The sequence below is a fragment of the Lemur catta genome, chromosome 10, assembly GCF_020740605.2.
Source record: "Lemur catta isolate mLemCat1 chromosome 10, mLemCat1.pri, whole genome shotgun sequence".
Lineage (NCBI taxonomy): Eukaryota > Metazoa > Chordata > Mammalia > Primates > Lemuridae > Lemur > Lemur catta.
This window is the reverse complement of record NC_059137.1, coordinates 1152739-1274634: the sequence shown is the minus strand read 5'-3', so window position 1 is coordinate 1274634 and position 121896 is coordinate 1152739. Positions and strand designations below refer to the sequence as shown.

General features: G+C 60.2%; 12 protein-coding genes and 1 non-coding gene across 31 annotated transcripts; 9 read left to right on the top strand and 4 right to left on the bottom strand.

The window, feature by feature from the left end:
- Positions 1-315: 315 nt before the first annotated feature.
- On the top strand, positions 316-4816 carry AJM1 (apical junction component 1 homolog). Of its 2 annotated transcripts, none has more exons than XM_045562032.1 (2): positions 316-4325; positions 4621-4816. In XM_045562032.1, the coding sequence occupies exon 1, from the start codon at positions 316-318 to the stop codon at positions 3259-3261; it is 2946 nt and encodes a 981-aa protein (XP_045417988.1). In that variant the 3' UTR covers positions 3262-4325; positions 4621-4816. The 2 variants fall into 2 exon arrangements, with proteins under 2 accessions (XP_045417988.1, XP_045417987.1); XM_045562031.1 differs by having other exon boundaries at positions 316-4454.
- A 340-nt stretch (positions 4817-5156) lies between these two features.
- Positions 5157-6988, top strand: PHPT1 (phosphohistidine phosphatase 1). 2 transcript variants are annotated; one of them, XM_045562035.1, is made up of 3 exons: positions 5419-5662; positions 6113-6237; positions 6710-6988. In XM_045562035.1, exons 1-3 carry the CDS (start codon positions 5503-5505, stop codon positions 6800-6802), a joined length of 378 nt encoding a protein of 125 aa, XP_045417991.1. In that variant the 5' UTR covers positions 5419-5502; the 3' UTR covers positions 6803-6988. The 2 variants fall into 2 exon arrangements, with proteins under 2 accessions (XP_045417992.1, XP_045417991.1); XM_045562036.1 differs by lacking the exon at positions 6710-6988 and having other exon boundaries at positions 5157-5639; positions 6113-6201.
- A 1979-nt stretch (positions 6989-8967) lies between these two features.
- Positions 8968-15905, top strand: MAMDC4 (MAM domain containing 4). Its single transcript, XM_045563166.1, has 26 exons — positions 8968-9124; positions 9197-9370; positions 9456-9581; positions 9689-9819; positions 9899-9983; positions 10129-10254; positions 10411-10548; positions 10630-10718; positions 10800-10973; positions 11129-11213; positions 11293-11481; positions 11562-11657; positions 11777-11908; positions 12445-12561; positions 12653-12787; positions 12885-13021; positions 13093-13312; positions 13385-13522; positions 13681-13799; positions 13889-13979; positions 14093-14239; positions 14410-14544; positions 14690-14817; positions 14896-15004; positions 15469-15641; positions 15755-15905. The coding sequence occupies exons 1-26, from the start codon at positions 8968-8970 to the stop codon at positions 15806-15808; spliced, it is 3405 nt and encodes a 1134-aa protein (XP_045419122.1). The 3' UTR covers positions 15809-15905.
- Positions 15906-17155: 1250 nt separating this feature from the next.
- On the bottom strand, positions 17156-21591 carry EDF1 (endothelial differentiation related factor 1). Its single transcript, XM_045562030.1, has 5 exons — positions 21418-21591; positions 19021-19072; positions 18513-18673; positions 18057-18150; positions 17156-17386 (listed from the first exon to the last, which is right to left on the bottom strand). Exons 1-5 carry the CDS (start codon positions 21493-21495, stop codon positions 17325-17327), a joined length of 447 nt encoding a protein of 148 aa, XP_045417986.1. The 5' UTR covers positions 21496-21591; the 3' UTR covers positions 17156-17324.
- A 4574-nt stretch (positions 21592-26165) lies between these two features.
- Positions 26166-26272, bottom strand: LOC123646720. The gene has a single exon (XR_006737982.1). It is a non-coding gene; the product is annotated as a U6 spliceosomal RNA (small nuclear RNA).
- A 6178-nt stretch (positions 26273-32450) lies between these two features.
- Positions 32451-59234, top strand: TRAF2 (TNF receptor associated factor 2). 9 transcript variants are annotated; one of them, XM_045562025.1, is made up of 13 exons: positions 32459-32523; positions 36536-36764; positions 37466-37546; positions 38543-38761; positions 39498-39576; positions 39870-39968; positions 46179-46340; positions 47410-47484; positions 52381-52455; positions 54643-54924; positions 55401-55578; positions 57384-57532; positions 58370-59234. In XM_045562025.1, exons 4-13 carry the CDS (start codon positions 38574-38576, stop codon positions 58586-58588), a joined length of 1506 nt encoding a protein of 501 aa, XP_045417981.1. In that variant the 5' UTR covers positions 32459-32523; positions 36536-36764; positions 37466-37546; positions 38543-38573; the 3' UTR covers positions 58589-59234. The 9 variants fall into 9 exon arrangements, with proteins under 9 accessions (XP_045417977.1, XP_045417981.1, XP_045417980.1 ...); XM_045562024.1 differs by having other exon boundaries at positions 32472-32523; positions 34935-36764; XM_045562022.1 differs by lacking the exon at positions 32459-32523 and having other exon boundaries at positions 33064-36764.
- Positions 59235-71728: 12494 nt separating this feature from the next.
- FBXW5 (F-box and WD repeat domain containing 5) lies at positions 71729-76120 on the bottom strand. 4 transcript variants are annotated; one of them, XM_045562009.1, is made up of 9 exons: positions 76067-76120; positions 75306-75521; positions 74729-74886; positions 74204-74378; positions 73982-74130; positions 73450-73873; positions 72855-73002; positions 72569-72781; positions 71729-72486 (listed from the first exon to the last, which is right to left on the bottom strand). In XM_045562009.1, exons 2-9 carry the CDS (start codon positions 75496-75498, stop codon positions 72243-72245), a joined length of 1704 nt encoding a protein of 567 aa, XP_045417965.1. In that variant the 5' UTR covers positions 75499-75521; positions 76067-76120; the 3' UTR covers positions 71729-72242. The 4 variants fall into 4 exon arrangements, with proteins under 4 accessions (XP_045417965.1, XP_045417966.1, XP_045417964.1 ...); XM_045562010.1 differs by lacking the exon at positions 76067-76120 and adding an exon at positions 75630-76033; XM_045562008.1 differs by lacking the exon at positions 76067-76120 and having other exon boundaries at positions 75306-76033.
- On the top strand, positions 75635-78286 carry C8G (complement C8 gamma chain). Of its 4 annotated transcripts, none has more exons than XM_045562015.1 (7): positions 75635-76850; positions 76936-77072; positions 77205-77275; positions 77358-77465; positions 77746-77847; positions 77942-77980; positions 78053-78286. In XM_045562015.1, the coding sequence occupies exons 1-7, from the start codon at positions 76170-76172 to the stop codon at positions 78064-78066; spliced, it is 1152 nt and encodes a 383-aa protein (XP_045417971.1). In that variant the 5' UTR covers positions 75635-76169; the 3' UTR covers positions 78067-78286. The 4 variants fall into 4 exon arrangements, with proteins under 4 accessions (XP_045417971.1, XP_045417970.1, XP_045417969.1 ...); XM_045562014.1 differs by having other exon boundaries at positions 77918-77980; XM_045562013.1 differs by having other exon boundaries at positions 77942-78286.
- Positions 78287-81372: 3086 nt separating this feature from the next.
- Positions 81373-85371, top strand: LCN12 (lipocalin 12). The gene is made up of 7 exons (XM_045562017.1): positions 81373-81453; positions 81667-81797; positions 82159-82295; positions 83872-83951; positions 84020-84136; positions 84303-84404; positions 85259-85371. Exons 2-7 carry the CDS (start codon positions 81684-81686, stop codon positions 85285-85287), a joined length of 579 nt encoding a protein of 192 aa, XP_045417973.1. The 5' UTR covers positions 81373-81453; positions 81667-81683; the 3' UTR covers positions 85288-85371.
- Positions 85372-101021: 15650 nt separating this feature from the next.
- Positions 101022-104473, top strand: PTGDS (prostaglandin D2 synthase). Its single transcript, XM_045562018.1, has 7 exons — positions 101022-101235; positions 102001-102140; positions 102252-102328; positions 102985-103101; positions 103194-103295; positions 103759-103784; positions 104356-104473. Exons 1-6 carry the CDS (start codon positions 101122-101124, stop codon positions 103782-103784), a joined length of 576 nt encoding a protein of 191 aa, XP_045417974.1. The 5' UTR covers positions 101022-101121; the 3' UTR covers positions 104356-104473.
- Positions 104474-104562: 89 nt separating this feature from the next.
- LCNL1 (lipocalin like 1) lies at positions 104563-107827 on the top strand. The gene is made up of 7 exons (XM_045562016.1): positions 104563-105565; positions 105915-106054; positions 106608-106681; positions 106825-106935; positions 107142-107243; positions 107460-107485; positions 107698-107827. Exons 1-7 carry the CDS (start codon positions 105149-105151, stop codon positions 107698-107700), a joined length of 873 nt encoding a protein of 290 aa, XP_045417972.1. The 5' UTR covers positions 104563-105148; the 3' UTR covers positions 107701-107827.
- Positions 107828-113918: 6091 nt separating this feature from the next.
- Positions 113919-115521, top strand: PAXX (PAXX non-homologous end joining factor). Its single transcript, XM_045562007.1, has 7 exons — positions 113919-114093; positions 114174-114234; positions 114471-114520; positions 114600-114790; positions 114877-114945; positions 115119-115203; positions 115290-115521. The coding sequence occupies exons 1-7, from the start codon at positions 113966-113968 to the stop codon at positions 115327-115329; spliced, it is 624 nt and encodes a 207-aa protein (XP_045417963.1). The 5' UTR covers positions 113919-113965; the 3' UTR covers positions 115330-115521.
- A 743-nt stretch (positions 115522-116264) lies between these two features.
- Positions 116265-118242, bottom strand: CLIC3 (chloride intracellular channel 3). 3 transcript variants are annotated; one of them, XM_045562006.1, is made up of 6 exons: positions 118080-118123; positions 117257-117366; positions 117051-117176; positions 116788-116894; positions 116540-116715; positions 116265-116464 (listed from the first exon to the last, which is right to left on the bottom strand). In XM_045562006.1, the coding sequence occupies exons 1-6, from the start codon at positions 118113-118115 to the stop codon at positions 116282-116284; spliced, it is 738 nt and encodes a 245-aa protein (XP_045417962.1). In that variant the 5' UTR covers positions 118116-118123; the 3' UTR covers positions 116265-116281. The 3 variants fall into 3 exon arrangements, with proteins under 3 accessions (XP_045417962.1, XP_045417960.1, XP_045417961.1); XM_045562004.1 differs by having other exon boundaries at positions 116265-116715; positions 118080-118242; XM_045562005.1 differs by having other exon boundaries at positions 116540-116894.
- Positions 118243-121896: the final 3654 nt, after the last annotated feature.

Sequence of the window (121896 nt, the reverse complement as noted above, 5' to 3'; positions counted from 1 at the left end):
GGGACAGGAACGCGGGAACCCCCGCTGCCGCCGCCACCCGGGAGAGGCTGGGGGAGGGGAAGGCCCGGCGGCTGCACAGCTGGGTTCCTCCCGCAGGTGCTCCCGACGCCGGCATGGAGCGAGCGCCCGAGGCCGTGGCCAAGGCTGGCAGCAGGGGCTGCTCCGCCCGCTGCGCCCCAGGTAAGCCGGGCCAGCGCGCGGGAGTAGCGGGGCCTGGGCTGCGGAGGGGGCCGCCCTGACCCACGTCTCCCTCCAGGGCAAAAGCCCCGCAAGGCCGAGTGAGCTGGAGCCGCCAGCCTGAGGACCTCTTTTAAGATGACCCGCACGGACCCGCCGGACCTGCTGGTGTCGACCGTGTACCAGGACATCAAGGTGGCGGCCCCGGGGCCCGCGTCCAGGCGCCCGCCATGTGAGCGGCCCGCGGTGGCCCGGCCCGCCGCGCCCGCGCCTTTCAACAAGCGCCACTGCCGAAGCTTCGACTTCCTGGAGGCGCTGGACGGGCCGGCCATGGAGGCGCGCTCGGAGCCGCCGCCTGCGGAGCCCGCCGCGCCGCGTGCCCGGCCCCGCGACGGCGAGCCCCGGCGCCGCGCCCGCTCCAAGAGCGCGCCCCGCGCGCCCCCGTGCCTGGCGCCCGCGCCCGCCTCGCCGCCGGTGCTGCCGCGCCGAGGCCGAGAGGCGCAGCGCGAGAAGCGGGCCGAGGCATCGCCGCGCCGGGAGCCCGCGTACCCCGCGCTGCGCGCGCTCGCCAACGAGCTGCACCCCATCAAGCTGCAGCCGCAGCGGGGCGGCACCGGCCGCATCGCGCCCCTGTGCGCCGCCACCGGCCGCTGCGCGCCGCCTGAACCAGCACCCCCTGGGCCCGCCCCCCACGTCCGCTGCCGCCTGGACATCAAGCCGGACGACGCGGTGCTGCAGCACGCCGCTCGGGGCTCGCGGCCCTGCGGGCCCACCGAGGCGGTGCCCTGGGCCCGCGCTGCCCCGCAGCTCCACGGCCTCACGGTGCCCGGGCCCCGCCACGTGGCGCTGTCCCGCACCCCCACCCCTAGCGACTCGTACTGTGTGGACCCCCGAGCGCTGTACTGCGACGGGCCTCTGCCAGGGCCCCGGGACTACGCGGAGCGCCGCCCTCTGCACTTCACCGCCCCTCCGGGCCCCACCCAATTCTTCTACACCGAGGATGCTGACGGCTACTCAGGCGGCTTTACAGCCAGTCCCGGCCCTCCCTTCGACGCCTACTGTCCCAGGCCCTACCGGCCCGAGGAGCCCCTGGGGCCCAGCCCAAGACGTGGGGGCGGCTATTATGCAGAAGAAGTTCGCACCTTCCCGATCCAGGAACCGCCCTCCCGCTCCTACTACGGGGAGGCACCTCGAGCCTATGGCCTGCCTTGCGGGCCCCGCTTTGCCCCATTTGCCCACGAGAAGCCGCGGGCTCACCCCACCAACCGTCCCTTTTATACCGAGGACTTCGGGCGGTACCACGAGCGCGACGCCCTGGCTCGGACTTACCCGTACCCGCGCAGCAGCCAGTCCTGGGCTGACTGGGGCCCGCGGCCTTACCGCACCCTGCAGTTGGCTCCTCCCCACGACCCTGGCCCATTGCTCTCCTCATGGCACGGCGGGACCGGTACCAGCCCTCCCCGACTGGCCAGCGACAGCCGCCACTACTCGCGCTCTTGGGACAACATTCTGGCCCCCGGGCCGCGCCGGGAAGACCCCCTGGGCCGCGGCCGCAGCTACGAGAACCTGCTGGGGCGCGAGGTGCGGGAGCCGAGGGGCGCGTCCCCAGAAGGCCGGCGCCCGCCGGTCATCGTGAACCTGTCCACCTCGCCCAGACGCTACGCCGCGCTGTCCCTGTCCGAGACGTCGCTGTCAGAAAAAGGCCGCGGAGGCGAGGGCCTGAGCCGCAACTGGTACGTCACGCCCGAAATCACCATCACCGACAACGACCTGCGCGCCGCTGAGCGACCCACCGCCAGGGGCTGGGAGCTGCCGGGGGGCCGCCCGCGGCCACATCCCCCGGCGGCCCCCGCCGGCCCCACCTCTGGCCGCCAGCGTAGCCTGGAGCAGCTGGACGAACTCATCACAGACCTGGTCATCGACTCTCGGCCCCCGGCCGGCCAGGCCCCGGAGCCCGTGACCGACGGCCTGGGCCACCAGCTTCGCCGCCTGCTGGACTCGCGGCCCGCGGGGCCCGGGGCCCCCTCGCTGGCACCGCCGCGCTCGCCCCCCGCCTCGGCTGGCAGCGCCGAGGAGCCTGCGGGCGCGGGGGAGACGGCCGACGCTTCTCCGGAGCCCAGCGCGGACGAGGACGACCTGATGACGTGCTCCAACGCGCGCTGCCGGCGCACCGAGACCATGTTCAACGCCTGCCTCTACTTCAAGTCGTGCCACAGCTGCTACACCTACTACTGCTCGCGCCTGTGCCGCCGCGAGGACTGGGACGCGCACAAGGCGCGCTGCGTGTACGGCCGCGTGGGCAGCGTGTGCCGCCACGTGCTGCAGTTCTGCCGCGACAGCGGCCCGGTGCACCGCGCCTTCTCGCGCATCGCGCGCGTCGGCTTCCTGTCGCGTGGCCGCGGGGTGCTCTTCCTGGGCTTCCCGAGCCCGGGCTCAGCCGACAACTTCCTGCGCTTTGGCCTCGAAGGGCTGCTGCTGTCGCCCACCTACCTGTCACTGCGTGAGCTGGCCACACACGCCGCGCCCCTGGGCAGCTACGCGCGCGAGCTGGCGGCCGCTGGGCGCCTCTATGAGCCGGCCGAGTGCTTCCTGCTCAGCGTGTCGGTGGCCGTGGGTCCCGGCGCCGCGCCCCCAGGGGCCCCTGCCCGGCCTGCGCCCGCGCCGCGCAGCCCCGGGCCCACGGTGCGCAAGTTCGCCAAGGTGGCACTGGCGGCCGGCAGCCCGGCGCATCCGCCCCCGGCGCGGGGCCGTGAGCCAGACATGGAGACGCTGATCCTGACGCCGCCGCCGGGCACGGCCGGCCTGGACCAGGAAGGCGAGGCGGGCCGGCGCGCTCGCGAGGTGGCTTTCATCCACATCCAGCGCGAGCTGCGGCTGCGCGGCGTCTTCCTGCGCCACGAGTTCCCGCGCGTCTACGAGCAGCTCTGCGAGTTCGTCGAGGCCAACCGGCGCTTCACGCCCACCACCATCTACCCCACGGACCGGCGCACCGGCCGCCCCTTCATGTGCATGATCATGGCTGCCTCCGAGCCGCGCGCGCTCGACTGGGTGGCCAGCGCCAACCTGCTGGACGACATCATGTGAGCCGCGGGTCGGACCAGGCTCAACCCGGGCCCCGCCCAGCCTGCTCAGGGCCCCGCCCCCGTTCCTCCTAAGCCCCGCCTCAAATTCCTCCAGCCGCCCCCTCAAGCTCCGTCCAGGTCCCCTCCAGGCACTCGGTCCCTCTCCCGCACCCCAGGGGGTTCCCTAAAGGCTCCTCCTCTGCCTTCCCCACCCCCAACAGCGCCTCTGCCCTCGGACCCCTCCCTCCTCCAGCTCCCCCTCGAGGACCCCCAGGCCGGTCCTTGCCCTCGGTGCTCCCCGCTGGGAGGCGGGGTGGGCCTGAGGACCGCCCAGCTCTGCCTTCGCGCGGAGGGGTCGCTACTGCACAGACCCCACCCGCACAGATCGGGTCCCGCGAAGCTCGCGCTTGAGCCTCCTCAACCCGGTTCCGCTGCGTCCAGGAGCCGGTGTTAACCAAAGCCTAGTCTCGTCACTTTAAACACGCCCGACCCCGCCTCCTGTGGTCTGGGGTGCCAGCTGCTCAGAGGCCTGTCCTCTCTGAGGGGCACCCTGGTCGGCCTCCGTGCGTGTGTCCTGAGCCAGAAAGCCGCGGTGCGTCCCAGAGAGGCGGTGGGCAGGGCGGGCGGTGCGCGGTCCAGTCCGCACACTGTCAGTACCGCCCTGCCGTCCCCTCCTCCAGCCTCCCTGGTTTGGGCCCTGCAGGGACAGTTGGGGAAAGCAGCCAGAGGATAATCGGAGGTCTTCAGGCCAAGGTGCAAGCCACCGAGCCAGAAGGGCGGGAGACCTGGGCAGACGAAGCAGAGCATATGATGAGTGGGGGTGCTGGCTAGGCCAGGCTACGCGACAAGTGGGGTGCCCGCCCACGCCCCACAGGATGGCCGTAGGCAGCTGCCAGGGCGGAGAGAGGATGCAAACAGCCCCGCAGGCTCTAACGTCACAGGGAGGCGGGAAACCCGTGCAGAGGGCGGGCCAGCTGGGAGGGGACCGCGGAGACCTTAGCGGAAGGGGCTCCTACCCGCTGGAGCAGGAAGGGCCACGGGACAGCCCCCAGCTGGGAGCCGGCGGGGAAAGCGTGCTGACAGCAGGTGCGGGGCGAGCTAGTGCGTCAGCGCGAAAGCCCACCCGAGGGGGTCGGGATCTGTCCCGAGACTCAGATTCTTTAACTGCACCGAAGTTCCCGCACGCCGGCTCTGGCCGCGCCCTGCGGCCTGCAGGTGCGCCCTGGTCCACGCCCGGGGCTCCCTGGAGGGGCGAGTGACGGGGGGGACGCCAGGCGCTGCGAAAGGCCCTCCCCGGGTCCCCAGCCCTCCTCCAGAGCTGAGACGGGGCGCCAAGTCAGAGAAATTGTGAACCCCGCCTCCCCCCCTGCTCTCGCCCCAGACACGCCTGCGCACCGGCCCAGTATCCCGCTTGTCCCACCCGCCTTCGCGGCCCCCGGAGTCTGGCCGCCGCGCTCCCCCGCCCCGGGGCCTCCGCATTCGGTCCCACGCCTAAAGGCCGGCCTGGAAAGCCCCTGGACAGGAATATTTCCAGTGGGCGAGCGCTTCCGAACCAAGTAAAATAGAACTTGAATGTAGCTGCTGCCTTCTTGTGTTGGGGGAGCGGGGTGGGAAGGAGGATTTCGGATTGCGGAGAGGGGGACCTCCGAGCGGGGAGGGGAGGGGTCTTCGGACGGCGGGGGCCTGGGGGCAGGGGGCATTCGGACGGCGGGGACAGGGGAGGGGTGGGGTGGGCCTTCGGACGGCGGGGGGCCGAGGGGAGGAGGACTTCGGACGGCAGGGATAGGGGAGGGGTGGGGGGACCTTCGGACGGCGGGGACAGGGGAGGGGTGGGAGGGGCCTTCGGACGGCAGCGGGGCCGAGAGGAGGGGACCTTCGGACTGAGCGTACGGGAGGAGGTCGGGGCCCGCGCGCATCAATGGGCTTCGCGGGCCACCTAACTGCCCTGCTCCCAAGATGCCTGCCACCCGGCCCCACTGGAGAGGAACTTTTCCGTCGGCTGGATTTAATCATCGCCCATTCCCGGGTCCACCTTCCCTTTAAGCGAGGCCGGTGTGTCCAAGGCTGCAAGGAACCGGGTTGCGATTGGCCAATCCGTGCCCCGGGCGGCGGCACGATTGGCTGGAGCTCCGGGCCTCGGGCAGCATGCCCCCGCGGGATTGGCCGCGGCTCTCCCGAGCCGCCTTTCGCACTGTCCCAGCAGCCCCGGTCGGGCGAGGGAAGGGGCCGCCGGGACCGCGGGGCCTGGCGCGCTCCAAGGAACATGGCGGCGGCGAGCCTCGCCCAGATTCCTGATGTAGACATCGACTCCGATGGTGTCTTCAAGTACGTGCTGATTCGGGTCCAGTCGGCGCCGCCCTCCGGCACCCCGGCTGCGGAAAGCAAGGAGATCGTGCGCGGGTACAAGTGGGCCGAGTACCACGGTGAGGGCGGGGCCTGCCGACTAGGGGGCGGGGCTGCCGACCAGGGGGCGGGCCTGCCTGCCTGGGACGCGTGGGGACACGGCCTGCCTGCCAGGGGGCGGGATGTGCCTGCCAGGGGCCGGGGCGCGGCGGGAAGCCTGCCTGCCAGGGGCGGGGCCACGAGCCCAACGGCCGTGTCCTGCGCCCGAGCCCGAGCGCGCCCAGTGGTCAGTCTGGCTCGCCCAGAGAACTCGAGGTCCTGGTGGGAGGGTCGTGCCCCTGCCCGACTGCTCTCTCCCAGTCCCTGCGCCGGCACAGCGTGTCCTTCTCTCCTTTATCCCTGCCCCAGCCTGGGGGCTTCGTCTCCACTGGGGAAGGGGCTGCCCAGAGCTGGGCTGGCAGACGGATGGGAGTCCCTGGGCCTCCTAGGGGCGGCCGGGGCACGTTCTGAGGCCGTCCTCCCCACTCCAGCGGACATCTACGACAAAGTGTCGGGCGAGATGCAGAAGCAGGGCTATGACTGTGAGTGCCTGGGCGGCGGGCGCATCTCCCACCAGAGCCAGGACAAGAAGATCCACGTGTACGGATACTCCATGGTGAGCCTGCAGCCCCTGCCAGGCCTTGCCGAGGCGCCAGTCCAGAGTCTGGGCAGCCGAACCTTCCCTCAAGGGCCTGATGGTATCACACATACCACATGCCACCAGGGGTCAGGGGGAGGCCCCCAGACACTGCAGCCAAGTCCTCTGCCCACCCCAGAGACCTGGCCAGGCTCTCCTGTCCTCAGGGGGGTTCAGAGTCCCTGCTCTATCTTCACAGAAGCCACTAGCAGATACACGCTGGCCCTCACACAGCCCCCACCTTTGGTCTGCTCACCTGTACGGGCCACCTCTCCCCAGGAGAGCTCCCCGAGGGTAGTCGAGGCAGTGGGTTTGGCTCTGCCCTGGGGCACCCAGGCTCTGCCTGTCCCCTCCCACACCTGCTCCTGGTGTCACTGCTGACCATTCATGCCCAGTGCCAGGGCAGAGGTGGAAGGGCCAGGCGATGCTAGAGACCATCTTCTCTCTCCAGGGCTACGGCCGTGCCCAGCACTCTGTCTCGACTGAGAAGATCAAAGCCAAGTACCCTGACTATGAGGTCACCTGGGCCGATGATGGCTACTGAGGTCCCCCAGCCCAAGGCCTGCCACCTCCAGCAGCAAAGTCGGAACTCTGGCCTTGCCAGATCCTTCCTGAGGGGCTGGCCTTGCCCTTTCCTTCTTCACCCCCTGGTGATGTGCCATCCTGCCAGGCCTCTGAGACAGACCAGCCTGGCCCATGGGAATTAAAAGCATTGCTGTGGTTGCCAGTCTTCAGACTCTGTGTCTTGGTGTCCCTGCCCCAGGTCCCCAGCTGGGCAGGGCTGTCCTGTACCCTGACTAAAGCAGGGGGGTGGGAGAGCACGGGAGCAGCAGCGCCCCCCCAGCTCCACCCCGGAGGCCCTCAGGAATGGCAGTGCACACTCAGCCCTTTGGGGTCTGATAAAGGGGTCACTGCCCCATTTATGGCCTGATGGCCCCTGACCTGAGCTCGGCTGCTGTTCCCAGGGACATCTGGGTGGAGGCCCAACAAGCCCTTGCGCAAGGAGTCAGTGCCTGGTCCCTTGGGCTGCCAAGGCCTGGGGTGCCCACCAGTGCCCCCTTCCTTGAGCCCATCCCAGGGTTCTCTGCAGAGTAGGGCGCCAGTGACCTGTCCAGGCTGGGCTGTGGGTAGGGTGTGGGCTTGGCCCCTGCCCTGGGGAGCTCTCCACACAGTGCCACTTGGACGGTGATGGCGGGGGTGGGGCACATTTGTCCCCATGGGTGCCCGTCACCGGCAGTTGTGCAGGACTTTTTTAGCCCGCTGGGTCCTCCAGTTGGCCACTCCTGGCAGGTGCTGTTGTGACCATGTCTACAGACCAGGAAACTAGGGCTCAGGTGAGACAAGCTCCTCAGGGCAAGGGGCAAGTCACAAGCAGAGCCTGGTTCCAAATGCCACACTCTTTGCACCTTTGAAGTGCCCAGCCCCAACTCTACGTTGGTTCCGTGATGACTGGAAGTTTCTAGGTTCACAGGGGCCCTGTGCCTGGCACCACTCAGCACCTGGCTGCTCAGGACAGGTGTGGGAGGGGATGATGTCCCCAGACTGTGTGACCAGCAGGGCAGGCTCGCGGCCCCCACTGGACGGCCGCTTGCTGCTGCTGGGATGCGTTGAGTCTCTGCCTCCTTGGCCAGCACTGGGGTGGGGCCAGCGGCACAGTGAGAGAGGCCCTGGCGGCCCCTGCCACCCCTACGCCACCGCAGAGTCCTCTTAGGGTGCCTGGGCCCCTCCCTGTTCCAGTGGGAGCCTCCACCGGGCAGGGCATGGCAGGTGGGTGTGACGGCTGGGGTCTGGCCTTCGGTCTGCAGGAGCCGGGCAGGAGGGAGCTGAGCCAGGGCCAGGGGCCCCCTCCTGGGGCGCGTTTACGGCCAGACTTGCAGCACCGTCAGCACTGGGTGGGGCTGGCCGAGGGGCCGCAGGTTCAGAAGGGACTGAAACCCTCCAGTTAAAGCAGAGTCGGCTTGTGGGGCCCCCGTAGGCTGATAACTGGACAAAGTCCCCACCAGGCTGCCCAGCCTGGCAACCCCTGGCCTCGCTCCATCAGGCCTGACCATGAGTCTGCCCAGCCACCTCCTGCCCAGCCTGGTCCTGCTTGTGGGTGAGTTGTCTGGTCCCGCTGCTGTGGCAGGATGGGGGCCCTGGGTTCTGAGCCTGCTGTCTGGGTGGTGGTGACGGACACTGGGGTGATGCCTGAGCCCCCCAGGGAAGGAGGGGTGCAAGGTACTGCCCTGAGGGGCCTGTAACAGGGGCATGGGGGGACCCGGGACAAGCCATGTGGTCCTGGGGATGGCCTAGCTAGGGAGGGGCCAGAATTCTCTCCCTGGCCCGAGACGAGGGGGCCAGCTCCCTGGGGCCTGTCTGCCACCCTTGGACTGGGTGGAGTGGCAGAGGCCTGGGCCCCCTTTCGATGCATCCCTCTGGGGGCACTGTCCTCACAGCCCCTCCGGCTCCTTGCTGGCACTGTGGGCTCCTGTTCCCTTCCCCGGTGTGCCCACACCCTTCCCCCCATCCTGACTCGCAGCCTCTATGGGGTGGAGACCTGGGGATGCACCTGCCCTGTCCTGACGCGGAGCCTGGATGGCGGCTCTCTGTGGGTCCCCAGGCCCTCCCTGTCCCACCTCCTGAGCCTGAGTCCCAAAGTACGGTGCCAAGTGTCCTGGATTGGACATGGAACTTCCAGGGCTAAAACTGGACAGTTCTGGGCCAAGGGGGATGGCTGGTCACCTGCCTCCAGGCCACCTGGCTGTCGCTCTGCCAGCAGCAGGGTTCCCGGGCTGGGCCTGGGTCCCCAACCACTGCAGGAGCCCCAGCGAGGCTGTGTGCAACTTCGTGTGTGACTGCGGAGACTGCTCAGACGAGACCCAGTGCGGTGAGCTGGGGCCAGACAGGGGTGGGCAGGGCCAGCGCTCAGGACAGCACCCCTGACCACCCACTCTCCCAGGTCACCATGGGGCCTTGCCCACCCTAGGCACACCCTTCACCTGCGACTTTGAGCACGACCCCTGCGGCTGGCTGGACATCAGCACCTCAGGCTACCGCTGGCTCCGAGACCGGGCAGGGGCTGCCTTGGAAGGTCCTGGGCCTCGCTCAGACCACACGCTGGGCACCGACCTGGGTGAGGCTGGGGCAAGTCTGCACGCGCACCACTTCCTGCCACCCCCGCTTCCTGCCCCACTGCCTGACCTCTCACCCCGGGCCAGGCTGGTATCTGGCTGTCGGGACACACCAAGGGAAGGAGGCGTCCACCGCGGTCCTGCGCTCGCCCGTCCTGCGCGAGGCGGCCCCCACCTGTGAGCTGCGGCTCTGGTACCACTTGGCCTCTGGAGGTGCGGCCGGGCCCCCAGGACCCGCGGGTGGGGTGCCCGGGGGGAGGGAGTGGGCGGGCATGGCAGGGAGGGGCGGGGCTGCAGCTGCCCAGGGCCCCCCATGACAGATGTGGCTGAGCTGCGGCTGCAGCTGACTCACGGCGTAGAGACGCTGACCCTGTGGCGCAGCTCAGGGCCCTGGGGCCCCGGCTGGCAGGAGCTGGCAGTGGCCACCGGCCGCATCCGAGGCGACTTCCGAGTGAGTCGGGGGTCTGGGTGGGGAGCGGAGTGGGGGGCTGGGCCCTGACACAGGTCCTAAGGACCCCTGCTCTCTTCAGGTGACCTTCTCTGCCACCCGGAATGCCACCCACAGGGGTGCTGTGGGCTTGGACGACCTGGAGTTCTGGGGCTGTGGGCTGCCCAGTAAGGCCCCGGGCCACTCACCCACCCAGGAGGGCCACGGGCTCACGGGACCCCCCTGCCCACCCTCGCCCAGACGCGCTTAGGCCTCACCCCCAATGCCAGGGGTCTTGGTCCAGGCTGAAAGGCTAACCCTCCCGCACCCTAGCCCCCCAAGCCAGCTGCCCCCCGGGGTACCACCACTGCCAGAATAAGGCCTGCATAGAGCCCCACCAGCTGTGCGACGGAGAAGACAACTGCGGGGACCTGTCTGACGAGGACCCACTCACCTGCGGTGAGACGGGGAGACCTGGCCTCTGGGCAAGGGCTCGTCCCATAGGGTGTACCGTACGTGGTCCTTCTGGGGTGTGGCAACCAGTGTCCCCCTCGCTGGGCCATCAGCTGCGGAGGCCCTGCTGGGTGGCCTGAACAGCCTCGCCTCCCACCCTAGGCCACCACACGGCCACTGACTTTGAGACAGGCCTGGGCCCGTGGCACCACTCGGAGGGCTGGGCCAGGAACCGCAGCGCCGGCAGTCCCGAGCACCCTGCCTGGCCGCGACGAGACCACAGCCGCAACAGCGCAAAGGGTGAGGCCAGGGAGGACCCGGCCCCGCCCATCCATCTGGCCACCGCCCGGCGGCCCTGGCCCACACCTGCCCTCTCCCCAGGCTCCTTTCTGGTCTCCTTGGCTGAGCCCGGCACCCCCGCTGTCCTCTCCAGCCCCAAGTTCCAGGCCTCCAGCCCCCACAACTGCTCGGTGAGACAGGCGGGGCACACCGGCTCTCCCATCCTGGCTGCCTGGTGCGTGGCCCCCTGACCAGCAACTGTCCCTCCCCAGCTGATCTTCTACCGTTACCTGCACGGGTCTGAGGCCAGCTGCCTCCAGCTGTTCCTGCAGACGCTCCAGCCCAGCGCCCCGCCGGCCCCTATCCTGCTGCGGAGACACTGTGGGGACCTGGGGGCTGCCTGGGTCCGAGACCGGGTTGACATCCAGAGCGCCCACCCTTTCCAGGTGAGGCTGACCGGACACACTGGGGACAGGAGGACAGTGGGGTCCAGGGAGCCCACAAAACACCAGCTGTGTGTGGATGGAAGAGGCTTTGGGGCAGAGGCCCCAGGGGGGACAGAGAGGTGCTGGGGTACCCCCTGAACCTCCTGTGCCCTCAGATCCTCCTGGCTGGGCAGACAGGCCCAGGAGGCGTCGTGGCCCTGGACGACCTCATCCTGTCTGACCGCTGTAACCCCGTCCCGGGTGAGCCTGCCTGAGCCCCTGGCCCATTCTGCCCGGGAAGCTCAGTCGCCACGCTAGCTGACCTGGTTCTGGCCTGCAGAGCCAGCCGTCCTGCAGATGCTGCCTCCTGCACCCTGGGCCCCAGCCCCTGAGACCCCGCCATCCAGCCTGTGGCCCCAGAGTTTCTGCAGTCCGGGGCATCTCTCCTGTGGAGACCTGTGTGTGCCCCCAGAGCAGCTGTGTGACTTCCAGCAGCAATGTGCGGGCGCCGAGGACGAGCAGGACTGTGGTAAGGGCCATTGCGGGCCGGGAGGGCTTGTGCTGGGGCAGGCTGGGGTCCTGGCCGTTGAGCACCAGATGCCGTTCCAGGAACCACAGACTTCGAGTCCCCCACGGCTGGGGGCTGGGAGGATGCCAGCGTGGGGCGGCTGCAGTGGCAGCTCTCTGCCCCGGAGGCTGCTGTAGGTGAGGCCTAAGCCCCGGCCAGGGCCGCCGGGGCCCACCTGCCCGGGCACACCTGGAGGGAGGGATCCGGGCTCTGCTGCTTTGGAATCGGGGCTCTGAGTGGCCTGCGCTACCCCTAGGGCGCTTCCTGTCTCTGCAGAGGGCCTGGGGGCAGCTGAGGCCTGAGGCTCGGGTCCTCAGTCCCGCCCTGGGCCCTTCTGGTCCCGGCTGTGAACTCCACCTGGCTTACTACTTGCAGAGCCAGCCCCGAGGTACAGTAGCCCCATTCCCCACCCAGCCACCTGGGGCTCCCTGTTGCGGGAGGGGCCAAGGTTGGCTGACCCACGGTGACACCCTCGGCCAGGCTTCCTAGTGCTGGTCGTGGTGGATGGCAGCTCCCGGGAGCTGGTGTGGCAGGCCCCAGGCAGCAGCGCCGGGGGCTGGAAGATGGACAAGACCCTTCTGGGGGCACGCCACCGGCCTTTCCGGGTAAGGAGGGCAGCCGGATGGGGGTCTGCCGGAGCTAGCCCTGACTTAACAGTCCTGTCCCTCATCCCCCCGCACAGCTGGAGTTGGTGGGTCTGGTGGACTTGGATGGCCCTGGTCAGCAGGGGGCTGGGGTGGACAACGTGACCTTGAGGAACTGCAGCCCCACGGCCACCACCGAGAGAGACAGAGGTCCCTCCTGCCCCACTAGGGGGGCTCCTGGACCACCTCGAGGGACCCCTTGAGCCTGCACCTTCTCAGGGCTCAGGGGGGTGGGGGGCGGGCAGCGGGGCTGGGCTTGCTGACACCCCTGCCCCCCCAGAGGTCTCCTGCAACTTTGAGCGGGACATGTGCAGCTGGTACACAGGCCACCTCACGGACGTGCACTGGCACCGGGTCCAGAGCCATGGCCCTGGGTACGACCACACCACTGGCCAAGGTAGGGTGGGGGCCCCAGGCCAAGGGCCACTCAGACCCAGGAGTGCTCTTGGACCTGGGGCATCTCTGCAGTCACCGTATGTCCCCTACAGGCCACTTCATGCTCCTGGACCCCACAGACCCCCCAGCTCGGGGCCGTGGCGCCCACCTGCTCTCCAGGCCCCAGGTGCCAGCAGCCCCTGTGGAATGCCTCAGCTTCTGGTACCAACTCCACGGGCCCCAGATTGGTGAGTGGGGGGGCTGGGGCCCCCTGCCTGGTGCCCATTGAGGCCTGGGGAGGGTCAGGAGTTCGCGCTGGTCCCCTCAAACCCTGCCTCCCTTTAGGGACGCTGCGTCTGGCCGTGAGACGGGAAGGGGAGGAGGACACGGCCCTGTGGTCGCGGTCAGGCACCCACGGCAACCGCTGGCAGGAGGCCTGGGCCACCCTCTACCACCAGCCTAGCTCCCGCACCCACTACCAAGTGAGGCCTGGAGCCCCGGGGCGGGGGCCGGGGGGCAGGGCCCCTTGCTAACAGACACCTTCTGCCCCCAGCTGCTGTTCGAGGGCCTCCGGGATGGATACCGCGGTTCCATGGGCCTGGACGACGTGGCCGTGCGGCCTGGCCCCTGCTGGGCCCCCAAGCGTTGCTCCTTCGAGGACTCGGCCTGTGGCTTCTCCGCCGGAGGCCCGGGTCTGTGGAAGCGCCAGACCAATGCCTCGGGCCAGGCCGCCTGCGGCCCCCGGACAGACCACACCACGGAAACGGCCCGAGGTACTGGGGCCCAGCAGGGACAGGGGGCCGGGGGCCAGCCAGGGGCTGGCAGGCTGACACTGGCGCCCCCAGGACATTACATGGTGGTGGACTTGAGCCCGAACGCGCTGCCCCAGGGCCATGTGGCCTCGCTGACCTCAGAGGAGTACAGGCCCCTGGCCCAGCCCGCCTGCCTGACCTTCTGGTACCACCTGAGCCTGCGCAGCCCCGGTGAGGTTGTCCACAGTCCCGGGCTCAGGGAGGTTCGGCCTGGTGTCCCCACAGGCCTCGTGCCCGGTGTCAGGGTGGGTAGCCATGGGGTCCGGGCTGAGGCTGTGTGGGCATTGCTGCCCCACTGCTGCTGACCTGGGCTGGCCCCGGCACGGCAGGCACCCTGCGGGTCCACGTGGAGGAGGGCGGGAGGCACCCAGTGCTCAGCATCAGTGCCCACGGAGGGGCCGCCTGGCGCCTGGGCAGCGTGGATGTGCAGGCCAGGCGGGCCTGGAGGGTGAGTGCCTGGGCCCTGGGCAGCCCCTCCTCCTCAGCCCTGGAAGGCTGCCCAGCCCAGGCCGAGAATGCCCTGTCTTGCCCCACCAGGTGGTGTTTGAGGCTGTGGCCGCAGGTGTGGAGGCCTCTTACGTGGCCCTGGATGACCTGTTCCTCCAGGACGGGCCCTGCCCCCAGCCAGGTGGGAGCCCTGCCGTGGCCTCTGGGCTCAGCAGATCTCGCCTTGGCCTGGCTCCTCCCTGGCAGGGGGGCCCAGGGCTTGGGCAGCGCCAGTCACCGGCTGGTTCCTTGCAGGTTCCTGTGACTTTGAGTCTGGCCTGTGTGGCTGGAGCCACCTGGCCTGGCCCGGCCTAGGGGGGTACAGCTGGGACTGGAGCAGCGGTGCCACACCTTCCCCCTACCCCCACCCCGCCGTGGACCACACCCTGGGCACGGAGGCAGGTATGCACCTGCTGGATCCGGGGGCTGAGCTGGGGAAGGTGGGCCCCGAGGCCATGCACAGCCACTCTGCTTCCCACTGCCCACCCTGGGGCACCCCAACCTGGTTGGGCCCCCTCGGGGCAACTGGCCTCACCCTGCCCACTGGGCACCTCACTGTCCCCCGTTCCCAGGCCACTTTGCCTTCTTCGAGACCGGTGTGCTGGGCCCGGGCGGCCAGGCAGCCTGGCTGCGCAGTGAGCCTCTGCCAGCCACCCGGGCTTCCTGCCTCCGCTTCTGGTACCACATGGGCTTCCCCGAGCGCTTCTGTGAGTCCGGCTGGCCAGTGGGCACCTGGGCATTGGGCAGAGCCGGGGTCTGGGGCAGTGGTCGGGGGTAGCCCCCTCGTACCTGGTCAGGCATGCAGGTGCCTCCCAGGCACCTGAGGCCTGACCCGTCTGGTCCTGCTCTCAGACAAGGGGGAGCTGAGGGTGCTGCTGGCCGGCACACAGGGCCAGCTGGCCGTGTGGCGCCAGGGCGGGCACCGGCGGCACCAGTGGCTGGAGGCCCAGGTCGAGGTGGCCAGTGCAGAGGAGTTCCAGGTGAGGCTGGTGGCCCTGCGGGCCGGCAGGCGGGGCCTCCATCTCCCCTGGGCCCTCACGGCCATTCCTTCCCTGCAGATTGTGTTTGAGGCCACTCTGAGTGGCCAGCCTGCCCTGGGGCCCATCGCCCTGGACGACATCGAGTACTGGGCTGGGCGCCGTTGCCAGCAGCCTGCGCCCGGCCAGGGTGAGCACAGGGCTGCCACTGGGCTGCTCGGGAGGGCCCAGGCCGGACAGCCTGTGCTGGGTCTGCCGGGCTCATGGCCCTGGCAGCTGCCCAGGAAGCCAGGGGAGCCACCAAGACCAGGGACCTGGGCCTCCCCACCCTGCTCCTCTGCCCCTGGGGCACCCCCTTCGGGCCTACCGTGCCTGGCTGCAGCCGGGGCTCTCCCTGTGCCCACACCCAGTACAGTCGGTGGCTGCTGTCACTTTGTGAGGAAAGGGGTGTCTTGTCTTGCCTGGGGCTGGGACCCCAGTCTGCAGACAGCTTCATCCTGCAGCCTGGTGTGGGCACAGCCCACACGCCCTCTTTTAAAGGGCTGAACCCTGGGAACCAGCAGGTGCCAAGAGGACCAGGCAGCCCCAGCCCAGGATGTGGGGGCGACTGTGGAGGGCTCCAGTCCCAGGGTTCATGTGTCCCACCACCCACAGGGCACATGGCCACGCCCGTGCCAGCCGCGGTTGGCGGCGCCCTCCTTCTCCTCATGCTCCTGGTGCTGCTGGGACTCGGGGGCCAGCGCTGGCTCCGGAAGAGGGGAGGCTGCCCCTTCTGGAGAGACAGGGAGGCCGCGACACCCAGCTTTGACAACGTCCTCTTCAATGCAGTAGGAGCCCCTTGGGTGGGGACAGGTGGCAGGAGCCCATGGGGAGGAACCCGGCACTGCTGCAGCCCAGCCCCCACCTCCCACAGCGTCACAGCAAGAGTCCTCTCTCCTAGGATTGTGTCACCCTCCCGGAGTCTGTCACCAGTGACCCACAGACCACCAGATGAGGCCCTGGCAGACCCCCTGCTGGCCAGGCTCCGGGTCTCAGGACACGCTGAGCTTCTGCAGCCCTGCCCTGTCCCTTGACCCTGCTGCCCCTGAATAAACTCTGGCCCGAGAGGGCAGCCTGAGCGTTCAGGACGAGGTCAGTGCACCTACCCGTCGCCAGCCAGCGGACGGTGGGCCGCCAAGGACGCCCCGACCTGACACAGGCCCAGGAGAACTTGTGTGGGCACCTCCTTGCTTGAGGCAGGTGAGGAGCAGACGAGGGACACTCTCCCACAGGACAAGGCAAAGGCTGGACAGGCCCCACCCTACTGGGGCCTGCACTGAGGATGGGAACAAAACCAACCACGGTGCAGGGACACGTGGGAGGCAAAACCTGAGTGTGGCAACACGGAGCCAGCCTGGCAGGAGGAGGAATGTCCCGCTGTGTCCCCAGTAAAGGCCCCCGTGTCCACCATCCCCCATCCCTGGTAAGGGACCCCATGTCCATTGTCTACCCTCGTGGCACTGCCCCCACTGCCTGCCATCCACGTGAAGGTCTTATCAATCCTGGCTGCAGATCACTGTGCTGAGGTTCCTTTGTGCCCAGGAATCCTGAGGGAGTCACAGCCATGCAGGCTGAGCCCTGGCCTTGCTTGGCCTCCAGACCGGAGAGAGAAGGTGACTCTCTGGGGCCCTGATGGAGGACACAGTGGGCCGGTATCTCCGGCCCCAGGGCTAGTGCCTGAAGGTCCACCTGAGAGGCCTTGCTGTGGGTGGCTGTCCTCAGGGAAGGTGGTGACACATCTGCATAGCCAGGTGCTCCCTTCCTGCCCACAGGAAGGCTCTGCCCAGCCTCATAGACACCCATCTGTCCCAAGGAGCCATTGCTGTCCTGGTGGGCACAGCACCCTCACCAGCTGCTGGGCTCCTGCCTGTCCTGGGGACCCAGCCTCAGGGGAGGGCGGCAGTTGGTGCAGCTGGACAATGTCCTGCATGTTTGGAAACATGAGGCTGACTGATGTCCTGGCAGATGGATGCAGAGGTGACCACCCTGCAGAGAAAGAACGACCCGCAGAGCCCCCAGGGGACCCTACAGAGCCCGTCATGAGACGCCCCCCCCTTTTCCCACAAGGGGGCCAGCGTGCCAGGCATAAACCAGGCAGGGCACAAACTTTACCAGCTTCTCTTTAAAAGCCAGATTAGAGAAGCAGCTTCTGGTGACATCCTCAGTCCCATCCTGCGTGTAAGGTGGTCCCCAGGCTTATGACAATGGCTCCCAGGCAGACGCCCTGGGAGAGCAAGGCCATGCTCTGCGCCTCCATCGGAGGGACGGGAAGCAAGGAGGAAAAAAAGCCAGGAAAAGCAGGCACTTTGCAAGGTTTTCTTAGTTTGACAGCAGGTGTAGGTTGGGGAGGGGCCGCAAGCCTGACCCCGCGTTCCGCTCAGCCACGTGAGGAGGCGTACGTCGGTGCTGCTGGTCGGGAGGAACCAGCCAGACGAGATCAGCCGGAACACGCTGATTTCGAGGCTTTGTGCTCACTTCGCCCGGGGCCCCTTCTCGATGGGCTTTCCAATGTCCTTCCCCCGGAGCTTGAGGCCTGAAACGAGCCGTCCCGTCGGCCCCCTGACCACCGCTGCTCCCTGCTGCAGGGTCGAGGGACAGGGCAGCGCCAGGCTATCCCCGCCCAGCTGCTGTGAGAGGCGGAGGGGGCCCATCTCCCCTGAGCGCCAGCTCCCTCCGGTGTCGAGCTGGGAGGGAGTCGGGGAGAGGGTACCACTGTCACCCCCCACCCCGGACTTTCAACACCCAACACGCCCAGTTTCACATCTAATTCTGGAAAGAGGGTGAGTCTGACAATCTCAGGTGGTAGGGAGCGAACGCCTCTTCCCAGGGGGACGAGGGCAGCAGTCCCCTGTGGGCACCGCCTTCTGCCCACGCTGACACCAAGGGCCCTGAGAGAGCAGGATGTGGCATGTGGGCAGAGCAGTGGGGGGTGACGGGGGCACTGACTTGCTCTGTTCCCAGGCTAGGCTGACCAGCAGCAGGGGGCGGAGGGAATCTGCACCCAGGAGGGACCGAGACACCACTCCGGAGTCCCCGCCATCGTCCCAACAGCCCGCGCTGCCTGGGGCAGCTCAGCTCTCGGGCAAAGTCCCAGCAGCTTCGGAGAACAGGGCGCCCCAGGGGCCATGTCAGGCCTCCTGAGCCCTGTTCTCACCGGCCCCACCCGGGAGAGGGATGGCCACCCTGCCAAGACAGACACTCACCGATGGCTCTCTCGATTTTGCCCAGAACCTGGTTATTAGGAATAGCCCGTCCACTCTCATAGTCTGCGATCACTTGTGGCTTTTCGTTGATTTTCTAAAGAGAAGATGTGCTTTATACACATCAGTTCAGTAAGGACATGGTGGAAAACTGAAGTGAGACACACACAGGGCAGCCACCTTCCAGGAGAGCAGGTCTCGGCCACTGTCCCCCCAGCCCGGACAGACAGCAGCGCTCAGAGGCTGTGGGGCCTGCACCCGCGTGTGGCCGTGTCTCAGGTGAGGACGGTGCAGCTGGTCTGACCTGGCTGCCCCAGGCCTTGGGGCCCCTGGGGGCAAGTGCAAACTGAAGCCCCCAAAGTCACAGGTGGTGGAGCCCACCCTCCAGGTGCTGGCTGCACGCCAGCCACCGCCTGCCTGCACCACAGTCCCGGGGGAAGGAGAGCTGTCGCGCCTCACCGTGGCCAGGTCCTTCTGTGTGAGCCCCTTGCTCTGCCGACCCTGTTGGATGACTTTGCCCACTTCGAGAGTCACCCTGTCATGGTGTAGCTCCTCTGTCTCCCGGTCCAGCTTGGCTGTGTTCTTGGTGATCGAGTGCTGTTTGTTCTGGCCGGCAGCCCCTGGAGTGAGGCGAGAGCAGAAGAGGGGGTCTAGAATTAACCCAAGGCAGAACGATTTCACAATGGAAACCAGACCCAGAGGGTGGGCTCCACCACCTGGCAACTTTGAGGTCTTCGGTTTGCCCTTGCCCCCAGGGACCCCAATTCTGCCCCAAATTCAGCCCCACAAACCTGGAATTCCAGAGTTTTCTCTCAGTTATGGGAAGTGGGCAGAAGGCAACAGTCCCTGCTGCCCTCACACCAACCAGAGCTGCTCTGAGAAAACCCCAGACACTTCCTAGCTGGCGTCAGCGGTACACAGTCCCTGAGTCCTGACACATGTCCCCGGTGGAAACGTGGGTACCTACATTTCTTGGAAGTCTCCACATCTTCTCCTCGTCTCTGGGCCGCTAAGATGGCCTAGAAAATTGGAAAATGTTTTTTTTGATCAAAAGTAGCTTTGCCAGTGTCTAGCACACACAAATTTAGGCTGCTGTTAGCCAATTAGCATGTTGCTAATGACCAGTGGTTTTTTTTTTTGTTTTTTTTTTGAGACAGAGTCTCACTTTGTTGCCCGGGCTAGAGTGAGTGCCGTGGTGTCAGCCTAGCTCACAGCAACCTCAAACTCCTGGGCTTAAGCGATCCTACTGCCTCAGCCTCCCGAGTAGCTGGGACTACAGGCATGTGCCACCATGCCCGGCTAATTTTTTCTATATATATTTTTTTAGTTGTCCAGATAATTTTTATTTCTATTTTTAGTAGAGACGGGGTCTCACTCAGGCTGGTCTCGAACTCCTGACCTCGAGCGATCCACCCGCCTCAGCCTCCCAGAGGGCTAGGATTACAGGCATGAGCCACCGCGCCCAGCCTGACCAGTGGTTTTGAAGGACTGACATACAATGCTGAGTTTAATAATCCAAGCTCATTATACAAAACCCTCTAAATCGAATATCCTGGAAACTCACAATAAACTGCTGCTAAAAAAAGAAAAACAGATCACTTCGTTTGCTGTTGAGAAAAACAATCTACTGGATTGTTCTTTTTTTTTTTTTTTTTTTAAGAGACAGGACCTCACTATGTTGCCCTGGCTGGTCTTTAACTCCTGGCCTCAAGCTATCTTCCCAGGTAACCCAGATTACTGGCAAGTACTAACGGATTCTTTCTAGAAATCATATTTGAAACACATTGACTTCTTTGCTAGACTCTCCTGCAGAAGCAGGAAGGAACACCAAGTGTTGGCCTAGTGTGGCCTTCCTCCCTGAATCTGGCTCCTAATAAAACAGAGATGACACATCTCATGGAAACCTGCATTCCCCCTGGAAACATTGCCAATAACAATGATGCTGTTTGATCTATAGTCACTGATTATTAATCTAATGTATTTGTTGAGGCTTCTAAGAGTCCACAGGAGCAACTTGCAGGACATTCTAAGTGTGATATGTTCCAAGATGCTTTCTACAAAATTGTTCACGACTGCTAACTTGTGGCTACTAAGTTTCCTTTAAAAGAAAAGGGCAGGCCGGGTGCGGCGGCTCACGCCTGTAATCCTAGCACTCTGGGAGGCCGAGGCTGGTGGATCGCTCGAGGTCAGGAGTTCGAGACCAGCCTGAGCAAGAGCAAGACCCCGTCTCTACTAAAAAAAATAGAAAGAAATTCTCTGGCCAACTAAAATATACATATAGAAAAAATTAACCGGGCATGGTGGCGCATGCCTGTAGTACCAGCCTCTCGGGAGGCTGAGGCAGTAGGATCGCTTAAGCCCAGGAGTTTGAGGTTGCTGTGAGCTAGGCTGACGCCACGGCACTCACTCTAGCCCGGGCAACACAGCAAGACTCTGTCTCAAAAAAAAAAAAAAAAGGGCAACTGGATTTGGTTTTAACCATGCCACTGGTAAGCCCAGAGGAGATCAGTACATGTCCGACACCAGGACTCCCAGGACCCCAGCTTGTCCTGGCCTGACTGGCACTCGGTGCCATCCTGAGGGTACAAACCAAGCAGGGGCAGTGACTGAACAGCACTCCCCACATTACATTTGAGGCACAGCTGCCCTGAGGGTGGGTCAGCCACACTAGCAACTCCTTCCACCCGAACAGTGTTCAGAGCATGCCCTTCTACCCTTGCAACTGGAGGGAGCAGGATCCATCCGCACGGAGTCTCTAGGCCACCTCAGACCAGGGACAGGCACTCCCCGTCCCCAACCCCCCTCTGGTCACCCAGCTCTGTGCCCTCCTCGTCTCCCACCCTGCCTCTTAACTGCTGTCCACCCACTGGTCCCTCCAGCCCAGTCCCGCCCCATCCCTGTCCCCGCCTCTGGGTCCCACCTTCTGCCCCATCCTAGCACCTGACTCCACCAACAGTCCCCGCCCCGTCCCAGTCCCTTCCCTGACCCCGTCCTCCCTGGTCCCAGCCCAGTCCCAGGTCCAGGCTCGCCCTGTCCCCTGCCCCATCACCCCTCCCGTCCACTGGCCCTCGCCCTCACACTGGTCCCCAACCCTAAGCCCGCCCCAGTCTCCTGACCCTTGTCGCTGTCCGTCACCCCGTCCGCCGACCCCGCCCGTTCCCTGCTCCCTCTTCTTCCTGAACTCCTGCCCCCAGCCCACTTCGGTGCCCCGCACCCTAACCCCAGTCCCCGGCCCAGTCTCCGTCCCCTGACGGGCCTCCACCCCCTGCCCCGCCCCAGCCCTCGACCACCGTCCTCCCGCCAGCCCCCAGCCTTGCCCTGGCCCCGGCCCAGCGACTAGCCCGGCCGCCCCGCGGCGAGGCACCTGCTTGGATTTGGCCTGGGCAGCTGTGGGGCCCTTCTTGCGCAGCACCGTCACGGTGTCCCAGTCGCTCTCGGCCATGGCGCGGAGGGCGGGGGCGGCGGTCCGTCCGGCGGCTCCGCAGCAGCTGCTCGAGACCCGGCGCAGTGACGCGACGTCCCCTCGTCGCCTCCCCGCTTCCGGCGCCTGCGCCGCGGCCCCGCCTCCGGCTCCCATTGGCCAGCGACTCGGGGGGCGGGCACTTCCCGCAGCCCGGGACCAATCCGTGCCCGGCTCGTCTGAGGGAACGCCAGGGTCGCGCGCGGGCGTCGTGCGGCGGGCGACGTCGGGGCCCGGGCCTCCGGGAGAGTCACCGCCGCTGGGGGGCGCAGGGCGGGGGCCAAGCTGGCGGGGAGGGCGGGCTGGGGCCGCGGGGAAGGCGGGGTGCGGGGGAAGGGAGCCCGGGCAGCGGGCCGCACTGGGCCCGCGGGAGGAAAGTGGGCACGGGGAGCCTGGGCCCGGCGTCCCGGCCCCGCGGGCCCTGTGGCCTCTGGGCGAGCCGAGGCGGCCGCAGCCGCACCTGACTCGCGGCTGGCCCAGGCCTGCCTTTCCCGGGTGGCGGCCCGGCCACGTGGGCGAAGCGGTCCGGAGCGGCAGCTGGAGGCCGCCCGTCGGTTTCCCTGCGCTTCCACTTTGGTTCTGTTTCCTGCCCTTTTGCCGCCCTGCGCACAATTTGAAGTTCTGTCTCTCGGGAGCTGCGCTCATATAATGCAAGAATGTTGGGGACAGAGGCAAGGGCAGGTTTTGTGGGGCCTGAAACATAGACAACTCGGAGGGGGGCTCTCTTTAAGAAAAATACTGCAAAATTATGAAAACAAAATTAGTTACAAAAATGAATGTTTTTGCATAATATATTTTGTATAATGTATAAGACATATATATTTTTTTACAATAACCCTGTAATGTAGTTTACAGGTATTTTACAATAATTTTTATAAAGAGAAAAGTAATCAGTAAGTTATAATTTTTTATTTAAAAATTTTTTTTAGTTTTTTTCTCTTTAGAGACAGGGTCTCACTATGTTACTCAGGCTGGACTCCTTCCTGGGCTCAAGGGAGCCTCCCGCCTCAGCCCCCAAGTAGCTGTGACTACAGGCGTGCGTCTGGCTTAGTTACAAGTTTTTAAAAAACATAGTCTCTGGCAGACTTAGCATGAAACATAAACTAAAAAGAGAAAAAAAAATTAAACATCAATTTCACAAGCATCACAATATTCAGAAAAACAACAATTATATGAATTAACTGATGCAGCTCGTTAATGTTTTTGCTTACCATTTCTGCCTGCATTCTCTTTGATCGTCTCATCACAATTTTGCAGAATTGTTTTATAGAAAAAAGAGAAAGATGATTCAGACATTTCTCTGGTGTGCTTGATCAAATCTGTATCTAATGGTATTGACATTGGTTTGGGGAAAACAAGGTTTCCGGGCTTCAAATGGATGAGCTCGCTACAGCACTGCTGCAAGTCTGTGCACTGTGTAGGTAAGTACTCGCAGCCTTGGAAGATGTTCCTGTTCCTGGACAGCCGGCAGGCACGTGACTGGAGTGCCTGAAGGTATCCCATGAACCCTGACTAAGTGCACCTCAACTTAAGTTCCCCTTAGTCACGTGCCAAAAATGCCTGCAGCCACTCCAGTGGCACTGGACCCCAGGGAGAGTGTGAGGAAGGTGGATCTGCCTGGAAAGAGGCAGCGGTCGTAGCAGATTGCAGGTGAAGTGTCCTACTTGGCCAGTAACAGCACCGACCTCGGGAACCCATAGGGAGGCCCCTCCTAGAGCTGTGGCGGGAACAACCTGCACATGAAGCTGAGCCAGCTTCGTAGTGTAACTGCTCTAGTTGGCATCCGCTGGGAGAAGGGACATCTAGACCTAACTGTCCTCTGTAGGTGTCCACCAGGAGTTTGAGGTTGCTGTGAGCTAGGCTGATGCCATGGCACTCTAGCCTGGGCAACAGAGTGAGACTCTGTCTCAAAAAAAAAAAGAAAGAAAAAAAAAAAAAGAAAATTCCAAAGCTTTCTGGAAAACAACAACAAAAAAAATGTCTATTCGCTTCCATGTGTAAATCTGAGTTTCTCTGGTGTCATTTCCTTTCAGCCTTAACTAACAATTTTCCTTAGTGTTTTGTAGTACTGTCTGCTGTAAATAAATGGTTTCATCTTTCATTTAACTGCAAGTGTCTCTATTTTACCCTGCTCTTGAAGGATATAGTATTTATACATGTTGTCCAGTTGCCTTCTGACTTCCATCGGTCCCAGTGAGAAGTCAGCGAGTATCTCCCTGGTCCCCTGCAGGTGGTGTGACATGTCCCCTGGCTACTTCAAGATTTCCCCATGATCTTCAGTGTTCCTGTTGTGTGCCCAAGTAAGTGTACTTTCCTCTGTGTCTATCCTGCTTGGGTTCACTGATCTTAGATCTTGTACATCGGTAAAGTTTCACTAGTATTCAAATACTTTTATTTTTCTGTCCCACTCTTTTTTTCCTTCTGGGACTCCAATTTAATGTACGTAATTCCACTTGGTATGTCCTGTAGTTCTTTTTCTCAATCTTTATTTTCTTCATCCTTCAGACTGTATACTTTCTGTGGTTCTTTCTTCAGGATTACTGATCTTTTTATCCACCATCTCCAATATATTAAGCCCAAACAAAGAAATTTTCATTTCAGATATTGTACTTTTTATACTTCTCAGTAGTATGATTTCCATTTGATTCTTTTCAGTGGTTTCCACTTCTCTGTTGAGATTCCCCATTTGTTTGTAAGTTAAGCTATGTTTCAAGTCTTTGAACATATTTATAACCAGTGCATCAAAGTCTTCATCTTCTAAATCCAACATCTGGGTTAGTGCAGGGTCTTTTCTATTGATTGCTGTGCTCCCTGGTTACAGGACGTTTTCCTGCTTCTCTGGATGTCCAGTAAATTTGTGCTGGACACCATGGAAGTCACGTTGTATGGAGTCTGGATTACAGTGTCTGTCTTTGTGGAGTTTTGCGTTTATTCTGGCAGGCAGTGCGTACGCTGATGGCTCTCCTTGATCCTGCCGAGACTTGGTCTAAGCTCCAGAGTAGGTCTTAATCTAGGTCTTGACCCTTGTTCTCAATTTTTCTGGAGACTCAGCTGAATACCTGGGTGTTAACGAGGACTCTGATATGGGTAAGGAAGACTTCCAGTGTCTCAGTGCTGTCAGCCTCTGGTGTCTTCAGCCCCTCAGTTCTGCAGCAGCTGCTCTACGCCAGACTGCTTGGGGTCTTGCCCTCTTCTGCACAGTCACTCACTCGGCTGAGGACCCGTAAGAGATTTCTGGACCCTGCTGTGCAGCCCCCTCCTCTCTGCTGTTCCATTCTGCCAATTCCAGCTACTCATGCTGCCTGGAACTCTGACTTCCATCTCCTCACTCTAGCAGGACTGCCACATTTGCCTGGTGTCCACCTCTCTGTGACGAGGTTAAGAAATTGTTCCCAAGCAGAAAGCCAGAGAGAATGTGGGTCAACCTCATGTGTTTCCCTTCTCTTGGATTCTCAGTCTTACACTGCCTGTTTCCCACTGGCTGAAAACAGTCACTTCCTGTATTTTGTCCAATTTTATAGTTGTTTATGGTGAGTGGTAACACCAGTGCTAGTTACTTTGTCATGAGTAAAAGTGGATTTTCCAGAATTTCATCTTCTCAAATGTTTCTTGGTCTGCAACTTCATCTAAAATGCTTCTTACAGAGGACTTATTATTTAGAATTCTTTTCTTTTTTTTCTTTTTTTTTGAGACAGAGTCTCGCTCTGTTGCCCTGGTTAGAGTGTTGTGGTGTCAGCCTAGCTCACAGCAACCTCACACTCCCGGGCTCAAGCGATCCTCCTGCCTCAGCCTCCTGAGTAGCTGGGACTACAGGCATGCGCCACCATGCCCGCCTAATTTTTTCTATATATATTTTTAGTTGTCCAGCTAATTTCTGTTTTTAGTAGAGATGGGGTTTCGCTCTTGCTCAGGCTGGTCTCGAACTCCAGAGCTCAAACGATCCTCCCGCCTCAGCCTCCCAGAGTGCTAGGATTACAGGCATGAACCACCGTGCCCGGCCCCACTAATTTTTTAATTTCTTACAGAGATGGGGTTTTGCTATTGCTCAGGCTGGTCTCGTGGTTCAAGGGATCCTCCCACTTTGCTAAGATTACAGGTGTGAGCCACCACACCCAGCCTGTTTAGATTAAAATTTTAGTGAACACTCTTATCCTGGTCTCTTTTGATTTGGTTTAACTCTGATCTCTTGCTTTTTTTCTGAACATTTTCCAAGAGCAAAAATGAACATTCTAAATGGTGGGTACAGGATGGCCAATTAAAAGCCACTAGGGTAGGTTGGTCACCACCATCTTAAACACTGGTTTAAACTGACATTCCCTGACAGGATTTATAGGATTTTCTTTGCTCTTAGAAGATCAATAAGGAACAGAATGGAATTCTCAAACGTTAAGGCATGCCAGGTTTTCTGGGATTCCAGCTGGCTAACGTGGCCCATTCTTATGTACATTTTTAAACTGATGAGCAAAATTATATCAAGGAAAATTGACACTCCCAATGAGCTCAAGTGGTCATTATTTGAGAAAGCTGCAGCTACAGAGTTAAGATGTAGAATCTTCTAAGTTCTCTGTTCATGTTTTTTCCTGCCTACTTTGTTTTTAAATTTTTTCAAATTTCAGCATATTACGGGGGTACAGATGTTTAGGTTATGTATATAACATATGGAACGCTTCATGAATTTGCATGTCATCCTTGCACAGGGGCCATGCTAATCTTCTTTGTATCATTCCAGTTTTAGTATATGTGCTGCCGAAGCGAGCACCCTGCCTACTTTGAATCTTCTGACTTTTCTACTAGTGTTGAGACAGACCTCACTGCTTATAGCATTCCATCCAAGACTTTAAAAACAGAAGTCTTAGTCCATCGTGGTGGCTCATGTCTGTAATCCCAGCACTTTGGGAGGCCAAGACGGGAGGGTCACTTGAGGCCAGGAGTTAGAGACCAGCCTGGGCAATGCATAAAAACCCTGTCTCTACAAAAGATAAAAATTAGCCTGGCATGGTAGTGACAACTGTAGTCCAGCTACTTGGGCGACTGAAGCAGGAGGATTGTTTGAGCCCAGGAGTGTGAGGCTGCAGTGGGCTATGATGACACCACTGCACTTTACCTCCTGGGGTGACAGAGTGAGACTCTGTCTCCAAAAAAAAAAAAAACAAAGAACAACAAAAAAAAAAACAGCGGTGGTCTAGCACCTCTTGTATTATCCCGGATAGAGCTGGAGCCCATTCTGCTAAGTGAAGTGTCACAAGAATGGAGAAACAAGCACCACATGTACTCACCATCAAATTGGTTTGACTGACTTAAGTGACCGACACTTAAGTGCACATGTAGTAGTGACGTTCATCGAGTGTGGGGCAGGTGGGAGAGGTAGGAGAAGGGTATATTCACACCTAATGGGTGTGGTGTGCACTGTCTAGGGTATGGACATGCTTGAAGCTCTGACTTGGGTGGGGCAAAGGCAATATATGCAACCTAAACATTTGTACCCCCATAATGTGCTAAAATAAAATTTAAAAAGTATAAGCAAATGAAAAAATAATACAAATAAAAAATGTATTTACTAATAAAAAAAGTTTAACCCTAAACTCATTTGAGACCAAAAAAAGTGGGGTAGGGGAGACTTTTAATCAAAAAAAAAAAAAAAAAAAAACACAAGGCCTGGGTGTGGTAGTTCACACCTGAAGTCTCAGCACTTTGGGAGGCTGAGGCAGGAGGATCACTTGAGGCCAGGAGTTTGAGCTGACCGTGAGCTGTGTCACTGCACAGCAGCCTGGGCAACAGAGTGAGACCCTCTCTCTGGAAAAAAAAAATAAGAATACTCATAAGTCGTTTCTGATTCTGGAGGAATCAGGAAGGGAATAAAAGCAAATGCTTCCATCTCCGTTCACAAAGTATACTTTATCAAATTGTTGAAACTATAGATAGCTTATGAGAGAAATTTTTCTTAAATCTAGAAGACAAAGCATTTAAGGGCTAATGTTTTAAATAAAAGTCATAAAACATTATCTTCATCATCAATTACTTAATTTCATGTAATCAGTTTTGTCTTGATCTTGATTAGCAATTTCATGAACCCATCAGTTTATTAGATTTCTGGAAATTTTTTAGTCCATTGATCTTAAAGTTATCAGGACTCTGTGCTCAAGAGTACATGTAGGTTGGAAATGGTTTTCTCTTATAATTTCAAGGGCACATGCCATTGTGTTCTGGTTGCTATTATCACTGTGGAATGTCTCATGTCTTTGTGGTCGTCCATCCTTCATATGTGACCTTTGTGGGATCTTGTCGCCACCCCATCTGGACAGCTTCAGGACCTTTTATTTATGGTCATCGTTCTTTAATTTCATGGCGAGAGACTGGTGTGGCTTAGTCCATCCACTGCTTAGCATTCTCAGCCCTCTAAATTTGGAAAATAATGCCATTTAGGGGATATTTCCTTGTGCTAGTTACTTCTTTCCCCTTTGCTATGGTTGGAAGGTGTCCTCCCAAAATCGTGTGTGGGAAACTTAATCCCCAAAGCAGCAGTGCTGAGGTGGTGCCCAATGAGAAGCAGTCAGGTCGTGAGGACAGAATGGATGGATGCCATTATCTCAGGAGTGGGCTGGTTGTAAGAGAGGGAGTTCGGCCTCATTTCTCTCCCTCCCGTCCCACCCTGCCCCGTCTTGGCTCTCACGCCCTTCTCCCCGTGTGAGAATGACGCTCCTTCTCCAGGGGATGCTACATCTAAGGCGCCATGTCAGAAACAAAGATCAGGCCCTCATCAGACTCCAAACCTGCTGGCACCTAATTGTTGAACATCTCAGCCTACAGAACTGTAAGAAATAGACCTCTGCTCTTTATTAATTACCCAGTCTCAGGTATTCTGTGGTAGCAGCACGAAACAAAGACACCCATTACCATTTATTCCCACTTTCTGGAATTCCTCTTACTAAGATTTTAGGATTCCTGGATGAAACTCTAATGTTTTCTTTTCTTTTCTTCTTGTTCTTCTTCTTTTTTTTTTTTTTTTTTTTTTGAGGCAGGGTCTTGCTTTGTTGCCCGGGCACCATCATGGCTCACAGCAACCTCAAACTCCTGGGCTCAAGCGATCCTCCCGCCTCAGCCTCCCATTGTGCTGGTACTACAGGTGTGAGTCACCACACCCGGCCTCTTTTCTATTTTTAAACTCCTTTTCTTTCTGTTCTAATTTTGGGAGATTTCCTCAATGTATAACCCTTTTATCTACATTTTAATATCACATTTTTAATTTCTAAGCGCTCCTTCTTAGTTTACGTATTCCTTTTATAGTACTGAATTTTACAGCATTCTGTCTCACGAGTGCTTTTTCCTCTGAGATGACTAATTTAGTTCTTTTCACATGTTCTTCTGGTCCCTGTACCCGCCCTCCTCCCTCAGTATGGCGCTCTGTCTTTTCTTCAAGTGTCTGCGGGTCCTTGGCTGTCTGTCCTCTTGCAGCTGGCAGCCTTCTGTGCCTGGCAGGATTTTCCAGTGTTAGTTCCACAGCGGGGCGATTGCGTAGGACAGGGCTACTTCTTCTGGTGTCCCAAAGAGCAACATGCGGCCTCCTCACCGTGTCCTGCTTAGCCTGGCTGCTGGCCTCATGGGAGCCACCGGGGAAGGACTAAGCCTGGTGTCCCTTAGGCCAGAGAGCCCCAAGGTCTGTCACCTCCAGCCAGCTGTAGGAGAATGGGAAAGTCACATTGCTATGCTAGCTGGCGAGGGGCTCTGGGGGCCCAGCTGCTCCTCACACAGAGTCCTGGCCAGTCCTGGAGTGTTCAGCCCCTCTGGGCAGCCCAGCCGGCACAGGTGCCCAGGCCTCTCCACGTGCACAGCGCCAATGCAGCGCATCTCTCTCCGACCTCACCTCCTCCCGCAAATTGGAGGGAAAACCCAAAGAGCAGATGTTAAGTAACAAAATGTTTTCTAACATTATTCCTGTGTGCCAGGAATCTTACATAATTTTGTTGGATTAAGTGCTAAACAATTGCTGCAGTGACTGCTGAGTTTTGGTGGAGAGCTAAGCTCTGCATGACACAACTTCACATTCTACATGGAAACCAGCTGCATGCTGTGCTTCTAGAGGAAGTCCCTGGAATTCGGGTGCAGTGTGTACTTCCAACCCTGGGGGCACTTTGTGCTCCTCCATTTCAACACCAAAGTGCGACGTTAGCCATAGCTGAGTGATTTCCATCATCAGTCCACATGGCCACATGGAGTTTTCATTTGAATTTACAATTTTTTCGACTGCATAGACCTCTGAAGGCCAGTAGAATCAGCTTCAAAGAAACAAAGACAGAATCAGTTACTGGAATGTACCATGAAACAGGTTATAAGTCTCTGATGTTGCATCTTCTGTTGAAGGTTCTTCATAACTGTGTGTCTGTGGTTTTAAGTGAAAGAAAATTTTCAAAATTCAGGTTAATAAAAAGTGCTCTTTGATCAACAATGAACAAAAATAGATGAGCAAACATGGCCAGAGTGTCTATTAAAACAGTACAAGAGGCCGGGCGGGGTGGCTCACGCCTGTAATCCTAGCACTCTGGGAGGCCAAGGTGGGTGGATCGCTCGAGGTCAGGAGTTCGAGACCAGCCTGAGCAAGAGCAAGACCCCGTCTCTACTAAAAATAGAAAGAAATTATCTGGCCAACTAAGATATATATAGAAAAAATTAGCCGGGCATGGTGGCGCATGCCTGTAGTCCCAGCTACTCGGGAGGCTGAGGCAGTAGGATTGCTTAAGCTCAGGAGTTTGAGGTTGCTGTGAGCTGGGCTGACGCCACGGCACTCACTCTAGCCAGGGCAACAAAGTGACACTCGGTCTCAAAACAAACAAACAAAAAAAACAGTACAAGAAAAAGACCAACTTGACAAAGTTGTCAAATTGCAGACATTAAAACTCAAAACCAGAAACTGGACTATGATATTGTTATTCATTAATGTCAAAATCTGATATAGTGCTGTAAGTACCCCTCCCGTCTTGTTTTTGGAAAAGCACATTAATGTAATGGCAGTTTTAGTTAAATCTTTTTTTTCAGATCTCTGTCACCGAGGCTGGAGTGCAGTGGCGTCATTATAGCTCACTGCAGCCTCCAACTCCTGCGCTCAGGCAATCCTCTTGCCTCAGCCTCCCAGCCCCCAGTATCTAGGATTACAGGCACATACCACCATGCCTGACTAGCTTTTCCTTATTTTTTTGTAGAGATGGAGTCTTGCTATGTTGCCCAGGCTGGTCTCAAACTCCTGGCCTTGAAGGATCCTTCTGCCTCAGCCTCCCAATGTGCTGAGAATATAAGTGTAAGCCCCTGCACCCATCCTAATGTAATGTAATTTTAATCCATGAGTATTTCCCCTTTTTTGTAAAGTTTATTCAGTGTACTTGCCTCCCTGCCCTGGCCAAGTGGGTGAGCCGCTGCTGCCCACAGCAGCACCTACTCTGATCCGGGCTCAGGCTGTACTGTCCCCCAGGGGCACCCACTCCCTCAGTTCAGGGCACCAAGGCTGCCTCTGTCCCCATCCCCAGGCTTGAATCATGGTGCTCTTTGCTGTTCCTGAGACCCCAGCCCCCAGGGAGTGGGAAGATGCTGCAGCCCTTGCTGACTCTGCCCAGGGACATCTCCCCACCCACCCTTGCCCTTGGTGGGGTGACTTTTGCTTTCTTTTTGGCAGGAAGAAACTCCTGTGGGAATCCCCTGAGCAATCCAACGACCAGAGTGAGTCACCCCTTTCTGAGCCAGCAAGAGGCAAGTTCTCAGGACATTAATGTCACCCGCTTCCAAGCTGGTGGGTGGGGTGGGCTGGCCACTTCCCCATCAGGGCATGCCTCTGAGCCCCTTTGCCCCAAGGCTTGTCATCCGAACCTTTGTTTTAAAGTGTGTGTGTTTGTGTGTGTGTGAGAGAGAGAGAGAGAAAATATTTTGAAAACAGTAAAGTGTAAATAAACAAAGGCATTTTCGTGGTAGAATCACTGAGGCAAGTATTGAGATTGACCCGCCACGGTGCTGTCCATCCCCGGCCGTCCCTGCCATCAAAGGCGGCAGGTGTCCGATGCGCTCGGGAAATCCCGTGTGGACGGAGGGCGGGCTGCGGTGGGGCCGAGGCCGGTGGAGCGAGGGCTCCTTCCCCCGAAGGAGGCAGGGCGCTCATTGCAGCCGGAGCCCCTCGCCACGCCGCGCGGCCTCCGCGGTGCAGCCGGGAGGGGCCGCTCCCTACACCCGGCGCTCGGTCAGCGCCTGGGCCTGCGTGACACGCCCTCGACGCTGCCAGGCTCGCGGCGACTCAGTCTCAAGGAAGGCCACGGAGCCCGGCGCCTCCGAGCTCCACCGGCCCGAGCTGCCCCGGCACGCGGGCCCAGGCAGGGCGCTCCGACCCCAAGCTGAGTGTGACGCGAGCGGCGAGACGCCCGCGCTTCTGGGGACAGCGCGCCCCCGCCCGCCCCGCCACCGCCCCGGGGCCGCGGCTGCGCCCGGCAGCGACGCCCCCATGACACGAACTCACCGCGCCGCCGTCGGAAGCGCGCAACGCCGACGCACTTAGCCTACGCCCAGGGCATCCCACCGCCCGGGAAATGCGCTCCCCTTGGCCCCTACGGTGTGGGCCCCCGCACGGAGGCCCTGCTCTGCACGGCTCGGGAGGCGTCCGAGGGACCCTGTCCCGGGCAGGGCTCCGCCGGGGATGGCGCAGGCAGCCCCAGCCGTCGCGCGGAACCCTCAGGGCACGCTCTGCTCGCGAGAGGCGGGAGGGCATTTTAGGCACACCCGCCGCGGAAGCGCCGACCAATCGGCGCCCGCTGCGGCTCTTTGCGCGCTCCTGGTAGGCTTTCGCGTCAGGCCGTCAGGGGGGCGGGCCAGCAACGAGGCGGACCTGGCCAATCGACGCCCGCTGAGGTCCCCTGTGGGCTCGCCGGTAGGCTCCCGTGTCCGTCTATCAGGCGGGGTCGGAGCGGGCTGGCGGCGGGCCGGCGGCTGCGGCTGTGGCGGCGGGGTGGGCACTCGGTTCCTGGCGTGCGCGACCGTTGGGTGAGGCAGGCGCGGGCTGTGCCCCGGGCTGGGGGCGGATTGCGGCGTCGGTGCCGGGCTCCGGCGGGGTCGGGGCCGGGGCCGGGGAGGGGTTTGGCCGGGGGCGGGGCCGGGCCGCGGCCAGCCTGAGGGGATTTCTCGGAGCGGCCTGGCCGGAAACGAAGTCGGAGCGCGGCCGGCGCCGGAAAGTTCGTGAACGCGGGCGGCCTTCCACGGGGCGGCTCGCGCCTGGGCTGTCGCCCGGGGGTCTCGCCGTGGACCCCGCTCCCAGCACCCGCTCGGCCCGGGCGGCCTTTCTGATCGCTCTCCGCCTCTCGGGGGATCGCTGTCCCCACGCAGCGCTTCCGGTCCAGGGGTCAGGGTCGGGGGGCGCCGCCGACCCCAGGGGCCGCGGCTCCAGGACCCCTTTGGCACCTGGAAGCCCGCTCGGGGGGCTGGGGCGTCCCGTGCGTGCGTGTGTCTGAGCCCGGTTCTCAGCCGTAGGTAGGTGGTGAGGACTGGAAGTGGGCCGAAACCCACGGCGACCCCCGGGGCTGCAGAGCTGGGGACCCGGAGAGGAGGCAGCTGCCGCCGGGCACAGAGCTGGCGGCGTTGGCTGGACCGCGTGGCTCCCCGGCTGGAAGTGTGGCCGGGCGGCAGAGGCCACACCTGGCCCTGCCACGTTGCTCCTGTCAACCTCTAGCAGGGGCTGCGTCTCACCTGCGAGGAAGGTGGTGTTTAGTGACTCAAAGTTACTGTTTTTAGCTGGAAGCTCCAAACAACCCAAAATTGGTGTTTGAATTTCGCCCTTTAAGAATACCTTTATTGTAGTATAATTTGCATATGACAAAATTCGCTCTTGGTTCAGTTTTAAACAAAAGCCTAAGGGTTGCTTTTCTGAAGGCCTTGTCTGAGCAGTGGAAAGACTGAGTGGCTTTCAGCAGTAGCATCCGGGAGGGAGCGCAGGGGCCTGGCTCTCTTGGAGCCGTGCCTGGCCCTGGCCTAGACTCTGGCACAGGGCTGGGTCTCCCAGCCTCGGACAGGTGGGCTGTCCAGAGTAATGGGGCAGATCACGTAGCATGCTAGGTGGCAAGGAGTGCCGGGTGTGGGCAGGGGCTCAGGAAAGGGTCTGATGAGGAGAGCAGTGTCCCCGCCAGCCGAGGGCAGGGGAAGATTGTGCCGGCTGCCATGAGACCGGCAAGCTGGGAGGCCACTGGGGGCTGTGAGGGGAGGAGAGATCCGGTCTCAGTCCTGTGTTCAAGGCCCCTCTGGCTGCTGGAGGAGAGTGGGGGGTGGGGATGGCCAGGGTGGCAGCAGGGAGGCCAATGCAGTGACTTGGGCCACAGTGGGTGGTGGCCTGGGCTTGGCAGCAACAGTGTAGTCAGATTTTGGATGTTTGGAGAAGGTAGAGCCACCGGGATTTCCTAATGCATTGGAGGTGGGTGTGTGAGAGGAAGAGGAGTCGAAATGTCTGCAGGAATCTGGCCTGAGCTACTAAGGGGGGTGCACTTGGTGAGCTGAGATGGGGGAGGCGCGGCTCCTCTGGAGCTCTCAGGGGCAGCTGGAGGTGCAAGTCTAGGGTCAGGGGAACAGTCAGGTCTAACGTTGTCCATTTGCAGTTGCCACGTTGAGGTCCTGAGGGGCTGAGGGTCGTTGGGGAAGAGCACAGAGCCCATGGTTGGAGTAGTGGAGACGGGGCTGGTGGTGTGGTCATCTGGGTCATGGGAGAGAAGGACTGAGAGCAGACCCTGCTGTGTAGCCACATGATCTTGAAGGGACAGAATTACTGCATCATTATTTTTCAGTAGCCCTAGTTTTTAATAAAAGAAGGTAAATGTATTGATTGTATGAATAATTATCAACCAACATTTGTAAGATCAGAGAGGGCCTCTCCTGCAACATTTGCTTTTGATAATTTTTTATAAACATTTGTTAGGAGTTCAAGTTGTTACCAAGCTTCTATTTGGTATTATGATGAGTGTGGAAAAGATGGGGTTCCATATAAAATTACAATTTTGAAATGGATTTCCCATACTTGGGGGAGAGTTTTCATACTCATGGCTATGCACAGATTGAAGCTATCGGACATTATCTCAGTGGGCTTGTTAAATAAGTGGGTAAGAACTGGGTGCAACCACGCGAACTCTTATGTGGATCCCAGTCTTGTGTAAAACAGTAGTGGGCTGTTGTTGGAGACAGGAATTTGAGAAGTTTGAATTTCCAGCATTTGGGGCATCCTGGAGTCTGCCTGTGGGAAAAGTGAGACCACAGGTTGAATCCCAGCATTTGCTGGTAACAAGGCCACTCCCACAGCAGCCAGGTCACACCCATATCCGATTTGGTGTCATGGTTTGGGCAGTGTTTGACTTTCGTCACAGCTCGCCCTTTTGAGAGTTACTCACTGATGCTGCTGAACTGTGTTCACACTTCAGAGTCCGGACGTTGGATCTCAGTTGCCAAGTGACTCCACCTCAGTCAGAGTCCCCGTGATGTCTTTCAGGAACGTCCTTTTCTCCCCTCGGTCCTGCTCTCTCCCCAGGATGGAGGCACCCAGGCTGGAGCTGGGCACGAGGGGGGCATGCAGGCCGGTCCATCTGCAGCAAAGGGGTGCCGCATGCCTCTCGCTCTCCTGTGGGAGGGTGTTGGGGTTCTTTTATATTAAAACCTCATGTTGGGTTTGCTCTTTGCCATTGTTATTATGAGACTGGATTATATTTGAGAAATGTGCATGGGTACACCATAATCAGGATTTCACTGTCTTTTTTAGCTCTTTCGGAATAGAAACTCCATTTTTTTGTTTTGTGTGCAAGTGCTTCGTGTATATCCAGGTGTATTCTTGTCTGTGTGCATGGTTTCTAGTCCCCAGAATGCCCCATTGTGCCCTTGTAGGCAACACTGGTCTTGCCCAAAGGTGACTGCTATTCTGACTTCTATTGTCACAGATGCATCTTGCCTGTCCTTGAACTCTGTATAACTGGATTTATTCCTAAATACTGTTTTGTATCTGGTACAATTGCTCTTTTAACAAAATGTAGGTCTGTTGTATAAAGTTAGTGCATTTACATCTGGAACACATTTTTGGGATTGAATTAAGTGTGAAATCAGGGATTATGTCTGTATGAGGGTAACTACTCACACACTCAGATAAGTCACTGCAACTAGATGTTCTTTTTGCTTTTTACCACCTACGCCGATACAGTCAGGATTTTTAGAGTAAAACTGATATGGAAGCCTGAAAGGACCAGCAGTGAATCCTATTTCCAGGTTTAATTGCTAGTAAAATCTGACCTCTCACACCTCTTGTATGTACGAAAGGCAGGAGCAGCCCAAGCCGCCTGGCCCGTGCACCAGGTCTCAGTGTGCGTGTTTGGCGCAGGCAGCCACAGTGGGTAGCCGAGGGAGTCCCCCTGCCCCGCTGTGCCGTGGGTAATTAGATGAGTAGCCCACCGAGGGCTCCCAAGCCTAAGCCAGAGGAGGTTGGGATAGATGCCAGACACCGCAGAGGTTTTTTCCCCAAGTCTGAGCAAATTGGGGTACTGTGTCAGAGGGTTTAATGAGTTGGTAGGTTTCAGTGTGCTAAAAGTTTTGGCATAGCACTTTTGCATCTTCATGATGGTTTTCATTACAGTTCTTAAAATATATTTTTGGATGAGATTCAAATCAAACGTTTAAGGAATCCCTTAAGTGCCAAGAACTCCAGTGTGCAGCATGGGCATGGATGGGACCTGGAGGCCTGTGACCGCTGCCTGCTGTGGGGCTGGGGCCGTGATGCCTGGTAAACTTCTCAGACACGGGGTTGTTCCTTCATGTTTAGAACAGGAGTAACGATCCCTGTCGTCCCAGCTGTGTCAGGACAGTGTGGTGGCCAAGTGAGGCCACGCCTCCAAGGAGTGGCAGAGGTTGAGGCCCTGCTGAGTTGTGGCCTCTTCCCTCTTTTATCACTGGAGGAAAAAAAGACCATTTTTGCAGTTCTTTTATGTCTGACAGGAGTGAGAAATTGATGGATTAATAAAATGGACTTATTCTACCACAGAAGCTGTAGCCATTCGGGCCAAAAAGTGTTTCTCCAGCAGTCCCCTGCGGTGTTTAGGAGGAATGTCGACGTGAAGGGAATAAAGCCTCATCTGAGATTTCACAGGACGCTCCTCAGCGGCATTTTGAACAAAGAGAACGATCACCCTAAAGCCCCCACCTCACAGGGATCTTCATTTCTTATTTTACCTTCTTGCCCCATCTGTGTACAGACATGACCAGTCACAGAGGTCTGTATGTCCTATATTCTTTTTTATCTAACATCTTATACTGCATATAAAATAGGGTTCAGACCTAAAAGATGTGGCTTTTTTTTTACTAGTGATACTTAAAAGTAGAAAATTCCTCTGTCCAAAGTGGCTTAGAGCAGTACTTTTAAACCACTAATGGTTCATGAAATCAATTTAGTAGCTTCTGACCAGACAAAAGAAATAAAATAGAAATCTCAGAATGCCTCTTATGAAGAATAAATACAGTTTTGTGAACCTTTTATGTACGTGTATGTAGCAAATCACCACATAAGATGAACAACATGGGTTAGGCATTGAGGAAAACAGAGTGCCGCTGTGTGGCCGTGACAGTGGCATGGGTCGCCTGGTCCTCACAGTTTTGCTTGAAGGGGACAGCAAGGCCCCTGTTTTGGGGCTGTTGCCCAGGCATAGAGCAGTCAGCGGCCGTGCGTTCCCTGCGAGACCAATCTCTGCCTCGTGCCTGCCAGTCCCCATCTCCCTGGACTCCCTCCAGGGAATGTCACCAGACGCCAGGCCCCTCTGCTTCCTGCTCTGTGTTCTCAGAGCATGCTCCACCCTACTGCCTGGAGCCCACCTGGCAGGAGCAAGCCCCCCTCGGGGGTGGGCAGCACGGGGAGTCCCTCCTCTCCGGGACAAACCTGCGTTCCTGCTAGATGGCTCCAATTCCTACCTCTTTGCAGGCAGGACCCCTGACTGGGGACGGAGTGTGCCTCAAGCTAGCTGTGGCCTTCAGGCTGCTTTTGGAAGGGGGAGTATGACAGGTGAGCATCAGGTGACAAGTGCCACTTGCAGGCACAGCAAGAAAGCACTGGGTGTTCCAGGTGTGCAGGCCACCCCGGTACCAGGCATGGGGCTGCTGAGAAGCACAGGTCTGCTTGTCTAATTCAAGGCTTTCTCTTGCACCTTGGGGAAGCCTAGGCACCCCCCCCTGCCCCCACTTGTTCTTTCGTGGGTGACCGTCCAGCCGTGTTCTGGTTCATGTCTATTTCCATGGACATCTGTGACAGGGGACATTCCCCGTGCCTGAGTGGGGCTAGCACACATGGACTAACTTCAGCCAGAAGCTTTAAGAGCTTTGTACTCAAGCTTTACCCACACCACTCTTGGGGTTTGGGGTATCAAAGTGTCTCCGTTGTGGACAGCAGAGGACGGGGTAGGACTGGCATATGGTGAGGGGCTCTGAGGGCCATGTGCTCAGTCTGAAGCAGTGGGAAATGTGATAGCAAACGGGGTGGGATCGCCGTCACCAGGTGGGCCACACTGCCGGTCTAGGGGCTGCTCTGACGTGTGGCTGTCTCCTGGGTGCCGCCCAGGGGTTTGTTAAGGTAGGTTTTAGAAGCTATCCACCATTCTCAAACATACTCATTGTAGGAAGCTCAGGGGAGAAGGGCACAGGGGATTGAAGACCACCGACCCTTAGTGTTAGCGGGAAGGTGGCCTGTTCCCCGAGCTGGGGGGATGTGCGCAGCAGGAAGCCGTGGGGTCTGTGCCTCCTGGGAGTGGTGGATTGTGTGTGGGGGTACCACCTGTGTGACCACCCTGCTGAGCCCAGCTTCTGTGTTAGGAGCAGGAGGTTGGACCAGGTTGTCTCCAGGGCTCCCCAGAGCCCTAGAGTTCTGCTTCCCAGACGGTTGACCACAGGTCAGTTGATGGCCTCTCACCGTTGCCTGCTGCACTGCACATCCCCGTGGACTTTGTTTTCTCTTGAGAGGATTGTTCTGGAATTAAAGCATGATGTGCTCTGTGTTCTTCCTTAGGGCTCAGCATTTCGTGGGGGTCACAGTTCTCATGGCTGCAGCTAGCGTGAGCCCCCCCAGCTCCCTGGACTTGCTGCAGCCTGGCTTCTCCAAGAGCCTCCTGGGGACCAAGCTAGAGGCCAAGTACCTGTGTTCTGCCTGCAGGAACGTCCTGCGGAGGCCCTTCCAGGCCCAGTGTGGCCACCGGTACTGCTCCTTCTGCCTGACCACCATCCTCAGGTGCGTGTGGCTGGCAGGCCCCAGGGGACCAGGGGATAGGTGGGCGGTGCTGGCTTTAGAGCCGGGCTGCCTAGCATGGAGTTCCCCAGCAGCCTTGGCCCAGGTTAGATGTGCTCGAGGTATAGATAACTCCCTGGGTTTCAGAGGCTTAGCGCAAGGAACATGAAGTTAATGAAGTAAAAATACTAATTTGAAATACTATTTTGGATATATGGTGTTTTAAATACAATATATCGTTAAAGTTAATTTCACCTGGTTTTTTGGGTACTAGAAAGTTTAAAGTTAGTCTATTGCTTGCTTTCTGGCTCCTGTAGATAAAGAGGAGCCTGCCCTGTGAGGTGACTGGCCGGTAAGTGTGGTCTGTGAGGCGAGAGGCTCTGTGCCCATCAGCAGCGGGCTGGTCCCATAGGGAGAGCGAGCAGTCCCCATCACTGTTTCGGCAGCATTTGTCTCTGGGCGGTGAACTCTTCAGAGTGCCTTGTTCACAGGTGGAAGGGACGACTGAGCTTCAGAGATTCAAACCTTGGATACCCTCTTGCAGGATCCAGATCTTCTCATTTCCTGTATCAATAAATCTTTAAACAGTTGTACAATTAGTATATGCCTGTTCTCGTTAAAGATGAGAAAGCTTACAGACATGGTGGTGTGGAGCTGTGTTTTTGGACTGAGGCAGATGGTGTTCATTTACTCTCTGTAGTAGGTTTCACAGTGAGATTTCTTCCTTTTTCCCCACTAGCTCTGGGCCTCAGAATTGTGCTGCCTGTGTTCATGAGGGCATCTATGAAGAAGGCATTTCTATTTTAGAGAGCAGTTCGGTAAGTAAAATGTCTTGAAGCTGAAAATGTTGAAATGAACAGAAGATGTTTTGTAATTTCCTTTAACAACACTGGTGGCAGAATGAAACTTTAGAAGCTAGAGCTTGCTCCTTAGCAAACTTGATGGTGTTCAGGGTTTGGAAAGGTTGGCATCAAGAGGTGAGTTAGTCCTCAGGGGCCACCTCCGCGTGCAGCACAGACGTTGGTTTGGACGAGTGCGCTGCGCCCGTCCATCTGCTGGGTAAGCAGGTGGCTGGGAGGAGGCTTAACCTGAGGGCTGCTCCTCTCCACAGGCGTTCCCAGACAATGCTGCCCGCAGGGAGGTGGAGAGCCTGCCGGCCGTCTGTCCCAGCGATGGGTGCACCTGGAAGGGGACCCTGAAAGAATATGAGGTAAAGACGGTGTCCTTGCGCTGGCACAGTGGCTGCTTGGGGCCTGAGTGTGGCATGGCGGCTGAAGCCCGGCAGTCAGGATCGTTCTCCCACAGTGGGTCTGACCGTGGCCTGCGCCCTGCTTTCCTGAGACAGCCTGTCTGGAGGCAGAGATGCAGCCGCCCCTGAGAGTCTGTCCATCTAGAAACTCAAGTTGTGCAGAGCACAGCCCCACACTGTGTGCCGCAGTTTCCTGGTCTGTCAGTGGGGTGCAGTCCTCTGTCGCTTGGGGTGGAGGTGAGGGTTGCAGGTGTCCGTGCTGGCGCTGAGAGCGCCGTAGCTATCTAAGCGGCAGCATTTCTCTGAAACGGAGGAACGACGAGCCCTGCACTGGAGACTGCAGCTTTCAAGCATGGTGGGATTTTTTGTTGTGTCTCTTGTGTCCCTTAAGGCATTCTTTCTTTAAATTGTGTTCACATTAGAATTGCACAAATAGTGGGCACATTTGTTCTGTGGTCACAGAAAGGCTTCTGGTTAGTGACAAAGGTAGTGGCCTTTGCATGACATTGCTGTGGTTTCACTCGGTGTGCCAGACAGGGTGGGCTGGCATGCCTGCGTCCGCATATTGGGGATTTCATTGTGATCCTCATGTCACTTGTTAGGCATTTGGCAACTAAACCTGCAGTGTAGAGGCGGCCACAGCTGTCCAGGTCCTGCAGTCTTTCTCGTCCTCACACGTGCCCTTTGTCCAGGAATGTTCGTGGCAGCGTTATTCACAGTAGCCAGGAGGTGGAAACAGCCCGCGTGTCCACTGACGGATGAGTGGGTGAATCAAATGTGGTCTGTCCACACAGTGGAGTCTTTTTCTGCCCTAAAAAGGAAGGACGTTGTGACACATGCTACAGCAGAGATGAACCTTGAGGGCACCATGCTCAGTGAAATAAGCCAGTCACAAAAGGGCAAACCCTTCAGGGTTCCACTGGTGTGAGGTCCCTAGAGTCGTCAGATCCATAGCAACAGGAAGGAGAATGGTGGGTGCCAGGGGCTGGGGGAGCAGTTGTTCAGCGGTACAGAGTAATAGGCTGGAGTCTCGAAGTGGGGAGGTGCCTCGGTGCCATCCAGTCCGGCATGAGGCCAGTGAGGCTGTAAAGGCTGTTTGCTGGGAACCCCAGCTTTCTTGTGCTTAGGGGAGCTCCGAGCCCAGGGCTGCTGGGGCCCGGAGCCCACAGAGAAGCCTTGTGCCCGGGCAGTGGGTTGAGGTTCTCCTGCTGAACTGGACCCTGGGCTCTGCCTGTCAGGTTTGGAATTGGGATCCTGAGTTACTGGTGGGTTTCTCCTTTCCTCCTCCCTGCCTGTGTGCCTGACCATGCCTCCCTCGTTTTTGTGACCAACTCTCCTTTGTGGTCTTTGGGCCCTAAGTTTTGTTTTGCCAGAAGAGCTGCTTTGGTCACATCTGGGGTGAGCAAGGAGACCGCTCTCCTTCCTAGCATGGTGGCCCGGGGCTAGACATGGAGCCACAGCTCTGGGCACTTCCCCAAGTGAAAGGCTTCTGCCTCCTTGGGCAGAGGTGCCAAATGGCCCAAACATTCTAGGCTCCTGAGACGCCGTGGGGCACAGGCAGCTGTGGTGGGTAACGTTGTACCCCCCATGCCCTGCTTAGCCAAAGAGGCCTGCAACTTGGTTGTTGCTTGGTGCTGTGTGAAAGGGACATGGCCCTCTGGGGAGGTCACTGGGGTCAGGGTCTCTCCTGGGAGGGTGCCGGGAGCGGGTATGATGTATGCTGCGCTGCCTTTTGAGGGGACCAGTGAAATAACAGTCCCCAGCTCTGGGCTGGGCTTCCAGTCTCTGGGGTCTCAGCTGCCTCTAGGCCCATAATATACAAGGTTGGCGGCTGTGTGGGCCTCTGGCTGGGGGCCAGGGACTGCAGCCAGCCTGTGGCTTGGGCACCGTGCGGCCCTACAGACATTCAGGGTGGAAAGTCCCGGCTGCGCCCTTTGAGAGCTCTGGAAAGTCCCTGAGAGGAGTCGGGTTTGGTCATGTTGGGGGCGGGCCCTGCTCTGGGATAGCTCTGCGGTTGCCTTTGATTTTATTGATAAAACCTCTCACTGGTTGTAAATGTCACAAGCAGGGCCCGAGATCTAGTCCCCTGTGTGTGACTGGGGTCCCCCCTCTGCAGAGCGGCCCTGCCTCTCATCTGCCAGGCAAGCATGTGCTCGGGGTTTCCTGTGAAAACTGGTACCAACACTAAAGCGTTTTTTTCCTTGATAGTCTGAATTGTTGGAAAAAGGGGGGAAAATCCTGTTAAGCTTTTTTACCTTTTTCCTTTGCAATGATGCCTTTCTAAGAACTGAATGATTTTAAAACTAAAAAATGTTTATGGTGTGCCTGTTAAATGCTAATAGTAAAACTGAATTTCACAGCCAGCCCTGGAGCTGGTGGTCCTTAGAGGAGGGGCCCTGGGTGGGGGGCGGGATTCGGACTTTCTGGAGAGGGTAAAGTTCAGCCCACGTGAGCAGGTAACGGCCAGGTCACGTATGCTCGTCCTCATTGCGTGTTCTGGTGAAATTCAAGGTACAGTTGACTGTATTTGCTTGAAACATTTGGTTTGAATTCTGGTTGAACAAATACTGATGTCTTTGAAAGTGCCCACCGGGAGAGGAGAAGACAGCTTTGTTCTGGTCACGTGAGGAAGGTGCTGGTACAGAGGCATCTGCTGGGCGGCCTGGATTCAACCGGGGATTTCAAGCAGAGTGCCAGGAGAGAGTGTATTCCTGAAATTTCAAACACACAGCACGTTTCAGAGCAGAGGCCGACCGCCGCCCTGGGGGCCCTCGCATACTGCCCCACAGCACAGACCCACCGGCCTCCCCAGGCTTTCAGCCACACCCCTGTGTTTTTCCTTTTCTAGATGAGTTTAAAGCAGATGGCAAATGTCATGTCATTTCATTTGTGAGCATTTCATTGTGCATTACAGAACTGTCTTTTTTTTTTTTTTTTGAGACAAGAGTCTCACTCTGTTGCCCGGGCTAGAGTGAGTGCTGTGGCGTCAGCCTAGCTCACAGCAACCTCAAACTCCTGGGCTTAAGCGATCCTCCTACCTCAGCCTCCCGAGTAGCTGGGGCTACAGGCATGCGCCACCATGCCCGGCTAATTTTTTTTCCATATATATTTTTTTTAGCTGTCAATATAATTTTTTTCTATTTTTTAGTAGAGATGGGGTCTCGCTCTTGCTCAGGCTGGTCTCGAACTTCTGAGCTCAAACAATCCGCCCGCCTCAGCCTCCCAGAGTGCTAGGATTACACAGAACAGTCTTTTAATTCAGTCTGAGTACCTTAGCTATTTGTGCTTTAGCTCATGTTTGATAGACCATAGTAGTGCTCAAGGCTCCTGTTTGGTTCAGTTTGATAATTGCTGTTACCTGCTCAGGTGGCTGAGGGTGGCAGGGGGTCCCCATTGTCGTCGGGTTCGGGGAGTTGGTTCCTTCAGCAGGTGATGGTCGGGCCTGTGCTGCTGGAGGTCTTGGGGGCTGGGCCCATGTGCCCTGCTGGGGTGCCTTTGAGGATTGTCTGCCACGTAGCTGCCGTGCCTGTGTGAAGGTTCAGAGGGAATGTCCCCAGGGAGGTTGCACCGAAGCTGGCCCAGGTGTCCCTGCTGTCACACACAGTGTCAAGGGGCTTCATGCAGCTCCTGCGTGTCCTGGTCCTGCCCCTGGGGCTGGTCTGGGATGCTGCCCTCTGGGGCCAGGAACATGTGGGACACTCCTGTGGGGTCCTACCTGTTGGGAGCCCCAGCATTGCACCTGATAGGCACTACCAATTCAGCCACTAAGCAGGGTTCTCTTTGGGCTCAGGCATGAGGTCAGGTGACAGGCTGGGCCTGCTTTGGGAGGCAGTAGGGTACTCTGAGGTGGTGTGGACACTACCTGGACACCACCTCTCCATGCAGGTGCTCTCTGGAGTTCACCTGTCGCTTCCTGCTTGTTCCCAGAACGGACAGGCCCTGGGAGTGTGGATGTGCATCTGCAGAGCCGATAGGGCACACAGAGACACAGCGCCTTGTGCTGGCCGGGGCTTGAGACGCCCTGAAGGCCCAGCCCCTTTGACCTGAGGCGGCTTTGGCGCGTCTGTCATGGACCCCATGCTGTCTCAGCTTGGGGCCCTCAATGCTCAGGCCACAGCAAGGTGACAAGGCCTGACCGAGCCCTTCAAGGCCTTGGAGGGAAGGTCAGAAAGCCAGGGAAGCCTCTGCGGTAACAGCAGGAAGAGGAGGGGCAGGCCCAGGGGAGAGGAGAGAGGGCTGGGCCTGGACCTGCCTGCAGGGCACTGTCCTGGGAAAGTGGCCTCTCCTGGGAGCCCCACAGCTGCTGCCCCGCAGACAGGGGCCTTCTCTTATCTAGAAACCCACCCGCTTCCCAGATCCTGAAAGGGGGTTCCTCACCCCCCATAGCAACTTTTCCTGAGTCGTCTGGGAGACCCTGAGCTGCAGGCCTGTGGGAAGGGCCCTGCAGGCGGGTCCTCTCCTGCTTGGGTGCCCTCGCATCTCCCAGGACCCTTCCTCTCAGCGTGTCTTCCTCCTTCCTTGTCATCCTCTCCTGTCGCCGGGTTGTGCCCATCGGCACAGAAAACACGCACTAGTGTCTCCTGTCTCAAACTTAACGCTGTGCTCAGCGAGATAAGCCAGGCTAATGGGATTCCACTTACAGGAGGGCCCCAGAGTCCTCAGACCCATGGAGACAGCGAGAGGGATGGACAGCGCCAGGTGTTTCCTGGGGACAGAGCGTCGGTTGGGAAGTTGGCAAGTTCTGTGGGTGGAGGGTGGTGATGGCTGCACAGCAGTGGGAATGTGCTCAGTGCTTCTTGAGCTGTGCACTTCGAAGTGGTGAAGATGGTAAATTTTATGTGTATTTTATCACAAAAGAAACTCGGCCAACAAATCTTGTTCAGTGCCTTTCTCTGTCCCCGTCACAGCTCGCTTCTCTGAAAGACTTGTTGCGGTTCAGTCTCTGCCTCATTGGCCTCCTGGGCTGACCTCATCCCTCCTGTGGCCTGGGCCAGAGGCCTGGGGGTCATCCTCGACTTCTCTCTGCTCTTGTCAGCAGCATGCTCCGTCAGCAGACCCACCTGGCTCCCCGAACACATCCGGGATCCAGCCCTCTCTCCCCCTGCCCTGGGCCTGCCCCCTCGTTCTTCCTGCTGTTACTGCAGCGGCTTAACAACCTTCCCTCGAGGTCCTTGAAGGGTTCAGTCAGGCCTTGTCACCTTGCTGTCCAGACCCTGCGCCGTTGGGCATTGTCTTCGAGATGGTCTACGAGGCCATGCCCAGGGCGGCAGCAGGCCTGGGAGGTGGCTGGCTTCCGGCTGCTGGGTCCTGGGTTCCTGACCCAGCGTGGTGAGGAGGCAACACCGTGCGTTTCCCGCCACGTTTCCGCGTGCCGCCCTTGCTCTCCCTGGGGTGCTCCACAGGCCCCTCCTTGCAGCGCCAGGTTCCTGCCCTCCCTAGACCATGCCTGTGGCGCCTCCCCTGGCCCTGCCTCCCCCGCCGTCTCTCGTCTCACTGGCTGAGGTGTTCCTGTCAGTGGCCACCAGGTATTCAGTTCAGGAGGGCAGTGGCTGTCAGCACTGGGACGAGTGGGCTGCGAAGGGGCCTGGCCCTGCAGCCACCTCCTTCATGACATAGGGCCTTTCCGCCGTACGGCCTGTGCTCAGGCCTCAGTGGGTGGCCAGGCCCACAGGCCTCCCTCGCGTCTCCTTGTCTCCCATCTGCACCTCTGCCCCTTCACACCCGCCCCCGTAATGACAGCAGGCCCGGGGCTGGCAAGATCATGCCCTAGCACAGACCACGTTTTGCTTTTGGTCTAAAGAGGTGCCTTCTCAGTGAGGAGCCGGTGGGAGTGGTGGGGACATGCCAGCACCGGGCAGGGGTCATGTACTTGGCTCTTTCAGGGGTGGTGGGAGCTGGGCGGCCCTGGGGGTGGTGAGGCACCCACTGAGAGAGCAGTCGTCACTGATCGTCTCCTCGGCTCAGTCTGGAGCACGGAGGGGGAGAGAACACGCCACCTTCCTCTCCTGCCGCCTGGCCTGGGGGAGCCCTGGCAGCTGTCTGCACAGGGCAGCCTCCGGGGGCTGGGTTGCTACCCACAGGCACCGGCAGGCGGACCCTGAGCCACCTGGACACACGTGGCACCCGTACGGTTCCGCAAGCTCTGTTGATCCCTTACCCTCTTGTTGCCAGAGCTGCCACGAAGGCCGCTGCCCGCTCATGCTGACCGAGTGCCCCGCGTGCAAAGGCCTGGTCCGCCTTGGTGACAAGGAGCGCCACTCAGAGCACGAGTGTCCGGAGAGGAGCCTGAGCTGCCGGCACTGCCGCGCACCCTGCCTTGGGGCAGACGCGAAGGTGTGTGGGGCGAGGAACGGCCCGTGCGGCTGTGGCTGCACCGGGACGGGCTGGCTTGGCTTCTTCGTGATTGTCTCTGCGGGCCCCGAAGCCGAGAGAGGAACTAGGCGTGGGTGTGAAGTCAACACCAAGTACTTTACCAAGTGTGTTTGTTCTCTACCTGGAACACACCCAGGTAGAGAGTGGCAGCAGGCACTGCCTCACCTCGCTCCGTGTGGGCCTCACAGCGGGAGAGGCCTGGGCACCGCACCCCCGACCGCCACTCGACAAGCCCGCCCTTGTGGCGTTTCCCCCCAGATTGCTCAGAACTCGTCTCTACAGCGCACAGAGCCACGCTGCACTGTTCCTGCTGTAATTGCTCCCTGCCGCTCGCTTGCTGTGTCCACGGTCCCGTGTCTCTGTCTTTCCTGTTGATTTATTCGAGTCACGATACAGACAAGGTCCCTCTCTGCATTTCATCGAAATGTCTGTGGGGTCTCTTAGTCTTTACTAGTTCTCCGTGGGCGTCTCTTCCTGGGACGCTCATCCCGCAGGATTCCCGCCGCTGTGTTCTGCTGACCGTGTCCCAGGCGTCAGGAAGGCCCTCTGCCCCTGCTTCCCGTGGGCTGTCAGCTGGATGGGCCTGGCCAGCGTTGGGTGGGGCGGGCGGGTGGCCCACAGCAGCGTGTCAGGCCCCTCTGGGAGGTGTCCTGTGCTCGGCCAGCCCAGTGCATCTGTCAGAAAGCGCCACCAGCTTCGCACCTCTGGCCGGAGCAGCCGTTCTCCATCCTCATGCAGGCCCGTCATTTCAGTTAGGGTTGCAAATGCTGATGCTCTCCTTTCAGACCATCTCTAGTGACTTTTGTCTTCCTCGTGTTGCCCTGGAGGCCAGCAGGACACAGAAGAGAGTTTTAAAATCTCTGACGCTCCTGGTGCCTGCAGGATCCCGCACAGGGTGGAGGGTGACCCCAGCATTCCCGTGGCCACTGGGGCGCTGGCCACAGCCTGAGCGTTGTGCACGTCCGCCCTCTGCCCCACTCACCACCCTGGCTGTCGCCCATACTGACGCTCCTGACCGCTTCTCTCTAAGGCTCACCAGGAAGTCTGCCCCAAGTTCCCCCTGACTTGTGATGGCTGCGGCAAGAAGAAGATCTCCCGGGAGAAGGTAAGTTGTTCCTCATGCCTTCGAGGGCTACAAGGTCAGGGCCCAAGTGTTGGCAGTGAGGGTCCCTCACTGCATGGTGTGGGGGCGGATTAGGACCTTGTGTGCAAAGGCTCAGGGTGCTGTGAAGTGTCAGGTGCTAACGCGCTCCATGTGACGGCCACTCTCCTGAGTGTGCCAGTGCTGAGTCTAGAGCCCTTTCTTTGTCCTCCAATATATGTTGTTACTTACTTTTGGGAGAGCCACTTCTTAATTATTCCGCAAATTAAGCATTAAAGTTTCATCACCCTGCATGTGCTGTTTATGAGAAATGTTGGTATTGACCTTGAAGCTTGGTATTTGCAGCAGGTGCTTTGAGTGTGGAGATGGGGACCTCAGGCATAGTCTGTGACAGCAACAAAACACCGGTGCCTCGGCACTGGCGGAATTTCACTTTGTCACATCCTTAGTCCTGTAAAGAAAACGGCTTCTTGCACAAGAGTGAGTTCGCTGCTCTGATGCTGCCTTTAAGAAAGGAAGTTGGGGCCGGGTGCGGTGGCTCATGCCTGTAATCCCTGCACTCCGGGAGGCTGTGGTGGGAGCTTGAGCTCAGGGGTTCGAGACCAGCCTGAGCAAGAGCGAGATGCTGTGTCTATTAAAAATAGATAAACTAGCCAAGCATGGTGGCGCATGCCTGTAGTCGCAGCTACTCAGGAGGCTGAGGCAGGAGGATCACCTGAGCCCAGGAGTTTGAGGTTGCTGTGAGCTGTGATGACATCACTGCACTCTAGTGGGGGCAACAGAGAGAGACCCTGTCCTAGGGGAAAAAAAGTACTTTGGGAAATCTGCATGGACAGGTATTTTCCCAGGGCCGGGGAGGGGAGGGCAGCTTGCCCAGGGAGGCTGAAGCCATGGCAGGGGTGCAGCGCCTGCGCGGGCGGCGGAGGCCAGGCAGGGAGGTCTCGGGCAGCGGCCTTTGGGGGGGCAGCACGCGGGCCTCAGTCTGGCAGAGCCCTCTGCCCGTCCAGCCCTTCAGGTATGTGCCCCTTCGTCTGCCTGTCTGGTTTGCTCTCGTTTAAATGCAGGTCACAGCCCAAGTTCTGAAATGGGTGGGCCTGGGGGGTCAGGGGAGCCTCTCTCTTCTCTCCTAATTCCAGTTGTCATATTGAGTGTCCTGCTCTGTGGGTTTGGCCAAGTGCCATGTGACTTCACCTGGGTGCTGGCGCTCACTCTAGAAGCTTGATGTGAGGTTCAGGCTGTTGCTTGCTGGGAACATTGTAGAGGGCCGTGGCTGGTGGGACGCCAGCTTTGGAGGCCAGCATGTCTGCCTGGCGCCCTGTGTCTTTGAGGGCAAGCTGGATCTCGGTGACAGGTGCTGTCCCTGCTGGGTGTGGCCTGGAGATTCCCTGCCTGTGCCCTCATCTCCATCAGCTCTTTGGTTGCCCTGGGCTGGTTTGTACTGAGCAGTGAGGAGTTTATTCTTTACTTGTGATTTTCTTTTTTCAGAGTGAAAGACAGATGCCCAGTCAACCCATTGTTGTCAGTGGCTTTGTTCCTCCCGGAGAACCGTGTCCCTGTGTCCCTTGCTCTCTCCCTCTTTCCATCTCCCTCCCTCCCCTTCCTCCTCCCTGTCTTGTGGCGAACACGGCTGTCCCCTCTTCTCCAGCCTGGGCCGCCTGGTGTGTCTCTCCGGTCCCTTCCAACTGGTGCTGCCAGGGCGGCTGCCTGGCCTCTCTGATGCCCCAGCTCTGGCCCCTCAGTGCCGCGTAGCCTCTGGAGACTGTGGTCTCCATGTCCCTGCAGGGGTTTGTGGCCCTAGGCCTTTCCCGGGGAAGGGCCAGAGCAGGCTTTCACACTGACGTTTGCGATTTCTGTGTGATATCATGGGGGGTTTTGTATCTTTTTAGATTTTATATTTGTATTTCTTTTATGCTGAAAATGTTGGTTCCTAGCAGGAGCATATTAACTTACTTGCTTTATCCTTTACATATAGTAGGTTTAAAATAAAAATAGCCATATTACCCTGATAATACCACTGAATTAAGTTTATTATTTCTTTGAAGTTCTTTTTGTCCTTGACAGTATGTGTTACAGAGATATGTGGTCCAAATACTGTATTGTTCTGAGGTCAATTGGAATAATTTTTTCTTTGCATTTATGTCATGCTTGGTATATAGTTAGTTGATTTGCTTCAGTTTCTTTTTAAAGTTTAGGGATTTTTAAAAATTTTACTTTTGAGTGTTGATTATGTAAAACATGTACATAATTGGACAGTGAATGTTGTGACTAGGAGCAGCTCCCTCCTGGTCCCATCCCCTCCCCCGCCCCACTTCCTAGAGTGGGGCTCCTGGGGGGCTTGGGTTGGGCTCCTCACCCTGTTCCCTGGGACACGTGCAGGACTGAGCCGAGCAGGGGAGGTGGCGTGTGGGGAGCCGGCTCTCTGGACGCTGGTCTGTGGGGCTTGCTGGACAGGAGGAGGGGCCTTTGAGAGGCTCAGTGGGCAGCCGCCATGTCCTGTGTCGGATGGGGCATCTGCTGTTCACGATGTGTTTGTGATGTCACTGACATTCGCTGCAGGCAGGGGTTGAGGGGTGATGTGCATTCGTTAGGGGCTCTGGGGGGGTCTCCTCTCGCCCTCACAGGAACCACAGGGGGTGTCACTTATCAGGGAGGAAACTTAGGCTCATGGAGGCCAGATAGTTACCTGCCTTCCATCTCCACGGGCCTTGCTGTGGGCAGGGTGTTGGGACTCTGGTCTCCCTCATTTCCAGCAGTGCCTTCTCCCCAAACCTGCCCTCCCCAGGCGTTAGCACCCTGCCCCCAGCATGCCACAGGTGGTCCAGGTTCCTGTCACTTCTGGTTTCAGCTTTCTGTGATGGAAATGTCCAAGCCCCACAGAGCTGGAGGGAATGCAGGGGCCCTGCTGAGGCTCAAGATGAAGGTGCCTGGTGCCGGTTCAGCTCATTCCTGCCTCCACTTCACCCAGCCCAGCGTTTCCTCTCAGAGTATTTTGGCAACAGTGAAGGATCTTTGCTTTATTTTTGTGAGAAATACATGGTGGATTCATACTGATGTTTCCATTTCAGATTCTTACCTAACTTATGTATCTATCTCTCTTTCTGCAGGAAATCTTAGTTTCTGACGACATTAATAGGTTTGTTTTATTCTGCTGGGCATAATCAAAGTACCAATGTTAGTACTAACTGTGATCAGTAGCTACTGCCATGACGATGAAGATTTCTCTGTAGTGCTCTTTGCTTTTAGAGTCTATGCATTCGAATTGCTGCACTGTGGACCCTTGAAGCAGCCCTTCTGAGCGGGCTGTTTCAGTATACTGTTGAGGCATTTGTTTCATTCTGCTCTTGAGTTTTAAAGATTGTTCGTTAAAAAAAAAAAAGTTTCGTAGTCTTTTAAAGAGGTTACAGGGCACCAAAGTGAAAGCTAAAGAAAGCTGCATTCCAGAATATCAGAGGGGAGTGTGTGTCAGGTTCCCCTTCCGGCTCTCAGCTCTCGTCTGGCAGGGCAGAAACCTGCGTCCCTGTCCGCAGCGTGGGAGAGCCGTCTCCGCAGACTGGCCGACAGCGTGTGCTGTGGAACTGGGGTTTTCGCCTGTGTGCTGGGAGAGAAATACAGTCGGCCCTCTGAGTCTGTGGGTTCCACAACCGGGGATTCAACCGACTGCAGGTCAGAAATATTCGGAAAGAAAAATTGCATCTGCACTGAACGTGTACAGATTCTTTTTTGTTGTCGGTAGTCCCTAAACAATACAGCACAACAGCTGTTTACATAGCATTACGTCGTATTAGGCGTCACAATACAAGCAACCTGGCAACGTGGCCCAGCTTGCGAGGGGGTATGCCGCTAGGGTTACGTGCAGACACCGTGCCATTTCATGGGGGCCAGCGTCCCTTCCGGGATGATTTTGGTATCCGCAGGAGGTCCTGGACCCAATCCCCAGCGATGCTGAGGGCAGTTGTGATTTGTGTCTCAGACTGTGGGCTTGATCGAACACCTTTGCTTGAGGTTCACCTGCATTCCTCTTGCAGGGAAGCCTCAGGCCATGACCCGCCCAGGTGGTGGTTTTGGGCTTTTGGTGGTCTGGAGGGGCACTGTGCGAGGTCTTTCTGTCATCGTTTCTGGAAACAGATTGGTAGTTAAGCCCCTGTCCCCGTTCCCAGGTGTAGAGGAAATCCTGGGCTTCCTTCTGGTATTTGTAGGTTTGAGTGTCTCACATTTAAAGCTCCCATAGACTCACCACGCCGCCTGGGAGAGGGAGGAGAGACTTGCGTTTAGTTCTTTCCCTCTGGCTGTTCCCTCGTCCTTACACGGGCTATTAAAATGTCTTTTTTCCCTTCACTGATCTGCGTTGCTGCCTCCATCATGTACCAATACCTGTGTGCAGCCGGCCCCTTTCTGGATGTTGTGTTCTGATTCGCAGTCCGTGTCCCGCACCACCACACGCCAAGCAAGTGGTGGGCGTTTGACTCTGGGGGAGGCCAGCCTCTCCTCACGTGAGGTGACACCAAGGCCCTGAGGCCTCCACCCTGCACATCCTAGAGACAGTGGTAGAGACGGGGGCTGCTTTCTGGGACACTGCAGGCACCCGAGACACTCGCCCACCCTGGTTGCAGGCAAGCGCGTGTGCACTTGTGTGTGTGTGTGTGCGCACGCACGCGCGGGCATGTGTGCACACACGTGTGCACTCGTGTATTTGTGTGCGTGTGTGCGCGTGTGTGTCTGTGTGCGCGTGTGTGTGCATGTGAGTGCGCAGCTTTGGAAACGGGCTCTCAGGTTTATTCAGCCTGAGGATGAGGCCGACAGCGTGGGTCTAACAGTCCTCTGTGTAAAGTCTAGCTTGGTCAGTGCAGAGGTGGTGAGTGTGCCAGAACAAATGTGACTTGTGACATTGTCCCCTTGCAGTTCCAGGACCACGTCAAGACCTGTGGCAAGTGTCGAGTCCCCTGCAGGTTCCACACCGTTGGCTGCCTAGAGACGGTGAGTTGAGGGCCGGCAGTGAGGTCTTGGAGCTGGCAGGCCACCCCCATCCCAAACACGGTCTTCACTCAGCCTCCAGCCCAGCTCCTCGAGGTTTCCTCCCAACATCGCTGGCAGCCCCTCCGCCTGCCCCGGGTGTCCTAATGTCCTGGGCACAGTCCCAGGCCACCACCCACTCCCATCCTTTCGGTGGTTTCATAGTGCCCCTGGCTTTGACCAGCACCGTCCCTGAGAAGGCCCAGACGTGAGTATCCCCCTGTCGCCTTGAGCCTCCCCAGATGTCAGGTGGACATCTCAGACTTACCACAGCCTTGACTGCTCCACAGCTGCTGTCCCTGTGCCCCCCGCCTTGTCCTCCCAGCTCCCCAAAAGGAGAGCAGTCCGATTCTGATTCGCAGTCCGTGTCCCGCACCACCACACGCTAAGTGAGTGGTCGGCATTTGACTCTGGGGGAAGCCAACCTCTCCTCGTGCAAGGTGACACCAAGGCCCTGGGGCCTCCACCCTGCACATACTGGAGACGGTGGTAGAACCGGGGGCTGCTAACCCTTGGCTCTAGCCAAAGCCCCTGGCACTGGGCAGTCATCCGGGTCCCTCCCCCTGTCTTACACACTTGTCCAGTCTGACCAGGAGCCTTGACTGCCTTCAAGTGGCGCCTAGACCCGCCCCCGCATCACTGCCCTACCCTGGACACAGGACTCCAGGGCTCACCTGCCTCCCCGTCCACTCCTGCTTGCTCTGTTTTGTTTACACGCGGAGATCAGACCACAGCACTTCCTGCAGGAGAACCTTTTTGTGGCTTCTGGCTTCACACCTCACCAGTGATTTAAGAATCATGTCCCCCGCCCCCTCCCCCTGCAGCCTCTGACCTCACCTCTGCCGCCTCCTCTCTGCCCGGCCGGCGGTTGGCCTGGCCGCTTCCAGCCCCCGGCTGCTCCGGCCCAGGCACGGCGCACAGCAGTAGGTGTCCAGGCCTCTGTCCGCGCGGACCCCGTCCCACCCATGCAGACCGCCCGCCCCGGGTCAGCACTCGGTGTCCTTGTTCCTTGTCCGTCTTGTCCCCTGCAGCCAGTGCCCCTTGAGGTCAGGACTCTGTTGTGTCCCCTTGAGGGTCACTGGGCCTGGAGGCAGCCCCCAGCCGAAGTGGTGGACCCTTCCCTGGCCAGCCCGCCAGGCAGGCACCTCCCCTGGTGTGAAGACAGGGACCCTTCACAGCGTCCGTAGTGAGGAGGCTCAGGTGGTGGTCTTATTTGGTGACTTGATTATATATAACTTTAGCTATTTTATTTTTGTTTTTTTTCTAATAATGGTAAAGAGGACCGTACCTGTCTCCATTTCCCTCGTCTGTGTTGGGTGGTCTCCTGCTTTCTGTGTGGTGTGCGTCTTGTCTGTTTCCTGCTTAGACCTGGCCTCTGCCACCTGCAGGCAGCCTAGGTCCCCTGAGCAGGACGAAGTTTCAGAGACCACTGCCCGGGCCAGTGGTGCTCACTGCTGCCGCCCTGGTCCTTGTGTCTGGGCCTTCCTAGTGGTCAGAAAGAAGATAAAGTGCGCCAGGAGTCTGTGGTGATACTTCCCGTTCAAGCTGAGGACGTTTGCGTTGACCTTGCCGTTCTCCCTCGGCTGGGCAGACCCGGTCCCAGGCTCAGCCGCAGTTTGTTCCACGTCACACGTCACAGTCCCAGCAGCGTCACTGCTTGGCGAGGACGTCAGTGTTCTCCTGTCCAGCTCTTGTCTTTGCTTGCCCTCTGCTCTCTAACTGGGTACACATTTGTTAATAGATCTGTTTCTTGTAACTTTTAATTTTTCTAGTGTCTTTAACATTTTTAAATTTTGTTACAGAAGTTTGAAAATTATTTAATAGCAAATTGAGCTCTCTAGAGTATGGTATATCTAAGGAAGCTACTGGCTCCTACCTCGTGCCTGATTTTCACCTTACCCCTGTGAGCAACTTATGAAAAATGGTGTTTTTTCCTTTTTGTTTTAAATAAAAGCAAGTAAGTTATACATGAAGGTTAATATTTTTTAAACATACTAGACTTTCAGACAGCGACAAATGCTGTCATGTAAACAAGAAGGGAAAAGTCCCTAAGGCCAAGCCATGGCCAGGTCCTGGGCATTCCTGTGCTCTGACCTCTGTCTCAGGTCGGAGCTGACTGGTGCCAGCAGCCTCCCTGCCCTGTGTCCGCAGGTAGAGAGAGAAAAGCAGCAGGAGCACGAGGCACAGTGGCTGCAGGGGCACCTGGCCATGCTGCTGAGCTCTGTCCTGGAGGCAAAGCCCCTCTCGGGAGACCAGAGCCAGGTGGGGTTGGAGCTCCTGCAGAGGTGTGAGATGCTGGAGAGGAAGACGGCCACCTTTGAGAACATCGTCTGTGTCCTGAACCGGGAGGTGGAGAGGGTGGCCATGACGGCCGAGGCCTGCAGCAGGCAGCACCGGCTGGACCAAGACAAGATCGAAGCCCTGAGTAATAAGGTCTGCACATGGGGGGAGGGCAGCGTTGTCTGTGCTCCGGCAGGTTCTAGCAGGTCAGGAGCTCCAGGGCCTGGACTCCGTTTGCAAACCCCTGTCCAGGATGGTTCTCCCAGAGGCTTTGGCCTCCTTGGTTTCTGAGCCCCATTCTCTGAGGGACCCAACTGCAGGGTCATGAAGGCCACAGCCTGGAGCCTCTTCTCTCCAGCAGGGTTAACGATGGCATGTGCCTGGCGTGGTTTGGCTCCTGAGCGTGTTTCTGGCCAGGAGCCTTCTGTGAGGACTTGGAGCTCCCACCTCACGTCAGGCAGGGGTGGGGTCCCTTGGGGAGGGACAGACTTGACAGGAGCCTCACCCTGGTGCTCCGGTACCCCAGGAGCGCTGGGGAGGCCGTCCAGCTGGAGACCGGGGGCTGTGGGAGGCAGGGCACAGTGCCCACTCCCTTCCTGTGATGGGAAGGTGGTCTTGCTGCCCGGCAGGTGCAGCAGCTGGAGAGGAGCATCGGCCTCAAGGACTTGGCGATGGCTGACCTGGAGCAGAAGGTCCTGGAGATGGAGGCGTCCACCTATGACGGGGTCTTCATCTGGAAGATCCCAGACTTCGCCAGGAAGCGCCAAGAAGCTGTGGCTGGGCGCACACCAGCCATATTCTCCCCAGGTGTGGTTTTGGAACTCCTGCCCCTGACCACTGCTACTTTCCTGGGTACCCCGGGTCCCCTCACCTCAGCAGCCACGTGGAATGGCTCCCAAGGGCAGGGCTGGGACGTCCTCAGCTGACCCAGGAGCATCTGCACCTCCCTGAGGGGCGAGTCAGGCAGCTGCGATGTGGGTCAGGCGGTGTGTCCCCTTGGTCAGGAGCTGGGGGTGTCAGGCTGGCTGCCCTCCCCACATACCTGCCCTCTTGTTTGCTCCGTGTCACTACACACATTCTTGTCCTTGGGCACACGGAGCCTCAGCTATGGGGGTGGCTGTGGGGTTGGGGAGGTGCGGCAGGAGGCAGAGGATGGCGCGCTCGGGTGTCAGGGCTGAGCTAGTCCGACTCTCCTCTGCTTCCCCCACCAGTTCAGCTTCCAGCTTTTGCTGCAGGCAGCCCTGTGAGCGTGTCTTTCATACTCCCCTTTCTTCACTCCCAATTGTGGGGTCTCCTCTGGAAGGCAGTGCTGGAGGGGGCAGGGCAGGGCTGCTGAGCTGCAGGCTTCTGCCAGGACCTCTCAGCCATGGCAGAGGCCTTCCCTCGAGGTCCTCGGGGACCTCCTGATGGCCGAGCCACTGTGTCCCTGCTCAGGTGCTTCATAGACTTGCGCCACGGGGGTCGGAACGTGCCTCGTGTGTACACTGTTTTCCTTCTGCTTCTGTTTACCTGCTGCTGAGGTGTGGGCTCCTCTGCTGTGTGAATTTAACCTGGCTCTGCCAGGTAAGTCCCTGAGCGCCAGGGACTGCCTTGCTGTGCTGCGCCGTTCCAGGCGAGGGAGACCCAGGCGGCATCTGGAGAGGGCACCTCCTGTGCAGAGGCCTCCATCCTCCTCTGTGGGGCACGTCCTGACTGTCTTCAGCAGGGGCCAGATACGAACAAAAATCGCACATTCTTACACATTCTTTCTTTTGTGAGTTGAGATGGAAAACGCAAAAGTTTGCTATAGGGAAAACTTGAGAGCACGCTCTTTCTGGTGGCGTCACTCCTGTGCAGATGGGCTGGTCCAGCAGAATTGTCCCTGCTGTAATTCGGGTTCCTGGGAGCTCTGGGAGAGAGCGAAGTTAAGGGTCAGTGGCCAGAGGCCCGGCCACGGCGACATTCTTCGCAGGAGCCGTGCTTGGAGGAGAGGCCTGTTTGTGTTCAGTGTCTGCTTTAGGTGACGCTGGCTTGCACGTTTGATGAGAACAGTGGCCGGGAGGCTCCCCTGCTGGGGGCACCAGGCAGGACGGAGCTATCAGGATCACCGTCTGCAGATTTTCTTTGCACATATTATATCAAGTGCCTTAAAACACAGTCTCAACCACGTTACGGCTATTGCTCATTTTCTGTCCTTCTCACTGGGGATGAGGGGCGTCCGTTGACTCTGCTGTTCTGGGTTTCACCCCAGCTTGTGCCTTTTCCAAGGCAGGCGTGGCGCCAACCCACAGCCCCAGGCCAGCCTGGGCTCCCGCCGCGGCTTTGCCTGGCCACCGTTGGGTGGTTCTCGCCTTGTGTGCCACCTCCCCCAAACTCACAGTTGTTTCTTGCATTGCCAGTTTGGGGGTTCATTTGGGGTTCTTAAAAATGCTATTTCTAATTACTGTGCTTTTTAAGAGAGAAATTTGTTTTCATTAGCAGCTATGCACAGTTTGAGAAAAAAATGCTGTCTTTGTATCTCCAGAACCCGACTGTGTGTGTCTCTGTTCCCCAGGGAGGGCAGCCAGGTGGAGAGAGCCACTCCCTGCCCTGCCTTTGACGGGGGGGCTCACTGGCACCTCTCCTGCTCCCAGCCTTCTACACCAGCAGGTATGGCTACAAGATGTGTCTGCGCATCTACCTGAATGGAGATGGCACCGGGCGAGGGACACACCTCTCTCTCTTCTTCGTGGTGATGAAAGGCCCGAACGACGCCCTCCTGCGGTGGCCCTTTAACCAGAAGGTGCGAGGGGCCTGTGGGCTTCCCTGAGGGCAGCACCTGGGCGGCCCGGGGGCCATGCAGCTTCTGTGTGGCCAGGGTGTCCGGGACAGGGTCGCTCAGGCCTGCTAGACCCTGGTGTCTGCAACAGGCGCGTCCTGTGGCACTGCCACCGCCAGGACCGGCAGTTTAGAAACACTGTGTTGGAGAATATGTTTCAAAGAAAGGGGTCAACTCCTGAGCCCTCTTTATCTGAGGTATAATTCAGTATTTTGAAAACCAGAATCTATTTTTGGTGGAGGAATGGAAGACCTAGAGACTAGGTTGGAACTCGGTCCCTTCCTTTCCGCACACTGGGTCTTGGCCCTGCCACGGCCACTCGGTCCCTCCCTGTAGCCAGGGGAGGAGGCAGAGCAGAGTGGGTGGCATGGGCGGTGGGACCCGCATCTGTCCTGGCGCGGGGTTCCCAGGCCTGACAGAGGGCTGTGTCTCAGGTTCTCCCTGAAAAGGGACTTTCCTCTAGGGTAGGCATTGGGTGCTTCATGATCTCTGGCAAGAAAATGTCTTTGTCAGGTTATCAGATGAATATTATTATGAAAAAGCGCAAGATAACACAAATTCAGAAGTGCCACGCTTCGGCTAAGAGTCCAGATGTCAGTGAACAGGAAATGCCAGCACGGGCAGGTTCCGCAGGCGAGACGCTCGGCGCACCATGGCTGATGTGCCGGGCACTCCCTCTCGCGGTCTCGGCCTCTGCTCTGGGCCTGGGGTGGGCACGTGTGTGGCTGTGTGTGTCCAGACCCCTGGGAGCAGGGCTCGGGCGCTCACGGACTGTGTCCCTCCCTGGGACTGTCCCTCCAGGTGACCTTAATGCTGCTGGACCAGAACAACCGGGAGCACGTCATTGACGCCTTCAGGCCGGACGTAACCTCGTCCTCTTTTCAGAGGCCAGTCAACGACATGAACATCGCCAGCGGCTGCCCCCTCTTCTGCCCCATCTCCAAGATGGAGGCCAAGAACCCCTACGTGCGGGACGATGCCATCTTCATCAAGGCCATCGTGGACCTGACGGGGCTCTAGCCACCACCCACCAAAGGCCGGGGCAGCCAGGCACAGCCGGCTCAGTGAGGGGCCGCCACGCTGGGCCAGGGTCTCACCGCACAAGGGTGGGTGGGGGCCAGGCTTGGGCGCTTGGGAGGGTGTCACCCGAAGCCCAGGTCAGCGTCACACGAGGAAGGTGCCGCTAGCCAGTCCTCAGATCTCTGACTGCGTGGAGGGACCCGGGAGATGGGCGCAGCCCAAGGCCCTGGTGGGATGGGCTGAGGATCCTGAAGGGCTCCTGGCAGAACCGCCCTTGCTGTCTGTCCTGTACAGGAGGGAGGGGCCCTGGGGGGGTGCTCCGAGAGGAGCGAGTTCTAGCAAGGGCTCCAGAGCAGGGCACGCGGAGCGGGAGTGTGGCAGGCGCCTCGTGTTTAGGAGGTGGGGCTGCCCCAGTCTGTCCAGAGTGAGGAGCGCCAGGCTGCTCGGCTCTGCCCTCTGGCCCCTGGAGGGAAGGGAGCGTTGTTAGACCTCTGGGTGCTTGTCTGGACAGAGCTGTTGCCTGTGCTGGCTTGGCCGGGCCAGCGGGCAGGACAGGGTGCTGGTCCCGCACAGTCCAGCCCCGCCGGGCGATGTGTGTTAGCTGCACCATCCGGCTGAGAGGTCGTTATTAAACTGTTGAGATCTCTGCGGCGAGTGGCGTCCATTTGGCTCTAGGTTGCCTGCAGCTTCCGGCCTTGGCAGTGGGGACTCTCTCTGGGGGCCCTGTGGCTCCCTCCCTTCAGGGGGCCTGGCCCTTGCCCACTTCTCCAGCCAGCCACGGGCCTCCCAGGGGCTGCTGTGAGAGCAAGGCCGCATGTGCGCCGCCCCACCCTGCTCAGACTCACAGCTGACCGTCAGCACCGTCCCCAGGCACGTTGCCTACCATGGTGTGTGCGCTCAGGACAGCAGGTGGGGGCCAGGCCCGTCGGGGCATCCTTATTAGGGGGTCTGTGAAAAGCCTGACTTTCCCCTGACATCCTTACTCTCTTCTGTAGTTTGAGTAGTTAGCACAATGGAAAACCACCGAGCCCAAGGACCAGTGTGCACACATTTGCCCTGCGGACATGTGTGCTGTCATGGAAGCAGGAGTATGGCAGGGTCGGCCCCTCTGTTCCTTCTGCAGTCCGGCACCTTAGCTCTCCAGGGCAGCTTGCCACCAGTCATGTGCCTGTTCTACCTGGGGTTTAAAATTCTGTTCCTGTACCTTTGTGTGTCCACAGATAAGAGCACTGAATTTTAAAAACACAGAAACCAGCTACTGAATTGTCCTCAGGTAGCTGTTTTCTATTCCACCCTCAGGTCATGCTGCTGTGTGGGGTCCCAGGGAGAATGTACCCCAGTTCCGTGCTCCTCTGGAGCTCTGTCTTTGGAACTCTGTCTTTGGTTGCCAGGGGGTGGGGACAGTGGCACAGAGCTGCTCTCCGGCTTTGGCTGGCCTGGAGGGAGAGCTGAAGGGTCGCGGGTCCTTGCCTTGCTTAGCGGTTGCCAGCTTACTCTGCAGAGCACTAGGGCAGGTTCCCACGGCCTCCCGTCCCTCCCAGCGCTTCACATTGTTGGGCTTTGCCTACTGTGTGCCGTCTACTGTGTGGGAGACAGCGTGTCATTGTGACTTGTGTATCTCTGGTGACTCGGTGGGGTCGGTCATCTTTATCAGGTTTATTGCTCATTCGGAATCTCTAACATGAATTGCCCATTTGTCTCTCTCTCTCTTTTTGTTTTTGGAGACGGGATCTCACTCTTGCCCAGGCTGGAGTGCAGTGACACCGTCGTAGCTCACTGCAGCCTCCAGCTCCTGGGCCCCAGCGATCCTCCCACCTTGGCTTCCCAAGTGCCGGGATCAGAGGTGTAAGACTCCGCACTCAGCCCTGTTTATGTCTTTGTCCACTTTCTGCTGGGTTCCTGGTCTTGTTTTATGCTGGTTGGTAAGAGTTCCTAAGACTCTTGAATACTAGTCCTTGGTTGTATCTTTGAGCTGTGTTTTGTTGTTGATGTACAGAAATTTAAGATTTAGATATGATTAGTTGAATAATCTTACCCGTTATGAACGGTGCTGTTTCTGACTTAAAAATCCTAACCTTCCCCAAGGTTTAAAGATACTGTCTTGTTTTATTCTAATGGTTTTAGTTTTCTTTTTAACATAGTAGGTTTCTACATTTGGGAATTTGTTTATTATATATGATATATTTTTATTAGGTCAATGCAGGTTGAAGAGATAGATCATTGAGGTCATTTCCTTTCCCTTAAAACTAAACAGAACCATGAAATGAGAAAAGTGAAAGTACCTCCCAGAGGGACAGAGGGAAGCAGGCAGCAGCAGGTGAAGGATTTGGGCCACTTTGGACGGTGGGGCGTAGGCTGAGGTGTGCGGCATCTGAGCAGAAGGGGCTGAGGGTGTGGAGCTGCCCACCATCGGAGCCTGTGGGGTGGGGGAGAGGCAGAGCAAAGGGGGTCTGCTCAGAGACTGGGCAGAACAGCCGCCTGGCAGGTCCTTTGCTGTCCCTTGCCTCCCCCAGGGAAGGAGGTCTCTGCCCCTCCCCACCCTGGAGCAGAGAGCAGGGCTGGGCTGGAGAGAAGAGGCTGCAGAGCGGGCAGAGGTGTGCACGGAGCTGCGTCCTGAGCGCTGGGCTCCAGGTGAGGACACCCCCAGGGGCACTGAGGCCTCTGGGGAGACCGAGGCTCCGGGCAGGCCGGGTCCCGCTGCCTGGGTGCCTCTGCTCACACCCTCTGCCTTCCCATTGTGGGGTATTTCGTCACCCCAGAAAGAAACCTTCCATTGGCAGTTACTCCGTCTCCTTCCCCCAGCCCCTGACAGCCATAATCCATCTCTGGATTTGCCTATTCTGGACAGTCTTGTAAGTAGAATCCTGTAACGTGGCCTTTTGTGTCTAGCTTTTACATGGCATATTTTCAAGGTTCATCCATGTTGCAGCATGTGTCAGAATTTCATTCCTTTTTATGGCTGGACAGACCACTTTTATTTATCTGTTTATCTGTCAGTGGACGACTGGGTGGTTTCTACTTTTTGGCTGTTACGGACATGCTGCTATGAACACGTGCACAGTTTCTGTGTGGACACGTTTCCATTCTGAGTATTCCCAGGGGTAGAAACTCCAGGCTGTGTGTTGGGCTCTTTGAGGAGCTGCCAAACTGCTTCCCACAGTGGCTGCACCGTTTTGCGTATCCACCAAGAAGCAGTTTTTAGTTTATGCTTTTATTTGGCCACCTCCTCTTGTATCTTTCATATTATCTAGAATTTTAATTTTATCATATTTTTTCAACACACTAATTTTTAACAGTCCCACAGTGACTGCCAGCATTTTGTGTATCTGTTTGCCCACAGCTGTTCTGTGTCCTGCCCCCTTTGTTTTCCATGATTTGAGAAAGAGCATCATGTAACATTGCTGAGCAGTCTGGGGTGCTGGCCTTGCAGGCTCCGTGTGTCTGCACATGACTTTGTCTTACCCTCTTTTTTTTTTTTTTTTTTTTTGAGACAGTCTCACTCTGCTGCCCAGGCTAGAGTGCCGTGGCGTCAGCCTAGCTCACAGCAACCTCAGACTCCTGGGCTCAAGCAATCCTCCTGCCTCAGCCTCCCGAGTAGCTGGGACTACAGGCATGTGCCACCATGCCTGGCTGATTTTTTCTGTATGTATTTTTAGTTGTCCATGTAATTTCTTTCTATTTTTAGTAGAGACGGGGTCTCGCTCTTGCTCAGGCTGGTCTCGAACTCCTGACCTCGAGTGATCCTCCCGCCTCGGCCTCCCAGAGTGCTGGGACTACAGGCGTGAGCCACCGCACCCGGCCCTTCCCCTCATTTTTAATGTTCATTATCTGGGTTAGAATAATGGATAGTCATTTTTTCTCAGCACCTTTCTCAGTGACTCCACTGTCACTTGGATACATTGCCAATGTAATGTCTGCTGCTCGTTTGTCATTGTTTTCTTTTTTGAGACAGAGTCTCACTCTGTCACTCAAGCTGGAGTGCAGTGACATCATCACAACTCACTGCATCCTCCAACTCCTGGGCTCAAGCAATCCTCCCTTCTCAGCCTCCCAGAGTGCTAGGATTACAGGCGTGAGCCACTGCTCCCAGCTTCTTTTTAAAGGTAAACTGCATTTTCTCCCTGATAACTTTTAAATTTTTGGCATATTAAAATTGATTTTTTCTTTTGGTATGCAGTTCTGTGAATTTCCTAACCTGTGCAGGTTTATGTACGTTCTGCCATAGTCAGGATACAGGAGAGCTCTGTCACTTCAGAGACACCTGCACTCCCTGTGTGGCCACCCTCCCCATCCCATACCCCTAGGCAGCCACTTCTCTGTCACTGTAGTTTTGTCACATAGATGGAGTCATGCAGTGTGTCACTTTCTGAGACTGGCCGTCACTCAGCAGAATGCCTTTGAGATTCATCAATATGTGTGTCAAAATTTGTTTCTTTTTTTTCTTGCTGAGTAGTATCCCATTATATGGATGGATCACAGTTCGTTCATCTGTTGAAGGGTATTTGAGCTGTTTCTAGGGTTTTGCAGTTATGAACAGAGCTGCTATAAACATTTGTGTCCGGGTGGTTAAATGAGTTTTCATTTCACTAGGGTAGTTAGGAGTGGGGTTGCTGGGTCGCACAGTGGTGTATTTCAAATTTGTAAGAAAGTGCCCGACCACTTTCTGGAACACCTGTGCCTCTGTGGAATGCCAGTGCAGGTCTCAGTTCCTGCTGTTCCACGTGCTCTGAGCACTTAGCGTCGTCCATGCTTTTTATCGTGACTGTTGTAATAGGTGTGTGGTGGTATTTTGTCATGGTTGTAACTTGCGTTTCTCTTATATCTGATGAATGATGTTCTTCTTTGGTGAAGTGTCTGTGTCTTACCTGTTTTTAAATTGGGTTGTATGTTTTCTTGTTGAGTTTCAGGGTTATTTATATAATCTAGATACAAGTCCCGAGCCAGAGAGATAATTTGCAAATATTTTCTCCCGGTCTGTAGCTTATCTGGTTCATCTTAACAGTGTCTTTTTCAGAACAAGTAAGTTTTAAATTTTGATGAATCTTGTTTATCAACTTTTTCTTCCATGGATTGTGCCTTTGGTGTCGTGTTTAATTCTTTGAGTAACACCAGATCATAATGGTTTTCTCCTATAATTTATTCTGGAGTTCTAATTGTACATTTTACATTTAGATCTGTGATCTATTTTCAGTTAATTTTTGCATAAGATGTGAGGTTTAGGTTGAGTTTCTTTTTTTTTTTTGCATGTAGATGGCCAGTTGTTCCAGCATCATTTCTTGAGGTGACTAACTCGTGGCTCCACATAGAATTACAGCCTCTTCTTTCTCCATTAACTTGTTTTTTCACTTGAAGAAAGATCCTTTCTCTATTGAGTTATTTTTTTTACTTTTGTAAACGCTGATCTGTCGCATTTATGAGACCTGTTGTGTTCCTTTGATCTGTGTACCTGTGTCTTCCCCTGCACTTCTACTTGGTCTTACTTGTTACGCTCTAATAGTATTATATCAGGTGCTGTAATTCCTCTGACTTTATTCTTGTTTTTCAAAATTGTTTTAGCTATTTTTGTTCCTTTGCTGGTACATAAAAATTTTAGAATCAGCTTATCTGTATCTACCAAAAATCCTGCTGGGATTTTGATTGGGATTTCATTAAATCTATAGATGAGTTTGGGGAAAATCGACATCTATGTTGAGTCTCTATTTAGTTTTTCCGTTTCTTTCTCAGTATTTTACAGTATTCAGGGTACATACCTTGTGCATGTTCTGACAGGCTTATGCCTCAGCGTTTCTTTCTGTTTTGAGCTGTTGTAAGAGGTGTTGTTTTTTAAATTTTGATTTGGGGGGATTTGATGCATAAACAACCATGTCATCTATTCACAGGGACAGTTTTATTTCTTCATTTGCAGTCTCCATGCCTTTCGTTTCTTCTCGCCTTGTTCTCCTGGCTGAGACTTCCAGCCTGAGGCGGAACAGTGGAGAGATGGTGTCCTTGCCTCGTGCCCTGTGTTGGGGGAGGCCTTGTCACCTGTGGTGTCACCTGTAGGTCTTTGGGTTGATGTCCTTTATCAGGTTGAGCAGGTTTCCCTCGACTTCTAGTTTGCTGAGAGTTTTGTCATGACATTTTATCAGAATGCTTTTTCTATGCAAGTGATGTGTCCTCACAGTGTTCTCCGTGTAGTTAACGTGGCTTACAGTGACCGCTCTCCAAACCCTGGCCAGCCTCGCACGCCTGGAGCAAACCCCACTTGGGCACAGTGTGCTGTTCTTTTTATATATTGCTAGATTTGATTTAATAATATTTTACAAGGACGAGGGGTGTATAGTTGTCTTTTTGTGTTATTAATATATTTCTTTGGTTTTGGTATCAAGGTACTATAGACAAAAAATTGGTACCAGAAGTGGGGTTGTCATTACAACAAATACCTGAAAATGTGGAAGCAGCTTTGGAACTGGGCAATGGGCAAAGGCTGGAAGAGTTTGGAGGAACAGGCTAGAAAAAGCCTGGATTGCTGTCAATGGAGTGTTGGGACAAGACTGATGAGGGCTCAGAAGAGAAGAACTGTAGGGAAAATCTGAAACTCCTTGGAAATGACTTAAGTGGTCATGATCAGAATGCTGGCAGAAATACAGTAAGGGCCATTCAGATGAGGCCTTAGAAGGCAGTGAGAGCCCAGGCTGCCCTCAGGACCCCGGGGCTTGCCACCCAGGCCCCTCACGTCCCCACTCCCTCCATTCTGGTGCAGTGCCCCTGGGCAGCCATGTCTCCAGTGGGCCGGGGGAGGGTGAAAGCCAGAAACCCTGGCAGAGCCCGTGCAGGCGTGCAGAAGGCGAGAGCTGTGGGGTGTGGCTTCTTCCTCTCAGATTTTCAAAGGATGTTGCAGTCTTGTCACAGGACAAGTCCCCTCTAGGACAAAGCCCATGGAACCACGGGTTCAGAGCCACTGCGGAGTCCCCACCAGGGCAGTGCTGTGTGGAGCCACCCCTGTGACCCCAGCAGTAGAGACACCAGCAGTCCAGCCTGGAGAGCTGTGGGCTCGAGACTCCAAGCCGTACAGCTGCACACGGTGGAGCCCAGCAAGCTTGAGGTGGGGCATCCCAGAGCCTTGGAGGCCCAGTGCCTGCCCCTGTGTGTCTAGAAGGCAGGACGCCTGGTCAGAGATTATTCTCAAGCCTTGGGATTTAGTATTGTTTGCCTTGCTGGGTTTTGGACTTGCTTGGAACCCGCTATTCTTTTCCTCTTTCCAATTTCTGCCTTTGGAATGGAAATGTCTGTTCTGTGCCTGCCTCACTATTGCATTTCGGGTGCACTGAACTTGTTTAATTTCACAGGCTCACAGCTGGAGGGAAACTTGCCTCCCTGTGAGCCTGCGATGATCCTGCCTTGAGATTTAGCCAAGATTTGGGGCTTTGGGCTTTTGAGTTGATGCTGGAACAAGTTAAGACTTCTGGGATTATTGGGATGGAATGAATGTATTTTGTATGTGAGAAGAACATGGATTTGGGGGGTCAGGGCCAAAACGCTAGGGTTTGAATGTTTGTCCCCTCCAAAATTCATGTTAATATTTAACTGCCATTGTAACAGTATAAGGAGTTGATTAGGGCATGAGGGCTCCACCCTCCTGGGTGGGATTGGCGCCTCTCTTGCCCTTCCACCTGCCACGATGATGTGGCAGGAAGGCCCTTCTCAGATGTCAGCACCTTGCTCTTGGACTTCCCAGCCTCCAGAACTGTGAGCCAATAAATTTCTGTTAATTACAAATTATCCAGTCTCAGATATTCTGTTATGGCAGCAAAAATAGACTATGACAAGGCTGAATATTTGTGTCTCCCCAAAATTCATATGTTGGGACATAATCCCCAGTGTGATGACATTTGGAGGTGGAGCCTTTGGGAGGTGATTGGGTCATGTGGGTGCGTCCCTCATGAGTGGGATTGTCCACGGAGAAGAACCGAACTCTGTGAAATAATGTGTAGGTTTATTCGGAGCCCAGTAGGTGCAGCCATGGCCCAGAGCCATGCCCAGGAATCCTGGAGCAAGTGGTCCTGCCCTGGCTGGGTTACAGTGTGGTTTATACATTTCAGGGAGACAGGAATTACACGTAAAGTCATAAATCAATACCTGAAGGCGTACATTAATTTGGCCCCAAAAGGCAGGACATCTCAACGCAGGGGATTACAGGTTATGGGTGGGTTTAAAGATTCTTTGATTGGTAATTGGTTAAAGAAATGAAGTTTTGTCTAAAGGCTTGGAATGTTTTAAGTTAAGATAAGGAAGTGGGTTAATCACAAGCCACTGGCCATGTAATCCAAGTGATTTGTTATATAAATTGAGGCCCTGCAGGTGTGGTTTAAGCTGGGTCTTGCGTGGTCTTGGGCCTGTTGATGAGTCGCAAAGGACATCTCCAAGAAGGGAGGGGGGCATGCGGGGCATGAGGAGGCTGTCTGACCTCACTTCTCGTGGCTGCAGCTCAGCTGTAAGGTGTTTCTGGGGTCCCCTTGGCCAAGAGGGGAGGTCCATTCAGTCAGCTGGAGGGAAGGGGCTTAAGATTTCATTTGTTCACGGGACTAATGCTAGTGTAAGAGAGGCCCCAGAGTTCCCTTCCCTGTTCCAACACGTGAGGTTACAGCAAAAAAAAAAAAAATGGCCACTTACGAACCCGGAGGCCAGTGACACCAAATCTGCCACACCTTGACAGTGGACCTACCAGCTTCAGACTGTGAGAAACACATCTGCAGTTGACAGGCCGCCGAGCCCTGGCATTCTGTTGCAGCAGCCTGAGACACAGTCAAGTGGTCTCGCCCAGGAGGAAACTGAAGGTGTGGAGGTTTGTTTCATGACTTGTGCCGTGGGCTGCCGTCACCTGGGACGGTCCACGCACACCGAGTTCTCAGTCACAGTTGTTAGGGTTGAATTGTATCCCCCTAGAAAAGAGATGTTGAAGTCTAACCTCCTAGTAACTCAGAATGTGGCCTTGGAAATAGGGTCTTCACAAAGGTAATCAAGATAAAATGAGGTCATTAGGGTGGGTCCCAATCCAGGATCACTGGTGTTTTTATGAAAAGGGGACATTTGTACACGGCCATGCTGAGAGGGAAGGTGACGTGAGGGCCAGAGGAGACCGCCAGGGTTGGGAAGGGGCCAGGGCCTGCCAGCACCTGGACCTGCGACTTCTGGCCTCCAGAGCTGTGAGTCAGTACCTTTTGGTTGCCACCTGGTTTGTGGTGCTTTGTGACAGCAGCCTCAGGTGTTCCCTTGCTGGCTCTGGTAGTTTTCTCTGTTACTGAGAGGAGCGCTGACGTCCGCCACAGTAGTCACGGGCTTGTCCGTCTCCCCTCTGTCTGGTCACTTTTTGCTTCTTACATTTGGGGCTCTGTTGTCAGGTACGTACATACTTGGAATTATTATGTCTTCTTGGTGAACTTGCTCTTTTGTCATTGTGTAATGTCCCTTTACTGCTGCTGGGAATACTTTTTCTGAAGTGCACTTTGCTTTGTCTAATGTTGACATAACCAACCCTGTTTCCTTTGATTAGCGCTTTGTGGTTTTCCATCCTTTTGCTTTTAACCTGCACATATCACATTTGAAGTGAATTTCTTCCAGATGGCATAGTTGTGTAATTTTTTTTCTTTAAGATTAATTTTGATATTACGTAGTTATTGATAGATTTCAGTTTACCATTTGTTTCCTGTTCTATTTTTATTCCTCAGTTTCTTCTTTCCTGCCTATAGTGATACAGTTATTTGAACATTTTTTAGCATTCTATTTTAGTTTATTATTAGTATTATTATTTGAGACAGGGTCTTGCTCTGTCACCCAGGCTGGAGTGCAGTGGTACAATCACAGCTCACTGCAGCCTCCAACTCCTGGGCTCAAGCATCCTCCTGCCTCAGCCTCCGAGTTGCTGGGACCACAGGCACCACCAAGCTCAGCTAATTTTTCTATTTTTAGTAGAGACGGGGTCTCACAAAGTTGCTCAGGCTGGTCTCAAACTCCTGGGCTCAAGCGATCCTCCTCCGCCAGCTGCCCAAAGTGCTGGGATTACAGGCATGAGCCACCATGCCCAGCCCCCAAGCCCCCCAACTTTAAAAATGTTCCACTTCCTGTGGCCTCTGGATTCATATGAGAAATGTGCGTTCATTCAAATCAGAGTTTCCCTGGAGGTGGTGTGTCCGTGTCCTTCCTACTTTCAAGAGCTTTTTTTGTCTTTAGTTTTTAGCAGTTTTGTATGTCCTGGTGTAGATTTATTTCTCTGAGTTTATCCTGTTTTGAGTTTGCTTGGCTTCTTGAATCTGTAGATTTATACTTTCACCATACTTGGGACGTTTCTAGTCATTACTTTGGCAAATCACTCTTTCTCTTCTGAGCTTCCTGTGACACAAATGTTAGACCGTTAGCTACTGTCCTGCAGGTCCTTGGAGGCTCTGGTTTGATTTTCTTTTTTCCCACAATTTTTCTCTTTCTGTTCAGGTTGGATCATTTCAGTGCATCTTTCCGCTTATCTGCTTCTGCTACTGAGTCTGGATGGACTCCGTACATTTTGGTTATTTTGCTTTTCACTTCAATATTTCCATTTGGTTCTTTTTATATCTGCTGTTTTTTTGCTGAGACTATTTTTACATCCGTTGCAAAATGTTTGATTGCTTGTTTTAAAGCATTTTTATAGTAGCTACTTTAAAGTCTTGGTCAGATAATTTCAGCATCTGTGTGTTCTCATCCTTGTCATCTGTCTTTTCTCTTGCAAGTTGAAGTTTTCAAGGTTCTTCATGAGTCAAGTAATTTTGGATTATATTCTAAACATTTTGAATATCACTTTTTGAGACCTGGGTCTTGTTTCAGTCCTGTGGGAAGTGATGTCTTTGTTAGCAGGCACCCGGTCTCGTTGGGGCCGCACCCGCATGCCCACTGCCTGGTGTGGGCTCCAGTCTCCAAGGCCACTACCCTTCAGGCTTGTCCCTCGGTCTGGGATGTTGGGGGCTGGTCTGCAAGTTCTCAAAGTCTTAGGTCTGACAATTGAATCCGATCCAGGTACCTGCCGTTTGAGTCGGGGGCTTTGCATCCACAAACCACTTTATGGGGCAGCTTTCCCAAGCTCCCCCTCTGGTTTTGGTTGCTGCCCCCGCCGTTGGTTCTTAAGCCAGGCAATTTGGGCTCTGATCACCCCGCTGTGACATGCCCTTCCTCGTCTGGGCCACGTCAGGGTCCACGTGGCAGGAGGGCAGAGAGAAAAGTAACAGGGCCGGCCCCACCCTCCTGGAAGCCCAGCAGCCCCGGTGTGGCTCTCGAGATTCCTGGACCCACCACTTCCACTGACACCAGGGGCTGCCTGGGCACAAAAGAACAGGCAGGAGCAGAAACCCAGGGCACCCCACGCTCAGTCGAGCAGCAGGAGCTCCCATCCCAGTCTGCAGGGAGGCTCCTGGGGTCTTTCTGCCTGGGCCCCGCAGTCCCTTCCAGTGTCACGGCTGGGTTGAGTTCAGTCCACTGATACTGAGGGGACAGCAGACAGTCTGTGGGCCCCTGGGTCTCACTGTCGTGTGCTGTGCACCCAGGTCTTACAGCCACGGCCGTGGGCAGGGCCACGGGGCTCCATCTGCCCTGGAACCGGAACCTCTCCCGGAGCTCCTGCTGTTCCTTTGCCCTCGCCGAGCCGGCACAGCTGCCTTGAGATGTGTGTGGTTGTCTTTCTTGCTCAGACCTCAGCATGTCTTCTCCGTGGATTCTTGTGTTTTTGTAATTTTTTTCTTTAAACACCGAGTCTCTACCTCAGCCCCTGCAATGGGGATGCGTCCACGCCACCTCCTGCCTCTTCACGGTGGGACTGTTGCTCTGTGGACGCTCCGTCTTCTGCCTCATCCTCACGCCCTGTCTGGCCCAGCAGTTTCCATGTGTTGAAACCTGCTGCAATTTACGGTCGACTCCCCTTTCAGATTTGCTCACGTTCTTGATTTGTGTCCCTGCCTCTGCTTTATAGCTCTGTTTGGCTTTATTGTTACCACTGGTCTCCTTGACTTTAATCAGACACATATTAAGTCCTTACCAGGAAATTGCTCAGTGTTTTCCAACTTCTCAAAAGTGTATCTGCATTTGTTGAACTTGTCGGCCACTTTCTATGGCAAGAGGTTTCCTTGTGGGCTTTGGATTTTGTTTTAGCTCATCTGCCGACTGTGTTTGGGATTTCCTTGCTGTGTTGTCATCGTTTCTCCTTTCCTCATTCTCCGTGTCTGGTGGTTTTATGATTAACTCGACGGCCCTGGGGCTTCCCCATGGAGAACGAGGAGTTAGAGGGACGGTGGCAGCCCACACAGGTGGATGCTGGGCTGCCTGTGGCTCCTCTAGGCCCTCAGCCCTCCGGCGGTGTCTCCTCACAGGCCCCAGTTCCCTGCAGGCACAATTGCCCCAACCCCGTCTGCTGGGGGCCCTGCCCTGGCCTCTGCCTGCCCCGAGCCAGCCTGGCTCTGGCTCTGCAGGGACGTTTACCTTTGTATGCACTTAACTCTCTCCTATGTCTTTTTTCTCAGCTGTGTTGATTATTGCCATTGGTGGAGCCAGGACAGTTGGACACAAGCCCACTGCCCACATTGGTGTTGCCACTGGACAGCTGACACCCCCACCCCAGAGCTCCAGCCCCTGCATCTTGCTCATCACTACCACCCCCCTGGGAACCCCTGAGCTGAAGCAGGTACCAGGCGAGCTCCCAGCACAGCCTGGGCTTTAGCCACCCTCTGCTGCCGCTCTGGGCCCCGGGTCCTGTCCTCACCTGCCTGAGCCCCACAGCGCTCTGCCCAGCCCCTGCCTCCACCCCCAGCAGCCAGGGAACTCCTGGAGGATGTGACTAACTGCTGACAGCCCTCCAGAATCCCATGGCACCGGGCTAGATGCAGCCCCACCCCTGGACTTCATCCCGGCAGGCCCCGGACACTGGCACCCGCTGCAGATGTGTCAGGCGTCTCCTCAAGGTCGCGGAGGGTGGACAGGGCAGTGTGACACAGTAGCTGGACGTGGACACTTGTGCCAGCACCTCCATCTTGTTCTCCCTCCTGGCACTTGTCAGGTGGTGGCCATAAGGCCCACACCCCTGGGGCCACCACAGCCATCCGTGCTCTGGGCCCCCTCCCTGCAGACAGAGGCTAGACGACAGTATGCTGTGGCCAGCTGTTTATTCGGGCCCCAGACAGGTGGCGAGGGGACATGCAGCACGCCCAGGCCCACGGCAGGCTGACCTGCACGCCCCGAGCACCACAGGTGCACACACCATGGTGCCAGAGACGGAGTCCTCTGCCGGCCGGGGCCCTGCGGGACTGGCTGAGAGTGTGTAGCGTTGACTGTCCCAAGTCCCCTGGGCAGGGGCTGGCTCAGGGCTGTGCGAACCAACCTCCCGCCCAGGGGCAGGGGTGGGGGAGGAGCGGGGCCTCCAGTGTCTGTGCACCCCGAGCAGACCGGGCGGCTGGTGAGGGGTCTTTGGCGCTGCCCACACCGGCCGCCCTAGTGCTCAGCATCACGGCTGTGTGGTGGGTTTGCTTGCGAGAGCGTGTTGGGGTCCGGCCGTCCCCTTTCTAAGGCGTTACAGCTACGAGCTGAGCTTCTCTGCCCCCCTGGCTCGAGACGGAACCACAGGGCCTCTTGCTGGTGTCCTCAGAGGGTCCCAGTGTGCCCCTCAGCGCCTCTGGCTGGCAAACCAGGAGAAGAAAGGGCGGGGGCGTGGGCGCGGGGCCTGGAGTATGCGCACGGTACGCGGTGAGCGCCAGGCTTTGATGGTGGCGTCGTCGCTGGCTGTCAGCAGGAGCTCCTGCTCCTGGGGACTGAAGGCCACAGAGTTGACCACGTCCTCATGCCGCAGCTTGGCCAGGCAGATGTTGTAGTGGCGGTCCCAGATGTAGCCATGCCGGTCCTCAGCCCCGCTGCAGGACAGCGCCAAGTGAACCTGCTGCCCACCTGGGGTGCCCACACCTGCCCTGGGCCCTGGCCCACCCAAGCCCGCACCTGGCCACAAAGTCTCTGCTGACGTCGAGGAAGATGAAGAAGCACTCATCGTTGGGCGTGTAGGCGCGGTGTGCTCGCAGCGCCCGCCTCACCTCCCGCATGGTCTTGAGGTCAAACACCAGCAGGTCAATCTCCTCTGCGATGGGCGGTGGCTGCATGGGGTCGGCTACTACCGCACCACTGGGCCAGGCGCGGCTGTTCACGTACAGGTACCTGGGCAGAGGGCACGCCGCTAGCTACAGGCCACCTGCCGGCACCCCACCCGGGACACTGTCAGGAGAACTACCTGTTGTCGGGCGACAGACCCATGCCGATGATGTGGCCGTGCACGTCAATGACATGGTCCAGCGCGTCAAAGAAGGCGTCAGAGCCCCGACCCTCGCCCAGCACAGGCCCGGCTGTGGTCATCTGGTGTGGCAGGATCTGCTTGATGCCTGTGCAGAAGGCCAGGGTGAGGGCCGCCACCTGCCCTGGGGGACGTCACCTCCGGGACAGCCCCCACCCTGCCCTGGGGGACATCACCTCCGGGACAGCTGCCACCCTGAGGGCATCTCAGCTCCTGAGCACCCCAGAGGTCCGTGGGTCTGCCTGTTTCGGGGCCCCCACATCTGAACCAGAGAGGCCCATCTGGTCACTCGCTTGCTGGAGCCCGGCCTGCGTCTGTCCTGCCATTCATCACTCGGCCCCCACAGGACCAAGGGCAGGCCTGGGCCTGCATCCCCAGGAGCAGATGGAAGATCCAAACTGCCTGTGGACTCACGTGCTGTCTGGCCCCTGGGACCCCTGTCCAGCCTCCCCCCAAGCTCTTGGGCCTGAAGTGGGGCCAGGGCAGCACCCAGCAGTGGTCCCCCCAGGCCAGCCAGGTCTGCCCTGCCCGTTACCGATCTGATGTGGGGAGTAGGTGAGACAGCCTGTGGTGAAGATGAGGTACTTGTTCTTGGTGCTGGCAGCACTGCGCTCAGGGGGCTTGGTGTGGCCCTGGGCCAGCAGCTTAGCCACTCTGGTCTCCAGCACGCGCTCTGATAGCTGCGGCTGCGTGCGCCCGTCCAACATACGGTCCAGGAATCGCTGCAAGCCCTCCTTGGTGTGGGCAGGGGCCGGGCCAGCCACCTCGTCCTCACTGTCGCTGCCCAGGTCAAAGACACGGCAGCAGTGGGGAGCAGCAGGGTCTCCAGCGTCCAGCAGGAGGTCCGGGCTGTCGAACCTGCTGCAGTCAGCCACCATCACTGTGCGGATGGTGCTGGCGTTGAGGTTCTGGATCTTGAAGAGCCGCTTCACCACGTTGACGTTCTCCGACTCCACATCCTGCGGGCGGAGCACAGCTGGGTGGGTGCCGGGCCTGGGAGAGGGAGGGCAGCCCGCTGCCTGGCGCAAGCCCTGCCTCGCCCCGCCCCAGCCCCACACTGCCCACACCTGGAAGGCGTGGTTCAGCCACAGCACTGAGCAGGAGGTGATGTCCCCGATGCGGTGCAGGTTCCCAGAGATGAGGCTGGTTTCCGTGAGCCAGCAGCCAAACACGTCATAGGGCTTGTTGCGCACCCGGGACAGCAGCGCGAAGGAGTCTGAGGGGAGGCCATGGCTGGGCAAGCTGCCAGCAGGGGGCGGGAGGTGGCCCATCCCAGGGCCCCTGCTCACCTAGGCTGATGACGGCAATCTCACCAGATGAGGAGTTGTGTGGCCCCAGGAACACCCCAGAGGCCAGCAGCAGCGAGTCATCCTGGTTGAACTGGGAGAACTGGGTGTAGCTCCAGTTGTAGGGCCGCATGTCCGCGCTGTGTAGCAGCGAGATGGTCAGGTCGTTGTTCCAGATCTGCACAGCGGGGGTAGCAGTGGGTGACATGGGTCAGGGATACCTTCCAGCCAGCTATCACCCACCCCAAGGCACATGGTTACAGAGAGCTGGGGGCCTGCCTCTGACGCAGTAATCTTCCTGGGGGCCCTCTCCTCTCTGCTGGCAGTTAGGGTCACCCTCTCCTCCTCCCAGTCCCCAGTGGTCCTGGCTGAGGTGGTTCTCCCAACCTGGTCCTTGCCACTGGACGCAGGGCAATGGGCCCGTCTCTCACCTCTGGCCCGACCCTCCCTACCTGGTTGGGAGGCCTGGTCCCAGGCCCTCAGCACTGGGGCTGGGGAGGGGTGCACCAGACACCTGGGCATCCTCACCTTCACGGTGCAGTCCTTGGAGCAGGAAGCAAACTGGTATCCCGAGTGGGAGAAGCTAAGGTGCAGGACCTGGTCGGAATGCTCCCTCAGCGTCTGCACCTCCACACAGGGCACCATGTCATAGAGCCGCCGGAACTCCTCATACCAGGACGTGGCCGCTGCAGGAGGGGCAGTGTCACCCCTGGGCCTGAGCCTCCTTTCCTGCAGTCAGGGCCAAGTGCCCAGAGCGTGGCTGCAACACATCTGACAAGCTTAGTGGTAGCCTGGAGACCGGAGGCTGCCATGTCCACTAGTCCTAGCTTAGGCCTCAGCTGGAGGGCACACCTTGCAGCTCCCGGAGACCCCTGTGCTCCCCACCCCCAAGTGACCTGGTCTACCCGTTGGCTTTCACACCAGACCCTGTGCTCTGAGAGGTGACCTGTGCTGGGTCCAACAGTCCTGGGTCAGCCAGGTGGATATTCAGGGCCATGCAGAGCTGGGCACGGTCCTGGAACTGTGGCTACAGAACAGGGTGGGGCCGACCCCAGCCTCCCACCCAGCCCGCCCCCGGGGACTTCGGGGCCACGCAGTCACTGACCTGGGTGTCTGGGTACATCTCGGGCCACCTGATAGTAGCGGTAGAACTGCTCTCTCCACAGGAACTCATCCCGGGACACTGCCTGCCATTGGCGGCACACCAGCCCGGCAGCCAGCACGTCGGCGGGGCCCAAGTTCAGGAAGATCTGGTAGATGAGGCAGTCGGGGAGCAGGGGCGTGCCCCCCTCGTCCATCGTGACATTCTGCCCGGGCGGCCCTGCAAGCCACGAATAGCTGCCCTTACCCGGCTGCCCCCGCGCCGAGCAGGGGCGCATGGGCTGTTCCTCCAGCCCCACCAACTGCCCCTGCCGAGAACTCCACTGGCCTGAGCGTGTGGGGAGGGGCGCCGGCACTGCCCCGCAACGGGAGCCCCCGCAACGCCCCACACCGGGCAAGGGAGACACTGGGTGCCCCTCCAGCAGCGGAGAGCTGTGACCCCCCAGCTCTCCCGTCTCTGGCCCGGCCACCCCGAGGCTTCCCAGCTGTCAGCACCGCGCAGACTTCCTTCCTAGGAGAGGCTCGGCGCGGCTGGCCCTTGGTCTCTGCTCTGTGGCCCTAGGCAAGTCCGGAAGGGCGGACAGCGAGTGTGGCCACTGCCCGGCGGGCTGGGGCGCGTCCATTCGCCCAGGGCGGGGGGCCGGACGAGCCCAGGTGATGGCCGGACAAGGCCAGACGGGGCCGGACCAAGCCGGGAACGGCCGGACAAAGCCAGACGGGCCCGGACAGGGCCGGCGAGGCTCGGGAGAGCCCAGGCGCACTCACCGCGGCCGCCCCCGCCCGCTGCGCGACCCTCCGCTCCGGCCGCCGCGCTCGCGTCTCTACGGCGGAGCCCGCCAGGCCCGACACCACGATCCCCGGAGCATCGATGGCCGTGGAAGGCCGAGTGCCTGGGCCGTCCGCGCCGGCCTCTCGTGCGCCTGCGCCTCGGGCCCTGAAGGCCTGCAGGCTCTTCTTTGTGCGCCTGCGCGAGCTCGGGCTCCCTGCGAGCGGCGCCCCTGGCGGCCAGGAGGAACGGTGGCCGCGGGCCGTGTGCGGGGGGAGGTTATGGGCCGAGGGTTCGAGACCCGCCTCTGGCGCTCGCGGCGGTCCGACCCTGAGGAAGAGGTTTCACGAACCCCGTGATGTTAACCGTGGGGATGAGACCAGCTGGTGGCGGTTTAAGGGAGATGGACGTGCAAAGGGGTGCCGGGGGACATGGACAAACAGCTGGAGGCCAACTTGGACTTTGTACGCAGCACACGGTGCCAGGGACCTGCCGGGAGGAGCAGGGCGGGCCGGGCCTGTGCGGAGGCTGCGGACGCGGGGAGGGACGTGGGCGTCCTGGGCTGGGCTCCTGGCGGCTCTGGACAGTGGACTCCGACCCAGGACCCAGCGCTCAGCCTCCCCCAGTCCTGTCACTGTCGCCGCCATGCCGCCCTCGCGGACCGTGCTCCTCGTGGCTCTGCTCCTGGCGGCCGGCTCCCTGGGCCAGGGGCCTCGGCGCCCACCCCGGCGCCCCGCCCCCGTCGGCAGCCTGCAGCCCCAGGCGGGCTTCGACGCGCGGCAGGTAGGCGGGGCGGGGCGGGGCCGCTCTGCGCTGGGGGCGCCGGCCGCCGTGCTCCGTGCCCTGCAGCCCCCGCCGCGGTCGCCAGTTCGCAGGGACCTGGCTCCTGGTGGCCGTGGGCTCCGCCTGCCGCGTCCTGCGAGAGCAAGGCCACCGGGCTGAGGCCACCGCCCTGCACGTGGCTCCCCAGGGCACAGCCATGGCCGTGAGCACCTTCCGAAAGCTGTGAGTCCCCACACAGCCCCTAACCCCAGCCCCGCTCACCCGGGCCCCCAACCCCACCCCGGCTGTGGCCCGGACCTGTCCTGGGGTGGGACCCCTGCGCCCGCCATGCCTCCTCCCACCCCCGCCCTCCAGGGATGGGATCTGCTGGCAGGTGCGCCAGCTCTACAGAGACACGGGGGTCCCCGGCCGCTTCCTGCTCCAAGGTGAGGCGAGGGTGGCCGGGTGTGCGGGCGCAGGGCTGAAGGCCGGGGCAGGGGCTGACGTGGCTGCTGTGGCTCTGCCCAGCCAGAGGCGCCCGCGGGGCCGTGCACGTGGTCGTCGCTGAGACCGACTACCAAGGTTTCGCCATCCTGTACCTGGAGCGGGCCGGGCGGCTGTCGGTGAAGCTGTACGGTGTGTGGCGCCCGGAGCTCTGCCATGGGGGCCAGCTGGGCGAGCCCAGATGGACACACGGACCCCCCTGCCCCATCCCGACCCTCCTCCTGGGGGGCTCCCTGGAAGTCCTGGCCTGGCCCAGCCCTGCCCACCTTGCCGCTGGCACAGTGCAGACAAGGACAGGGCCCAGTGTCGGGGCAGGGGACAGCTGGGGGCTGAGTCCCAGACACGCACAGACCTTGTTCCCGGGGCACCCCCTGCCTGTGCCGGGACCCCAGGAGGCCTGTCCTCCCCACAGCCCGCTCCCTCCCTGTGAGCGACTCCATCCTGAGTGGGTTTGAGCGGCGGGTCCAGGAGGCCAACCTGACCGAGGACCAGGTCTTATTCTTCCCCAAGTACGGTGAGTGTCTCCGGTGGGTTCAGGCGCCTGCTCAGCCTCCCGTCCCCCCCCGGGCCGAGGCCCCCATCAGCCCTGTCCCTGCCTGGGCCCCCAGGCTTCTGCGAGGCTGCGGACCAGTTCCACATCCTGGACGGTGAGTGGGCAGCAGGGCCGGGCCAGCCGAGCCAGGGCCACGTGCTGTGTGCTGAGCCCCTCTCTGCCGCAGAGGTGAGGAGGTGAGGCCCGTGCCCACGAGAAGACCCTGCCGGAGGAGACCCCGCTGGAGGAGGCGCCTGCAGCCCCTCCTCACAGAGCCCCGGGCACCACCAAGAGGTCACGGCCACGGGTCAGAGCCTACCCCACCACGGGGTCTCCTGTCGTCTGTCCTGGGAGGCTGTCCCTGCACCCCAAGCTCAGTGGTGTGGGGGGAATGCGTTCTCATTAAACATCTCAGACGGGGCCCCTGACTCCTTCTGTCCACCCTGGACCTGCCCCGGCGCCGAAAGCTTTCTCCAGACCCCCCCTGCGCCCGCCCCGGAGCTCTGTTTGCTGGAGGTCACCACTCCAGCCTCTCTGGTGGTGATCCTCCTGGCACACGCCCCCCGCACCCCGTGCCCTGATGGGGTCCTGGTGTCCAGCCTGTCTCCAGGGCTGTCCCTCCCTGGCCGCTGTCCTGCAAAGCCCAGGCTGCCTCCTGGAGGGGCCGGCTCCACCCACCACTGTCCGTGTCAGCCTCTTCCCAGCCAAGCTATTGCGCCAGCTGGTCCACCAGGGTCAGGGGCTGGCGCTGCTCATCTGGGCCCTGCTGGCATTACCTTCAAGTCCTGTGTCCCCTTGGGAACCTTTTGGGAGAACTGGGGGGAGGGTCTGTGCTGTCCTGAGGGCAAACTGCAGCCCTGGGCTGGGGCCGGGCGCCCGGGAGCTGGGTGTCAGCTCAGCCCAGCCGGGCCTGGAACTGGCCTCGGGGTCGCTCCTGTCTCAGGCCCGGCCTGGCCCCCGGCATCCATCCCATAAGCATTTCTGAAGTGCCTACGGTGTACCAGGTCCCGGGGCCACAGGGAGGGCAGGTCCCTACCCTGGAGCTCAAAGTCCAGCATGCAGCCACCCACGGACCAGGTGGGATGGAGGCATCTCAGGCCGCGGGAGGACCCAGGACACCCAGGCTGCAGCCACAGAGCAGGCAGGACCACGGTCCCATCCCCGGAGGTTCTGGCCCGGCTCTGCTGACCTTGCCGCTGGCCCAGTCCAGACAAGCACAGGGGGCATGGGGCTTGGGTGGGTGGTTGTGGGAGGAGCTCGCAGCTGCCTGGGGGGTCACTATGTCCTTTGGGGGGGCTCGCCCTGCTGTGCCCACCCAGTGTTGCTGCGCAGCTGGGGTCCCGGGAGGGCAGGCAGACAGGGCTGGGGGAGGTGCGGGGCCCGGCTGCCAGCACCTGGGAGGGAGAAGGCCCAGGAGGTCGAGCCCTCCTGAGGCTCCAGGTCCGAGACCCCAAAACAGACCACGGGGCACCTGCATCACATGGGCTTCCAGAATCAGAGCTGGCGACTCCTAAAGACCCTCAGCCATGTGGCCAGAGCCCGGGGAGAGCCCCACGCCCGCCAGAGAGTGAGGCTCTTGTGCTGGGGCAGCTGGCCAGGTCTGTGGGCTCCTCCCTCTTAGGGAAGGAACGAGCCCTCCTCCCTCAGGGAGGGCCGAGTGTCCGCTGGGTGGTGCCAGAGACCCTCCCAGACAGCCGTGGGTGCCGAGGTCGGTGGCGGCGTGGCCCAGGCCTAACCCTCCACATCTCCGTCTGGACGGGCCGCGTGAGCCCTGCAGCCACGGGGCTCTCCACACCCACGCTGAGATGGCAGCGCATTTTATTTTCACACAATTACTTAATAAGCCCTAGTAAAATTTTCAAAAGTTAAATGAAATTATGATAGCTCTATGAGAATCATTTTTATTCAAAAGCGTCTCTTGGGTGGGCGCAGTGGCTCACGCCCGCAATCCTGGCACTTCCGGAGGCTGAGGCGGGAGGACCATTTGTGCCCAGGAGCGGAGGCTGTGGTGATCCCTCTGCTCTCCACCCCGAGACACAGCAAGACTCTGTCTCAAAGAAAATAAATAAATACAAATAAAAATTTTTTTTAAGTATTTCTTACAATTTATATTTTGCGCTTCAACTCTAACAGGTGATTTTCAACACCTTAGACGAAAAATAGCTTTTAAAATCTATGGAAACTGACATTTAACTGTTAGCAGTCTTGCCTGAGACCTGCAAGCCTCAGGGGACCTGGGGGCCCTCATGAGCCTGGGGGCCCCGGCTGCCCTGTGGGAAAGGCAGGGTGCTGCCGCAGCGCGGGGAATTCCTGCAGGGCCTGGCGGGGTGGAGCGCACATGCCCACCCCCACCATGGTATCTAACAGGAGCAGCGAGGCAGCTGCCAGGGTGGGGGAGGCACCCAACCCACTGTCCCGCCCAGGAGGCTCCGGAAGAGGGAGCGGGTGCAAAAAAGTTGACAGCAGCTGCCAGGGGCCACCCAGAGGCCCCCGACCCCTGGGCGGAAGGCGTGGGCACAGGTGGGAGCCGGGGCCTGGCCCTGCACCAGGCCCAGGGACCTTCTATGTCAAGGACACAGCCCGGCGGCCTCTGCTGCTCGGGACAGGGTGCAGCTCGAGCTGAGCTAGCCGGGAAGGCTGGGTCCCCTGCAAGGCCCTGCGTGGGTGGGGCGGTCCATGAGGGGGCTGTCCCCTACTTGGAACATGCGGTTGACTGTGATCCCAAATCTCCCCAGAGTGCCCTGCAGATAGGACAGGTGTGGGAAGGGGGGCACCTGCCAGGCTGGGCGCAGGGCTGAGGGCTGCTGCCCTGGAGCCCGGGTGGCTGGGAGGGGGATGGAGGAAGGTGAAGGCTCAGGAGAAGCTGGGGCAACCGACTGTGTTGTCTGCAACTTTCCTATCCTGGGCTCGGCCCTGGAATAGTAGGATGTGCTGGCCAGTGGGCACAGCAAACTGCCCCTCCATAGGGACACTGAGGCCCAGGTGGCCCCACGTCCCCTGTCCGCAGAGCTGGGTGAGGGGAGGACATTGCCCAGGATGGGGACCTGGGGGTGGGGAGGAGGGGCCCACGCCAGCAACTCTCGGGTGCACCATGAGCCAGAGGTGCCCGGCATGACCTTAGTGACCCCACAGTACGGAGCCACCCCCAGGCCCAGCTGGCAGTGAGGAGGGGAGGGTCTGGGAGTGGCCGTTCCTCCCCAGCCTGTCGTCTGTGGGGCTCAGGGTGACGGAACCCCCGGCCGGCCCTGGCTCTCCCCTCTGCGCAGAGGGTCCTTGGAAATGCTCTCAGTCACCCTCTTGGGGTGCCCGTGTCTTCCTCAGGGCCCCACCTGTCCTTGTGCCCGTCTGACCAGCCTTCACCACTGGGCGCATAGCTGCTGTCTTGCTCCCTGCACGGCCGGCCGGCCCACGCTGGGTCAGGAGGCGGAGCGCCCTGGGGCCGGCAGGCCAGGGCTCCGCAGGGGGCAGGCTTGGCCGCTGGGGGCCCTGTCCCGTCAGGCTCTCCGCCTGGGAGGAGACGTTCTGTGGAGGGGGAGGCCGGGGGCAGGGAGCCAAGGGGGTGCAGAGCCGGGCACTCGGGGTCCACAGGTGAGGCCTGGGGCACACAGTGGGCCCTGCCCCTCCTGGTGGGGACCCAGGAGACCCCGGGGGACACGCAGATTCGGGGAGGCCCTGCCCTGCCCAGCCCCCTCTGCACCTGCCCCTCCTCCTGCCAGTGCTGGGGAGGGGCCCCTGCCAGGTGGCCCTCGGAGGTGAGTCTTGAGCCGCCTGCCAACGGCCACTTCCTCCCCCGTTGCTCAGGCCAGGCGGTGGCCAGGATGGGGCCTTGGTGCGCACCGTGGCTGCTGCTCACACTGCCGGACGTCCTGTGGGGCCAGACCCAGAGCTCCCAGCCAGTGCAGCCCGGGATGCAGAGCTTCCAAGGAGACCAGGTACGCGGCCTTCCAGGAAGGGAGGCAGCTGGCCGGGGTCCAAGTCTGGGGGGAGAGGAGACCGTGCAAGCCAGGGTCGCTGCCCAGGGAGTGCAGCTAGTCGGCTCAGGCTGCCAGGGGCCCAGGCCCTGCTCACAGGGCCCAGCGCGCAAGCCCTGACAGAAAGGGACCCTGGACACACCTTCCTGCGTCTCCCGTTCCCTCCTGCACCCCCCGCACATGCGGGGAGCTGAGGCTCAGGGAGGCCGGACCAGCGTCCCTGGCACAGGCCCAGCCCCACTGCCCTGAGAGGGGTCCTGGCTCCGGGCTGTGCAGGGCGCGTGGGAGGGGCTCCGGGCCCTGCCACCAGCTGCCGCTGCAGTTCCAGGGGGAGTGGTTCGTCCTCGGGCTGGCGAGCAACACCTTCAGGAAGGAGCACAGGGCGCTGCTGGTCCCCTTCACCACGACTTTCGAGCTGACTGCCCGGGGCCACTTTACGGTGTCGAACGCCATGACCCGGTGAGTGGCTGTCCTTGCCGTTGCGAGCCGGTGAGGACCCCAGGCCTGTGTCCCAGGAGCCAGCGGCTCCATGGCTCAGATGCCCCCTGGGCTGTGATGCTCAGGCCAGCATGGCGGCTTTGTGCCTGGCTGCCAATGACCAGACCCAGCTCGGAGGGTGCGTGCAAAGAAGGGAAGCATTTCCTGGGTCACAGACCTGGATGTGGCAGGCGGAGGGATTTCAGCGGGATCCAAGAGCTCCAACACTGTGCTCAGGCCCCGCCCCCTCCTCAGCTCTGCCTGTCCCCGCCTGACCTCTGTGCACAGTGGCAGCAGCCGAGCCAACAGCATCTCAGGGCTCCCATCCCAACAAAGCGGGAAGCCTCCAGGCCAGCCTGGGAAGGGCCTCTGATTGGCTCTTTTTGAGTCATGTGCTCTTCCTGAGCCAATCATGGCACCCAGGGTGGCAGGTGCTGTGATTGGCCCGCCTGGATGCAGCACCCACACCCTGGCTGGGGAGAAGTAGGGCCTCAGTGGGCAGCCACCTTGTGGGACAGGGACGCTGCTGCTGGCATCTTCACCCTCACCCCCCCCCACACAGGCCCAGCAACCTTCCTCAATCACCTGCCCAGCTTGCCAGGGGAGGGAAGGGCCAGGTGACCCCTTTGGTTGGAGATTTTGGTTTCATGTAACATGAAGTGTCTGTGACCCACTTAGGCAAGGAGCCTTGTCATACAGACCCGGGTAGCTCCCAGAAGCCAAGAGCAGGGGACAGTCCAGGCTCCAGGGGACTGGGAACTACCCTCACCCACGCAGACCCCCCCACCAAAGGGTTTAAAGTTCCTGGGGAATCTCTCTTGCTCGGCTTGGGACCCGTGGCTGCTTAGCTGGGGGGCTTGGCGGGGGAGGGAACCCCGTACAAATCCAGCTCCACCATGACGCCACTTGGGCAGCCTCCCCCTGCCCCCCACCCCCCGGCCTCGCAGGCTGGACTGCACTTTGTCACTTCTCTGAAAAGCACGTTCACCGCGAGAGGCCCCTGTGACAGTGGAGGTGTTGCTGAGGACCGAGGAAGCTGCAGGGCCGAGTGACAGCCCAAGGCCCCAGACGGCCACTCCCACCCTGCGCCCTCACTTCTCCTGAGCTGTCGGCCTCGGCCCCTGCCGCACTCAGCAAGTCCAGGGCTCGCCGCTCGGGCGCCAGGGCGATGCCCGCTGGACACACCGGCCCTCCCAGAGGGGTCTTTTCTTCCTCACTGCACATCCACGTGGATTCGGGGTCTGTTTCCGACTACAGAGGAGCCCCCAGCGTGAGGGTGGTCAGAGGCTGCTCAGAGGTCCACTGTGCTCCTCGGAGGAAGAAATCACACCTTGCCCTCCAGGAGGGTCGCAGGGCGGCCTGAAGGGCCCCAGGGACAAGACCCCCCCAGGCTGGGGAGGAGAGACAGGTTCAGTCTTCTGTGTCCGCTGGGATGGGCAGGGCCCACTCACGGCTCCTGCCGCGGTCCCCTCCGGACGACCAGCTAAATTCTTCTCAGGTGGCACCTCTGGGTGGGCCTGGTCAGCTTCCGGAGCCTTCTGCCTCTGCCCTCCCCCAGGGGCCCGCGCTGCGACACTTGGTCTTATGTGATGATACCGGAGGCCCAGCCGGGGCAGTTCGTGGTGGACCACAGAAGGGGTGAGACAGCCACAGGTGGGAGGGACGGGGCCTGGCCGGGGGGCACCTGACGTCTGTGTCCCCGCCAGGACCAGGGTCCGACAGAGAGGAGATCCGGGTGGTGGACAGTGACTACACCAGCTTCGCCCTTCTGCTGTCCCGCAGGCCCGCGGGCAGCCTGACGGTCGTCAGAGTCAGCCTGCTGTGTGAGCCGCCTCGCCCCAGCCCTGCACACACCCGGGGGGGCTGGTGCTTCCGGACGTGGGGCCGGACCCTGCCTCCCCACCCGACCCCGAGTGGCCGGCGCAGGTTGTGCACCCGCTCCCCACGCCAAGCGCTGAGAGCCATGCTGTGCTCACCCGCCCGCCACAGGCAGGAACTGGATGCTGCCACCCGGGACCATCGACAAGTTCATCTGCCTGGGCCGGACCCAGGGCTTCTCGGAGAACAACATCGCCTTCCCAGACCTGGCCGGTAACAGGGCCACCAGCGTGCATGGCGGGAGGCAGGGTGGAGCCTGGGGGACCTGACGCAGGACAGGGGTCCTGCCCTGGGCCTTGCAAGCCCCCAGTCCCCGTGGGTTGGTGTGGGGTCTGGCTGGCCCCAAATGCCTCTTCTTAGAGCCCAGCCTGGGCCAGGACTGAGGGTCTCATGGCTCCCTGGTCTCTGCCATCCTTGGCTCCGAGCCGCCTCCTCTCACACCCTGAGTCCCTGTCCGGGGCCACCCCCGCCCCACACCCCGGGTCCCTGTCCTGGGCCACCCACTCCCCGTACCCAAGGTCCCTGTCCTGGGCCACCCCCTCCCCACACCCAAGGTCCCTGTCCGGGGCCACCCCCTCCCCACACCCGGGTCCCTGTCTGGGGGGCCCCTCCTTTCTGCACCCAGCCCTGCTCACAGGGAACCTGGGCTCACCCCAGGAGGTGGTGCCCTGGGCCTCGGGCAGCCTGTCCTGGGCAGTGGCCCCGGCCCGCAAGGCCTCGCTCTCGTCCTGGAGCGTTTCCCATTGTGCCCTTGGTTCCTGGCTGTCATACCATAGGCACATTCAGGCATGTGCACACAAACACAAACTGACATGCACATGCTTGCACACGCCCACTCACATGCACACATACTGCACACTCATGCACAGGAGCACGTTCACGTTTGCGCACACACCTTCGGGCTCGTTGCACGGCGTCTGCAGTGAGTCTGCGGCCCGTGGGGTGGGGGCTGGGGCAGGAGAGCGGCTGGCAGCGTCCTGGGGGTGCGTCCCCCCAGCCCCGTCCCAGCCTCTCCTCCGGGTGCCGACCTGTCTCTCCCTCCCCCGTCCCCTCTGTCTCCCCACCAGAGTGGCTGCCCGAGGGGGGCATGTGTTGACGGGCAGAGTGGCCCCGCCCTGGCCGCCGGCCTTGCAGCCTGGAACCCCACTGGCAGGAGAATAAACACTGGTCATGGAGTCCACAGTGTGCCCGGCCTGACCTTGGGGTGGGCGAGTCTCGAGAACAAGGGCCACTCCCCTGCAGGGCTGTGGGGCTGCTCCTGGGGACCCCTCGGGGAGACGGCGTGTGAGCACACGTGTGTGTGTGTGTGTGTGTGTGTGTGTGTGTGTGTGTGTGTCTTTGCACATCGTTGTGGCCCCTCAGCTGTGTGAGTTCGCGGCCCCCTCCCACGGCCGGCCAGAGCTCGGGCTGCAGGAGGGGCTGCAGCGGACCCCGCGGCGGTCAGGCAGTGGCCCCAGTGCGGGAGCCCCAGGCCTGCGGATGGGGTGTGGGAGAAGCAGCCGCAGACCTGGCCCCACTGGGTGTCAGGAGACGGTTCAGAAACAGCCCCAGAGCCCCCGTCCCCGCCTGAGCACCCCCGTGAGGTGGCTGCCTGGACAGCGGAGCAGCCGCTCCTGGGCCCCGCACTCTCCGAGCAGGGGAGCAGCTTGCGGCCCAGGGCAGCCACGGAGCTGGCCCGGCAGTCTCTGGCCTCGCTAGAGACCAAAGACCCCTGCCCGAGAGGACGGATGGAGGGGCTCACTGAAGCGCAGTCCCTGGGGGAAGGGGCTGCGTCCCCGGCAGAGCGGTGGGGGCGTGGTCACTGCCCAGCGGCCAGGGGTCTGGATTAGGCCAAGAGACAGCGGGTCAGCACAGCAGACGCCGGCCTGGTGTTGCCACAGCTGCCCGGCCCGCAGCGTTTCTCTGGACGCTGGCCTGCGCACAGCCCTGCCCTTTGAAGACTGGGAGGCCACATGCCCCGAGCCACCAAGGCCCTTCCATCTGGCCACCCACGCTGGCCCTGGGACCCCCAGCAGCCCACGTGGTAGCCGGCACCAACAAAGCACCTTTGTGGGTGGGGTCCCCTCGTCCAGAGCTGTCACTGAGTCCCCTGAACCCCCAGCCCGGGGCCCCACAGGCCTAGGGACAGCGGGACCAGGTCGTGCTGCCTGGCTAGACACCCTGCCCTACACTGTTCCCGGGACGGGTCAGTGGACACAAGAAAGCCCCTGTGCCCTTTGCTGACCAGCAAACCCAGGGCCACAGATGTGGTGGGTCCAGCTGAACTGGGGACACAGGCTGCACGGGGTCCCCCGCTCCCCACTCAGCCACACCTGAGCCTGCCAGGCACAAAGATGCCTGGAGACCACCTGCGAGGTGGCACCTGCTTGGGCCCCGTTTCCCTCAGCCAAGCCGTCCCTGCAGCTGGGGAGGGCGGCTGTCACAGAACAGGCAAGGACAGACGTGGGGGAGGGCCATGGGCTGGGGCCCTGCCCATGGGGCACTAAGTCCAGGCATCTGAGAGCTGGTGCAGCCCCCGTCCTCATCCCAGGAAGGCATCCCGGGGGACACAGCTGCCGGGACCCCGAGGGCGTGGAGATGACAGGGCAGGACTGTGTCCAGATGGTGGAGCCACTGGGAACGCCCTCCGTGGCCCTGGGTGGACAGCTCAAGGGCAAGCAGGGCCCCAGCCACAGGGTCTCGGACCCTCTGGGCCCCCGCGTCTGTATCCGGGCCTGCGAAGCCAAGTGCAGACGGCGGCAGGAGCCGGGCAGCCGGGGTGGCAGCGCCAGGAGGGGCTGAAGCAGAGTCCTGGGCACCCGTGGGGCTGCAGGCAGAGGCCGGTGCGTGTGTGAGCACACGTGGCAGGGACAGGCAGACGCCCGCACCGGGCGCACCCGCAGCCTTCGTTCTGCAGATGCACTTTTGTTTTTAACTTTGGAGTCTCTCTACTGTGCGTGTGTGGTCTGGGAGACCGGGGCCGTGTCCTCTGTGGCTTGTGGCCTCTGGGGGCCCCCAGCGTGGGAGGAAAAGCGGACACGCGTTGCACACTGTGGTCCCAGCAGCGTCAGCACGCCAGAACGTGGAGCCAGCACAAGTGTCGGTCGGCCGGGGTGGCGGTCGTCCTTCCGCCGCAAGAGGAACACGCTTGCCACGTGCTACACCGTGGACAAGCCTCACAATCACTACACGCAGAGAAGGCAGCCACGAGGGGCCACACACCCGTGTGGATCTACTAAAACCCAGTGACGTGTATGTTTTAAAATCATGACTTTTATAAAGTTTATATCAGTTAAATACAAAGTGGGGCAAGTCCCAGGAGTCCTGGTACAGCCGTGCCGCAAATGGGGGCCTTGTCCCCCTGGGCTGTGGGGAGGGGGCATCTACCAGGGCCGCATTCCTGCCCGGCTGAGCTGGGAACGCTGCCCTGGCCCGGGGCAAGCGGGAAGAGGGTGCCCAGCCCCCGAGAAAGGCGTCCGAGGCTGAAGGAGTCACGTCAGGACAATCCTCAGCCTTCACCAGGACCAGCAGGGCCCCCAGCACTGCCTGGGCCCCCAGACGCCAGCCTCCGACTGGGACAAGCGGGGAGCCCCTCGCCTTGAGGACGCCAGAGTACGGCGACAACTGTTGGGAGAGGAGGTGGCCCAGGACGAGGGACCTGGGATGGGGACCGGGGTGGGCAGAGACAGTGGGTCTGTGAGGTCCAGTCCTGGAGGGGAGGGAGCTGGGCCCCTCCAGGTGCTCAGACCTGGGGCAGGGTCCTCTTGGGCCCAGAGCAGTTCCCAGGAGGATCCTGGGCCTTCACCGCAGAGCACCAGACCTGGAAACTGAGGCAGAGGCCAAGGGAAGAGCCCCCACAGCCGCCCAGCCGCCTGAGCCACTCGCGGACCAGGAAAACCCCTCTAGAGCTGACGGTCCTTTCTGGGCCCTGGGCGGCTCCGGTGCATCCGAGGCAGCAGCCTGGGGTGGGGATGCAGCTGCGCCTGGACCTCACAGCCACGGACGCGGCCCGGCCCCATGTAGGAAAACAGGCACAGGCTGCGCAGTGGGATCCACTGGCCGGCTCCGGAGGGGGAGAGGGGCCCAGGGCGGAGGCCACTGACCGCCGGCGGGGGGTGGGGGGAGCGGGACGCCCCCTGGGGCCGCTGGGAGCCCGAAACTCGCCATTTATTCCACCTCTCGTCACGTGCAACCCGCTAGAGCCCACGTTTTAGAAATGAAAACAGAACCAGGACTAACTCAGATAAATGAAACCTGAAGGAATTCGTGACCAACAGACTTGCAGTAAAAAATACACTGGATGGCGGGGGGGGGCGGGTTCTGGAGTCCAGCTGGGGGACGGTGTCACTCCTCTGCTGTGTGGGACGATGGCAGCAGGTCCTGTAGGAAGCGAAATGTGTTTAGACTTAAAGAGACAACAAAAATAGAATAGAAGAGGATATAAATGGAGCTCAAGTGTTATAAATAATTGCATTGCCCAGAGAATGACAAAAATGCTAGCGCATGTTGGACACCAACGAGTCGGGGATGACAACCTCCAGGTCAGCTGCTGAGACAACAGTGCAAAGTTAACAAAGCAGGGTCCCCAGGACACGTCTGCACACTGGTCACAGCAGCGTCAACCATGCCCAGGACAGATGGAGGACAGATGGCGGACATGCAGACGTGGTCTGTCCGCACAGTGGGGTCTTCTTCAGCCTTAAGAAGGAAGGACGTCCCGACCTCCCCTACCGCGAGGCTGAACACCAAGGGCACCATGCTCCGTGACACACCCAGTCACAACAGGACAAACCCCACAGGAGCCACCGGTGTGAGGGCCCCAGAATCCTCAGACCCACAGAGGCAGGAGATGGGACTGGGGCCGGGCTGGGGACGGGGAGTCGGTGTTTCCTGGGGACAGGGCAGCAGGCTGGGAGGGTGGAAAGTTCTGTGGGTGGCTTAGAAATGGTTAAAATGGTGAAAAAAAAGAGTTAATTATTCATAGCAAGCTAAGAGGGAAAATGATTCAATAGAGAAATGACTTAATCCAAAAGGCAGAAAGGACGGGCGGGAGCGTCGAGGCTGGACAGACGCCGCTGTGCGGCCACCCCAGGGTAACTCTGGCGAGCTCGGGATGAGCCGTGGGGGCAGCCCCGTGGCCATGTCCACGTCCGTGTTCTCGAAACACCCACACGTCTGCCACACAGAGCCCTCCTGCAGCCCCGTCTTCCGCTCCCCAATGCAGGGGGGCCCCTGCTCCTGGGCCCCGAGCCCAGGGCCCCGCAGGGCGGCGGATCAGTGTCTTCTGCCTGCTCGTCCCTCCCGGTCACCATCTGGGCCTGCTGGGCCGGAACCAGCCGCCTGCGGGTTCTCAGGGCTGACTCTGCTGGTTTTCTGGAGGAGGAGGAGGAGGGACAGCTGGGCCTCGTCGTCGGGGTGGGGGACTGAGGGGCCAGCCCGGGAGCCTGACTGTGGGTGCACAGCCCACTGGAGACCCTTCTCAGACCCCGTCCCTGCCACCTGCCCCCAGGTCCTGAGGCCTCCAGGCCTGGGGCTGCCCCTCTCCGTGGGACGCCTCCAGCCCCTGGGACAGCTGTTCCCAGTAGCCCCCCCAGGGGAAACCCGGGCCTGGTTCCCCGACTCCACCCCCAAACAGGAGGTCGTCCCATCCACAGGCAGGACCAGGGTGCCCTGGGCCCTGATCCAGGTGTGACAAGTGGGGCAGGGAGTCCCTCTGTGCACCCTCAGGGCGGGGCAGGGACAGAAGGCCCCGTTTCCCAGGGCTCCCAGTGTCTGAGATCCCTCTGGTGGGGAAGCAGGTGCTGGAAGCTTCATCCCCAAATTCATATGTTGATGGGAGGTGGGGCTTTTAGGGGGTGCTTAGGGCCAGAGGGGTCAGGGGACGGGGCCTTTGGCTTGGCAAGGAGGGAGCCCCAAGCAGCATGTGACGACTCCCACGGCCCCTTGACCTTGGACGTCCCGGCCTCCAGACTGTGAGGAATACATTTCTTTTCTTTACAAATCACCAGCCTCAGGTATTCTAAGACAGGAGGGGGCTAAAGCTGTGGGGGCCCCACGGAGGAGCCCCCGGGAGGGGCCGTGGCGCAGGCTGAGCCGGCCAGACCTGTGGATACAGTGGCTGGTGAGGCGACCCCGCCAGCTGCGACCTCTGGGACCGTCTGAACAGGTGGGGCCTTCCCCATGGCCCGCCCCCTCAGCCCCCATGCCCCTCACCACCTGCGGCTCCAGGGCAGTCCCACCCCCAGGGCAGGTGCGCCCACGGCTGGCACAAAGGCGAGGGTGCGGGCAGGGGCTCCCCCGAGGTCAGCATCCCGGGGACCCCCTCTTGGTGTCCTGGCAAACTGGAAATGGGGGTGGGCCGAGGCCGGGGGAGCTCAGAGCAGGAGGGTGCGGAGCTCAGCCACGAGGGTGAGGGAGCTGCAGTTGCCCGGGCTTGGCTGAAACGTAGTCTCCACATCTGTGTGCACACACGCACACACAGACACGCACACACACACACAGATGCACACAGGCACGCACACGTACATGCACAGACACACATGTGCCTGCACAGGCACACACGTGTGCACACGCAGGGCCTTTGTTCTGTGATACGCTGTCCCTGTCGTTTCTTCTGAGAGCTCCCCTGAGGGCTGCATCCGCGGGGAATGCTGGCGGAAAGCTGTTTTGTTTTGCAGGAAACTATCTCACGTCTTAGGTTTGTGCGGATTAACCAGGGTCGGGTGTTTCCAGCCCGGCAGCAACTGTGCACTGCGGTGATCGGGCCTGGCTCTGTCCCCGGCTCTGTCCCCGTCAGAGGGCTCTGCCCTGGGAGGGCTGCTGGCTGGTGTCAGCTGGGAGGGTGTCTAGCGAGTGTCCCCCGCGGTGGACAGAAGCCAACAGGCTGCCCACCCCTCCCCGACCCCTGCCCCGAGCTCAGGGAGCCAAGCCCAGCACCGTGGGGACGCGGGGACGACAAATGCCCAGCCTGCGACAGAGGTCACCAGAGGGCAGGGGTCAGGGGACCCTGGCTATAGCGAGACAAGGCACAAGCTGAGCGAGGAGCCGGCACTAACCACCCCTCCATGGGTCTGAGTCCTTGAGGGACGAGAGGAGCCCAGACAGGATGGTGTTGCCGTCCCACTGCGGGGCTACGACAAGCACCGGACAGAGATGTGGCCTTGGCCAGAAGCCACCACTTCGGGCCCAAGTCACCAAGGGACGCCTGGTACCAGGTGGCCTCAGACCTCATGCTCAGGGGGTAGGACTGACTGGCCTGGGGTCTCCCACACCCCCTCTTCCTGGACCCCTGTGATAGTGGGATTCGCAGCCCACCCGCCGGCAGAGAGGGAGGGTGGGCTAAGGCCTGGAGGGGCTCCAGGTGCTGCAGCTGCCCCACCCCAGCCTGGGAGGCCCCCTCCTCCCAGAGCCTTCAGGGACAGCTTTGGGCCTCGGGCCGGCCGGGCCTCTGCCAGGCCACCTGTGCCTTCCTGAGAGCAGGACCTGGTCCCCGGACCAGCTCAGGCCTGACGAGGGCTCGAGGATCCGAGGGGTGCTCACGGGTGACGCTGACAGCTCACTGGGGCAGCCACGGCCTGGTGCCATGTCTGAGCCGGAGGCTGGGGCCGAGGGCCAGGGTGGGTCTGGGCTGCTACGGACGGAAAGTTCGTGTCCCCCAGGCCCCTGTGCTGAGGCCCAGCCCCAGGGGGTGGCACTGGGAGGCGGGGCCTTGGGAGGTGGTCAGGGTTAGCGGTTCCGGGGGGTGGGCTGTGGCCTTAGAAGACAGACACCTGAGCCCCCCACGGGAGGCCACAGCCGGAAGGCGCCACCTGCAAGCCCGGCAGGGCCCTCCCCGCAACCCAAGACTGTGCCCAACCTTGGGCTTCTGCCCCCAGGACTGTGAGAAGCAAAAACGTCTGCTGTCCAAGCCCCCGTCTGTGGAGCCCAGGGGACAGCCCTCCCTCTACCCCCAGGGCCGGCACCCCATCCCTAGCAGGCTGCCCATTGCTGGGGAGGAGCTCCGTGGAAGCAGGGAGCCCCTCCCGGTGGGGCAGGGGCCGCTGTGTCCTTCAACAGGTCCCCGCCCGGGGCAGAGCTGAGCCCTGACACCCCCAGCCGGGAGCCCGGCTGCAGCCCCCAAACAGGCCGCCAAATCCTGAACCCGGAAACTTACATGCACACCAGACCCCTGAGAGCCGGGCTGCAGAGAGGCAGTGGTAAGGCCAAGGCCAAGGCCAAGGTCTCTCTGGGGAACATCCAGGCCTGGGTCAGCAGGGACCCCCAGGGCCACCCCCCCCAGGGGACCCTTTTCCAGGACAAGGGGGGTGGGAAGTGCCAGTAGTGCCCCCAGCAGTGGTGTTGGTGCAGGGGGTGGGGGCTTGTCCTTGGTGGCCCCCGCTGCACTGGACCTGCGGGCAAAGATGCACTCCGCGCTCCCCACCCCCCAGGAGCGCCCCCGCTCCGCTGCCCGCCTGCCCTGGCTCCAGGGAGCAACTCTTACAGACGCTGGCCCCAGACCAGGCCAGGGGCCGGTGCCAGGGCCACCAACCATGCTGGGCACACGCTGGCCCCTCAAGCAGGTGCCTGGCGTCGTCCCGCCCAGACTCAGGGCCGAGCCCTCAGTGTCCTTGGCCCCAGCCCAGCGTGGGTGCAGACAGCTCTGAAGGTGGACACGGTGGCAGGCAGAGCCTCGGCACGTGGGAGTCAGAGGCAAGACCGCGGCCTGCCCAGGAGCTGGCAGTCTCCCGGGCGCCTGCCCCACCCCCGCATGTCCTGCGCAGGTGAGGGGAGGGCAGCGGGAAGCCCACCCCTGACCGTGGCCGGGCCCCGCCCCCACCCTGCCCATGGTGGGCAGGCAGCAGGGGGCTCTGGCCCTGCCACCACCAGCCCCTGCAGCTCCAGGGAAAGTGGTTTGTCCTTGGGCTGGCGGGTAACTAGCACCTTCAGGAAGGCGGACAGGGCCCAATTCAGGACGCTGGTGACAACCTTCAAGAGCAAGGAGCACCACCCGATTGCAGTCGCGTCTCGCCCCCTCAGGTGAGGCCAGGTACCCAGGGCCCACCCCGGTGGCAGGGCTGCCCTGGCAGGGAGACAGGGGGCGGGGAGGGAACTCCTCAGCTCCCTCAGAGGATCTGGGGGCACCTGCCCCTTCTCCAGGAGCCTGTCCCGAGGCCTGGAGGCCTGGGGGAGCCAGGGCAGGGGAGAGGCCGGGTGACCTGGGCACACCAGTGGGGACACCCAGCTCTCGCACCCAGCAGGACGCGCTGCCTTGGAAGCGTGGGGAGCAGGACCCTTCCAGGACCCCAAAGCGCTCCCTGCCTGAGCCCACCCCACCTGCCCCTCCTCAAAGACCCTGGGCTCCTCCCACAGAGGCCCACCCTGCGAACACTGGGCCAGGACCCGTGTCCCCGAGAGGCAGCTGGGCCAGGACCCCCTGGGACACCGGGAAGGTGGGTCCCCCCTGCCCTGTGCCCCACGGAGGGCCTGGCGCTGCCCCCGGGTCAAAGAATGCTCAGGGAAGGTCTGGGTGTGGCGCCCAGAGGTGGTGTGACTGGCAGCCCCCTCCCCACCACAGGGTCCTGACCCCTCCCTGCTCCCCCAGAGCGGGGTCGGAAGGTCAGGAGACAGGCGGAGAGTGCTCCGCCCTGGTGCTCCCGCTGCTCTGAAGGGAGGCCCCGAGGACAGCCCCAGGGCCACCCTGCTTGGTGAGGCCCAGGGACAACAGACCCCAGGCTCGCCACAGTGGGGGGGTCCCCTGCAGGGAGCCCCTGGGCCGGGGCTGGGCACTCTTTCTGGGCTCACCCTCCTTGGCACAGGGCGGAGGAAGGAGCTGGAGTTTGACCTCCGGGAGAAATTTGTCATGTTTGCCCTGGGCATGACCCCAGACCACATTGTTTTCCTGCCCAAAACTAGTACTGGTGGGCGGGGGCAGTGGGGACCACAGCGGTGGGTAGGCTGTGGGCCCAGAGCCCCCGGGGGGGACCGAGGCCGGGGCCCAGGCCAGAGTGTCCGTTGGGGATGGAGCACTCTAGGGACGGACACCAGATGTCAGACACACCTGACACAGGCCCGGGGCCTCCAAGGCTGCTGGGAGGAGGGGGGAGGGTCCCAGGCAGGACCTGGGGGTCACCGGAGGCCTCCGGAGTGAGCAGCAGAGGGTGCTGGGACAGGGGCGGAGGGGACAGCAGTGCAGGCTAGGCCCAGAGGACAGGCTGAGGGAGGAGCAGCCGGTGCCTCCGTTCTGAGCAGGAGGCCAGGGAGGGCTGGGGGCTGGGGGAGGCCAGGCCCCATTAGGGACCCGGAAGCCGGGCACGAGGATCCCGTCTCTGGAGACAGTGGAGCAGGTGGCGCACTGGGTGGGAAGGAACAAGCACAGACTCGGAACTGGGCCGGGCCTTGGAGGGGCTGCTGCAGGAGAGCCCCGCCCTGGGCCACATTCCAACCGGCCAGGATCTGGTGTGTGGGCGCCACAGGGCCCAGGCCAGGACGCACCTGCGCCCAAATGCCCCTTCCCGCCCAACCAAGGGCCTCTTTGTCCTGGGCCACCTCCTCCCCACTCCCCTGGGGTCCCTGTCCTGGGCCACCTTCTCCCATCTGCAGCTACCAAACCAGCCCTGGGGGCAGGGCAGCGGCCTTGAGGGTCAGAGTTCCTTCGTGCAAACATGTCCTTGGGCCCCTGGCCCCTCTGACCCGCTCTCTGTCCTCACAGAAGAGTGTGTCCTGGAGGCCTGAGTGAGCCGTGAGTGTGACTGCTGGACCCACTGAGGCAGGAGGCAGCTTCCCAGGCCCTCCCTTCATCCCTCCCTCCATGCCCAGCACCCAGCTCCTCTCACCGCCCCCCTGCTGGGGTCTGCCTCTCCCAGGCCTCTGGGTCTCCCCGCCCTCTGGCTCCAGCCCCGCGTGGCTCTGCCCGGGCCTTCCTCCCCTCCGCTGTGTGCGGTGATACCCGGCCTGGCCTCAGCACCCCTCCCCGCGGGGGGCTCAGCCACGGCTCTCCCCACCCCCCATCGGAAATAAACACTGGGTGCCAGGAGGAGCCGGGTCTGACCGTCCTTGACCACCAATGGCCTGTGGTGGGCAGGGGCTGTCAGCCAGGCCGGCGGGTGGCTCACCCCAACCCCATCCCAGGTCCTCCTTTAACCCTGTAGCGCCCTCCTCCCCGCCCAGGCGCGGCTGTTGGGCTCTCAGGGTGAGCGGAGCTGGACCTGTCCTCGAACACACCCGCCTCACAGCGTGTCCGGCAGAGCCCGGCCCCAGGGCTGGGGCCCAGGAGCACGGGGTGACCAACGCGCCCTGCCCAGCTACACGGGCCGGGCCGGGCCCGCCTGCCCTCTTGGAGCTGTGGCTCCGTCTCCCTGGGGGTCACCTCGAGCCCCAGAGTGGGGTTCGAGGGTGCACTGGGGACAAGAACCAGGCCCCCGGGCCCGGGCCCCCCAGGCTGCCCAGCTTCCCCAGGATCGGCCAGTCTGAGGTGGGGTGGGGAGGTGGGAAAACTGCTTCCAGGATTGGGAGTCTCCGCCCCCGGCCCCAGGATCCAGCCCCTCTCTTGAAACACTTTTTCCGGCTCTGGTCTTTGTGCGGGGGCGGGGGACGGGGGCCAGCCTGCCCCTTCGGTGACCCAGGACGGCCGGTCTGTGGGCACCTCCTGGGACATTGTCCTGCAGGCCCCTCCCAGGCTTGGCCCGTGCCCAGCTCCCGCCAGCCCAGACCATCCGTGGCTGGCTGGACGCTTCCAGAAGCGAAGCCAAGCCTCAGAGGCCCGTGGCACTGTCCGCACCCTGACCTTAGCACCGAGCATCCCCGGGGCTGTGGCTGTGGGGTTAGGGTCAGGCCACCCCCTCCCTGCAGCACCCAGCTTTGGGAAGCAGCACCCCCCACCCCCGAGCCTGCGGACCCCATCCTAAGGCAGAATCGCTGCAGGCACCCCCCCACGCACCCCGTGCCCCCAGCCCTGAGCTCTGGTGCTGCGGCCGGGCCATGACTGCTCTTGGACCCCCAGGGGTCTGGCTGGTGATGCATAGACAGGGACAGGGACAGGCGGGCTGGACACAGAGTGGCCACATGGCAGAGGCGGAAACTGCTTAGGTCTCATCAGGTTCCAGAGCAGCTCCCTTCGTGTGGGGCCGGGGGAGGATGTCTTGCCCCTAAGGAGCCCTGGGCTGGCTGCCACCCCCGCGCCTGCCCGCTGTCTCCTGCAGACCGGGACCACTCTGCCCCCGACGTGCAGCAATATTTCATCTGGCAGCTTCTTGATGACCCAGGGCCCTGTCCCTCCCCGACTGAAAATCCTTAGGGAAGCGTCTTGTGGGGTGGGGCTGTGAGGTCTGGACACCTCTGGAGGGCGGCAAGGCAGGGCCTGAGAGGGTGGGTCCAGGGGCGTCCCTGCCTGCCCTCAACTCCCTCAAAGCCCCCCAGGCCCGCCACTCAGAGCCCAGGATGGGGAGCCGATTCCCAGGCAGCACGTGGGCTGGTGGGGTCCCTGTGAGTCCATCCAAGGCCAGCAGACACCAGGCACCAGGACAGCCTTGGCCCCTGAGGAGCAGGGACCCACCACTGCCCCCTGAGGACGCTGGCCGGGTGCCCAGGAGGAATGGGCTTCCCTCCAGGATAAGGCTGGGATCAGGTCTGGGTGCCCAGGCCTGGCCATCAGGCTTGTCTCTGACCTGCCTGGGCCGGTGGTGGGGGGATGCACCCCCGCCGCGGCCCCCCAAGGACGAGGCCAAGTCTTTGCATTTCCTGGGCCCCAACACAACTGTGGCCCAGAGCGGCTGCCTTCCCGCCCAGCCCTCCCAGGCGGATGTGCCGCACCCTCCCTTTGCTCCGGGGGAGCGGCTCCCCCGAGGGCCTGCTTGGCAGCTGAGCGGCCACACCTGTGGCTCACATGCCCACCTGGGGTCTCTCCCGCTGGAGCCACGGAGGCCTGGGCGGGGCTGTGTGAGGGCTGCCTGGGGGCAGGGGCTGACCTAAGGCAGGGGGAGGATGGGGACCCAGGTCAGCCTCTCTGTCCTCCCGCACCCAGCCCTGCCCTGCTGGGAACGTCCACTCTCAGCCACCCACCCTCCCCGTCCTGAGAACCCAGGAGCAGCGCGCAGGCTGCAGGAGGAGGAATCTCTGCAGAGTGGTCTCCCTGCCCCCATGCCCAGCAGACACCCCGCCCCCTGGCCTAGGCCAGAGCAGGGGCCCCTTGTCCAGCCTGGAACTGCGGACCACACACAGCCGAGCTCAGAGCCAAGGCACGGGCTGGAGAGCGTGCACAGGAGCCCTGTCCCTGCCCAAGGAGCAGGAGGCTCTGGAATGCCCCCTCCTGCCCCTACACCCAGGCCTCTGGGCCTCCATCTCGCACAACCCCAGCCTGTTTCAGCAGGAGCCGGCAACTGCCGGAACCTTCCCAGACTCGGTGAAGGATGAATCCCCAGCCTCAGTAGACACAGGTGTGCCCAGGAGTCAAAGCTCTTGGGGGCCCCTCACTCTTGGGGACCCTCACTCTTGGGGGACCCATTACTCTTGGGAGCCCCTCGCTCTTGGGGGGCCTTCCCTCTTAGGGGGACCTCACTCTGGGGAACCCATCACTCTTAGGGGGGCCCTCACTCTTGGGGTCCTCACTCATGGGGGGCCCTCACTCTTGGGGGACCCATCACTCTTGGGGGCCCCTTGCTCTTGGGGGCCCTTCCCTCTTGGGGGACCTCACTCTGGGGGCACCCATCACTCTTGGGGGGCCCTCACTCTTGGGGTCCTCACTCATGGGGGACCCATCACTCTTGGGGGACCCATCACTCTTGGGGGGCCTCACTCTGGGGGGGCCCTCATTCTTGGGGGCCCTCACTCTTGGGGGCCCCTCACTCTTAGGGGCTCCTCCACCTGCCAGGCCCAGCAGCTGCCAGAGCACCCACTTCCTTGGCCCCAAAATGGTGCCCCTGGGTTCCCTGCGGCTGGGCCTCCTCCACTGGGGGCCCACGGACCCAGGCCTGGGCCCCACCTGACCTAGGTCTCAGGGTCCCCTACAGCCCAGCTTCCAGGAGACCAGCGAGGCCAGGACCACCTGAGCAAGGGCCTGGGGAGAAGCGGAGCTGCGGGAGGTCAGGGTCCAGGCCTCGGCACCCCGGGCCTCGGCCCACCTGGCCTCGGGCCCACTGGAAGCCCCCAGGTGCAGTGAGGAGGGTCCCATGACCAGACCTGCTCAGGCCCACACTCTCCACAGTTCCCATGAAGCCTGTGAGGTGGGGACATCCTCACTCTCTCTGTACAGGTGGGGAAACTGAGTCACTGGCCACTGTCCCTGCCAGACCCAAGGCTGCCTCCTGGTGTCATCGGTGTGGGCTCAACCTGGGGGCTGCCGTCTCTGAGCTACCCAGAGGTGGGTCAGGGTGGGTGGGGCTCTGGGGCCATGGGAGACCATGGGGACAGCTTCAGTGGAGCAGCAGGGGGACAGGATGGCAGGTGCAGTTGGGAAGCTGAGAGAGGCCAGTGGTCATGGGGCTGGCCAGTCACACCAGGGGGAGGTGACAAGTGAGGCAGGTTAGGACTTGGGCCATAGATAACCCTCCCCCTCAGGCTTCTGGCTCTGGTCACTGGGTGGGTGGGGGGCAAGGGGCAGAGGGAGGGCAGGTCTGGGGAGCTTTGCCCGGGGTGCCAGGGGACCGAGGTCTGGACTGGCAGAGAGCTGGGGGCGTGCTTGGCATGGGACAGACTAGAGCCTCAGAGAAACACCCGTGGGAGCACACAGGGGTGAGGGGACAGGCGCTGGGGACAGTTTATGGGCAGCTCCAGGCACCCCGAGGAGGCAGGGTCTGAGCAGGGCCCACCAGCCCTCGGGCAGACCAGCAGGGACAGGTGCAGAAGGAAGAGCCAGGCCCAAGGGGCTGGGTGGGGAAGGGGCCTCCTGCTGTCAGGGGTGACCTGGCCCTACAAGCCCAGCCCAGTCGCAGCCTGTGATGTCCCCTCCCCCTCCCCGGCCCACTGCTCGCTCCACAGGGGCAAGCGCTGCGTCCATCGTCCATCGGATCAGAACTTTTGCACCAAGTCTCCGGCCTGGCCAGCTGGGCCTGGGGGGGTTGCACGCGGGTGCTGAGTGGGCAGGGGCTGCTGGGAGGGGTCCTCCCCAGGAGTCTTTCCACAGACCCTGCCATGAGGAGGGCCGCCTTGACCACGGGGAGACGGAGGAGCTGATTGCTGAGCCCAGGGGACTTCATGGGCTCCCCAGCTCTCAGGGCATCAGCAGAGGCCACACGCCCACTGGGCGATGGCCCATCGGGGAGCAGGGGACATGGGGACTGCTGCACCTTCTGCTGCCCACCAGGGGAAGGGGGAGGGAGGGACTTGGGCCTGGCTCTAGGTACTGGGTCTGAGGGGTCCCCTGGGACCCTCCTGGGAGCCCCTTTGCCACAAGAGGACCTTGCCCCATAAGGCCCCGACTGCCCCTCCCTGGCAGGTTAGCCCGGCCTGCCCTGATGAGGGCCATTCAGACCCAGAGCCACCCCCTCCCCACACCCGGGGTCCCCCGTCCTGAGCCACCTCCTCCCCACACCCGGGGTCCCCTATCCTGGGCCACCCCCTCCCCACACCCAGGTCCCCCATCCTGGGTCGTCCCTTCCCATCTCATCCTAGGGCCTGCTCCCCATGGGAGACCGATGCCCTTGTCGGGGGCAGCCTGGACACTCAAAGTGCCACAGGCACCCCTAGGGCCAAAGATCTCCAGGACTCAGCTGGCAAACAGGCAGGGACACCCAGGCCCACCTTCCTTTCCTGCCTGGCCCCCTCCTGAAGGGAAGCTCCAAGTCTGCTACCAGCCCAGGTTGGGGCCCGGGGCAGCCCAGGGGCAGTGTGGGGGCCTGGGCCCCCCTACACCCCACCCGTTCTGACAGACGCCCTCCCAGCCCCTGTTCTGGGCTGGGGCTGGTGGGAGGCCGGGGGTGGGGATCTCAGGGCTGCCTCAGCCCCACCCTGCATTGCTGTCCTCCTTGCCCACTGGCTGGCTCTCAGTGCCGCCTGACTCTCGAGCCCACTCCCTCACCCAGGAAGCCCACCACCCTGCTTCCCCTAACATTTCTGAGCTCTCAACCTAGGCCCACCCCGCCTTGGAGGCCCCAGACTGGGCCACAGCTCGGCTGCCTGCCCGGCCCCCCAGCAGGGCCCAGCCAGGGCCAGGGAGCTGCAGGCTTGGCCTCAGCCCTCCAGGTAGCCTGACCCCAGAGGCTGCCACTACCGTCTCTGGGCCGGGCTCGGGATGGGGGGACCAGCCCGGAGCAGCCAGGGCCTCCAGCGAGGGATGGGGCTGTGCCCAAGCCCAGAGGGGCCCCAGGCTGAGGCAGGCACCTAGGGGCCACCATCAGAGCCCCAACAGCTGGCCATGGGGAGCTGTGCCCAGCACCCCTGGGCCCTGGGCCCTTTCAGGGCAGATCGAGTTCTTCACCTTGGCCCAGGTTTCTCATCCCTACCTGGCCTTTCCTTCCAGGACCAAACTCTCAGAGTGCAAATGGGGCTTGTGTCCCCTCCCAGGCTCAGGGGGCTTGGGAAGGGCATGACAACAGGGCTTGTGAGATGCGATGTGGTTCTGGACCAAGTGGGAAGTGACCAGAGGCCCCAAAGGCAGGGCACACACACCCCTCCCCCATCCGGCTGGGTTGGTGGGCCTTGTTGGCAGGAGTGGTGTGACCCAGGGCTCAGCCAGCTCTGCTCTGCGACCGGCCTCCGCCTCACCCTCACTCAGCCTCAGGCAGCAGGGCCAGGCCTGTCTCAGTGGGAACCTCTTGCATAAGCAGCCCGTGGGGCACGCGGCTGCAGCTGGGCCCGGCCCCCCACACCCCCCTGCCCAGCATCACGAGTTTCCAGTGGGCTGTCCCTGGGCCTGGGGTGGAGGCCAAGCCTGGCCCATAAATAGGGGTCTCCTCAGGGCCCTCTGCGCCTCCCACACGCCTCCTGTGCTCTGCCCGCACCCCTGGCACCAGGCCCCGGACACCTGCTCCACTCCAGGAGAATGGCCACTCCACGCTTGCTGTGGATGGGGGTGGTCCTGTTGGGGATCCTGGGGGTCCTGCAGACCCAGGCCCAGGCCACGGTCTCTGTGCAGCCTGACTTCCAACAGGACAAGGTGAGGGGCTTGCCCACCCCATCCCCAAGGCAGCATAGGGCCCTGCCAAGGGAGGGGGCCCTTTCGGGTGGGTCGTCTCCCTGGGAAGAGGGAGCTAAGTTCCGCCGCGCCGGGTACTGCCAGGCAGAGGCCTGAGCGGCCGCCGGAAGGAGCGCACTGGCAGCTGCCCCAGGAGCTGACCGCGGGAGGCCCCCCCTGGGGCAGCGGCATTTCAGCCCCCCAGAGGGCAGAGCCCTGTCTGCACTGACAGGCACACGCAGACGCAGACGTGCGGGCCACATCCGCGCCCGCACCATCCAAACACGGTGGCTCCCTCCTGTGAGCACGCGACGCCCAGAGGACACACACGCACACGTTCCACACCTGGGCCCCGGGACGGGGCTCTTGCTGAGCGCGCGCACGGAGAACGCGCACTGCAGCCGGCCAGCCAGCCACGCGCGCTCACGCCCGGGAGCTGCGCGGGGACGCGCGGGGCGGGGGTTCTGCCCCTGCGCGCCCCCCTGCTTGCTCCCCCCACCCCCAGCCGGGGAGACGCCGGCGGTTCAGCCCGGCCCGACCCCCGCGGGAAGGGGGCGCCCTGCGCCGCCGCTCCACCCACAGGCACCTCGCCAGGGGGCCGGGTCGGGACGGGGGCGGCGGGGGCGGCGGGGCCCGGCCCGGGAGGGGCGTGGCCGGGGCGAGGGGCGGAGCGCCCTCGCGGGACGGCCCGGGCGGGTCCGAGGGTCCCGAGGGTCCCGGCCGACGCGGGCGGGGCGTTCGCCGCAGTTCCTGGGGCGCTGGTTCAGTGCGGGCCTCGCCTCCAACTCGAGCTGGTTCCGGGAGAAGAAGGCGGCGCTGTCCATGTGCAAGTCGGAGGTGGCCCCGACCGCGGACGGCGGCCTCAACCTCACCTCTACTTTCCTCAGGTGGGACAGCGGGCGGGGTGGGCTTCTGGCACCGGGAGGACCCCGACCGTGGTCGCGGCCTGGGGGCACCCTGGGGCCTGACGCCTGACCTGGAGGGTGACCTGCCCACAGGAAAAACCAGTGTGAGACCCGGACTATGCTGCTGCGGCCCGCGGGGCCTCCCGGCGCCTACAGCTACCAGAGTCCCCGTGAGTGGGCCCGCCCCACCCCCTGGGTCCGGCCTGGGAGTGACATTTGCTGGCAGTGGCCCTGGGCGAGCCCCCTGCTGCCCTGGAGACTGGGGTGGGGGGTGATGGCCCCTCGTCCAGGGTCAGTGAGTCCAGGCCAGGCCTGGGTGTGACTCCACCTCAGGAACAGATGTGGGGCACAGGGGACCCTTTCTCTAGGCGACTGGATCCCCCCCCCGTCACTGATGCCTGCCAGGCCCCTTCCCTGCCCCATGGGATTTCCCCAGACCTGCTGCCCAGGTGGGGCCCACACAAGCAGCCCCCAAGTCCCTGGCCACACCTCCTTGCAGTTCTTCCCAGGACTGGGGGCTTCCTCACTCCCGCCAGCGGGGATGGCGCCTCCCCTGGAGACCTTTTCGCCCTGGTCCCGGCCAAGAGTTCTGTGGCTGCGCCATGAACCCTGATCTTGTTGAGCCTGTGTGTTCCCTGGCTCCCCAGGGCCTGGGGACGCGGAACTCAGGGACTCTGCAGGCAGGAAGCAGGGAGCAGGCTGCTGGAAGTGGGAGGGGACAAGGAGAGCAGCCGGTGGGGGGGGCATCCCGGCAGGTGGGTGCACCTCTTCCCTGAAGCAGGGGGGCGCTGAGTCCCTCAGGCAGGGCCATCTCTTGGGTTCCCAGACTGGGGCAGCACCTACTACGTCTCGGTGGTGGAGACGGACTACACAGAGTACGCCCTGCTGCACAGCGAGGGCAGCAAGAGCCCCGGCCAGGACTTCCGCATGGCCACGCTCTACAGTATGTGCCCAGCACAGGGCCTGACCGTACGGGGGGTGGGGGCAGAACGGGGACCTTCACTACTAAGAACCTTCTCTCTCCACCTGCCCCAGCCCGCACCCAGACCCCCAGGACTGAGTTAAAAGAGAAATTCACCACCTTTTGCGAGGCCCAGGGCTTCACAGAGGATACCATTGTCTTCTTGCCCCAAACCGGTGAGGGCCCTGATCCGATGGGTGGGGATTAGGCGAGATTAGAGTCCGACAGTCTCCTGATTGGGCTGGGGTGGGGCGCTGAGGGGAGGGGCTGTCCCCGAGCCAATGACCTCTGCCTGCAGCCCCCTCCACTGGGAAACCCCTCCCTGATGGATACCAAGCACCGCTTGGTGCCAGGCCCCAGGCGGGTGGGGTGGGGGAAGGGTGCCCGTGGGGAACACAGGGCACCAGCCCGGTGGGGGGTCGGGCTCCCCGCCTGCACAGTTTGCTCAGCTGAGGTGCAGAAAGGCCACCCTCTGTTTTGAGGAGCAGGGGGCTGGGGCAGGGTGGGATGCGAAGGGGTCTGTGCAGCTTGGGGCTCACTCAGACCAGCTCTCTGTTAGAGGAGGGACAGGAAGCCCAGGTGGGGGAATTGGCCCTCGCTGGGGTTCTGACCACAGCCCCTGGGCCTCTTTCTTGGCAGATAAATGCATGACGGAGCCAGAATAGGTGAGCCAGGTCGGGCTGTGGGCCAGCTTCACCCCAGCAGGAGCCGCCCACCCATGCCTTCCTGCACGCGTTCATTCATTCCGCACACACCCACCACCCACCCTGGCATGGGTCGGGGTCCCTGGACAGCCTGGGCCTAAGACCGACCCGTCTCGGGGTTGGGCGGGTGACACAGGCACTCCCTGAACCGAGCAGACATGCAGGTGTGCCAGTCAGAAAGGAGGCCTGGCCTTCACGGGCTGACTCTCAAAGGCTCGGGGGGCCAAAGGCAGGCAAGGGGCCAGGGTCCAGCTCCCGGGCAGAGAAGGGGGAGGGACTCCACCTGCAGGGACCACCCTGCTGCAAGGGTCTCTGGCCCCTGAGGGCAGGAAGGAACCAGGGTAAGGCAGACGGGATGGGAGGGGGTGGGGGACGGAGAGGGCAGGGACTGGACTCTGCCCCGGGGGCCAGGCTCTGGCGGGCTTCACCCCTGCCCCTAGGAGGGAGCCCTGGGCTGGAAGTGCGGTCTGTGGTCTGGGGCAGGGAGAGGCAGAGAGGTGCCTGCACCGATGGGTCCTGCTCTCCCGGCCAGGTGACCCCAGCCCTCGGGACCGCTCTGCTGTGCCCTTTCCTCGGAGCCCAAGCCCTGGCTCTCCCCGAAGTCGCCTCTGTTCCCCTGGCTCTGAGAAATAAACTCCTGCAGCAAGTCAGCAGCCTGGCTCCTGCCTGTCTGTCCCATCCTCCCTGGCTCTGGCCACTAGACCACCCTCAGCAAGACATCAGCAAAGGGGCGGGCTCTGCCCTCCAGCTAAGCGGGGAGCCCTCGCTGTCCCCAGCCACCCCCACAGGGCTCTGACCTTGGCACAGCCTCACCCCCCAGCTGCCAGCATAGCCACGCCTGTTTCGGGCTGGGGCGGGTGAGCCACTCGGCTCCTAATCCCTTAGGCAGGTGCCGCCTCTTGCAGGCGTGGGGAACCTGTGGCCTTGGGGCCACATGTGGCCTCTGGATCATTGAGTGCGGCCTTTTGACTGAATCCAAATTTTACAGGGATTTGTTCTGTGCAGTTTGGATTTGGTTGAGGGCCACACTTGGGAATCTGGAGGGAGTGTTGGATCCGGTGGGTTTGTCAAGGTGCGGGATTATCTACTCAGAGTGGGCAGAGATAAGGGTTTCAGGGACTAAAAAGAACATTTGTTTGGAAGATGCTAGGGTGTCTATGCCCTGTGCCAGGACGCACTGACACAGTGGGCTGGGGACAGGTCTCTCTAAGCACCCCAGCCCCCTGGCCTCTGGCCCGGGCCTCCAGAGCACAGCTCTGCCCACTTGCTGAGGCCTGGCACCCAGGCCACAGGGGGAGAGTTTCTGGGTGGCCTTCCTGGGGACCATGCCTGAGCTGAGGGCTGGGCGCCAACATCCCAGACAGGCAGGGTGGGCAGGCTGTCAGAGGCCTGCCAGACTACGTGCCCCCAGCTGCTGGGCATCCCGCCCTGCCTGCAGGGCATGGGCGGGGATGGGTGCAGGCAGCTGGGCCAGGGTGCTGCAGGGTGCAACTCGATCACAGCCTATCGCAGTGGGCTCTGGCCCAGGTGGGCAGGCCAGCTGCCCCAGGGCGTCCCAGGGGCATAAATGCTGCATGAGGGGACCGCCTCAACACTGCCCTGCCCCAGCACCTGAGGAGTTGCCCTGCCCGAGGTCCTCCACGATGCTGCAGGCTCTGCTGACTGGCTCCTTCCTCATCCTGTTGGGACTGTCCCCAGGCCAGGCCCAGGTCCCCATCCAGGCCAACTTTGATGCCAGCCAGGTGCGCCCAGATCCATCCCCTCCTCCTCATGGATGAACCATCCACCCAGGTCCCTGCCCACACCCCCTATGATCCAGGCTCAGAAAAGACCCCCACCCACCTGCCCCATCGGGCTGGGGCCGTCAGCAAGCCCCCAGCCCAGCCTTTAGATTGCACCCACCGCCACTCCCTAGGGCCTGAAATTGGGACGGGGAGCACCGCGACCCCGCAGGTCTGGGTCAGGGTTGTTGCGGGTGTGAGGTTGCTGGCACTGGGCCCAGCTGGGAAGCGGCTGTGGTGGACAGGCTCAGGCCAGGGTTCAGGCTGGGCCCAGGGGTGCCTCCCAGCCCTCCCTGCACCCACCCTGCAGTTCCAGGGCACCTGGTACGTGGTCGGGGTGGCATCAGATGACCAGGGCTTCCTGAACTCCAAAGACAACATGAAGATGCCTGTGGTTTTAGTGACCCCCTTGGCCAACGGTGACCTGGGCCTCAAGTTTGGGTATCCCACGTAAGTGACCCCACATACCCCACACCTCGGACCCGGCCTCAGACAAGGGCCAGGGTGAGACCAGAGGACGGCCAGCAGAACCAGAGGTGTCTCTGACACATTAGGGGGTCAGATCACGGGCTGCAGGGACCCAAACAGCAGCAGCAGCTGGCACGCTCCCCAGAGGGGCCAGGCCATGGTGAAAGCCTCTGCCTGGGGCCTGGGTGTGGCACGGCTGTGTCTGTGTGTCAGTGTGTGTAGATCGCTGCGTGTGCCGGTGTCTATGTGTGTCTGTGTCTCCAGAGGGGAGACTGGAGACCCTGTACCGCCGGCTGTGTGCCCCAGAGCAAGTCCTTACCACCTGCCCCCAGCCCAGCAGGAGTGTCCCCCCTGCAAGATGACCATACAGCACCTGTGTCCTCTGAGTTGTTGTCAGGGTGAATTAAGGGCCTTTATTCAGCACTGTGGCTACAGCGTCCGCAGGACCCCGGGCAGGGCTGGGCTGCAGAGAGGGTGACGCAGGCCTTGCCTGGGCGCTGGATAGCTGCTCAGAGGGCTGGACTCCCGTCCCCAGGCCGGACGGCGGCTGCCAGAAGATGGACATGACCTTCAGCAAGGGGGCCACGGAAGGGCAGTTCAGCAACCCAGGTGAAGCTGGAGGAGGCCTCGGCAGGACAGAGGGGGTGGGGCTTGGGGGCTGGCGTGTGGGGAATTATGCGTTCCCCGGCAGGCTGTCCAGGAGCGAGTAGGGGGGGTCCTGGGCTGGGGGTCACCTGCTCTCCCTCCCTCAGCCATGGCCCAGACTGACATCCGCGTGGCCTTCACGGACTACGAGCACTTCGCCTTGTTATACTTCGAGACGCAGAAGGGGGGCGTGAGGAACGTCTGGCTGCAGCTCTACGGTGGGCGGGGCAGGGGGGTAGAGGTCCCCTCCCCCGGAGGTCTGGTCTGGAGTGTCGCCCATGTGCCCGTTCCAGCACGTTCTCAACGTGCAGGCGGACCCTGGGACCCGAGTTTGTGGCCGAGGGGTCCGGACTCCTCCCGCCCCTCCCCGCCTACCCCTCCTCAGGCCTGCCCCTCCAGGCTCACTGGCCCTCTCTGCCCTCAGCCCGAGCCCCGGAGCTGTTTCCTGAAGGCGCCCAGAAGATGCAGCTTCTGGCACCCCAAGTGGGCCTCAGTCCCAGCCAGGGCGCCCTACTGCCCAAGTCCGGTGAGTGCAGTCCCCTCCCCTGCTGGGAGGGCCAGGCCCCGAGGGTCACTCCACTGCCCCCAGACAGGGGGGCAGCTCGCCTGTCTGACCCAGGGGAGGAGGAGACATTGCCCAGGCAGGTGCCCCCAGGAGGGGATCGCAGTTTGGGAGGATCGGGGACTCCGCCCAGGGAAAGGGGGTCACCGGGCGACTCCTCAGGCCCGCTCTCTCCCGCAGACCAGTGCGCCAGCGCCCTCTCCCAGGTGAGTGGACCCGCGGGGCCGGCGCCCCGGGACCAATGGAGGCCCCCCCGGCAGGGGCGGGGCGCACTGCGGGGTCACCCGTCGCGGGGGCAGGGAGTGAGGCAGGGCAGGGGTGGCCTAAGCATCAAGGCCAGGGAGCTGCGGGCTGCGGGGGAGCGGCGGGGGGGGGGGAGGGCGCAGGAGACGCCCCCACCCCCGGCCCTGTTTTGCAGTGAGGGGTTCAGCCCGAGCGCCGCCGGGGCGAGTGGCCGCCGTGCAGCTCCGCGTACCGCGCCCCGCCCCAGCAGAGCCCCGTTTCTCTCCACATCCCCGCCCAAGTCAATAAACGGTCTCTGAAAGCCTGTGCGCTGCTCACTACGGGGGAGGCGGGCGCCGCAGAGAGTGCGGGCCGGGGCGGCTGGGACCCGGCCGGCCGCAGCCCCTAAGGCGCGGGACCAGCCCAGAGCCGCACACCGCGGGGCTCGGGCTTGGACCGCGCAGGGTGCTCCTTCCTCCGTCTGGTGCGGAGGCCGGATCCCCTCGCAGGGCGCGGCCTGGGCAGGGGTTTAGCCGGGACCGACTGAGGCTCGGCTCTGCGGGAGGGAGGCTCATCCCGAGCGGCCGAGCAGGTCTAAGGACTTTCCTGGCTCCCCACGGACCCCGGACCCCAGACTAGGGGTGTGGCCCTAGCTCAGCCGCCGAGCGCGCGGTGCGTTCCGTGCACGGACCCCACGCCACGTGCGCCCGGGGCTCGGGCAGACGGCGCGGACGTGCTTGACCTTCCCGAGCCTGTGTCTGGGCAGCTTCCATCCCCAGGCGCCCCTGCCCGTGGCCTAACTTCCCGACTCCTGCCCCAGGTGCCCACCCCCTTCCCAGCCCACTACCTGCGCCGGCCTGACTGCTGCAGACGCCAAGTGCCAGGCCGCCTCTGCCCTCCCTCCCCTCTCTCCCTGCCGAGGGTCGGGGAGAGGACGGGAGGAGCGTGTATAAAACTGTCCTGCCTTTGTGTTCACACCGGAGAACAGTGTTAAAAGACGTCCTGAAGAATTCGAGGTTAAATGGCATACTGTCTGTAATGTACATGAGTTAGCAAAATAATAACTAATACTGGTTATCAATTTGGCAAAATGTTAATTGATTCATCGGGGCGATGGCTCTGGAGCTCATTGTGCTATTATTTCTGCTTTTCAGTTGGCTAGAAAGTTTTCATTAAAAACACAACCAGGCCGGGCGCGGTGGCTCATGCCTGTAATCCCAGCACTCTGGGAGGCCGAGGTGGGAGGATCACTTGAGGTCAGGAGTGTGAGACCTGCCTGAGCAAGAGCAAGACCCCATCTCTACTAAAAATAGAAAAATTAGCCGGCTGTAGTTGTGCACCCCTGTAGTCCCAGCTACTCAGGAGGCTGAGGCAGGAGAATCCCTTGAGCCCAGGAGTTTGAGGTTGCTGTAAGCTATGATGATGACACAGCACTCTAGCCTGGGTGAGAGTCTCAAAAAAATTAAAAAAAAAAAAAAATAAACACAACTCTATCTTGCCAGACTTGCTTTCTTTGCTTGGGGCCCCTAAGGCTAGGAGGTCAGAGGTAAGGAGTCCCCCCAACCCAGGAACCCTAGACAGCCCCTCCACACCTGCACCAACACCTGGGTGCCCAGTGACCTTTGATGTCCTGGTACCTGCCGGCCTCTGGAGGATCTGTGAATAGTACAAAGGCAGGGTCCTGGCCAGGTCCTGCCCCCAGCCTGAAGGCTTGGGGAGGGGAGTGGTGTGGAGAGGCCCAGAGGGCCAATCACACCCCCACGTCTGTGGCCTGTGTAGCTCACCTTCTGGGGCAGGGCACCAACACCCACCTTAGAGAGGCACCTGCTGAGAGATACTGTCTGAGCTGCAACTATCACTAGATTGATCTATTACGGGTTGTCATTCAGCTTCCACATGGACCAAGAGAAGAAGAGATGGAAGCTGCCGCCATGGCAGCAGCAGGGTTTAAGCAGAAAGGTGGGAGGCTCACTTTCCTGCAGACTGGTACCGGCGCCTCTGCATTCCCCTGGGAAGGGTCTAGAGTGGGGAAGTGTCCCCCATGGCCTCAGGGACACCCTTGCCTTCTTTTTGGGGTGGGGCAGTCCCTGGGAACCTCTGTGGGTCCAATAGTGGCCACACCCCCACTCCCTGCAGTTCAGCCCTGGACTCTCATGTCCTGCACCACCCTGCTGGGGCCACCCAGGCACAGCCCTCAGCCTGTTCTCCACCCAGAAGCCCAGGGGATGCATGTACGAGATACGCCCCCTCACTGCTGCGAACTGCCCCCAGTGGATCCCATCTCACTGAGAGTAAAGGCCAGAGTCCTTATGGTGGCACAGGCTGTCTCTGACCCCACCTTCTACTCCACCCCCCCACCCCCCTGCCCCCGGCCAAGTCCTGCTGCCACCTTGTGTCTCTTGAATGTGCCAGCCCCACGCCTGCCTCAGGGCCTTTGCACAGGCTGCCCCTTCCTGAAGTGCCCTTCTCCAGCTATCCACTCAGCTCACTCACTCCCCTTTCTGAGATCTTTTGCTTGGTCCTTCCTTTGGCCTCCGGGACCCTGAGCCTTGGCTGTCCCCACCCCTCTAGAGCTCTTTCTCTAACTTTTGCTCTGCACCCCGGGTGCTGGGCCAGCCCTCGCTCTTCCCTGCTCTCCCTTACGTGCTGCTTCAGGCCTGGGTGCCTGGGGCCTTCCTGAAGCCCCCCATTCTCTGCTTTCGAGGCTCTACTCACCTTGCATCCATACACATCCACATGCCCCCGTACCCCACGTTACACAAAGTTGCTCACTAAGGAAGAGCTGAGTTGCTCTAGACTGGCTTGCAGGTTCCATTTCTAGACATTCATGTAATTATTTAAATGAAGAGTTTGCAGTTTTCTTATCATGTTTTGGAACTAATCTTTGTTTTGGGTCTTGTATTAGTTTCCTATGGCTGCTGTAGCAAAGTATCACAAACATGTAGCTTAAAACATTCATTTCTTCTCTTACAGCTTTTGAGGCTAGGTATCCAAAATCAGTTTCACTGATCTGGGGCCAGGCTGTGCTCCACTGGAGGCTGCAAGGGAGAGTCTTCCCTGCCTCTTCTGGCTCCTGCTGGCAGCGGCAGGCCTTGGCTTGTGGCTGCATCACTCCCCTCCCTCCCTCCCCGCCATGCTGCCTTCTTCCTTCCTGTGTCAAAGCATCCCCTGCCTCTCTCTTATAGGGACAACTGAGATGGGGTTTGGGGCCCACCCAGATAACCCAGGGTAATCTCCCCATCTCCAGATCACATCTGCAGCCCGGGAGGCTGAGGAGGGAGGGTTGCTTGAGCCCAAGAATTTGAGGCGACAGTGAGCTATGATTGTGCCACTGCACTCCAGCAAAAAATGATCACATCTATAAAGATCCCTATTCCGTGTTTCCATACAAGACAAAATTCACAGGCAGGTTCCAAGAATTAGGACATGATAACTTTGGGGTACTTTGTTCAGCCTCCCACATTCTACCTGGAAACGTCTTCCTAGGCCCTGGCACTGTGTGTGGACGGACTGGGGTTTAAGGCAGCCCCGTGCCCTGGCAACTCCACATTCACGTCTCTAGCCCACACCTTCCCTAGACTAGAGCCTCATCCCTGTGGACGTCCAGCTGACATGTCAGAGCTCACATGACAGAGGAGGTGCCCCACATCCTCTCCAAACCTGTCCCACCCTGGTCATCTTAGGGACGACTCTCCCCATTTCCACCCGCCCCAGATACAGGGGCGTCCTTGCTCTGCCCCCAGCCCCTTGGTCTCCACCTGCATCCCAACCCATGGCCCAGCCCCCATCAGCTGTGCCCGGAGACCAGCAGCCCTCTGGTACCATCCCTGCCCCCCTACCCCACCCCTGCAGCCCCCTTCCCCTCCCCTTGCAGCACAGAGCGTGGGCTTTACACAAATAAATCAGAGGTGCCATGCACCCTGCTGAAACCTCCACCAGCCCCCACCCCTTCATTCACCCGTTCATTCATTCATTCACCTGTTCATTCATTCATTCACAACACCCACTGAGCACCTCTATGTGCCAGGCACTGTTGAAGCACTGAAGACATAGACACGGTGGCATTAAGACAGAAACTCCTGTCTTCATGGACCATGGAGATGGACAATAAGCAGGATAAGTAAGCATACTGGGCATCTACTGCTGAGTAACAAATTATCCCCAAATTTAGCAGCTTTAAACAAGTGTCTATTGTCTCCCAGTTTTTTCCTTTTTCTTTTTTTTTAAGAGATAGGGTCTTGTTCTGTCACCCAGGCTAGAGTGCAGTGGTGTCATCATGCAGCCTCAAACTCCTGGGCTCAAGTGATCCTCCTGCCTCAGCTTCCTGAGTCGCTGGGACTACAGGCATGCGCCACACTTGGCTGATTTTTGAGTTTTTTGTAGAGATGGGGTCTTGCTATTTTGCCCAGGCTGGTCTTGAATTCTTAGCTTCAAGTGACCCTCCTGCTTCGGTCTCCCAAAGTGCCAGGATTACATGCAAGCCACCACATCTGGCTTATCTCTGTTTCTGAGGGTCAGAAATGTTGTTCTCAGTTACAAGATCAAGCTTTTGGCTGGGGCTGTGGTCTCACGGGAAGGCTCAGTTGGGGGGGGGTCTTCTTCCAAGCTCCCCCACTGGCTGTTGGCAGGCTTTGGTCCTTTGCCACACCTCCACAGGGCTGCCTCATGTCATGCTGGGCATTTCAGGAGGGAGGGACAAGTGACCACCAATCACTTCTGCCATACTTTAGCAGCTAGAGGAGAGTTATTAAGTCCGGTTCAAGGGGATGGGATTACACAAAGGTGTGATCTGCCAGGAGGCTAGAATAGTTGGGGCCATCCTACAGGCTACCACCACAATACGTAAACTAGAATGCCCTTTATATAGTGACAAGTATGGAAAACAAGTGAATGAAACAGGAGAGAGGGACATGAGAGCCGGGAAGGATGTTGAAATGTTATGTACAGTAACCAGGGAAGGGGACTTTTGAGTAAAGACCTGAAAGAAAGTGTGTCATGGAGAGGAAGTGTATGAGTCTGGGGAAAGGATGTACAAAGGCCCTGAGGCAGGAGCCTGGGCAGGACTGAAGGGGCGTGAACCGGAAGAAAGGAGGAGCCGAGGCATGCTGGGCGGAGGGCAGCCTGGGATACCTAGCACAGCCTGCACAGCCTCCCCACAGCTGCCCCACCGTCACCTCAGCCTTCTTGCAAAGCCTTGAGCGGAGCTGTTCTGCTCCCTCTGTGGGGCCTCTGCCTGGGACCCCCATTCTGGCACATTCCACCCTTACTCAAAGGTGCAGTCAGACAGCACCTGCTCCGTATCCAAGTCGCTCCCATCGGGCAGCACCAGCTGCAGGTCCTGCCTAGCACGGGCCCTGCCGGAGAGCTGCGCTTGTCTGTCGCTTGTCTCCCCGCTCACTCCTACAAGCCCCAGGGATCAGAGGCCTTGACCCTTATCAAGGTGTCCCCAAAACCTAGAACGGCACGAGGCACGTAGGAGGCGCTGGAGTATAGGCAGGATGAACGGGTGAGTGAAAACACGACGTGACACATGCCGCGGGAGAGCGAGCGGCTGGGCTGGGCCAGGAGGGAAGTCCCAGGACTCCGCGAGGCCCAAGGGGACCAGGAGGGGCGAGGCTGGGAGCCGCCCGCCCAGGCAGGCTGGAGCTCAGGGGCACGGACAAAGCTCCCGGCCCCGCACTAAGCTCCGCCTCGCCCCCCGCACTAAGCTCGGTCCCTCCCTGCCCCGGCCGTCAGCTCCGCCCCGCCTTCCCACTAAGGTCCTCTCCGCCCGGCACTAATCTCCGACCCGCCCCCTCGCACTAAGCTCCGCTCCGCCCCGCACTTTGCTCCGCCCCCACCCCGGTCCTAAGCTCCGCTCCGCCCTGGCCCCGCACTAAGCTCCTCCGCACCCGCACTATGCTCCGTCCCACCCGGCCCGGCCGTCAGCTCTGCCCCCGCCTTCCCACTAAGGTCCTCTCCGCCCGGGACTAAGCTCCGCCCTGGCCCCACAGTAAGCTCCGCTCCGCCCCGCCCCAAACTAAACTCCGCCACGCTCCCTGCACCCGCACTAAGCCCCGCCCCCCCGGGCCCTGCAACAAGTTCTGCTCCAGCGTGGCCCGGCACGAAGCCCCCGCGCACCCAGCACTAAGCTCCGCCCCGCCCTGGAACTAAGCTCCGCCCCCGGCACCGCAGCCCCAGGGCAGGCTCAGGGTCCCCCGAGCTGGGCCCGGGTCCTAAGCCCCGCCCCACGCAGACTCTGTAGTCCCCGCTCCGTCTTGCTCCGTCACGAAGCCCCGCCCCCAGCTCTAGAAGCCGCGCCCCCGGTCAGACTCCGGCGTGCGCAGGCTCCCTGGACACCACGACCGGCCTGCGCCTGGCTCCGGAAGCCGTCCTTCCGCGCAGGCGCACTAAGGCCGCCGCAGGCCCGCCCTTTCCGGTGTCCCAGGCTTATTTATGTCTGGGTCCCCTCGGGGGGTGCTGCCATGGTGCTGCCGCTGCCGCTGTCGACGCCGCTCTGCACGCTGCCGCCGGGCCCCGGGCCACCCCGCTTCGTGTGCTACTGCGAGGGGGAGGGAAGCGGGGACGGGGTTCTCGGCGCCTTCAACCTCTAGTGAGTGGGGTCCGCGGGAGGGAGGGGTTCAGGGAGCTCTGCGCGGCCCCTTTTGACAGCCGCTCCGCCCTCCGCCCCAGTGTAACGGACGCGGTGGCGCTGTGGAGCACCTGCTTCACGCCGGACAGCCTGGCGGCCCTCGTGAGTAACGGGACACCTGGGCAAGTCAGGGAGCCTGCAACCCCATAACTTGCAGGCCAGACCGCCTAGGGGGTAAAGGGGGTCTGAGATTCCCCAGAACGGTCTGAGCACCCGCATTTCCCTGCCTGGTAGCTGTAGTCCTAAAACTAGGGTGGCTCTGGGGCCTGGCACGTTTGGGTTGTCCCCAGTGGGTCTAGGGTCCCAAGCAGCTGGTGACAAGCTTCTGTGCCCTGTAGAAATCTCGTTTTGGTCTGAGTGCGGCTGAAGACATCACTCCCCGGTTCAGGTGAGACTTGAGCAGGGAAAATGGGTGGGTAGGAAGCGGGTGGGTCTGGCCACAGCATTCAGCACCTCTCCTCTTCCAGGGCAGCCTGCGAGCAACAAGCTGTGACTCTTACCCTGCTGGAGGACAAAGCATCCGTGACCCTTTCAGGGGGGCCCTTGCCGTTGGCCTTTGACTTGTCCAAGGTGCCTGGCCCAGAGGCAGCCCCCAGGTTGCAGGCACTGACGCTGGGCTTGGCAAAGCGTGTGTGCAGCTTGGAGCGGCAGCTGACAGGTAAGGTAGGAGTGGGCATCCCATACCCTTCACTAGGATCCCCTGCTCCTGGCACCAAGTGGGTGTCCGCTGGCTTTCTTCCCCAGCTGCAGAAGAGACAGCTCCCAGCCCCAGGAAGAGCCCCAGGGCTGCAGGGCCTCAGCTCTTCTTACCAGGTAAAGTGTGGCACTCTGACTTGGGTTGGGCTGTGCTCTTTCCTCTGGAACACAGTTTCTCTGGAACAAGCTTTAAGCTCCAGAGGGAGGATCGGTCTGTTCAGAGAGGGTTGTGGCCAGAGGTGCTGCCAGGTTCAGGAGCCCCTACATCCTAGCGTCCTATTTTCTCCCAGACCCAGATCCCCAGAGAGGTGGCCCTGGACCTGGGGTCAGGAGACGGTGTCCAGGAGAGTCCCTTATCAACCCTGGCTTTAAGAGGTACTTGCCCCTCCCTGTGCCCAGGGTCCAACCTGGACTCTGCCCCTCCCTCCACGCTCCATAGTGTCACCTCTCTTCTCTCCTAGTAAGAAACCAGCTGGTGGCGTAAACTTTGATGAAACCTGAAGGTACAGCAAAAAGTGTGGCCCTGCTGAGAGTCTGCCTGTGAGGGGAGGGTTGGCCCCCAAGGTCCCCCCACTGGAGACCTCTGCCACCCGTTCCACTTGCCTGTGCTGCTGCCAGGCAGGAATAAGGCAGCTCCTCAAGTCCCTTCCCCACCAAATAAATGCTCCCTCTGGGTGCAGGTGCTGGCCAGGCTCTGGTTTCCAGGCATCGGTCTGGGGACGGGGTCAGGGAACCCCCTTGGGGTCTGTACTCTGGGCAGGGGGCCGTAGGCTGTAACAACTGCACCAGGCTCCCAGGTCTGGAGGAGGCTTTTCCTTGTTGAGTCTAGAGATGGCAAGGGAGCTCTCTCAGACCCGTCCAGCTATTCCTGTCTGGACAGCCCAGGCGCTGAGAGGGGTCCAACCAGAATCGGGGCTCTCAGAGGCTTGGAACTCTGTTCTGACTCTTCCAAGCCCCACCCAGGCAGGGCACGGCGGCAAGTGCGCCACACCAGAGAAAGTCCTGTGCAGATACATGATTGGATGGCAGCCACCCTGAAGCCCCCTGGGGGGAGGAGGATGGCCTGCTGCCTGGGATGGGCTGCAGAATGCGGGCCAGCTCCCACCCACCTGGCCTGGAGCCCAGAGGTGGTGTTTTGTGGACTCCCCTCCCCACCCTCCTTGGCCATCCAGGGTGCCCTGCCCCACCCTGGCCTGACTGGTTTGGGAGCCCAATCCTGTCCCCAAGATCCCTGACGCCACCACTGCAGGAGGCCCCAGGTAGGTGGCCTGACTCAGTGTGGGGAGATAGACCACACCCTAACCACTGGGCCGTCCTACCCATGTCTTTCTGGGCTGTCATCTTAGGTTGAGCGTCCCACCCTGGAGGTTTGGGGTGAGAAGCACGTCCAGGTGGGGCAGTGCTGGTGGGGCCCTCAGATGGCAGGACTCGCGCACTCAGGACAGAGAAACCTTTATGGGGCCGCAGATGCAGGGTTGGGGCGAGGGCGCACGGCGGGCCGGTAGGCCGCCAGGATCTCCGAGCTGTGCGGACACGTGTACTTGAACTCCTTCTCCAGCAGCGCGCAGTCCAGGTAGCGGCGGACGCCGCGCAGCTCCGCGGGGATGGGCGCCTGGCGAAAGTGCGCGCACACCGTCTGCGGTCGAGGGGCGTGGTCAGGACCCCTCCAGGGTCCGCCCGTGCCCCCGCCTCCGCCCCGGCCCGCGCTCACGTCGACGATGTGCAGTTTGGGCAGCAGGCCACAGTCGGCCAGTGAGAGCTGGTCGCCATCCAGGAAGCGGCGGCGCGACTCGCGCAGCTGGGGCTCCCGCTCCAGTTCGTGCTCCAGGGGCGCGAGCAAGTAGCTGTCTAGCCTAGCGAGCGCGCGCAGCAGCTGTTGGTACAGGGCTGGGGGCGGGTGTGCGGTGAGCCGCGGGCCCAGAGCGCGCCCTCCCGCCCCGGCGCCCAACCTTGCCTCACCATCGTCCTGCGCGGGCACCGGGTTCTTGATGAACGCGGAGAACTTGTGGAAGATGTCGTTACCCGCGGTGTTGGACTCCCTATAACGGGGCGCCAGGCTGGGGAAGCTGCGGGGGTGGGGGGTGGGAGGCACCTGGATCAGACCCTCCTGCTGCTGCCCTGCTCCGGCCCCACAGTACCCCAAAGCATCCTCTCAGAGCTCTGTCCCGGGGCGTCCTCCCTGGGGCCCCATCTTTGTCCCTCCCACGGTTGCGGGCCCTCACCCGGGTGGCCCCAGGGTCTCCTCCAGAAACTCTTCGATCTGCAGCGTGTCCGTCTTGGCGTCACCGTCACACAGCAAGATGGGCAGCTGTGAGCCAGGGGCAAAGTCCTTCAGCACGTCCGGGGACCTGTGGGCACCAGCAGGGAAGGAGGTGGCTGGCCCACCGGCATGCAGAGGCCAGGGAGGCGCCCCCGGGTGGGGTCTCACCTGCGCGTGTCCACCGTGGTGAGTGTGAAGGGCACGCCCTTGAGGAGCAGGACCATGAAGAGCCGCTGGCAGGAGGGGCAGTGCCCCACACTCTCCCCATCCTCGCTCGCCTGGAGTAGGTGGAGCAGAGAGTGTTGGGCTGGGAGCAGACCCAGGAACCTGCCACCAGGCTGGGTGGGACCCTGCCTCCTGCCAGTGGAACTGGGGCAGCGCCAGTTCTCTGGCTTGGTCAGCCCGGCCTCCGAGTGCCCAGTGAGGGTGCTTGACTCGTTCCCCAGGAGATGGGGAGGGGCAGGACCCTGGCCGTGGGGCCCGGCGCCTGGCACTTTATCTTCAGAACCTGGGCAGAGGCCAGGCCCCTGGGCTTGGGCCCCAAAAGTGGTTGCAAGGGTGGAGTGAGCCCAGCAAGCTGTTTTCTGAGTAATCTACCTGCCAGACTGGGCACTGGCTGAAAGCACAGGGCTCCCCCAAGCCCTGAGGGTGGGGAGGGAGCTGAGGCCTGGCAGGCCCCTGCCCCAGTGGATCTTGGCACCAGCCTGAGAGATGATAGGACTGGACTGCCTGGCCCAGCGCCCCCCCACCCTTCTTGGCACACTGATCTTTGCTCCAGGAGGGCCGGGAGTGGGACCAGGGCCACACTGACCCCCTTATGGGGGTAACTCACTGGGTCCTTCTCCCCCAGGCTGTCCCCGCTTCACTCAGCCTCTGTAGGGCTGCCTGAGTCCCCTGAGCCCAGCACGGGGGAGGGGCTCAGCTGGCCCCATAGAGCAGTCCCCAAAGCACCCTGCCCAAGCCCCTCCCCTCCAGCCCCGCCTGCCCGCACCTTGACAAACAGCTGCAGCTTGGTGGTCTCGGCCATGGTGAGAGCTGAGGCGGTCAGGGCACGGGCGGGAACCTGGGGAGCCCTTTAAGTCTCCCTGTGTGCCCCGCCCTCCTGGCCTAGGGGCCCGCCCCGTGGAGCCACCTAAGCGGGTGGATGAAGCTGCCTGTGTAACTCGAGCCCAAACCGGGGAGTCTGAGCATGAGGTGTGACAGGAGCAGGACAGCGTTGGGGGCTGCCCAGGGCGTGAGGCTGGCTCACACCCAAAGACGCCGTGGTATGAGTGCGCGGCAGGGACCAGGAGGGTGCAGGGCGGCGGTGTGGTGGGTGGCGACCAGTGGACCGGAAGGCAGGGAGCACCCATGGCCAGGGGCTGCAGGGGGTGTCAGCCTGGATCAGGAACACCCCACCTGAGCCCAGCTCAGGGCCCTCCCTGCAGGCCTCAGCCCAAAAAGCCAGGGGTGAGAGTGGGTAGGAGAAATGACCAGCCTGGCCTCAGTTTCCCCGTCAGCAGTATCAGGGCATTACAGGGGTGATAAGCCCACCTGGAAGAGACGTCCCCTCCTGCCAGCTGAGCTCTGTCAGGCCGGGCCCCCTGGGGTGGGGCTCGGGTTCCAGACAGGACAGGCTGGGGAAACCAGTCTGGCTTTGGTGTTTGAACCCAGCTGTGCAGGATCTGACCCCATCTCCCATCCTTCCCACTGTGGTTTCAGAGCAGGTGTCCTATCCCTCTCGGCCTTTAAAAAGCAGCACCGGGAGGGGCTTTAGAAGCCACGGCCTGTGTGGTCCTCAGCTGGAAGGAGACGGCGGGGCAGCTGTGGTGGTCTGCGAGTGGGCCTCTGCGCCCTGCCCTTGCTGCCTTTGAGGTCCCCGGCTGTGCCTCCATCCTGCCTGGGCCCTGGGTCTGGGGGTGGGCAGCCTGACAGAGCTCAGTTAACAGGAGGGGGCGTCTCTTTCTGGGGACCCAGGGCGCCCACAGGATTGCCTGGCTGCCTTAGCCTCCCTGAAGCAGGGTGGTGCCGGTGCCTGACCAGCCTGGACAGGGCAGCCAAGGCGGCACTGCTCACTGAAGCCTCAAATGTGGCGGGGCCCCTGTGCCACGATCCAGGCCCCATGACTGTCTCAGGTGGCCGCACCCCAGGGCCCTCCTTGCCGGCCCAGCCTGACCCCTTCCTGGAGCCACCAGTCAGCGCTCCCGGTTCCGGGCCACCGTAGGAGCCTTGGCAACTTGCTGTGGGGCCCTAGCTTCCTTTGCAGTCCCGAGCTCTGGCTCCCAGCTCGAACCCCAGGCCCCTCCGCCCTGCAGCCGCCTCAGTTCCAAGCGCGCTTGTGGCTGTTTCCTGCCAGTGTGGCCAGGGCGCCACCTGCCGGCGTCCTGCGTCCCCAGCAGACCAGCCGCCCGCCACAGAGAAGCCCGGACCCCTCCGCACCTGCGTGTTGGAACACGGAATAAACGCAGCCTTACTCATCCACGAGAAAAACAGAACGGACAGAGGATACGAACTGGCGTCTCAGAGAAAAGGAAACAGAAAACAACACATTGTGTGAAAATGTTTCAGCTGACGCTTAACCAAATGAAATATGGTTCATCTCTGCAACCGACAGGAATGGGGTCACACTGTCATTTGTCAAGTGTGAGGTGTCAACTGGTCTGATGGCAGTGGTCGTCCGAACGCTGTCCCCCAGTGCCCTGCCCACCCAGGAGTTAGCCCGCTGTTCCTCCTAAAGCATGCCTGCTGCCCCACTTGGTGGCAAAACCCTGGGACGCAGCCACCGTCTTGGTCTGCGGGGGAGCCCCACGGGTCCAGGGAAGAGGACAGAAGAGGTGGGTCCACACAGGCCTGCTGTGGGGAGAGTCTGAGATTAAGTGATATGATGGCCTGGGTCTTGCCCCCCAAAATTCACACGCTGGAGTCATAACTTGCAGTACCTCAGCAGGTCTGCATAGAAGTAATCAAGTTAAAATGAGGTCGTTAGAGTTGGTCCTAATTCAACGTGACTGGTGTCAGTATAAAAGGGAGATTTGAGCGGGGTGTGGTGGCGCACACCTGTGGTCCCAGCCACTCAGGAGGCTCAGGTGGGGGGATGTCGCTTGAGCCCAGGAGGTGGACGCTGCAGTGAGCTGTGATCGTGCCTGTGAATAGCCGCTGCACTCCAGCCAGGGCGACAGAGTGAAACCCTGTCTCCAAAATAAATACATAAATATCTTTAAAAAGGTAGATTTAGACACACATAGAGGGAACTCCACGTGAAGTTGAAGGCAGACAGCAGTGACGTGCCTACAAGCCGCAGAACTCCGAGGACCCCCACACGCCAGGAGCTGTGGGGAGGCTGGGGCAGCTGCCCCACCCACACTCAATCTCAGACTCCCAGATAGGAAATAAATGTCTGTTGTTTCAAGGCCCCCACTTTGTGGGACTTTGTATGGCAGCCCTTGAAAGCTAATACAAGTGGGGAAAACACAGGAAATTGAAGAAAACCTTCATTAGTGTAGACCACCCTGCGCCTGTGTGTGTACGTGTTAGGTTATGAAGTATGGAAGGCCCCGTTTCCTTAAGTACTAAGTGTGACAGTTGATATCTCTGACATTGTGCTTTGACACTTCTTATTTTATGTTTATTGTGGAGGGGCATCCTCAGTCTTTCAAACACATTTTGGCTTGTGATACACATTTTTTAGAGCAATTTTTGTGAAACCATGGATAAGTCAAGAACTCATGTTATTTTTGAATATGAGTTCCATTGTGGAACCCAAGCAGCATAGACAGCTTAAAATATCAATGAAGCGTTGGGAAGGATGTGGCTAATGAACGCGCAGTACGTCGATGGTTTGAGAAGTTCCATTCTGGTAATTTTTATCTTGAAAATAAGCCACGTGGGCGACGTGAGACCAGGGTGGATGATGATGAGCTGAAAACTGCAATGGAAGCGAATCTGTATCAACCTACGCGTGAATTAGCAGTAAGGTTTTTTTGGTTGTGTTTTGGTTTTTATTTCAGAATGTTATGGGGGTAAAAATGTTTTGGTTACATAAATGGCTTTTGTACAGTTTGAGGCAAAGTTATAAGTGTGCCCATCACCCAGATAGTGCATTGTGCCCATTAGGTGTGAATTTACCAATCCTGTCCTCCCCCCTCCACCTGCTTGATTGCCGATGAGTTTTATTTCCATATATGCACATCAGTGTGGTTCAGTTAGTTCCAATTTAATGGTGGGTACATGGGGTGTTTGTTTTTCCATTCTTGTGATCCTTAGAAGAATGGTCTCCAGGTCCATCCAGGTTAATACAAGAGGTATCCGTTCGCCATTTTTTTTAATGGCTGAGTAATACTCCATGGTGTACATACACCACATTTTATTAATCCACTCATGTATTCATGGGCACTTGGGTTGATTCCACATCTTTGCAATTGTGACTTATGCTAGCAACAAAGTTTGCGTTACTATTCCAACAGTATTGGAACATTTGAAACAAGTGGGCAAGGCAAAGAAGCTGGATAGATGGTTCCGCATGAAGTAAACGAGCATCAGAAGAGAAATCGTCTCAAGGCCTGCCTTTCTTTGCTGTCACAACATAAAGGCTGAACTATTTCTACGCAGTATTGCTACATGTGATGAAAAATGGATTCTTTTTGACAATCACAAGCCTTTGGCACAATGATGGTTGGATAAAGATGAAGTGCCGAAACACAGTCCAAAACCAAATATTTGTCAAAAAAGCTAATGGTGTGTGTCTGGTGGTCCAGCGCTGGTGCTATCCACTATAGCTTCATGGAACCTGGTCAGTCGATTACAGCGATGTCTGCTACAACCAACTGGAT

Excerpts from the sequence above, each read along its gene's own strand:
- C8G (XM_045562012.1), top strand. The coding sequence starts at position 76,170 with ATGGCCGTGGAAGGCCGAGTGCCTGGGCCGTCCGCGCCGGCCTCTCGT. Across the intron at positions 76,851-76,935 it reads CGGGCTTCGACGCGCGGCAG|TTCGCAGGGACCTGGCTCCT; the intron begins GTAGGCGGGGCG and ends CGCGGTCGCCAG. Across the intron at positions 77,848-77,917 it reads CTTATTCTTCCCCAAGTACG|CCCTGTCCCTGCCTGGGCCC; the intron begins GTGAGTGTCTCC and ends GGCCCCCATCAG.
- CLIC3 (XM_045562004.1), bottom strand. The coding sequence starts at position 118,115 with ATGGCCGAGACCACCAAGCTGCAGCTGTTTGTCAAG. Across the intron at positions 116,895-117,050 it reads GAGACCCTGGGGCCACCCGG|CTTCCCCAGCCTGGCGCCCC; the intron begins GTGAGGGCCCGC and ends CCACCCCCGCAG. Across the intron at positions 116,716-116,787 it reads GGTGCCCGCGCAGGACGATG|CCCTGTACCAACAGCTGCTG; the intron begins GTGAGGCAAGGT and ends ACCCGCCCCCAG.
- AJM1 (XM_045562032.1), top strand. The coding sequence starts at position 316 with ATGACCCGCACGGACCCGCCGGACCTGCTGGTGTCGACCGTGTACCAG.
- PAXX (XM_045562007.1), top strand. The coding sequence starts at position 113,966 with ATGGTGCTGCCGCTGCCGCTGTCGACGCCGCTCTGCACGCTGCCGCCG. Across the intron at positions 114,094-114,173 it reads CTCGGCGCCTTCAACCTCTA|TGTAACGGACGCGGTGGCGC; the intron begins GTGAGTGGGGTC and ends CCTCCGCCCCAG. Across the intron at positions 114,521-114,599 it reads GACATCACTCCCCGGTTCAG|GGCAGCCTGCGAGCAACAAG; the intron begins GTGAGACTTGAG and ends CTCCTCTTCCAG.
- LCNL1 (XM_045562016.1), top strand. The coding sequence starts at position 105,149 with ATGCCTGAGCTGAGGGCTGGGCGCCAACATCCCAGACAGGCAGGGTGG. Across the intron at positions 106,055-106,607 it reads CTCAAGTTTGGGTATCCCAC|GCCGGACGGCGGCTGCCAGA; the intron begins GTAAGTGACCCC and ends TCCCGTCCCCAG. Across the intron at positions 106,936-107,141 it reads CGTCTGGCTGCAGCTCTACG|CCCGAGCCCCGGAGCTGTTT; the intron begins GTGGGCGGGGCA and ends CTCTGCCCTCAG.
- TRAF2 (XM_045562020.1), top strand. The coding sequence starts at position 38,517 with ATGATGTGCTCTGTGTTCTTCCTTAGGGCTCAGCATTTCGTGGGGGTC. Across the intron at positions 39,969-46,178 it reads GGACCCTGAAAGAATATGAG|AGCTGCCACGAAGGCCGCTG; the intron begins GTAAAGACGGTG and ends TCTTGTTGCCAG. Across the intron at positions 55,579-57,383 it reads ACCAGCCATATTCTCCCCAG|CCTTCTACACCAGCAGGTAT; the intron begins GTGTGGTTTTGG and ends TCCTGCTCCCAG.
- PHPT1 (XM_045562036.1), top strand. The coding sequence starts at position 5,158 with ATGGGCTTCGCGGGCCACCTAACTGCCCTGCTCCCAAGATGCCTGCCA. Across the intron at positions 5,640-6,112 it reads AGCAAGGAGATCGTGCGCGG|CGGACATCTACGACAAAGTG; the intron begins GTACAAGTGGGC and ends TCCCCACTCCAG.
- PTGDS (XM_045562018.1), top strand. The coding sequence starts at position 101,122 with ATGGCCACTCCACGCTTGCTGTGGATGGGGGTGGTCCTGTTGGGGATC. Across the intron at positions 101,236-102,000 it reads CTGACTTCCAACAGGACAAG|TTCCTGGGGCGCTGGTTCAG; the intron begins GTGAGGGGCTTG and ends CGTTCGCCGCAG. Across the intron at positions 102,141-102,251 it reads CTCACCTCTACTTTCCTCAG|GAAAAACCAGTGTGAGACCC; the intron begins GTGGGACAGCGG and ends ACCTGCCCACAG.
- LCN12 (XM_045562017.1), top strand. The coding sequence starts at position 81,684 with ATGGGGCCTTGGTGCGCACCGTGGCTGCTGCTCACACTGCCGGACGTC. Across the intron at positions 83,952-84,019 it reads CGTGGTGGACCACAGAAGGG|GACCAGGGTCCGACAGAGAG; the intron begins GTGAGACAGCCA and ends TGTCCCCGCCAG. Across the intron at positions 84,137-84,302 it reads CGTCAGAGTCAGCCTGCTGT|GCAGGAACTGGATGCTGCCA; the intron begins GTGAGCCGCCTC and ends CGCCCGCCACAG.
- FBXW5 (XM_045562008.1), bottom strand. The coding sequence starts at position 75,579 with ATGCGCCCCTGCTCGGCGCGGGGGCAGCCGGGTAAGGGCAGCTATTCG. Across the intron at positions 73,003-73,449 it reads CTACTCCCCACATCAGATCG|GCATCAAGCAGATCCTGCCA; the intron begins GTAACGGGCAGG and ends CCTTCTGCACAG. Across the intron at positions 72,487-72,568 it reads AGCAGAGACTTTGTGGCCAG|CGGGGCTGAGGACCGGCATG; the intron begins GTGCGGGCTTGG and ends GCTGTCCTGCAG.
- EDF1 (XM_045562030.1), bottom strand. The coding sequence starts at position 21,495 with ATGGCCGAGAGCGACTGGGACACCGTGACGGTGCTGCGCAAGAAGGGC. Across the intron at positions 18,674-19,020 it reads TGTGGAGACTTCCAAGAAAT|GGGCTGCCGGCCAGAACAAA; the intron begins GTAGGTACCCAC and ends GCCTCACTCCAG. Across the intron at positions 17,387-18,056 it reads CAAAATCGAGAGAGCCATCG|GCCTCAAGCTCCGGGGGAAG; the intron begins GTGAGTGTCTGT and ends GGCTCGTTTCAG.
- MAMDC4 (XM_045563166.1), top strand. The coding sequence starts at position 8,968 with ATGGCTGGTCACCTGCCTCCAGGCCACCTGGCTGTCGCTCTGCCAGCA. Across the intron at positions 9,371-9,455 it reads CACGCTGGGCACCGACCTGG|GCTGGTATCTGGCTGTCGGG; the intron begins GTGAGGCTGGGG and ends ACCCCGGGCCAG. Across the intron at positions 11,214-11,292 it reads CCGCTGTAACCCCGTCCCGG|AGCCAGCCGTCCTGCAGATG; the intron begins GTGAGCCTGCCT and ends TCTGGCCTGCAG.